General features: G+C 42.8%; 1 protein-coding gene across 1 annotated transcript; it reads right to left on the bottom strand.

Annotated features, from left to right (window-relative positions):
* Positions 1 to 44197: 44197 nt before the first annotated feature.
* Positions 44198 to 130580, bottom strand: LOC139388272 (GDNF family receptor alpha-2-like). The gene is made up of 10 exons (XM_071134838.1): positions 129993 to 130580; positions 124362 to 124661; positions 86161 to 86238; positions 63548 to 63741; positions 63204 to 63391; positions 48049 to 48158; positions 47322 to 47462; positions 46984 to 47168; positions 46146 to 46193; positions 44198 to 45727 (listed from the first exon to the last, which is right to left on the bottom strand). The coding sequence occupies exons 1-10, from the start codon at positions 130030 to 130032 to the stop codon at positions 45584 to 45586; spliced, it is 1428 nt and encodes a 475-aa protein (XP_070990939.1). The 5' UTR covers positions 130033 to 130580; the 3' UTR covers positions 44198 to 45583.
* Between the last annotated feature and the right edge of the window lie 13599 nt (positions 130581 to 144179).

The following is a 144179-nucleotide window of genomic DNA, read 5'->3' as shown; positions in this document are numbered from 1 at the left end:
AATTACTTATTTCAGCTGTTATTTCTTTCATCACATACACAGTGGGTCAGACGTTTACATACACTTAATTCGTTTTTGGTAGCATTGCCTTTAAATTGTTTATCTTGGGTCAAATGTTTCAGGTAGCCTTCCACACGCTTCCCACAATACGTTGGGTGAATTTTGTCCCATTCCTCTTGACAGAGCTGGTGTAACTGAGTCAGGTTTGTAGGCCTCCTTGCTCGCATACGCTTTTTCAGTTCTGCCCACATATTTTCACAGGGATTGAGGTCAGAGCTTTGTGATGGCCACTCCAATACCTTGACTTTGTTGCCCTTAAGCCATTTTGCCACAACTTTGGAAGTTTGTTTGGGGTCCTTGTCCATTTGAAAGACCCATTTGCGACCATGCTTTAACTTCCTGACTGATGTCTTGAGATGTTGCTTCAATATATCCACATCATTTTCCATCCTCGTGATGCCATCTATTTTGTGAAGTGCAGCAGTCCCTCCTGCAGCAAAGCACCCCACAACACGATGCTTCCACCCTCGTGCTTCACGGTTGGGATGGTGTTCTTCGGCTTGCAAGCCTCCCCCTTTTTCCTCCAAACATAATGATGGTCATTAAAGCCAAACAGTTCTAGTTGTTTCATCAGACCAGAGGACATTTCTCCAAAAAGTACCATCTTTGTCCCCATGTGCAGTTGCAAACCGTAGTCTAGCTTTTCTATGGCAGTTTTGGAGCAGTGGCTTCCTCCTTGCTGAGCGGCCTTTCAGGTTAAGTCGATATAAGACTTGATTTACTGGGGACATAGATACTTTTGTACCTGTTTCCTCCAGCATCTTCACAAGGTCCTTTGTTGTTGTTTTGCACTTTTCGCACCAAAGTACGTTCATCTCTAGGAGACAGAACGTGTCACCTTCCTGAGCAGTATGATGGCTGCGTGGTCCCATGGTGCTTATACTTGCGTACTATTGTTTGTACAGATGTACGTGGTACCTTCAGGCGTTTGGAAATTGCTCCCAAGGATGAACCAGACTTGTGGAGGTCTACAATTTTTCTCTGAGGTCTTGGCTAATTTCTTTTGATTTTCCCATGACTTCAAGCAATGAGGCACTGAGTTTGAAGGTAGGCCTTGAAATACATCCACAGGTACAAATTTACTCAAATTATGTCAATTAGCCTATCGGAAGCTTCTAAAGCCATGACATCATTTTCTGAAATGCTCCAAGCTGTTTAAAGGCACAGTCGACTTAGTGTATGTAAGGTTCTGACCCACTGGAATTGTGATACAGTGAATTATAAGTGAAATAATCTGTCTTTAAAAAAATTGTTGGAAAAATTACATGTGTCATGCTCAAAGTAGATGTCCTCACCGACATGCCAAAACTATGGTTTGTTAACTAGAAATGTGTGGAGTGGTTGAAAAACAAGTTTTAATGACTCCAACCTAAGTGTATGTAAACTTCTGACTTCAAGGCATACAGAGGCCCATTATCAGCAACCGTCACTCCTGTGTTCCAATGGCACGTTGTTTTATCTAATCAAAGTTTATCATTTTAAAAGGCTAGTTGATCATTAGAAAAACCTTTTGCAATTATGTTAGCACAAGTGAAAACTGTTGTACTGATTAAACAAGCAATAAAACTGGCCTTCGTTAAACTAGTTGAGTATCTGGAGCATCAGCATTTGTGGGTTCGATTCCAGGCTCAAAATAGTCAGAAACAAAAGGACTTTCTTCTGAATCTCGTCACTTTATTCTTATTCTGAGAAATGAAGGCTATTCCATGCGAGAAATTGCCAAGAAACTGAAGATCTCATACATCACTGTGTACTGCTCCCTTCACAGAACAGCGCAAACTGGCTCTAACTAGACTAGAAAGAGGAGTGAGAGGCCCCGGTGCACAACTGAGCAAGAGGACAAGTACATTAGTGTCTAGTTTGAGAAACAGATTCTTACAGCTCTTCTGCAGTTTTAGCCCCTATTTCCCGTGACAATGTCTGTTAGACGTTTGATCTAAATGGTGTGTAGAACTCTGGTTGAGCAATACTTTCAGTGTTAACTCTAGATTTGGACATCTGAAGTGCTCCAGAGTTGTCTGTAAACATTGTCTTCTGCTCAAGTCAAATATTGGCCGTTGAGTCAGTCAGTCGAAAAAGTCAGTGAGCTGAAAAGGTCTGACTAACACGGCGGCAGTACACGGCACCGATACTCAACAATTGACCTGTTTGACAGAGAGTGTCCCGGCTCTAAGTGTTTGCTGACCTGTGACCCACTGACACTGCCCCCAGTAAGAGGGGAATGAAGCAGCCCAGGAGTTAACACACACATGGAACTTTATTTCCACACACTGACGAAGATAAACATGAGGCTGGTACTGAAAGGTACGGAGAAAGAATGATACATTTGTATGTGTCAGGCTACAATGGATAGAGCAGAGTAGTGAATGGACATGAATGAGCTACAGCAGTGTAATAGCATGATAAACAACAACAATGGCATGATAGGAAATGACTATCTAGTAACCATGTATTACATAGTACAACAAGAATGTTTACTAACAAGAGGTAAAAAAAAAACAGCAGTGTAAAGAGTGGACTGTATGGAAGTAGGGTCGTTCCATTTCATTTCAGCAAGCCATGGCAACCACCATCTCAGATTGTTCTGAAATTGTTTCTGCAGTTAGAAACAGCGAAGATAAGCATTCCTGCATCATTATTTTGTTGAAAGATAATTTGAGCTAATTGCTAATTGATTGCACCCAAATAGGCCAATTCAATTTATAGGATTCATATATTAATTATATTATATAATACCCAACATCCAACCCCCCCCCCCCCCCCGTGTTTTTCCCCATCAGAGAAATTAGCCATTGAAGTCGGTTGCATTTTTCCACATAAATTAGTGGGAAAATACAAGGGTTTTGCCCCACTAGGTACCGCTGTTCCTGCAACAACCCTTTTTTCATTTTGCACGTCTCTTATGTTTATTAAATGGACCCTTATGCAACTTTGGGTAGAAAACCAATAGCTTTTGCACATGGTAAAAATAAATGGTGTGGTCGTCCAGAAAATTCAAGTCAGTCCTTCATGAATGCAATTCAAACACACATGCTGTCCTTCTCTTAGGCATAGGCGAGTGCTAAAATAGAACTTGGATCTATTTGTGACGCTCAATGAGCTGAAAGTCCTGCCTTTTAAATCTCATTAGTTTTTAGGAGCATATACCCACTTTGGAGATGAAAGATTAACTGAGGTTCATACACCAATCGGTTGTAGTAATGCACTGTAAAGTTGGTTGCCAACCGCCATATTAAGTCCAAAGAAGAAAAAGAGTGGAGGAGAGATGGCGAGAAATGATTTCGGTTTACTGTTTTATCTGTGGATTAATTGTCGGAGTAGAGGCCCTTGTGCATTTCAGGTAAAATAACCCAATGTTTATATCCCAGGACAAATTAGCTAGCAACAGCAAGCTACCTAGCTAAATTGCCATCAATTTTCGACCTGTCCCCAAATTAATATAATTGGTTCAGAGTTTGTTTTGATATTTCAACCTGGGTGTCTTGATTGCGTCTGGTGTGAGGGGACAAAACCAACATGAACGCGATGGCCAGTCTGGTCCGCATGTTAGACCGCTGCAACAATCGGAAGGCCCAGGCTACAGCAGATCTAATGGTTTCAATGTTATGGTCTCTACCGGTCTCCAGTGATGAAAGTCCCAATACCGTCTGTACAGTGTGTTGCAATGGTAATAGGTCGGGTTTATCAGTAAAAGTCACTAATCAAACAACATATAGAGAGAGATGTTTTCAAATTATTTTGTTGCATTTTTTTTATTAGGGTTGTCACAACATTTTAGTCTCTAGCCCATTTCTCCATCACATTCTTGGGCTCCTCTGAAAAGTCTTCATCTGATAATTGCACCATGGGGATAGCCCTCTCAGAGCGCTGCCATTTGTTGGACTTTTGAAAAAGAGTTGGGTTGTAGAATAAGGTTGCTAAGAGAAGGACAAAGTAAATTGCTTTCATGGAGGACTGGCTTGACTTGAGGATAACAACATTTATTTTCATCATGAGCAAAAGCTATTGGTTTTCTACCCAAAGTTACAAAACAATGTTTGTGATCATTTCAATAAACACAAGAGTTGCAAAATCGATAAAAGAGTTTGGCAGTAACAGCGGCATCTATTGGGAAAATCCTGGTACTTTCACACACATTTATGGGGGAAATGCGACTACAATGCTAATTTCACTGAACAGGTCGGGGAAAAAAACACCAAATTCACCGAGAATATACTTCAGAGTATGAATAAAGACTACTCAAAGATGCAGTTTCATACCACTTGCCAAACATAGAAAAATTATACTATATATAATTTCATGGGGCTCCCGATTGGTGTAGCGGTCTAAGGCACTGCATCTTAGTGCTTGAGAATTCACTACAGACACCCTGATTTGATTCCAAACCGGCCATGATTGGGAGTCCCAAACGGCGGCGCATAATTGGCCCAGTGTCGTCCGGGGTTGGCCCGGCGTAGGAATTTGTTCTTAACTGACTTGGCTAGTTAAATAAAATAATATACTGTATTGAAATGTCCAATTTCGGCATACTCAATTAGCCTCATTTCTCATAGTTCAAATAATCTTTCAACAAAATAATGTTTCAGGAATGCTAATATATGTTTCTTACTACAAAAACAATTTCAGAACAATCTGAGATGGTGGGTGCCGAAATCCTCTCGTGCTTTTTGAGGTGGAAGACTCAGTAGCTACATACAGTATGCTAACTGGAGATAACATAAGAGTTATTAGCAACAGAGCTAAGATACTGTACATAATGAAGAAATAGCTAGACTACTAACAGAGGTATACAAAGCCAAGCTAAAAAAAACAACAATAACTTACTTTGTAGTCACACAACCCTGTCCACCCACAGACTGAAAAAATACATTTAGGGTATGGGTACTATTTACTCCCTTGGAAAGCATGGGTCAGGCTGGCTAGTCAATCAGGGCCTGGAGAGACTGCATGGCTAGAGCATGCACCGGGGTGAGACACATGAAAAATGTATGATTGGCTGAAGCCACGGGGTAGATAAGATATTGATTTCTCAGGTGAGGGCGAGAAAGGGCGAGAGCAAGACAGCGCTGCTCCAGAAAGCAAATAAACAAATGCACACGGGTATTTATTTACCCAAATTACAGCGTGCCATGTAAAGGCACAGGGATGAAAACCAAACAAACATGTATACAACACACAGGTTTGAAACCCAAACAAAAGAGCGAGGAGTACATAGAATAAATACACCGGGGCGAGATCCGTAACATACACGCACACAATGGGACGAGACCCGTAATCACCTGCGCAATACAAGCGGCACGAAAGCCAAAACATCACACGACCAACGGATATTGGAACAATAATCCACAAGACAACGGTGAACAAAGGGCACATTTATACAATTGCTAATCAGGGGAGAATATGAGGACCAGGTGTGCGCAATGACACAGTTCAGTTCCCAGAGGCCTGACGTAGACCTCCGAAACTGTTGCGCGGAATGAGCAACAGTACCAGAGGGATCAGTGACAGCACACAACAACGTCATATAGTGTCTTGTAGCGCACTTGGCAGGGGATTCTGTAACAATGTTCCTGTTTCACCGGAAATTATCTTAGAAAACAACAATTCCTCACAGCGACACTTTATCTGATACAGTGCCTTCAAAAAGTATTCACACCCCTAGACTTTTTCCACAGTTTGTTGTGTTACAGCCTAAATTTAAAAACAATTAAATTCAGATTTTTTTGTCACTTGCCTACACATAATACCCCATAATGTCAAAGTTGAATCATGGTTTTATTTATTTTAATTTTTTAGAGGGTCGATCAGCTTTAATATTGCAGATAGATTGTAGCTTCCATCAATGTAATTGTCTGCATCATTTCCAATACCCTGTATATTATTTTGTAATTATACAGTTACAGTCAAAAGTTTGGACACACCTACTCATTCAAGGGTTGTTCTGTATTTTCCTATTTTCTACATTGTAGAATAATAGTGAAGACTTTAAAACTATGAAATAACATATGGAATCATGTAGTAACCAAAATTGAGAGAATATATAGAATAGATTTTAGATTTTAGATTCTTCAAAGTAGCCACCCTTTGCCGATGACAGCTTTGCACACACTTGGCATTCTCTCAACCAGCATCACCTGGAATGCTTCTCCAACTGTCTTGAGGGAGTTTCCACATATGCTGAGCACTTGTTGGCTGCTTTTCCATCACTCTACGGTCCATCTCATCCCAAACCATCTCAATTGGGTTCAGGTCGGGTGATTATGGAGACCAGGTCATCTGATGCAGCACTCCATCATTCACCTTCTTGGTCAAATAGCCCTTACACAGCCTGGGGGTGTGTTGGGTCATTGTCCTGTTGAAAAACAAATGATAGTCTCACTAAGCGCAAACCAGATGGGATGGCATATTGCTTGTCACAACACAACTGATTGGCTCAAATGCATTAAGAAGGGAAGAAATCCCACAAATGAACTTTTAACAAGGCACACCTGTTAATTGAAATGCATTTTTTAAAACATATTTTCCTTGATTATTTCCACTAAGCCTAACACCCCTAAACTAATGAACATCAACACTTAGGCTTCTACTTCCAGCTTATACATACTATATACATTTTTTACGGACACAATCTATTTTACAATAGTTATATTTAGTTTGTTTTTAGTCCTGTGCTTCCTCTATGCTCCACCTCTCTCATCTATTTCTGATGTCCATCCAGTTTGATTTCTATTTGTCAAATATTTTTAACTGTGCTGTTTTACAAACGTTCTGGACCTACAGTATATGCATTTTAAGGAGACAGCATATTTTACATGAGTTATTTTGTTGTTATTATTCCCACTCTTCAGCTTCATTCAACACCTCCCATGTATCCCTTAAAACCTCTACAGAATCGGTGTTCCCCCCACGGGAGGTTGAGCTAACATTGGCTAATGTGATTAGCATGAGGTTGTAAGTAACAAGAACATTTCGCATAGACATATCTGATATGGGAAGAATGCTTAAATTCTTGTTAATCTAACTGCACTGTCCAATTTACAGTAGCTATTACAGTGAAAGAATACCATGCTATTGTTTGAGGAGAGTGTACAGTTATGAACTTGAAAATGTTTTAAGGTAAAATCTGCTACATTGTGCCAGAGCGGTACCTGTTCCAGAATATCCCTGCCCCATTTATCTGCCATGATCTTTACTGGTCCGGTCAGTGGATCATGCAGGCAAGGTTCACCCTTACTGCTCTTGGCTCCCATTGTGAAACTCTACTATGTACACACACTCAAACACAAACACACAAACAACAGTGTTTAATTAGGAAAGTCTAACCATGTCATATCATCCCATGGCCCCCTCTCTGCTTCAACAGAGAAACACAACCCCTGTATCTAACCAGGATACTTCTGCTTGAACAGAACGATCCCAATTGGAGATCACCCTGCTTCGACAGGATCTTTGCCCTAGAATTACTTCCAGGACTTCCCCAATTCAGAAATAACTCTGCAACAACAAACTAACTAGGGGTGTATTTGCTACATCAAAGACATAATGTGCACAACCTGTCCCAGAATAGGATTTTCTATGGTGTTTAATTAAAAGAAAATCAGTCTCACCCTTAATTTATTTTGTCTGTCCGGAATGGCGTATCCACTCACTGACGCTCCCAACCGGTTCAAGGCAGGTCCCTTTCTGATCCATTTTAGTCGGAGTGTGGGCTCCCTGAGCCACATCTAATGCAACCCTGCCCGCAGGTAACCTCAGTCTCCTCGGGAGCAATCAGCAAGCAGAGTTTAGCAGCCCATCCTTGTTGCCAGTTTGTCAGGGAAAATCTAGGGGAAGAGAGAGACTGTAGATTCTTCCATCAACAGCTTTATTATACGATTTGCAAAAATGAAGCAATCAACATCACCAAGAATGGTTCAGGGTTGAAATCTTAACAAACATAGGCAGGTCTCTGCTTTTATAGAGAAAATACAACCCCTTTGTATTAGTTATGAACTTGAACGATTAGATTAGAATCTTTTTTTAATCATAAAATAAACAATGGAGTACCAGGATATTACTTTTTTTCCTAAATGCCAAAATCTTCTGTATATGTGCCATCATTTGTAGTTAATGGAAAAATGGAGTGTAGCTTTAAGATGTAGCAGAGTTCAGTACAGCTCCATAAATGCATACATTTATACTGTGGCTCACTAATAGTGGAGAAAAGAGAATGTCTCTTTTTGAGCTACAGCTTCTGTATTGCTGCAGTCAGAGAAATAGGGAGACCTTGTCGCTCTGTCACCCTCACTGTCCATAGAGAGATTTGTGCAAGCTATATATAGAGGCACTGCTTTTCAACTGGGTTCTCTTCAAAAAGAAGTAGATAATTAAACAAGAGGTAATGATTTAGATTCATCAGTTTTGGTCATCATAACCGGTGACTGGATCACCTTATTGATGTGCTGCGTCTCAAGAGAGAGCTATTTCAAAGTTATTCATGACTTACAGGTATTTGGAAGAATATCCAACAGGGTTGAATTGAACCCCAAGGAAGTTTTAACATCTGCTGTTGGAATGCTGACCAATAGATGGATAGGCCTGATAGATTTAATATCACTGATAGATTTAATATCAATATCATGTCCCATCAGAGCACACCCCTGGTGTGTCTTACAGCGTTTGGCCAGCCGAGTGCTTCTGCAATCACCCTGTTGGTGTAAGAGAACGTGTGTGCAAACATTTAACATTGCTTGGTTTGCTGACTCAACACGGCTCTCAGAAGCACACAAGGCTCTTGGAAGCACGGTCAAAGGTTCTGAATACTTTTTGTAGGCCCTGTATGGTATTTGTTTTGACTTTTGCACCTATGCAGAAACAATGGCTTGATTTTTCTTGTATGATCCTCACAATCTTCTCTCTTAAAGAGGCTGTCGTAGTCATCATAGCGGCAGTCATCAGTCATTGGATTGAGCCCGCTATGCTCACGGTAGCAGGTCTACAGCCGATGTCTGTAGTCTTCCAACAACTCCTTAGCCTTCTGCGTGCAACTATGGATAACTGCCCAATCGATCATGGGTGGGTGATGTTCTTTTACGCGATCACACAGTATAAAAGAACATCACCCACCCACGTCTGCCCATCGCAGCCTCATCTTGATATGGAAAAGCTGCAGATGGCTTGCACACCCGGGCCATCTTAACACAAGATTTACCAGTCCCTAAATAAATTGCCAATTAATAGTCGATATGTTGAAAAATGGCTGCCCCATGCCTATGGAAGGCTCTAAAGCCCTATTAAAACACATCACTCCAGGTCACTTTGTTCTGAAACTTGTCATGGGCATCAAGGACATCACCCTGAAGACCTGTAACAAAATAAAGCAACACCTCATGGCCAATGTTCGCTCTAAACTGTGTGTGTGCACGGGTGTGCATCTTCCCTGGACTGCCTCGCAGAAGAAATATCATCCTGCACAGAGAAGTACAAGATTGAACTTCTCCCTTAGTTACACTATCAACGTTTCCCTTTACTGTGGGAAATGTGATCGACTCAATGCAATATTTGCCACTTTCAATGTTACATACCGAAACAAAACAAACTACTCAAGGCTTAGTATGCAAAACTAACTGTGCAGGAGATTTTGTTGTAGGCAAAACGCATCGGAGCAGGGTTCTATTGGGTACTCAACACAGACAAGTGCGGCATAACCAATCAGAGCTGCAGTAGGACTATATGCAAATAGACCATTGCCCTATATGGATCTGTGCCGTTCAATTTGAACTGGACTGTGTTTACAGCATGAGCGGTGATGAGAAGATGAGCTTGTTTTAAGATTAAATCGAGAGCTGCATGTACCCACGTGTGCATATTTGTTCATATTCTTTGCTATTTAGTGAGTTATTAGCCCAATTATAGATACTTTGTAGTCAGAAATGGGGTAGTGATTGCTTCCTACAAGCGCACAAAACATGTATATTTCTAGACTTTGAATAGTGAGTCGGGTAAAGAGCTTTCTTTGTCTTAAAGCTGCCTTAATGAATGGACTTTTGCCAGATCTTGGTAAACAGGTTAAAATGACTTGCATTGGCTGGGAAACTACCAGTCTACAAGCTGATATTGAACACTGTAAACATGCTGAGAGGCAGCAACTGTGTCAAGAAGACAAGACAAAACAGAATAGAATAATAAGGATTGAAGTTACAAGCTGCACAAATGGCTTTTTATCAAGGACAGGGCCAGCAGCGGCAAAATTATGGACAGAGGGGAAGAGGAAGGGGTAGAGGATGAGGAGGGGGAGCCAGTGCTGATAGGTGGGCCAGACAGCAGCAACAACAGGACAAGAACTTTGTTTGTTGTAACTGTGGAATATAAGGACATTTCGCTAGAAGGTGTACAAACACAAGTGAGCAGGGAGCAGCAGGGAGTGGTGGGACAACTGGACCTCCATCAAAAACAACCCTTTACAACCCACATATGGACTGATGCGAGGTAGAGACAGCTGGCTCTCTTAGACAGCATTTAAAGATTTTTCAAACCCCTGTGAGGAGCCAATGGTTTGTCTCTTCGTCAATGGTGAGTCAATTGAATTTCTAGTAGATACTGGCGCTGCAATGTCTGTCATAAACTCTAAATCTATGTCCAAACCTCCCATGTCAAATGAATCAGTTACCTCTGTAGGAGCCTCGGAAGTGACTATGAAAGAGTTGCTCACAATGCCCTTACCTTAAAGTGGGTAACATATGCATAAACCATCAATTAATTTTGTCTGCATGTTGTCCTGTAAATTTGTCAGGAAGAGATCTTCTCTGTAAATTGGGAATTAATATTCTTTGTAAATGAAAAGGCCTCACTATTGTACAGCCTCAGGAGACATGTCATCTCATGATGTTGTCCGACACGGTCTCAACATGTGATTGATACTATGCATGGGACGTACATGATATTGATGGGTCACATTAACACCCTACTGATGAAATTTTCTCAACTGCTCGCAGTTGTTGGAAACAGAAAAGCAGTTTTATGTCACAGACTGGTTTACATTGTACCGCACATTTCTCACCATTGATACGAGATTTAGATTATGAACAAAAATGGCTGACAGGGACCATGCCGGGGAAAAGAAAGCTTACTTTGCAGTGACATGTATAGTGGGCCCCAATTTTGCGCTTTAAGTGTTACATTTATTAAAGAACAGGCTTTATTGTATGCATTTAGTGACAGAGTGCCACATGTATCGGTAGCTAAAACAGATGATGTTGCTTGGGAAGATACTGGTATTTGGTTGAAGTCTGTCTTGCAGGTCACTGACTGGAGCGGATGGGTCTAAATTCTCCCCCAGACTACATACTTTGTGTGTTCCATTTTTTGGGGCTGTACATGTTTAACGAGGTGTACATGGCGTTGATAGCACTTAACCAACTAAACAGATGATTTCCTTGGAGAATGAGTCATCCTTGTTGTTTGGTCTCCCGGACTCTTTTCGGGCTAAAGTTAAGTATGACATTGGGCGAATGAGGGGGGTTGAACCGCTTACTGTCACACCTAAGGACACACACAGACCAGGCATGAACTCAGTATCCCCTAAATCAGGAAGCTATCAAGGGGATTACCAATGTTCATGCTTCATTGGTAGAAAGAGGAGCTATTGTGCCTTGTCCAGACTCTCTGTGTAATACCCCCATTCTTCCTGTCCGAAAAGCCTCAGGTGATTGGCATTTTGTTCAAGATCTCAGACCTGTTAACTATGCAGTTTATGCAAGGGCTCCTGTTGTGCCAAACCCCATTACTATTCTGCTGTGCCGGCATCGGCTAAATTGTTTTCAGTTTTTGATTTGGCTAACGCTTTTTTAGCATTCCCGTCACACCAGAATCACATTTCCAGTTCGCGTTTACGTTCCTAAACAAATGTTGGACTTTTGCCCCCAAGGTTACTCGGAATCTCCGGTGTTATTTTCTTCTGCTTTGGCACCTCTCTCATCTATTTCTGATGTCCATCCAGTTTGATTTCTATTTGTCAAATATTTTTAACTGTGCTGTTTTACAAACGTTCTGGACCTACAGTATATGCATTTTAAGGAGACAGCATATTTTACATGAGTTATTTTGTTGTTATTATTCCCACTCTTCAGCTTCATTCAACACCTCCCATGTATCCCTTAAAACCTCTACAGAATCGGTGTTCCCCCCACGGGAGGTTGAGCTAACATTGGCTAATGTGATTAGCATGAGGTTGTAAGTAACAAGAACATTTCGCATAGACATATCTGATATGGGAAGAATGCTTAAATTCTTGTTAATCTAACTGCACTGTCCAATTTACAGTAGCTATTACAGTGAAAGAATACCATGCTATTGTTTGAGGAGAGTGTACAGTTATGAACTTGAAAATGTTTTAAGGTAAAATCTGCTACATTGTGCCAGAGCGGTACCTGTTCCAGAATATCCCTGCCCCATTTATCTGCCATGATCTTTACTGGTCCGGTCAGTGGATCATGCAGGCAAGGTTCACCCTTACTGCTCTTGGCTCCCATTGTGAAACTCTACTATGTACACACACTCAAACACAAACACACAAACAACAGTGTTTAATTAGGAAAGTCTAACCATGTCATATCATCCCATGGCCCCCTCTCTGCTTCAACAGAGAAACACAACCCCTGTATCTAACCAGGATACTTCTGCTTGAACAGAACGATCCCAATTGGAGATCACCCTGCTTCGACAGGATCTTTGCCCTAGAATTACTTCCAGGACTTCCCCAATTCAGAAATAACTCTGCAACAACAAACTAACTAGGGGTGTATTTGCTACATCAAAGACATAATGTGCACAACCTGTCCCAGAATAGGATTTTCTATGGTGTTTAATTAAAAGAAAATCAGTCTCACCCTTAATTTATTTTGTCTGTCCGGAATGGCGTATCCACTCACTGACGCTCCCAACCGGTTCAAGGCAGGTCCCTTTCTGATCCATTTTAGTCGGAGTGTGGGCTCCCTGAGCCACATCTAATGCAACCCTGCCCGCAGGTAACCTCAGTCTCCTCGGGAGCAATCAGCAAGCAGAGTTTAGCAGCCCATCCTTGTTGCCAGTTTGTCAGGGAAAATCTAGGGGAAGAGAGAGACTGTAGATTCTTCCATCAACAGCTTTATTATACGATTTGCAAAAATGAAGCAATCAACATCACCAAGAATGGTTCAGGGTTGAAATCTTAACAAACATAGGCAGGTCTCTGCTTTTATAGAGAAAATACAACCCCTTTGTATTAGTTATGAACTTGAACGATTAGATTAGAATCTTTTTTTAATCATAAAATAAACAATGGAGTACCAGGATATTACTTTTTTTCCTAAATGCCAAAATCTTCTGTATATGTGCCATCATTTGTAGTTAATGGAAAAATGGAGTGTAGCTTTAAGATGTAGCAGAGTTCAGTACAGCTCCATAAATGCATACATTTATACTGTGGCTCACTAATAGTGGAGAAAAGAGAATGTCTCTTTTTGAGCTACAGCTTCTGTATTGCTGCAGTCAGAGAAATAGGGAGACCTTGTCGCTCTGTCACCCTCACTGTCCATAGAGAGATTTGTGCAAGCTATATATAGAGGCACTGCTTTTCAACTGGGTTCTCTTCAAAAAGAAGTAGATAATTAAACAAGAGGTAATGATTTAGATTCATCAGTTTTGGTCATCATAACCGGTGACTGGATCACCTTATTGATGTGCTGCGTCTCAAGAGAGAGCTATTTCAAAGTTATTCATGACTTACAGGTATTTGGAAGAATATCCAACAGGGTTGAATTGAACCCCAAGGAAGTTTTAACATCTGCTGTTGGAATGCTGACCAATAGATGGATAGGCCTGATAGATTTAATATCACTGATAGATTTAATATCAATATCATGTCCCATCAGAGCACACCCCTGGTGTGTCTTACAGCGTTTGGCCAGCCGAGTGCTTCTGCAATCACCCTGTTGGTGTAAGAGAACGTGTGTGCAAACATTTAACATTGCTTGGTTTGCTGACTCAACACGGCTCTCAGAAGCACACAAGGCTCTTGGAAGCACGGTCAAAGGTTCTGAATACTTTTTGTAGGCCCTGTATGGTATTTGTTTTGACTTTTGCACCTATGCAGAAACAATGGCTTGATTTTTCTTGTATGATCCTCACAATCTTCTCTCTTAAAGAGGCTGTCGTAGTCATCATAGCGGCAGTCATCAGTCATTGGATTGAGCCCGCTATGCTCACGGTAGCAGGTCTACAGCCGATGTCTGTAGTCTTCCAACAACTCCTTAGCCTTCTGCGTGCAACTATGGATAACTGCCCAATCGATCATGGGTGGGTGATGTTCTTTTACGCGATCACACAGTATAAAAGAACATCACCCACCCACGTCTGCCCATCGCAGCCTCATCTTGATATGGAAAAGCTGCAGATGGCTTGCACACCCGGGCCATCTTAACACAAGATTTACCAGTCCCTAAATAAATTGCCAATTAATAGTCGATATGTTGAAAAATGGCTGCCCCATGCCTATGGAAGGCTCTAAAGCCCTATTAAAACACATCACTCCAGGTCACTTTGTTCTGAAACTTGTCATGGGCATCAAGGACATCACCCTGAAGACCTGTAACAAAATAAAGCAACACCTCATGGCCAATGTTCGCTCTAAACTGTGTGTGTGCACGGGTGTGCATCTTCCCTGGACTGCCTCGCAGAAGAAATATCATCCTGCACAGAGAAGTACAAGATTGAACTTCTCCCTTAGTTACACTATCAACGTTTCCCTTTACTGTGGGAAATGTGATCGACTCAATGCAATATTTGCCACTTTCAATGTTACATACCGAAACAAAACAAACTACTCAAGGCTTAGTATGCAAAACTAACTGTGCAGGAGATTTTGTTGTAGGCAAAACGCATCGGAGCAGGGTTCTATTGGGTACTCAACACAGACAAGTGCGGCATAACCAATCAGAGCTGCAGTAGGACTATATGCAAATAGACCATTGCCCTATATGGATCTGTGCCGTTCAATTTGAACTGGACTGTGTTTACAGCATGAGCGGTGATGAGAAGATGAGCTTGTTTTAAGATTAAATCGAGAGCTGCATGTACCCACGTGTGCATATTTGTTCATATTCTTTGCTATTTAGTGAGTTATTAGCCCAATTATAGATACTTTGTAGTCAGAAATGGGGTAGTGATTGCTTCCTACAAGCGCACAAAACATGTATATTTCTAGACTTTGAATAGTGAGTCGGGTAAAGAGCTTTCTTTGTCTTAAAGCTGCCTTAATGAATGGACTTTTGCCAGATCTTGGTAAACAGGTTAAAATGACTTGCATTGGCTGGGAAACTACCAGTCTACAAGCTGATATTGAACACTGTAAACATGCTGAGAGGCAGCAACTGTGTCAAGAAGACAAGACAAAACAGAATAGAATAATAAGGATTGAAGTTACAAGCTGCACAAATGGCTTTTTATCAAGGACAGGGCCAGCAGCGGCAAAATTATGGACAGAGGGGAAGAGGAAGGGGTAGAGGATGAGGAGGGGGAGCCAGTGCTGATAGGTGGGCCAGACAGCAGCAACAACAGGACAAGAACTTTGTTTGTTGTAACTGTGGAATATAAGGACATTTCGCTAGAAGGTGTACAAACACAAGTGAGCAGGGAGCAGCAGGGAGTGGTGGGACAACTGGACCTCCATCAAAAACAACCCTTTACAACCCACATATGGACTGATGCGAGGTAGAGACAGCTGGCTCTCTTAGACAGCATTTAAAGATTTTTCAAACCCCTGTGAGGAGCCAATGGTTTGTCTCTTCGTCAATGGTGAGTCAATTGAATTTCTAGTAGATACTGGCGCTGCAATGTCTGTCATAAACTCTAAATCTATGTCCAAACCTCCCATGTCAAATGAATCAGTTACCTCTGTAGGAGCCTCGGAAGTGACTATGAAAGAGTTGCTCACAATGCCCTTACCTTAAAGTGGGTAACATATGCATAAACCATCAATTAATTTTGTCTGCATGTTGTCCTGTAAATTTGTCAGGAAGAGATCTTCTCTGTAAATTGGGAATTAATATTCTTTGTAAATGAAAAGGCCTCACTATTGTACAGCCTCAGGAGACATGTCATCTCATGATGTTGTCCGACACGGTCTCAACATGTGATTGATACTATGCATGGGACGTACATGATATTGATGGGTCACATTAACACCCTACTGATGAAATTTTCTCAACTGCTCGCAGTTGTTGGAAACAGAAAAGCAGTTTTATGTCACAGACTGGTTTACATTGTACCGCACATTTCTCACCATTGATACGAGATTTAGATTATGAACAAAAATGGCTGACAGGGACCATGCCGGGGAAAAGAAAGCTTACTTTGCAGTGACATGTATAGTGGGCCCCAATTTTGCGCTTTAAGTGTTACATTTATTAAAGAACAGGCTTTATTGTATGCATTTAGTGACAGAGTGCCACATGTATCGGTAGCTAAAACAGATGATGTTGCTTGGGAAGATACTGGTATTTGGTTGAAGTCTGTCTTGCAGGTCACTGACTGGAGCGGATGGGTCTAAATTCTCCCCCAGACTACATACTTTGTGTGTTCCATTTTTTGGGGCTGTACATGTTTAACGAGGTGTACATGGCGTTGATAGCACTTAACCAACTAAACAGATGATTTCCTTGGAGAATGAGTCATCCTTGTTGTTTGGTCTCCCGGACTCTTTTCGGGCTAAAGTTAAGTATGACATTGGGCGAATGAGGGGGGTTGAACCGCTTACTGTCACACCTAAGGACACACACAGACCAGGCATGAACTCAGTATCCCCTAAATCAGGAAGCTATCAAGGGGATTACCAATGTTCATGCTTCATTGGTAGAAAGAGGAGCTATTGTGCCTTGTCCAGACTCTCTGTGTAATACCCCCATTCTTCCTGTCCGAAAAGCCTCAGGTGATTGGCATTTTGTTCAAGATCTCAGACCTGTTAACTATGCAGTTTATGCAAGGGCTCCTGTTGTGCCAAACCCCATTACTATTCTGCTGTGCCGGCATCGGCTAAATTGTTTTCAGTTTTTGATTTGGCTAACGCTTTTTTAGCATTCCCGTCACACCAGAATCACATTTCCAGTTCGCGTTTACGTTCCTAAACAAATGTTGGACTTTTGCCCCCAAGGTTACTCGGAATCTCCGGTGTTATTTTCTTCTGCTTTGGCACATAATTTAGAGGGTTTCATACCCCCCCATGGGAGCACAGTGGTTCCTCCTTTAAAAGTTGTGTCATACTGCGGCACACTCTGCATCTGGGCAGCAAGCTCGTTTGTCATCGATCGCTAGACCAGAAATAGTCAGAAGTTTTTATTTTTTCCCTACTTTTTCATTACGCAGACATAAGCACTGTTGACACCATCGAGGTGCGGCTGTTTACTTTCTACATCTGCCATGGAGACCAGTTTCATAATATGACCATATTTTCCAGTTGCTCGCTGTCATTTTGAAGTAATCGCGGAAAACAGGCTTATTTTAGTGCATTTTTCACCCTGCCAGCTCCTGTTAGTTCTATTGAGCACCGTGGCACCAACTTGCCTTTCGAACGATCTATTCCCAGCTTATTGTTCAATGTCACAATACCTGCTTCGCTATTGTTAGCAAAGAGACCTGCTCACATTGTTTTATAGTTAAAATGTAAACAATAAAAAGCATATTGGAACTCTGCGGTCTTCCCATTGTTTCCTTTGGGGGAAATATAGGCATGTCTGTCTAGTTCGCCAAATATCTCCCAATGTGTATATTTCGATTTTTTTTAAGTCGGGTGTATCCGGTGTGAAATGGCTAGCTAGTTAGTGGGGTGCGCGCTAATAGGTGTTTCAATCGGTGATGTCACTCGCTCTGAGACCTGTAAGTAGTTGTTCCCCTTGCTCTGTAAGGTCCGTGGCTTTGTGGTAACGATGCTTCGAGGGTGGCTGTTGTCAATGTGTGCAGAGGGTCCCTGGTTTGAGCCCAGAGAGGGGTGAGGAGAGGGACGGAAGCAAATCTGTTACACGGGTACCATTTTAATCAGGATAATTTCCTCTTTGTAATTATATAAGTCTGGGCAGCGAGCTCATTTGTCATCAATCGCTAAACCAGAAATAGTCAGAAGATTTAATTTTTTCCCTACTTTTTCATTGCGCAGACTTAAGCACAGTTGACACCATCGAGGTATGGATGTTTACTTTCTAAACAAGTTGTTTTTTTCCAGTTTCGTCCGACTAACAGATTGTAGTGGTAAAATAAAAAGGGATACATTTTTTATGGAATTCAAAGCATCACTCCAGTCAAAACAGGCTCTGCGAACGTTCAATTTGATTAATTTGCTATAGGCTTGCGCTAGTGTTCCAGTTTAGCCAACGTTCTTATGCTGTTTTGACTCATTCTATTGTCCAGCCTATAGAAAGCCAGAGCGAATTTACGAAAGCACCCAAATGTCCATTGAGAAAGCACAACGACTATACCATTTAGCTAAGCTAAGAATGATGAGAATAATCAAGTCCATAAATGTTGGGTAGTTAGATTTTCAATCAAAAATAATTGTTCTGAAATCATATTTTTTCTGACACAAAGGAAGTCAAAGTGAACACCTACGAAGATGACATCTCAGGTAAGCAGCACTGGGCTGTATTGAAGATGACATCTCAGGTAAGCAGCACTGGGCTGTATTGAAGATGACATCTCAGGTAAGCAGCACTGGGCTGTATTGAAGATGACATCTCAGGTAAGCAGCACTGGGCTGTATTGAAGATGACATCTCAGGTAAGCAGCACTGGGCTGTATTGAAGATGACATCTCAGGTAAGCAGCACTGGGCTGTATTGAAGATGACATCTCAGGTAAGCAGCACTGGGCTGTATTGAAGATGACATCTCAGGTAAGCAGCACTGGGCTGTATTGAAGATGACATCTCAGGTAAGCAGCACTGGGCTGTATTGAAGATGACATCTCAGGTAAGCAGCACTGGGCTGTATTGAAGATGACATCTCAGGTAAGCAGCACTGGGCTGTATTGAAGATGGAATCTCAGGTAAGCAGCACTGGGCTGTATTGAAGATGACATCTCAGGTAAGCAGCACTGGGCTGTATTGAAGATGGCATCTCAGGTAAGCAGCACTGGGCTGTATTGAAGATGGCATCTCAGGTAAGCAGCACTGGGCTGTATTGAAGATGGCATCTCAGGTAAGCAGCACTGGGCTGTATTGAAGATGACATCTCAGGTAAGCAGCACTGGGCTGTATTGAAGATGGCATCTCAGGTAAGCAGCACTGGGCTGTATTGAAGATGGCATCTCAGGTAAGCAGCACTGGGCTGTATTGAAGATGACATCTCAGATAAGCAGCACTGGGCTGTATTGAAGATGACATCTCAGGTAAGCAGCACTGGGCTGTATTGAAGATGGCATCTCAGGTAAGCAGCACTGGGCTGTATTGAAGATGACATCTCAGGTAAGCAGCACTGGGCTGTATTGAAGATGACATCTCAGGTAAGCAGCACTGGGCTGTATTGAAGATGACATCTCAGGTAAGCAGCACTGGGCTGTATTGAAGATGACATCTCAGGTAAGCAGCACTGGGCTGTATTGAAGATGACATCTCAGGTAAGCAGCACTGGGCTGTATTGAAGATAACGTCTCAGATAAGCAGCACTGGGCTGTATTGAAGATGACATCTCAGATAAGCAGCACTGGGCTGTATTGAAGATGACATCTCAGATAAGCAGCACTGGGCTGTATTGAAGATGACATCTCAGGTAAGCAGCACTGGGCTGTATTGAAGATGACATCTCAGGTAAGCAGCACTGGGCTGTATTGAAGATGACATCTCAGATAAGCAGCACTGGGCTGTATTGAAGATGACATCTCAGGTAAGCAGCACTGGGCTGTATTGAAGATGACATCTCAGGTAAGCAGCACTGGGCTGTATTGAAGATGACATCTCAGGTAAGCAGCACTGGGCTGTATTGAAGATGACATCTCAGGTAAGCAGCACTGGGCTGTATTGAAGATGACATCTCAGGTAAGCAGCACTGGGCTGTATTGAAGATGACATCTCAGGTAAGCAGCACTGGGCTGTATTGAAGATGCCATCTCAGGTAAGCAGCACTGGGCTGTATTGAAGATGACATCTCAGGTAAGCAGCACTGGGCTGTATTGAAGATGACATCTCAGGTAAGCAGCACTGGGCTGTATTGAAGATGACATCTCAGGTAAGCAGCACTGGGCTGTATTGAAGATGACATCTCAGGTAAGCAGCACTGGGCTGTATTGAAGATGACATCTCAGATAAGCAGCACTGGGCTGTATTGAAGATGACATCTCAGGTAAGCAGCACTGGGCTGTATTGAAGATGACATCTCAGGTAAGCAGCACTGGGCTGTATTGAAGATGACATCTCAGGTAAGCAGCACTGGGCTGTATTGAAGATGACATCTCAGGTAAGCAGCACTGGGCTGTATTGAAGATGACATCTCAGGTAAGCAGCACTGGGCTGTATTGAAGATGACATCTCAGGTAAGCAGCACTGGGCTGTATTGAAGATGACATCTCAGGTAAGCAGCACTGGGCTGTATTGAAGATGACATCTCAGGTAAGCAGCACTGGGCTGTATTGAAGATGACATCTCAGGTAAGCAGCACTGGGCTGTATTGAAGATGACATCTCAGGTAAGCAGCACTGGGCTGTATTGAAGATGACATCTCAGGTAAGCAGCACTGGGCTGTATTGAAGATGACATCTCAGGTAAGCAGCACTGGGCTGTATTGAAGATGACATCTCAGGTAAGCAGCACTGGGCTGTATTGAAGATGACATCTCAGGTAAGCAGCACTGGGCTGTATTGAAGATGACATCTCAGGTAAGCAGCACTGGGCTGTATTGAAGATGACATCTCAGGTAAGCAGCACTGGGCTGTATTGAAGATGACGTCTCAGATAAGCAGCACTGGGCTGTATTGAAGATGACATCTCAGATAAGCAGCACTGGGCTGTATTGAAGATGACATCTCAGATAAGCAGCACTGGGCTGTATTGAAGATGACATCTCAGGTAAGCAGCACTGGGCTGTATTGAAGATGACATCTCAGGTAAGCAGCACTGGGCTGTATTGAAGATGACATCTCAGATAAGCAGCACTGGGCTGTATTGAAGATGACATCTCAGGTAAGCAGCACTGGGCTGTATTGAAGATGACATCTCAGGTAAGCAGCACTGGGCTGTATTGAAGATGACATCTCAGGTAAGCAGCACTGGGCTGTATTGAAGATGACATCTCAGGTAAGCAGCATTGGGCTGTATTGAAGATGACATCTCAGGTAAGCAGCACTGGGCTGTATTGAAGATGACATCTCAGGTAAGCAGCACTGGGCTGTATTGAAGATGACATCTCAGGTAAGCAGCACTGGGCTGTATTGAAGATGACATCTCAGGTAAGCAGCACTGGGCTGTATTGAAGATGACATCTCAGGTAAGCAGCACTGGGCTGTATTGAAGATGACATCTCAGATAAGCAGCACTGGGCTGTATTGAAGATGACATCTCAGGTAAGCAGCACTGGGCTGTATTGAAGATGACATCTCAGGTAAGCAGCACTGGGCTGTATTGAAGATGACATCTCAGGTAAGCAGCACTGGGCTGTATTGAAGATGACATCTCAGGTAAGCAGCACTGGGCTGTATTGAAGATGACATCTCAGGTAAGCAGCACTGGGCTGTATTGAAGATGACATCTCAGGTAAGCAGCACTGGGCTGTATTGAAGATGACATCTCAGGTAAGCAGCACTGGGCTGTATTGAAGATGACATCTCAGGTAAGCAGCACTGGGCTGTATTGAAGATGACATCTCAGGTAAGCAGCACTGGGCTGTATTGAAGATGACATCTCAGGTAAGCAGCACTGGGCTGTATTGAAGATGACATCTCAGGTAAGCAGCACTGGGCTGTATTGACGTATCCTGAAAATGACATCTGCTGCTTTAGACTGAACGGTCATATCTCAGTTATTGTTTTCATATCTTTAAAAAAACAAGCTGTTTTCTTTCAGAGAGGGAGCTGACCAAGGGGTCGAAAATGTAGATATTGCCAGATGTTCACTGTCCGAGGAACAGGCCGTGGAATGTTTATTGCTGGCAAAAGTGTCCATAACCAGACATAATTGAACTGTTCTGTGTTCTTTTTCTCAATCTCTGCCTGCCTTGTTGTACATGGAACCTGTCTCACATGCATTAATTAAAAAACCCTTAAGATGTCAGCTGCTAATTTTCATATTTACACCACATAAACACAGCCATTTTCACTGGACTATCTGTTGCTGCCAAGTCATGATTTCACTGGGGGGTTAGCCTTGCAATAACCAAGTGGTGAGACACATAGCCGTCTATATTTAAATGTTTCATGTACACTCCGATAGGTGTCTGCGTCACATATACAGTGGGGCAAAAAAGTATTTAGTCAGCCACCAATTGTGCAAGTTCTCCCACTTAAAAAGATGAGAGAGGCCTGTAATTTTCATCATAGGTACACTTCAACTATGACAGACAAAATTAGAAAAAAAATCCAGAAAATCACATTGTAGGATTTTTAATGAATTGATTTGCAAATTATGGTGGAAAATAAGTATTTGGTCAATAACAAAAGTTTATCTCAATACTTTGTTATATACCCTTTGTTGGCAATGACAGAGGTCAGAATGCACTCCCAGGAATCCCAGTTCCACAATAAATGTTTGATTTGTTCGATAAAGTTAATAATTTATGTCCAAATGCTTCTTTTGTTAGCGCGTTTGGTAAACAAATCCAAACGCTCGTTCAGGTCCAGCCGAACGTCGGACGAAAAGTTAAAAAAGTTATATTACAGCCCGTAGAAACTTGTCCAACTAGGATCAATATTTAGGATGTTTTTATCATAAATGTTCACTAATGTTCCAACCGGAGTATTCCTATCTCTGTAGAAAAGCAATGGAACAAGAGCTACCTCTCTCGTGACCGCGCCTCAGAGCCTGTGGCACTCTGCCAGACACCTGACTCAATCCCCTCTCATTCGCCCCAACTTCACAGTAGAAGCCTGAAACAACGTTCTAAAGACTGTTGAGATATAGTGGAAGCCTTAGGAAGTGCAATATAACCCCATTTACACTGTATATTGGAATGGCAAAGAGTTGAAAAACTACAAACACAAGATTTCCCACTTCCTGGTTGGATTTTTCTCAGGTTTTCGCCTGCCATATGAGTTCTGTTATACTCACAGACATCATTCAAACAGTTTTAGAAACTTCAGAGTGTTATCTATCCAATACTACTAATAACATGCATATATTAGCATCTGGGACAGAGTAGCAGGCAGTTTACTCTGGGCACCTTATTCATCCAAGCTACTCAATACTGCCCCCCTGTCACCAAGAAGTTAATCATGCTCTCTCGTCTGCAGGTATGTTTTGATGTGAGAGAGGAAACCAGCCCCGTCATCGCCACCTCACCCGCTCTTAAAACTTGTTGGGGAGCATACTATATGCATAGTTATTTCTTCGTACATATGAAATACAAATCAATCATGTTTCGAGTCTATTGCATAGTTACAATGTGTGATCATTGATGTCCCAGGAGAAGGAGTGGTAAACACTGTTGAAGTGTATAATTGTAATACATACATGAAGACACAACATCATTCAGATAATGGAGTTTGATATGACTGAAAAATAATGTCTCAGAGATTCATACCTGAACCGCACCTTTATTTGACAAGGAAGAGAACATGATCAGTGAATATATTCAATGTACAGGCTACAATGTGAGAATCTCATGCTTGGTAATAACTACAGTACATGTGTATATAGGACTATTATTATATTATATTATATTATATTATATTCTACTCTATCCATAGGCTTCATCAATGCCATTCAGACTTGAAGTTGATACAAGAACTAGTATTGCTGAGGTTCATAGATTGGTATGAATACTAGTTCAGAACCTAACGTTTTAGGGTCCATACACAGATCGGATACATACTGTAGCTAGCTACACATCCATAGGCATACAGTTATTTTTATCCTCCACTACACAATAATCAAGTAAATAGTTAGTAGTTATGTTACTTCAGCTGCATTGCAAAGCAAGCTTACACAATTGTACATTCAATTTTCAGTAAATACTTTAGCCAGCTAGATTCTTTACAGCCACTGTTTCACAAGACGACAGCCTGGTTTGCTGATTTTCTCAGGAGTCCCTAAAACATTAAACAACACCAATTACAAATGCATTCTCCTAACACTAGCTAGCTGGCTAAGGTTAGCTAGTCAAATAACTTGCTAAATAGCGATTTTCGTAATTTAACTTTATGACCAAAAAACATGCATTAATGTTTTTCTCTACATTAACTTACATATTCCTCTCAGTTGTAAGTTTTTTGCTTGACTCGTTATGACATTATAACAACTTACATCTGGTTCCACCGTAATTTTTTGTCAGCCATCAAAGTTGAAGAACGCCACAAGGTAAGGGTCAAAATTCGTCATTGGAACCACTTGATATGATTGGTCATTTAAAACCTTGGGACCCAAATGCATAATGGGTGCTCTACTTCCCCCTTGTGGTGGTCTGGATCAATAAAGCCTTGACGCTGGAGCTCCAGAGCTCTGTTAGTGTTTCTTGCTGAAAATGGCCACAAAGTTTCTCAGAAAAAAGTTACAAGAGATAAATATCTGGGACATGACATTCCACTTAATTGTAGGAAATTGGGTTTGGAGCGTGTGGCTGCAATTCTCTCGTTACCACAGCCAGTTACAAAACAGCACATGATGACACTCACAGGAACGGCAGGCTATTGCAGAGCCAGGCTACCTGATTATGCTGAAGTCACTCAGCCACTTTCTGATCTCATTCATGGCCACAAGATGGTGATTAATGATAAGATAAAGTGAACACATGAAGGACTGCAGGCACTTGACAAATTGAAACAATTGCTAACCTCTTCTCCTTGTTTAGGATTGCCAGATCACTCCAAACCATTCAATCTGTTTGTTTGTGAGAAAAATGGTTTCATGTCATCTGTCCTCACTCAGAAGCAACGGGGAAGTTGCTTACTATTCTAAAAGACTTGAAAGTGTGATTAGAGGGTTGGTATGTTGTCTCAGGGCTGTAGCGGCTGCTATTGAAGCAGCGTTAGCTTGTGCTAGCATTGTTGTAATGTGCTCATTAATCGTTCAAGTTCCTCACGCTGTCCATGCTCTTATCTCACGCTTGCATTTTAAAAATGTGTTGTTGACAATGTCTCATGTGACACTTAAACGTTGTACTGTTCCCATTCCGAACCTGCCATTGCCACCACCCAAGTAATATCTCCATACCACAATTCAATAAATCCTATCGGGGAATGTCAATGTGTTAATTACAGTGTCTTCCCAATAGGATGTAGCTGGATAAATGGAACATGTGCTTCTAGCATTCCCATTACACTGAATGTGGGGTACACCACTATTTAGACAGAAACAGACATTTACTCTCCACACCAATATGGCTCAGCCACGTTTACTGATCATTACTGGATCTGTGGTGATATGGCATATCTTTATTTACCAACAAATTGGACAGGGTGCTGTGTTTTTGGTAAACTGAATATCTCCATTATTGTAATGCATAAAACCAACTCCCCCATTCGGTTTAGAAGACGGTTTAGAAGGAGCATTTCACAATTAAATGACGTTCCAATTGAGTCACGACGATCCTCGAAACTTGAAACATTTTGGCGTGGGTTAATTCCTTGGTATGGGGAATCGGCATCATGCACATGATTTAGATCGATTAGGATATCATTTAGAATCTTAAGTAAATTTAACCAGGATTTGCGATAATAAGAACGGAATTGCAAGCCGCTCACATAACGGCTATACAGAATAGGGTAGTGCTTGACGTGTTGCAAGCACGAGAGGGTGGAGTGTACAAAATGATAGGTGACCATTGCTGTACATTCATACCCCGGGGTGAGGGTAACTTGACTATGGTAGTGGAACATCTAAAAGAGCTCAGCAGTGATCTCGCAAATGAACACCAACCTACAACGATTGGAATCCGATGGGTTCAGTCATTTTTTGGTGTTATGGGAGCTACAATATTTCATTGGTTGGTTTATGGCTTAATTTTATGTTAAGAAATTCTGCAGCAAAGCTGCTGAGACTGTTCTTGCCATGCCGTTACTGACCCCTGAAGGAGACGCCTCAGAACCCTATTTACCTGATTTATTTAATATGCCTGATTACATGTCTGATGAAGACAATGATAATCCATAACACCAAGGTAAACACATTGAGTTAACTTCTTAAGGTATAGGGGGCAACATTTTCACTTTTGGATAAATAGCGTGCCCAATTTCAACTTCCTGCTACTCATGCCAATAATATAAGATATGCATATTATTGGTAGATTTGGATAGAAAACACTCTGAAGTTTCTAAAACTGTTTGAATCATGTCTGTGAGTATACAAAAACTTATGTAGCAGGCAAAACCCAGAGGACTAACCATTAAGATTATTAGATCTCTGTTCAGTGAGTTCTCATCGGGAAACGATATTTCTTAGGCACTTGTTTGCAGTTCCTACCGCTTCCACTGGATGTCACCAGTCTTTGGAATTTGGTTGAGGTTATTCCTTTGTGCAATAAAGAAGTACGGCCATCTAGGAACTGGGTAACACTGTTCAGAGTTGCGCAAGACTTGAAAAGTAGCGTTGGTTTGTTGTCTTCCTGTATTGAACACAGATAGACCCGTCTTCAATTGGATCGATTATTAATGTTTAAAAATACCTAAAGTTGTATCACAAAAGTAGTTTTAAATGTTTTTGGCAAAGTTTACAGGTAACTTCTGAGATATTTTGTAGTGACTTTATTACACTATTTTTGGTTAAAGCCATAATCCTTAATTAGCTAAAAAGTGTAGGGATGGGGCTGGAGAAATTTAACCACCCTATAATTCATAGAAAGAGCTATGGATGCAAGGACTGACCATTCATGATATCAGATGCATAGTTTTAACCATGTTTTGAGCCTATGCAGTGTTTGTTTACATTTACATTGTTGACAAACAGTAAAACAAGATTATATTTCAGGGTTTTGATGGCGTACGACAGTTGAACTAAGCTTGTGAGGAATTTACAAATTATATACTTCAAAAATCTAATGGTTTATATAATTAACTTATAGGTCCAAAACTGGATGTAGCAACTAAGGATTCTAGCTTTAAAGTTGCTATGGAAATAAAATGTTGTAATATAATGAAGTGGGATGGAATATCTATTGAATTTGATTGAATGAGGATAAGTTTGCATGCCACAAAGGATTAGTTTGCATGCAACAACTATAAGTTACAAAGGGTTTTTGTGAATTTGGATTTACTTACCGTTCAACCAAATTGTTGATGTCAGACTCACCATGGTTGTAGCAACGTCCAAAATCTGCCCATGTTCGGCCAATCCTCTACCAGTACAGCTTGAAGTACTGAGAGACGGCAGGGTAATCTTCAAAGTGCATCAGAAAATCCTTGTCAGTTTCCTCAAAGTCAAACCTCTGCATTGAAAAACAGAAAATAGTTTTTTTTCCTTAGCTTATAAAAGGGTACATACAGCAGCATAAAGTACATGCTAATAGCAGTATAAAGCTATTGTATTAGTGAAACACTACATACCGTTGCACCTCGTCAACGATCAGACGACTGCCTGTAAACAGAAACATGTTAGTGGAGTTCAATAAAACAAACGTAACGTTTTAAATAAAACTTCTTTCCTTTGTCTTTTTTTTTTACTTGGCCAGAAGCACGTGACAATCCAGGACCACCATTATTTACACCTACTGGAAGGATGTGAAACCAGCATAGGAGAACATCTGCTCTCAATGTATTGATTTGGCGCATATTTTTGTCAACCATGAAACATCTGAAAATACAGCACAATGATAAAACAAAAATGTGGGGTACATTGCATATAGTACAACCCAGGCTGGCTGTTGCTTTAGTGACTCGTTTCGGGATGGCATACTCAACTCAATTGTTCTGAAGTCTTTGAGCGCAGGGTTAAATTAACGTACAGACAATGAGGTAAACCCCACACTCCCCTTTGTTACCTATACTGCTGTCAAATATGTATTACTCTAAAATGACATGAAACAACTGCTACAGTATGAATTGAATAATGGACACATATTTCAGGTGATTTCAGTTTTTTATGCTTCTTACATGGTTTTGGAATTAACGTACATTAAGAATTTGAAAATAATGTTATTCTATGGATGTAATACCTTAGTGGGATAGGAAACAATGGACATGCCACATGAATGTCCATGAAAATGTCTAACTGCCAAAGTAAAAAGTGGAAAGGAGTGCTGGTTGACACAGATTGCCATCTAAAAACACAATGTTATTTCCATACTCTTCCAAGTTATTCCTTATGGACAAAGTGTCTCGGATTCCCCCCACATGCCTGCTCATTCCGCTCCGGACGTCCACTTCACCCGCCTTCTAGGCGTCACTGAACTGGATCATTACCACCAACCCCGGACTGTCTTGTCCCATTACGCACACTTGGTTCCCATTCCCCCTGATTAGTATGTGTATATATGTGCCCTCTGTTCCCCATTGTCCTTGTCGATTATTGTCCCATGTCCGTTGGTCTTTTGAGTACCTGTGCTCTGTTGTATCAGCTTGCGTGTTACCGTGTTAGTGTGCACTTGTTATTACGTGTCTCGTCCCATGCATTAATTAGAGGTTTACACCTCGCTCTATGTGTGGGTTACAGGGCAGTGTTATTTATATATATATATATATATATATATATATATATATATATATATACACGTGTTATGTTTTGGGCTTCGTCCCAGTCATGTTTATGACGTACGCTATTTTGGGTAGTGAAATTTTTAAAAACGATTTCGTATTCCTGCGCCTGTCTCTAATAATTCTACAACGTGACACAAAGTCTGAAGAACAATATCCAGATCTTGTTCAGAACTAAATTGCTGGTAAAATGAAACACGGTCTTTACAAGGACCTGCTAATAATCTCACTGTACTTTCAGAATCATCCTGGTGTAAATGTTTCTTGTGCAGTATACCAGTACGAATATTTGTATGTCCTTTGGAGTGACAACGTATTCTCTGTTGTTCAAATGTGACAGACCAGCTCGATTCGGTCTTATGTAGCAACATTTGAAATTGTGTTTTTTTACATTGGATAAAAGTAGAGACTAGAAAATGGTATATAATACACTACAGTTGAGGAACAATGGGAAAGTAAGTCTGCTTTGAAAGTTGCTAAACTTGTAACCTCACTTTTGAGAAAATGGGCCTTGAATATTTTTGGTAGACCTACTGGAGAGCTCTTCGTTGTCTACACCAATTCAGCATCGTTCACGCCCTCTTGAGCCTGAGCCCATCTCGTAAAAGGATTCACATGTGAGGCCATGTACTAAACAACCAAAGATTTCAAGACTAAAGGCTGGTTTATAGTACGGGTGTATTCGTAAATTCCATCTGGTGTGCCAGAGTGCACCCTGTGCGGTCGTAAACTCAGAGCATTGTCAGATTGTTTGTTTGCTCTCGGAGTGTTCAGAGTGCACACTGGACACTGGCCGAGGAGTAGGGTTGATCTGAGCGTTCTGACTTAACAACAACAGTCAAGCTCCCAAGCTAACTGGCTCACGTTGGCTAGCTTGGTAGCTACTTCCAGACACATGCGAGAACAGCTCACTCTGACCATTTTCCTCGCCGTAGCAGAGCTGGTTAGGCTGTTTTTATGTTATCCAGGGCATTGGGGACTGTAACTGTGCTGCTGGCAACAATTTCATTACGTTTCTTTTGCCAAAGTTTACTGACACCGGCCATTTTCAACGGGTGTTGAACGTTCATAAATTCATCAGTTGTTCTGCCCTCTGGCACACAGATGAGAGTGCTCTGAAATCGGAGTAGATAGATAGAGCGAATTTACCAGCTACATCTATCGACAGTTGTCGCAGTGACATCATTAATATTCTATTGAAATGGTTACTTGCATAGTGGAGTATTTTGTTTAGACATGTACCTAGCTAACTAAACAATTAACAATAATCCCAACTCATGACGTTACTACCCTGCATGAATCTGCAGGTAGCTAAACAACCAGGTTCAATGTTAGCTAGCTAACATTAGGCTATAACTAGCAATGCAAATAGCTCTGACATATGAAGAATAGTATAACACAGATCATACACGTAACGTTAGCTAGCGTAAACAGGTGTTTAATACAGTCCTCTGTGTGTTCTCTTTTCGACTCCCTCTACATATTTGCAACCAAAGGCCAGAATTTTCTTCATCTTCTTAGCAATCATACTTCATAATTCCACCGGGCCTTCCACTGATTTCAAAACTCGGTCTTCAAGAAAATGGGGAGCAACACTTTGATATATATAAAAAAGCTGCCTTAGAAAGGATTAACTACAAATACTGACCAGCTCACGTTATAGACAGAAACGTGCTACATGTCAGACCAATCCAAACTCATCTCTCGGCATGACCAGCCCATCCATTATCTCAGCCAATCATGGCTAGCGGGAAGGTTCCTATCATTTTTTCCCATTGCTAAACCAACTAGGCAATTTTATTCATATTTACAGATGGCATACAAGTTTATTACTAAGGCACATGAAAGTTCACATGTTCCAGAAGGCATTTCTGACAAAAAAACGCATTTAGATAAAAAAAAATTGTTTACGTTCAAATGGCTGTCCTGTGAAGTAGTGATGCGCGAAGTATGCCTAGTTTCCTGAAACGAGTCACAAATCACTGTGTCCTTGGGACCTAGATCTTGTGTGTGCCTGAAGTAGTATGATGTCGGGTTTCACTCCTAAAGAGATCCTTTCTTTAATTTGAGTGATAATTTCAGGGCATATTCTTTGGAAATGGCCGTCCTCTTGGGACTGTGGATCATGGTCATTGTGGTGACTAAATGTCCTCTGTACAATTACTTTGTAATCCAACCAGTCTTTTCTTAACTTAAAGGACATGAATGCCTTGCAGCCTGTAGCTCTTTCACTGCATTTGAACGTCTGGCCAGACCGCACACAACGAAACAAATAGTATCCCCTGACTTTGTCCTTGGGGCATGCAGAATTGCATGTTTTACATGATGAAGGTGGAACTTGCCCTTTGACCAATTCAGAAATATATTTATCTTCGTCATCATCTGGTTTTATGATGTGGACTTCAATGTGCATGTTTTTAATTTCTTTCATTCTTCCCCCATTTTTTTATGAAGCCTTCCATGCCTATCTGAAAAATAAAATCTGACGTGTAAAACTCAATAAGCACAAATGTTTGATGTCAGTTACAACTAAAGCTATTTATCATCTGAATAAGGCCTGTCATCTGACAATCCAGAACCGCCACAGTAATATGACGATCCAGGATGACCGTAATGATATGACGATCCAGGACAAACACATGGATATGACGATCCAGGACAGACACAGTGATATGACAATCCAGGACAGACACAGTCATACGCTGATCCAGGACAGACACAGGGAAATGATGATCCAGGACCACCACAGGAACATGATGATCCAGAACAGACACAGGGATATGACGATCCAGAACAGACATCAATGACTATCCAGCACCACGATCCATTGCTAATATTTAGCTAGGTCTGGTGTTGAAGATATTAATCATACTTTTAATATTAATTTTGCGCAAGAGAATTTGCCTAATGTTACATGTCACATGTGCTTAGTATTAGCTTCTTATTGGCTGATAATGATATATTACCAGCTACCTATTTTACCTCCATTCCAGCTACAGTACTTGCAAAACTTCAACAACTTCTACAATAATCATCCAAACGTATTATCCGCTAATAAGCAGCATGGGATGACACTTCAGTACCAGCTAGCTAAATGTTAGCTTGCTCACTTTTTACAATTCATTTCTCTTAGCAGGCTAGCTCAATGCTAAGTGATGGTCTATAACAAGGCTGCGATCTACAAGAAGGCCAAACAAAGAATAATGTTTGCTAACATTGTACTTGGAATTTTTGGACTTGAGGTTCATGATAAAGGAACATTTGAATAACAGCTTACCTCTTCTATTGAAGAGCAGTGCATTTGCAGCAGCGCACAGTAGGTTAGTTAAATGAACAAGACATTTTGAATTTTGGTGGGTACAAGGGGGGGGCATTGCACATCTTGCACATGCAGATGATTTCACAAGGCATGCGATGGTCTGATTGGTTGATGGACTTGTTGTCAGGGGCAACATAATAAAGACGATCCAGGAACGTGTCCTGTTTGGTGAAATCATGTCGTGCCAGAAAGACAGAGTAGGGGAAAAAGTGGGTGGCAGTGATAGAGACTAGGAGGGAGAGAAAGAAATATCTATAGAGGGCTAGGGAGGAGGAATGGGAGAGAGAAAAAGAGAGAGTGAGGCAGAGACTGCTCTTTATTTTCTCTCTTTCTTTTCCGGCATTTCTTTAAAACACCCCTCTCTCCCCTCTTCCTCCCGTTCTCACCTCTGTCGATCCCCCCTCCCCTCCTCTTCATAGCTCGTAATTAGCCTTTTCCCTACGCACTTCGCACATGTTGCTATAGCGATAGGGCAGGAGGGCTAAATGCCCCTTTGTCTCTGCTGCTGCATAACCACACACACACACAAGCACACAGACACACACAAGCACACATGCACACACACACACACACACGCACACACACACACACACACACACACACACACACACACACACACACACACACACACACACACACACACACACTGCAGATAAATCCTCACATTATCAGCTAATGTTTGAAAAACAGTTACAGCAGGAGAGAATGAAGACTGTGATTAACTCCTCTCGCTCGCTGACAGAGGCACAGTGTGTGTGTTTGTGTGTCTGTCTGTCTGTCTGTCTGTCTGTCTGTCTGTCTGTCTGTCTGTCTGTCTGTCTGTCTCTGCTTGTGTGTGCGTGCTTGTGTGCGTGTGATAATGTAGTAATAATGATGAATCCACAGACAAACAACTTTCTTACAGACGCAATGCAGACACCACTGTGAGGGTTAAATATGTCAGTGGGTCTGTCTGGACAGGTAAAATACTGTTTTAATTCAATGTGATAGATGGATGGATGGCTGAGTGGATGGATGGGTGGACAGAGTAGATGGAGATGTAGAGAACAGTAAAGAAGATATGACATCTGGACAGTCTGTAGAGGAGGAGCACGGGGAAGAGAGAGAGATGGACAGAGCGTGACAGAGGAGGAGAACAGATGGACAGCTGCTGCTTTCATACAACCTGTATTAGATCTGAGTCCAAGATAAACAATAACAGCATGAGGTGGGATGGGAAGACAGACGTGTGCACTAGAGAGAGAGAGAGAGAGAGAGAGAGAGAGAGAGAGAGAGAGAGAGAGAGAGAGAGAGAGAGAAAGAGAGAAAGCAAGAAAGAAAGAGGTGTATCGAAAAAGTGAAAAAGGGGGATTGTGAAATAAAAATAGATTGAAGATATTCTCTGACCAAGCTTTCTCTATAATGGAGAGTCAAATATGATATACTTGGTGTCCCAGGTCTCAATCTGTCCTTGATTAGAGGAGAAGAATGAAAATCAGCACTGACACATAAAATTTATGAGAACCCTAAATGTAACTTTAAGGTAGTAGCTCAACCCACATAAAAAAAATACCACAGTTAACTTTCTAATACTATTCTACTGTAGAGTTATATAGTATTCTGTAGTAAACTGTTGTATACTGTAGATTAGTATACTACACACCGTATTTTCCCTTGATAATGTGTGGTCCTTACTATATAATTGTGCATTATGCTCTATAACACAATAATACACACTGTAGTACCCCTTGATTGTGCAGTGCTTACTATATAATTTTGTAATATTCAGTCATTTCAGTCTTCTCAATCATGTTCAATTTTTGGATATGTGACTTGCATACAGTTGAAGTTGGAAGTTTACATACACTTAGGTTGGAGTCATTAAAACTCGTTTTTCAACCACTTCACACATTTCTTGTTAACAAACTATTGTTTTGGCAGACCAGTTAGGACATCTACTTTGTGCATGACACAAGTAATTTTTCCCAAAAATGTTTACAGACAGATTCACTTATAATTCACTGCATCACAATTCCAGTAGGTCAGAAGTGCTCATACATTAAGTTGACTGTGCCTTTAAACAGCTTGGGAAATTCCAGAAAAGGATGTCATGGCTTTAGAAGCTTCTGGTAGGCCAATTCACATCATTTGAGTCAATTGGAGGTGTACCTGTGGATGTATTTCAAGGCCTACCTTCAAACTCAGTGCCTCTTTGCTTGACATCATGGGAAAATGTAAAGAAATCAGCCAAGACCTTAGAAAATAAATTGTAGACCTCCACAAGTATGGTTCATCCTTGGGAGCAATTTCCAAATGCCTGAAGGTACCACGTTCATCTGTACAACCAATAGTATGCAAGTATTAACACCATGGGACCAGGCAGCTGTCATACCGCTCAGGAAGGAGATCCGTTTTGTCTCCTGGAGATGAACGTACTTTGGTGTGAAAAGTGCAAATCAATCCCTGAACAACAGCAAAGGCCATTGTGAAAATGCTGGAGGAAACAGGTACAAAAGTATCTATGTCCACAGTAAAACGAGTCCAATATCGACATAACCTGAAAGGCCGCTCAGCAAGGAAGAAGCCACTGCTCCAAAACCGTCATAAAAACATCAGACTACGGTTTGCAACTGCTCATGGGGACAAAGATCGTACTTTTTGGAGAAATGTCCTCTGGTCTGATGAAACAAAAATAGAACTGTTTGGCCATAAGGATCATCATTATGCTTGGAGGAAAAAGGGGGAGGCTTACAAGTAGAAGAACACCATCCCAACCGTGAAGCACGGGGGTGGTAGCATCATGTTGTGGGTGTGCTTTGCTACAGGAGGGACTGGTGCAATTCACAAAATAGATGGCATCCTGAGGGAGGAAAATTATGTGGATATATTGAAGCAATATCTCAAGACATCAGTCAGGAAGTTAAAGCTTGGTCACAAATGGGTCTTCCAAATGGACAATGACCCCAAGCATACCAAAGTTGTGGCAAAATGGCTTAAGGACAACAAAGTTAAGGTATTGGAGTGGGCATCACAAAGCCCTGACCTCAATCCCATAGACAATGTGTAGGCAGAACTGAAAAAGCGTGTGCGAGAAAGGAGGCCTACAATCCTGACTCGGTTACACCAGCTCTGTCAGGAGGAATGGGCCAGGAATGGGCCAAAATTCACCCAACTTATTGTGGGAACCTTGTGGAAGGCTACCCGAAACATTTGACCCAAGTTAAACAATTTAAAGGCAATGCTGACAAATACTAATTGAATGTTTGTACACTTCTGACCCACTGGGAATGTGATGAAAGAAAAAAAAGCTGAACGAATTCATTCTCTCTACTATTATTTTGACATTTCACTTTCTTAAAACAAAGTGGTGATTCTAACTGACCTAAGACATGGAATTTTTACTCGGATTAAATGTCAGGAATTGTAAAAAACTGAGATTAAATATATTTTGCTAAGGTGTATTTAAACTTCCAACTTCATCTGTATCGTAGACCACCTTTTGCAAATGATTACATATAGATGTCATCAGTGAATACTACATTTACTGTTAAGTGTTTTGTTCACAGAATATTAACATTGTTTTCATCAGATGAGAATCTGTGTGCAATTGTGTTCACAGTTCCTAACAATCAGTAAATTGTACTGCACAAAATTCTAAATGACCCCATCAGTTTCATACCATGAACTACATATGGAAAGATTGAGGCAATGGGCACTGTGTAATTGTTATCATTTTTTACAATATTGCAGACATGCAGAGAATGAAGTTGGGTTCCTCCTAAGTCATCATCTCCAACATTGTGACCTACCATTATAGAGCTTTGCTCTGGTGTGGATTGAGGCCTCATTCATATCAGTTGTGTTCCTCCATTGTTGTGTTCCTCCATCTCTTTTCCTTTATCTCTAGTGTGGATTGTGTGTCTGTGCGCCAATAGAAAGTTGACAAAACTATTAGTAAACCAACCCTTGTATTGAATACATGGAATTGTATTGTGATGATACCAATGAATGAATCCTGCTAACAAATTTCTCATAAAAAAAACATATAGTTTGCCCAACACTGGGAATAATATTTGATCTGTATGAAATTGTTTAGTGAAATAAATGTAAAAGGAGATTGCCCATAATTCTGCACCTGTGGATAGTTATACTTTCATTTTTGACCTGATTTAGTGACTGTAAAGAAAATGTGTTTATCTACTGGGATTTCTTAAACACGGACAAACTTTGTTTTATCTGCTTGGACTCAAGAGATAACTATGGTTGCGTTAATCTTTTTGCAGGCAGTTGTGTTCTTTCGATGAATGTATTTGCAATGTTGATGGTAAAATATAGTTTTGATTAATGTATTTACTGTTTTGCAAAAGTCCACAGTTCCAAAACATGCATGTACGCGATTGAGAAAAACAGCAACAGAACTTACTATAGAATTGTTTTTACTACATTGCAATACCCTGTACCATTAGAAATGTCACACAGTGTACTATAGTATGTACTATAGTTTAACATAGTATACTACGGTATGTATGGTAGTATACTATGGTACGTAAACCCCACTCATATCCCAATTAGTGCCACCCATGAGTGGGAAAACTACTGCCAAAATAAAGGAAACCAACATAAAGTGCCCTGATAGGGTTGATGAGCCATTATGAGCTGCCAGAACAGCTGCAATATGCCCTGCCAAAGAGTCCACAAAAGTCTGGAATTCTATTGGAGGGATGTGACACCATTGTTCTGTGACAAAAGCCATCATTGTGTGTTTCGTTGTTATTGTGGTGGAAAAAGCTGTCTCGGGCACTGCTCTAGAATCTCCCATGAGTGTTCAGTTCAATTGGTTTGAGAGACACACACACATTAAATCCCCCTATGCTCCTTTGAGACCCCTCTTACAAAGTCACTGAGATCTCGTCTTCTAGCCATGGTAGCCACAATAATGGGCAACTGGACATTTTTATACATAACCCTAAGCATGATGGGATGTTAATTGCTTAATACACTCAAACTACAACTGTGTGGAAGCCCCTGCTTTCAATATACAGTACTTTGTAGCTCTCATTTACTCAAGCGTTTTCTTTATTTTGGCAGCTACCTGTAATTCCAAACACATTTTAGCTAAGAGCAGCTGTTTAGCTGGTTATACAAAGTTTAGCCATGTGTTGGCAAAATTTGATGAGTAAGTCAATAACGCTTATCAGCAGCCAGCGGCAGGCACTATTTATTTGCAGGTTATTTTTGAAAGCAGATGTCAGTAAGTGCAATTACAGTGCCTTGCGAAAGTATTCGGCCCCCTTGAACTTTGCGACCTTTTGCCACATTTCAGGCTTCAAACATGAAGATATAAAACTGTATTTTTTTGTGAAGAATCAACAACAAGTGGGACACAATCATGAAGTGGAACGACATTTATTGGATATTTCAAACTTTTTTAACAAATCAAAAACTGAAAAATTGGGCGTGCAAAATTATTCAGCCCCTTTACTTTCAGTGCAGCAAACTCTCTCCAGAAGTTCAGTGAGGATCTCTGAATGATCCAATGTTGACCTAAATTACTAATGATGATAAATACAATCCACCTGTGTGTAATCAAGTCTCCGTATAAATGCACCTGCACTGTGATAGTCTCAGAGGTCCGTTAAAAGCGCAGAGAGCATCATGAAGAACAAGGAACACACCAGGCAGGTCTGAGATACTGTTGTGAAGAAGTTTAAAGCCGGATTTGGATACAAAAATATTTCCGAAGCTTTAAACATCCCAAGGAGCACTGTGCAAGCGATAATATTGAAATGGAAGGAGTATCAGACCACTGCAAATCTACCAAGACCTGGCCGTCCCTCTAAACTTTCAGCTCATACAAGGAGAAGACTGATCAGAGAGGCAGCCAAGAGGCCCATGATCACTCTGGATGAACTGCAGAGATCTACAGCTGAGGTGGGAGACTCTGTCCATAGGACAACAATCAGTCGTATATTGTACAAATCTGGCCTTTATGGAAGAGTGGCAAGAAGAAAGCCATTTCTTTAAGATATCCTTAAAAAGTGTTCTTTAAAGTTTGCCACAAGCCACCTGGGAGACACAACAAACATGTGGAAGAAGGTGCTCTGGTCAGATGAAACCAAAATTGAACTTTTTGGCAACAATGCAAAACGTTATGTTTGGCGTAAAAGCAAAACAGCTCATCACCCTGAACACACCATCCCCACTGTCAAACATGGTGGTGGCAGCATCATGGTTTGGGCCTGCTTTTCTTCAGCAGGGACAGGGAAGATGGTTAAAATTGATGGGAAGATGGATGGAGCCAAATACAGGACCATTCTGGAAGAAAACCTGATGGAGTCTGCAAAAGACCTGAGACTGGGACAGAGATTTGTCTTCCAACAAGACAATGATCCAAAACATAAAGCAAAATCTACAATGGAATGGTTCAAAAATAAACATATCCAGGTGTTAGAATGGCCAAGTCAAAGTCCAGACCTGAATCCAATCGAGAATCTGTGGAAAGAACTGAAAACTGCTGTTCACAAATGCTCTCCATCCAACCTCACTGAGCTCGAGCTGTTTTGCAAGGAGGAATGGGAAAAAATGTCAGTCTCTCGATGTGCAAAACTGATAGAGACATACCCCAAGCAACTTACAGCTGTAATCGCAGCAAAAGGTGGCGCTACAAAGTATTAACTTAAGGGGGCTGAATAATTTTGCACGCCCAATTTTTCAGTTTTTGATTTGTTAAAAAAGTTTGAAATATCCAATAAATGTCGTTCCACTTCATGATTGTGTCCCACTTGTTGTTGATTCTTCACAAAAAAATCAGTTTTTATATCTTTATGTTTGAAGCCTGAAATGTGTCAAAAGGTCGCAAAGTTCAAGGGGGCCGAATACTTTCGCAAGGCACTGTAGCTCCAATCAGTTTAATTTGAGTTGAGAAATAAAGATGACATCATCAGAAATATATTCTCCTCTTTTCCAAGGTACAGATGGAGCGTGTTCATTTGGTCACCCTGTTGCCCTGAGTGGGCTGCGGTTGAATAACCCTGTTGTAAAAGACCTTGACTTCTTATCATCTCCATATTTTGGCTTTATAACGTTTGTTTGAATTAAAATCATGTTGGGAAATATGTTAGCCGATTGAGTTATGACCCTTGATCCATGAGCACCACCGAATGCACCCGTATGCTGTTTTCATAACCAAGTGGAAAGGTGGTATTTACCACATATGACTGGGGGGAAAAATCCAGTTGAACAAGCCCCCCAACTGTTAATCACTAGTGGGGAACTCGTCTATCATCCCTGAGCTCTGACTTCTCCTACATACTGAACTCTGACGTCACCTACCAAGGAAATGACCCCGATAACAGCATTTTGGGCTGTTAAATGCAACAAAACATTATTTATAGAAAGCAATCGTTTATGTTTTTTTAACAATATCATTTGTTTACAAGCATGATCGCTGTCCTTTTAGTTTATGGATGACGCTGCTTGTTTGCCATTAGCCAATCAGCGTTTCTCAATGAGTTCAAAGCATGTGAATGCATCCAACTCGTATTTATGACTGCACAACTGGTAAATTCACATCAGAATTCAGCATTCACACTTAGCCTAGAGTTAACTACTCCTTCCCTCCTTGCGCCTGATTTGCCTCCTCCTCTCATCCAATGAATTGACATGGATAGAAAAGAGCAGAAGCTTTGAACTATCCCAGGCTCCAGTCCTACCCACCTACAGGTTATAGAAAAGAGCAGAAGCTTTGCACTATCCCAGGCTCCAGTCCTACCCACCTACAGGTTATAGAAAAGAGCAGAAGCTTTGCACTATCCCAGGCTCCAGTCCTACCCACCTACAGGTTATAGAAAAGAGCAGAAGCTTTGCACTATCCCAGGCTCCAGTCCTACCCACCTACAGGTTATAGAAAAGAGCAGAAGCTTTGCACTATCCCAGGCTCCAGTCCTACCCACCTACAGGTTATAGAAAAGAGCAGAAGCTTTGCACTATCCCAGGCTCCAGTCCTACCCACCTACAGGTTATAGAAAAGAGCAGAAGCTTTGCACTATCCCAGGCTCCAGTCCTACCCACCTACAGGTTATAGAAAAGAGCAGAAGCTTTGCACTATCCCAGGCTCCAGTCCTACCCACCTACAGGTTATAGAAAAGAGCAGAAGCTTTGCACTATCCCAGGCTCCAGTCCTACCCACCTACAGGTTATAGAAAAGAGCAGAAGCTTTGCACTATCCCAGGCTCCAGTCCTACCCACCTACAGGTTATAGAAAAGAGCAGAAGCTTTGCACTATCCCAGGCTCCAGTCCTACCCACCTACAGGTTATAGAAAAGAGCAGAAGCTTTGCACTATCCCAGGCTCCAGTCCTACCCACCTACAGGTTATAGAAAAGAGCAGAAGCTTTGCACTATCCCAGGCTCCAGTCCTACCCACCTACAGGTTATAGAAAAGAGCAGAAGCTTTCAACCTAGCCGTTCATACTTACAGGTTATGGAAAATGTGCTCTTTTAGAATGTGTCCAGTAGGATTCAAGAAGAAAACCCCCACTTCTATGTCAAAGATATTAAAACAAAAACAGTATAATAAATACTACAGTAATGTCTGCAAAAACACTAAAGTGAATACCATAGTATATAAATATAGTAATACTACACTAGTTATAACATATTATAAACTGGTTGGTGCGAGCCCTGAATGCGGATTGGCTGACAGGCGTGGTATATCGCGGTTGCATCAAGCCTAAGAACAGCCCTTAGCCGTAGTATATTGGACATATACCTACCCCCCACGGGCCTTATTGCGTAAGTTTAATATGGTATTTGTACTAAATAAAACCATTGCTGATTGAAGTAGGAAAACGCAGACAGACATCAGTCAGATCTCATGAAGTCTTCAGCCAAAACACACAGAGGACTCAGGCAATGTTACAGAGGTTTTTTATTGAGGCCTCTAGACACATATTTCATATACACTGCTGTAATTCCGTTAAAGCTTACACAGAAACCTGCACGTTATAAGCCTCCGCTCATCTCCTTTCTCCTCCTCCTCTAACTTCTCTCATGTTCTGTCTCCCCTTCTTCTTCTTCTTCTTCCCCCCCCCCCTCTCTCCCGGCAGGAAAAGAAAAGATGACAAGTACAATAAGACCGGACACAAATGAGTGTTGGCACCACCAGTCTCCGTAGCAACAAGTGTGTGCCACGTCCGCGCTCCGTGTCTCCAACATAGAAAAATACTCCACAGTCTCAGAGGTATATTACACACAATTATAATACACACACGCACTCACGCTCACACACACACACACACACACACACACACACACACAGCTATATAATACAAATGTATACACTCAAACTGCCGCACACAGTTGTGCAGTGAGACTTTTTTTTTATCATGTTTTTACAATGACTCCGTTTGCCTTTAGCAGTTCTCAACAACACAACTGAGATAGAAAATCACTTTAACTTACAATAATGTCTGCAGAAGTCTGCAAGGTGTCATTGAGGTGGTGTTTATGCACGTGGGTGTGTGTGTGTATGCATGCATGTATGTATGTACAGTTGAAGTCGGAAGTTTACATACACCTTAGCCAAATACATTTAAACTCAGTTTTTCCACTGACAGTTCATTCCTGACATTTAATCCTAGTTATACATGTCCCTGTCAGTTAGGATCACCACTTTATTTTAAAGAATGTGAAATGTCAGAATAATAATACAGAGAATGATTTATTTCATATTTTATTTCTTTCGTCACATACCCAGTGGGTCAGAAGTGTACAAACACTCAATTAGTATTTGGTAGCATTGCCTTTAAATTGTTTAACTTGGGTAAAACATTTCAGGTAGCCTTCCACAAGCTTCCCACAATAAGTTGGGTGAATTGTGGCCCATTCCTCCTGACAGAGCTGGAGTAACTGAGTGAGGTTTGTTGGCCTCCTTGCTAGCACACACTTTTTCAGTTCTGCCCACAAATTTTCTATAGGATTGAGATCAGGGCTTTGTGATGGCCACTCAACTTTGTTGCCCTTAATTAGGGATAGGCGTCCCATCATGATTGCAGATTTTAGAGTAACAACAATTGTCGACACATAGAAGTGTCTTATATCAGCTGAAAGCTTAAATTTTTGTTAGTATAACTGCACCATCCAATTTACAGTATATATTACTGTGAAGAAATGCCATGCTATTGTCTGAGGAGAACTCCTAACAACAAAACACTTTTTCACCGCGATAGGTTTGATAAATTCACCTCTGAATGTGAAATGTGTACTTACATTCTGAAATCTTGCTCTGATTTATCATCCAAAGGGTCCCAGAGATAACATAAAGTGTGGTTATGTTAGATAAAATCATTTTTCATATCCTATAAAGGTCCATATAGCATGTACGATCAATTTTGTATTTCCACTCCAAAGAAAGGAATCTGTAAAAATCTAACCCTAAACGTTGTTTCAACCAGCCAAATCAAACTCGTATGTATTCCTCAGAGATCCTAGAACGTAACCAGACTTCACTATATCATTAGGGGTGTAGTATATTCTATAGGATATTTAGCCATATTTGGTCAGAGAGCGATGCCTTCATGGCACGCCGATGACGCGGGCGGTCTTCACTTGAACGACTAACTTTGTCAAATAAGCACCACCAAACAAAGCTAGCTAGATAGCTAGCTAGATGGCTTTACGGGAATCCAGAAACCCGGTACATGTAGTAAAATGTAGCTACTAATCTTGTACGACAGCATGCCTTTTCCTTTTCAACAAAAATTAGTTATGAGTTATGAATTATGAAAACTGGTTGTTTTGCAAATGTTGAACTTATATAATGTGGCTACTAATACTGGAAAAGTCCAAGTATACAGATTTGACGATATTCTTGCAGAAAATTTTTATATGAATGCAAATGTCTCTTTCACGATTTGCCCAAATGTACCTGGGTGACTTCACACTAAAGGTCATGTAGCTCGCTCATACTTCACGTTATCCGTCTGAAACTTTGCAACTACACTGCTACCATATTGTCGACACCATCGAATTACAACCAGAGTGATGGCTGGAACTGGGACCTATCTCTTGCATTTCAAAGATTGTATTTTCTTCTACTAGATCTATTGTGTCATATTCTCTTTCCTACATTCAATTCACATTTCCACAAACTTCAAAGTGTTTACTTTCGAATGGTACCAAGAATTTGCATATCCTTGCTTCGGGGCCTGAGCTGCAGGCAGTTAGATTTGGGTATGTCATTTAGGCGAAAATTTTAAAAAGGTGGCTATCCCTAACAAGTTATAAGCCATTTTGCCACAACTTTGGAAGTATGCTTGGTGTCATTGTCCATTTGGAAGACCCATTTGCGACCATGCTTTAACTTCCTGACTGATGTCTTGAGATGTTGCTTCAATATATCCACATCATTTTCCCCTCTCATGATGCCATCTATTTTGTGAAGTGCACCAGTCCCTCCTGCAGCAAAGCACCCCCACAACATGCTGCTGCCACCCCCGTGCTTCACGGTTGGGATGGTGTTCTTCGGCTTGCAAGCCTCCCCCTTTTTCCTCCAAACACAATGATGGTCATTATGGCCAAACAGTTCTATTTTTGTTTCATCAGACCAGAGGACATTTCTCCAAAAAGTACGATCTTTGTCCCCATGAGCAGTTGCAAACCGTAGTCTGACTTTTTTATGACGGTTTTGGAGCAGTGGCTTCTTCCTTGCTGAGCGGCCTTTCAGGTTATGTCGATATTGGACTCGTTTTACTGTGGATATATATACTTTTATACCTGTTTCCTCCAGCATTTTCACAAGGTCCTTTGCTGTTGTTCTGGGATTGATTTGCACTTTTCACACCAAAGTACGTTCATCTCTAGGAGACAGAACGTGTCTCCTTCCTGAGCGGTATGATGGCTGCGTGGTCCCATGGTGTTTATATTTGCGTATTATTGTTTGTACAGATGAACGTGGTACCTTTAGGCATTTGGAAATTGCTCCTACGGATGAACCAGACTTGTGGAGGTCAACATTTTTTTTTTGAGGTCTTGGCTGATTTCTTTTGATTTTACCATGATGTCAAGCAAAGAGGCACTGAGTTTGAAGGTAGGCCTTGAAATACATCCACAGGTACTCCTCCAATTGACTCAAATGATGTCAATTAGCCTATCAGAAGCTTCTAAAGCCATGACATAATTTTCTGGAATTCTCCAAGCTGTTTAAAAGGCAAAGTCAACTTAGTGTATGTAAACTTCTGACCCACTGGAATTGTGATACAGTGAATTATAAGTGAAGTAATCTGTTTGTAAACAATTGTTGGAAAAATTACTTGTGTCATGCACAAAGTAGATGTCCTAACTGACTTGCCAAGAAATTTGTGGAGTGGTTAAAAAACTGGTTTTAATCACTCTAACCTAAGTGTATGTAAACTTCTGACTTCAGCTGTATGTATGTATGTATGTATGTATGTATGTATGTATGTATGTATGTGTGTATGTATGTGTGTGTGTATATATTTGAATGTGTGTTCGCACATGTGTAACACACGTGTGTATGTGTGTTAACCCTGTCTACCAGGCAGTGAAGACTATAGGGAGCGAGAGAGAGAGATGAAAGGGTGTGATTTGTGTCTCTGTGTGTGAAGTTGATGTGTATTACTGAGGTAAGAGACAGAGGAACAGTCCCGCCTCTCTGGACTTTCTGCTCCAATCACAATAGTCAGTACTGTCCGGTCCAATGTCAGTATAGTCCATTCAATCAAAGTATATAGTCACTGGCTCTAGCACATTAGTCCTCTCCTTGATTGTTGCTCTGTCCCATTCTCCGCACTTGAGGTTTACAGTCTCTTTTAAAATGTGTATGAGCATGAATTTCTGGAGGTGCAGTCTCCCATTATTTTAACAAGTGCGTCTGTTGGCAACACACTTCACAAGCTCATTGTACTCTCTACCAGTTAAGACATCAGAACTGCCAGCTCAGCCAAAGTGTCCATGCACTCAGAAACGCATCAATACAAAGTACGGTAATGTGGAACTCAGTCCTCAATGTTTCGGGTAGGAGAATAGGACAGAATCAGAGGCTCAAGTCTCTCTGGTGATCCATCAAAACATCCTTCAGTCGATTCAGCATCTGTCTCATGTTCTCTCTATTGTTCTCTTTCTCTCTGTGCTGTAGGATCAGTGCCCATCTCTTCTCCCTCCCCTCCTCTCTTATCCTCATCATCTCCTCACATCTCCTCTCCATTTTCACTTTGCTCCTCTCTTATCCTCTGCTCTCCTCTTGATGTTGTTGTTATTGTTTTGGTTGACATGGCAGTGGAGGATGGGATGTCACAGAAGTTCCTGTGCGTGGCGTTCTAGCTTCCTGTCTGAACCCGAGGACGGGGTTTATAGGTTAGGGGTCAGGTGAGTATGTGTGCTTACAGAGCCTGGAGCAGAAGCCCCAGCATGGTCACATACACACTCACACACCCTCTCACACCCAGGGGTCCAGAGGCTGCTGCAGACCTCTGGGCTTTCTCCTCCTCTCCCTCAGAGTCCATTGAACCCTGGGCCAATAATGCCTGAGAGAGAGAGAGAAGGGGGGGGGGGGGGTAAAGAGAGGTCATGTAAAGGTAATTGGAGAGAGAGAAAAAGAGGGAGAAAGAGAATTAGTCATGATGTACTGATGTAAATGTGCTTTGAAAAGAGAGCGAAAATGAGAGAAAGAGCAGCATGACAGGGTTGAGTTATGAGTGAATAGATGGATGGATGAACATAGTGATGAAGATGTTTATAGATGGATGAATGGACAGAGTAGATGGAGATGCAGAGAAGAGTAAAGCAGATATGACAGATGGACAGAACGTGGAGGAGGAGAGAGAAATGGACAGTGTCACGGAGGAGGAGAGATGGAGGGCTGCTGCTTTCAGAAAACCTGTTATGAGTTCTGTCACAGTCAAAGAGACACACACACACCAATGCGCAAATACTCATGCTCACCTCTTCACACTCGAAGTCATTGGAAGGAATGCACTTTTGTCCTCCATCCTGGAAAAAAAAACACGCCATCAGCATCGACGTACACACAGCATAAGCAACAACACACACACATATATATATATATATATATTGCAGATGAATCCTCACATTATCAGCTCAGGTTTTAAATGCAGTTACAGGAGGAGAGAATGAAGTCTGTGATTAACTCCTCACACACTGCCAGAGGGACAGTCTCTACCCCCCCCCCCCCCCCCGCCCCATCAGCGACTCTATGGGTCTCATTAGCATATCCCTGCCCGTCTCCTGGGTGGGAGAACCAATCAGATCTTATCTCTTCTCGGAACAGGAAGAGCTCTTTTCATGGCCAGGAAATCAAGAGAATAATAGAGAGCAGAAAACTGAGAGATAAATAACTAGTATAACAAACACACTCACACAAACACACACACACCTCCCTCCCACCGACCTCTTCGTGATCAGTCTGAATGTCAGGGGTTCCGTGCAGGAGACAGAAGTCCTGAGATTAGACTGCCAGCTGCAGGCCGTTGACAGTTTAAACACACAGTCCAGTATACACACACACACACTCATCCATGTACACACAGCATGAATATTTCCATCCATCTCACAGTTACCCTGATGTGTTCTGTCCATGTGTGTATTTCCCCTCCAGCCTCCATCCCAGTTACGGAATATTTAGAACGTCAGGACTAGATATTTCCTCAGCCGGTCAAGTGTCGGATGATTAAATCATTTATACATACACTATGAAAGTAGATACGTCACATGAACTAACGTCACTATTGATAACCATTGACACGCACACACAGGCACACACCTTAAGGTTGGCACAGGTTGAGAAAACACAAGCGCTATCCAGAGGCTTGATGTCATTGGCTTGGAGAGAAGGAGCGGGTTTAGAGTTGAGGGGTGGCTGTATGGGAGGAAAGGGCGTGGCCAAAGACTCTGTGGCGGGAAGTACACTCCCCTCTGATCCATAGCCAAACGCCTGGATGGAATTCTCTACAGAAACAGGCAGGTGAGAGAGAGAAGAAGAAAGAAGAGAAAGGCTAGATGGAGTGCAGGTATTACAGCTAGGTCACTGTTAGAAAAAGAAACAGAGGGACACAACCACACACACACACACACACACACACACACTTGCATTCCACTCACTGAGGCAGGTGTTGTGTGTGAAGTCTCTGAGGAAGGCGTCACACTCCTGTTCCTGGTTGCCAGTCCCTCTGCAGGAGCACCAGGGAGAGATGGTGCTGTTACTGGGACTGCTGTCCATGTAGTTAGGAGTCACATCAGACCCTGGACAGAGGGAGGGAGTAGACAATATTCAGAACCAAGAGTACGTTTGAAGAACGCTTCTGCTGTGATACCCTACAGCAAATTGCTGTTAAATGGAGAGAGGAAGCCAAACTCTAGTGGACTACGGCATATTTAGGCATATTTGAAATGACGAAACTATGGCAAGGGGTGACATTTAATTTACATAGCAATTTCCTACCATCCACTAGAGGCAACGCGAGCCTCTAATACCATCTAGTAGGCTTGCGACGAGCTAGGCCTCTGAGGATAGGGTTGAGAATGGTCTTCAACCGAGCATCGCGTTTTCAATCCCAGTGCTAGGCAATCGTTTAGTAATGTTTTTTATCTGTTTTAAACCTACCCCAAACCTTAACGCTAACCGTAACCACTCGGAATTAAAGCCAAAGAATAACTCCAATGCCTAAATTGAACAAAAATCAAGGTTAGTTTCGGTTTTAATTTCTCACAGTTTTACTAACATACAGAAAATTATGTGGAACACTCCATGATCTTCAGGCGGCCCCATGGTAAGGTATGGCGTTTTCTTTGGGGATTGAGTTGCGAGAGAGGGTGTGTATGTACTCACCAATGAGGCCTACATAGGCCATTAGGCAGCCGTGGTAGTTATCATGGGGACAGCTGTTGATGGAGTGACCAGTCATCTGACAGGTGGTATGGAAATCAGCCAGTCTTGACCTACACGCACACACACGGGCAGATGAAAAACATTCCTCGTAATAACGCCATTTCAACCGAAGGAACTTAAAGACAGGGACACATACACTGAGTGTACAAAACATTATGGACACCTTCCTAATATTGAGTTGCACACCCCACTTTTGCCTTCAGAACAGCCTCAATTCGTCAGGACGTGGACTCTGCAAGGTGTCAAAAGCGTTCCGCAGGGACGCTGGCCCATGTTGACTCCAATGCTTTCCACAGTTGTGTCAAGTTGGCTGGATGTCCTTTGGGTGGTGGACCATTCTTGATACACACGGGAAACTGTTGAGCATGAAAAATCCAGCAGTGTGTGCATGAAAAACCCAGCAGATCTGCAGTTGATTGAAGTGGATTTAACAAGTGACATCAATAAGGGATCATAGCTTTCACCTGGTCAGTCTATGTATTGGAAAGAGCAGGTGACGATAATGTTTTGTACATCGATTCTATGCAGGAGTCAAACCCACAACCCTAATATTGCCCGCATCATGCTCTAACCCACTAAGCCATTGGAACCACCCACTAGAGTACTTACAGTAAGCATTATGATCATATTGTAAGGCTATTTTATGGGAGATTTATAGTTTTTTGTAGTTCGAAAATAAGGTGAATCAGTTGTTTTGAATTCCAATGGTTATTGATTATCTACCCAGCAACTACTTTTTGCTGTTGAAGAGTCTCAATCCCAACCTTACCATCCATTCTCACAGTCGTCTCCAATTGATTTGAGAGGGGGAATAATCGACTTCGACACAAGCCATTGATAATGGAAGGTTGAATAAAAACGACATTGCATTCACGTTACCTCAAGCCAAAGTAAGCCGTCTTTCATTGCATGTTGAATGAGGCTATGTAAGGCTATGAGGCGGTGTTAACCAAGGCCAAACAGTAGCCATCTGCTTTGTACTGTAGAGTGCCAGACACCTCCGCAGGCATAGGTAGCCAGTGGAAAAAGAAACGCACAGAGATCATTATTTGCTTTACATTTTCAGTCTCTCACGGGGAAGGGAATGTGAGCCGAGCATGAATGTCCTGTTGATATCTTCCAGTTTTGTCTCAATGCCCATTAAAAAAGCCACCAAGGACGTTCAAAGTCGCCGATGTGCACTCAAAAGAGAAACTCAAAAGAGAAACAAAAAGGGCCTTTCTCAGTTGTGAATATTTCCCTCATCCGGTCTTCCTCGATTCTAATTAGAGTTATTTTCAATTTTATGTCCTAAATGGCACCTTGTTCCCTATATTGTGCACTACGTTGGACCAAAGCCCTGGTACCCTGGTCAAAAGCAGTATACTATTTCTTTCTGCCCTACCATTAACATGAAAAACACATTTCTATATGCCATCAGCTCCCTAACTTGGTATAGGGTGTCCAATCAAAAACACACATTTTGACAAATGGGTAATTGTGTAGATGATCCTCTAAGAAAACCAATGGCCAAAACGTCATGGCTCTATCATAATTCGTTCAACATTCATTGGCGTTTTTCCCGTTGTAGGATGGTCAAAATAAGGGTGACTAAATGAATGGAGGCCAGAGAAAAAAAGTGATCATAAGTCAGTGAAATAGCATCGAGTAACCTAGGCTAGATGCTGTGCAAGAATTTAGGCTACCTGATAGGCTTACCATTGAACTCGTCTTCTCAAATCCAGAGGACATAAACAATATAGAGGTAAGAAAGATATCGATTTTGAAACATGACATGCAGCATTTTCATACACTATGTGTACAATACCAGTCAAATGTTTGGACACACCTACTCATTCAAGGCTTTTTCTTTATTCTTATGTTTTCTACATTATATAATAATAGTGAAGACATCAACACTATGAAATAACACATATGGAACCATGTAGTAAGCAAAAAAAAGAGTTAAACAAATCTAAATCTATTTTCCAACAGTCTTGAAGGAGTTCCCACATATGCTGAGCACTTGTTGGCTGCTTTTCCTTCACTCTGCGATCTAACTCATCCCAAACCATCTTAATTGGGTTGAGTTCAGGTGATTTGATGCAGCACTGCATCACTCTCCTTGGTCAAATAGCCCTTACACAGCCTAGAGGTGTGTTTTGGGTCATTGTCTTATTCAAAATCAAATGATCGTCCCACTAAATGCAAACCAGATGGAATGGCATATTGCTGCAGAATGCTTCGATAATTAACTTTTAACAAGGCACACTTGTTATTTGAAATGCATTCCATTTGACTACCTCCCGAGAGGTGCAGTGGTCTAAGGTACTGCATCTCAGTGCTAGAGGCGTCACTACAGACCCTGGTTTGATCCCGGGCCGTATCACAACCAGCTGTAATCGGGAGTCCCATAGGACGTTGCACAATTGGCACAGCGTTGTCCGGGTTAGGGGAGGGTTTGGCCGGGATAGGCCGTCATTGTAAAATAAGAATTTGTTCTAAACTGACTTGCCTAGTTAAATAAAGGTAAAAAATAAAAAGCTGGTTGAGAGAATGCCAAGAGTCTGCGAAGTTGTCAACAAGGCAGAAGGTGACTGCTTTGAAGAATCTCAAATCTAAAATATATTTGGACTTGTTTAACACTTTTTTGGTTACTATATGATTCCATATGCCCATATGTTTGCTTACTTCATGATTCCACATTGGCAATTGTCTTCACTGACATTTCCAACCTCTCCCTCTGTAATACCTACACGTTTCAAACAGACCACCATTGCACTGTGCCCAAGAAAGCGAAGGTAACCTGCCTGAATTATTACCGCCCCATAGCATCACGTCAGTAGCCATGAAGTGCTTTGAAAGGCTGGTCATGGCTCACATCACCATCATCCCAGAAACACTAGACCCCACTCCAATTCGCAAACTGCCCCAACAGATCCACAGATGATGCAATCTCTATTGCACTCCTCACTGCCCTTTCCCACCTGGACAAAAGGGACACCTACAGTGGGGCAAAAAAGTATTTAGTCAGCCACCAATTGTGCAAGTTCTCTCACTTAAAAAGACGAGAGGCCTGTAATTTTCATCATAGGTACACTTCAACTATGACAGACAAAATGAGAAAAAATATCCAGAAAATCACATTGTAGGATTTTTTATGAATTTATTTGCAAATGGTGGAAAATAAGTATTTGGTCAATAACAAAAGTTTATCTCAATACTTTGTTATATACCCTTTGTTGGCAATGACAGAGGTCAAACGTTTTCTCTAAGACATCACAAGGTTTTCACACACTGTTGCTGGTATTTTGGCCCATTCCTCCATGCAGATCTCCTCTAGATCAGTGATGTTTTGGGGCTATTGCTGGGCAACACGGACTTTCAACTCCCTCCAAAGATTTTCTATGGGGTTGAGATCTGGAGACTGGCTAGGCCACTCCAGGACCTTGAAATGCTTCTTACGAAGCCACTCCTTCGTTGCCCGGGCAGTGTGTTAGGGATCATTGTCATGCTGAAAGACCCAGCCACGTTTAATCGTCAATGCCCTTGCTGATGGAAGGAGGTTTTCACTCAAAATCTCACGATCCATGGCCCCATTCATTCTTTCCTTTACACGGATCAGTCGTCCTGGTCCCTTTGCAGAAAAACAGCCCCAAAGCAGGATGTTTCCACCCCCATGCTTCACAGTAGGTATGGTGTTCTTTGGATGCAACTCAGCATTCTTTGTCCTCCAAACACGACGTGTTGAGTTTTTACCCAAATGTTCAATTTTGGTTTCATCTGACCATATGACATTCTCCCAATCTTCTTCTGGATCATCAAAATGCTCTCTAGCAACTTCAGACGGGCCTGGACATGTACTGGCTTAAGCAGGGGGACACGTCTGGCACTGCAGGATTTGAGTCCCTGGCAGCGTAGTATGTTACTGTTGGTAGGCTTTGTTGTGCAAGTGGGAGAACTTGCACAATTGGTGGCTGACTAAATACTTTTTTGCCCCACTGTATAACACAGGGATATAACCCAAACAAAAGAGTGAGGTGTAAACATGGGACGAGACCCATAATAACAAGTGCACAACAACACGTAGCACGAAAGCCGATACAGCAGAGCACAGGTACTCACAATACCGATGGATATGGGACAATAATTGACAAGGACAATGTGGAACGAGGGCACATAGATACACATACTAATTAGGGGGAATGGGAACCAAGTGTGCATAATGAGAGAAGATAGTCCGGGGTTGATGGTAATGAATCCAGTTCAGTGACGCCTAGAAGGCTAGTGACTTAGAACTCCGGAGCTGGTGAACGGAATGATCAGCAGTACCGGGGGGGATCCGTGACAAGATGTTTCTACAACTTCATTGGAGTCCACCTGTGGTCCAATCAAGATTGGACATGATTTGGAAAGGTTACATCCCTGTCTCTATAAGGTCCCACAGTTGACAGTGCATGTCAGAGCACAAACCAAGCCATGAGGTCAAAGGAATTTGACCGTAGAGCTTTGTGTCGAGGCAAAGATCTGGGGAAGGGACCAAGAAATGTCTGATCATTGAAGGTCCCCAAGAACACAGTGGCCTCCATTATTCTTAAATGGAAGAAGTTTGGAACCACCAATGACTCTACCTAGAGCCCGGCCAAACTGAGCAATCTGAGGAAAAGGAATGGCCTTACTGAAGAGCTCAGTTTTGATGTTGGTGTGCTCTGCCTTTTTTTCTCCACACATAGTGTTGTGTGTTCCTTCCAAACAACTCAACAGTAGGTTAATCTGTCCACACAATATTTTGCAGTTGCACTGTGGAACATCCATGTGCACTTTTGCAAACTTCAGACGTGCAGCAATGTTTTTTTTGGGCAGCAGTGGCGTCTTCCGTGATGTCCTCCATGAACACCATTCTTGTTTAGTGTTGTACGTATTAATAAAAAATCCTACAATGTGATTTTCTGGATTATTTTTTCTAATTTTGTCTGTCATTGTTGAAGTGTACCTATGATGAAAATTACAGGCCACAATTGGTGGCTGACTAAATACTTTTTTGCCCCACTGTATACACACGTGTTTGTTTTGGGCTTCGTCCCTGTCGTTTTCATGACGCACTTTAGTTTGGGTTGAGGAAAAAAAAAACTCATACGTATTCCAGCGCCTGTCTGATATCATTATACAGCGTGCACCCACCCGTAGCACGCGTTCCAGCAGGTATATCTCACTTGTCACCCCCAAAGCCAATTCCTCCTTTGGCCGCCTCTCCTTCCAGTTCTCTAATGCCAATGACTGGAATGAACTACAAAAATCTCTGAAACTGGAAACACTTATCTCCCTCACTAGCTACTCCATGTGTAACTCTGTGTTGTTATATATGTCGAACTGCTTTGCTTTATCTTGACCAGGTCGCAGTTGTAAATGAGAACTTGTTCTCAACTTGCCTACCTAAAGGTTAAATTAAAAAAATAAGTGAGACATCTTGTCACGGTCATCATATGGAGGATATGTGTGTGATATGTGTGTGATATGAATTCATACTTCTTTAAATGAGAGAGAGAACACTGAACACATTTTTCAAAACAACAAAACGAACCGTGAAGCTAATATGGCCCACAAAATACCCAAGGAATATGGCTACCTAAATATGGTCCCCAATCAGAGACAACGATAAACAGCTGCCTCTGATTGAGAACCAATCTAGGCAACCATAGACATATAAACACCTAGACTAGACAAACCCCTAGACAATACAAAAACTAAACAAACCACCCTTGTCACACCCTGACCTAACCAAAATAATAAAGAAAACAAAGATAACTAAAGTCAGGGCGTGACAGTACCCCCCCCCCCCCCAAAGGTGCGGCCCCCCGGCCGCAAACCTAAACCTATATGGGAGGGTCTGGGTGGGCATCTAACCACGGTTGTGGCTCTAGTTCTGGACGCCGCCCCCCTTCTTTACACTGAGTCCGCTCTTGTAGCACTGACCCGTGGATCATCGCCGGAGGCTCTGGACTGCGGATCCTCACCGTAGGCCACGGGCTGGGGACCCTCGCTGCGTGGATCATCACCGGATGTTCTGGACTGGGGACCGTTGCTGGAGACCCCGGGCTGGGGACCGTCGCTGGAGACCCGGGCTGGGGACCGTCACTGGAGACCTCGGGCTGGGGACCGTCGCTGGAGACCTCGGGCTGGGGACCGTCGCTGGAGGTTCCGGACTGTGGCCCGTCGTTGGAGGTTCCGGTCTTTGAACTGTCGCCGGACGCTCTGGACTGGGTACTGTCGACGAACGCTCTGGACTGGGTACTGTCGCCGGACGCTCTGGACTGGGTACTGTTGCCGGACGCTCTGGACTGCCGAGGCGCACTGTAGGCCTGGTGCGTGGTGCCGGCACTGGTGGTACCGGGCTGGGGACACGCACCTCAGGGCGAGTGCGAGGAGCAGGAACAGGGTGTACTGGACTGCCGAGGCGCACTGTAGGCCTGGTGCGTGGTGCCAGACTGGTGGTACCGGGCTGGGGACACGCACCTTAGGGCGAGTGCGGGGAGGAGGAACAGGACGTACTGGACTGCCGAGGCGCACTGTAGGCCTGGTGCGTGGTGCCGGCACTGATGGTACCGGGCTGGTGACATGCACCTCAGGGCGAGTGCGGGGAGGAGGCACAGGACGTACTGGACTGTGGAGGCGCACTGGAGGTCTGGAGTGTAGAGCTGACACAACCCTTCCTGGCTGGATGTTTATTCTCGCCCTGGCACAGGACGCACTGTGCTGTGCAGACTCACCGGAGACACAGTACGCAGAGCCGGCGCAGGATATCCTTGTCCAAGGATGTACACTGGAGACCAGGAGCGCTGAGCCGGCACCCTCCTTCCTGGCTGGATGCCCATCCTAGCCCAGCCAATGCGAGGAGCTGGAATAGAGCGCACCGGGCTAGAATAGCGTACTGGAGACACCGTGCATTCCCCCGCATAACACGGTGCCTGACCAGTAACATGCTCCCCACAGTAAGCACCAGGAGTTGGCTCAGGTCTCTGACCTGACTCATGCAATCTCCTCGTGTTCCCCCCCAAAACAATATCGGGGCTGCCTCACGGGCTTCCGTGCTAGCCGTGTACCCTCATATCGTCGCCGTTCCTCCCGTGCCATCTCCACCTGCCTCCACGGTAGGCGATCCTCTCCTGCCAGTATTTCCTCCCACATCCAGTATCCTTTACTGTCCAGTATTTCGTCCCATGTCAATGTTGTCTGCTCCATCAAATGCTGACACATCTCAAGAATGATCAATGGAAACAGGATGCAACGGAACTCAATATCAAGTCTCATAGCAAAGGGTCTGAATACCTTTGTAAATAAGGTATCTGTTTTTTATTTTTAATACATTTGTAAAAAAAAAATCTAAAAACCTGTTTTCGCTTTGTCAATATGGGGGGTGTTGTGTGTAGATAGATGATAAAAAATTTATATTGAATCCATTTTAGAATAATGCTTTCACATAACACCATGTGGAAAAAAATCAAGGGGTCTGAATACTTTCCGAATGCACTTATATATGTCTCCCACTGTATAATGATATGAGACAGGCGCAGGAATATGTAATAGGGTTTTTATTTCTCCACCCAAACTAAAGTGCGTCATGAAAACGACGGCGTGTGTGTATATATATATATATATATATATATATATATATATATATATATATATATATATATATATATATATATATACACAGTGCTTTGCGAAAGTATTCGGCCCCCTTGAACTTTGCGACCTTTTGCCACATTTCAGGCTTCAAACATAAAGATATAAAACTGTATTTTTTTGTGAATAATCAACAACAAGTGGGACACAATCATGAAGTGGAATGACATTTATTGGATATTTCAAACTTTTTTAACAAATCAAAAACTGAAAAATTGGGCGTGCAAAATGATTCAGCCCCTTTACTTTCAGTGCAGCAAACTCTCTCCAGAAGTTCAGTGAGGATCTCTGAATGATCCAATGTTGACCTAAATTACTAATGATGATAAATACAATCCACCTGTGTGTAATCAAGTCTCCGTATAAATACACCTGCACTGTGATAGTCTCAGAGGTCCGTTAAAAGCGCAGAGAGCATCATGAAGAACAAGGAACACACCAGGCAGGTCCGAGATACTGTTGTGAAGAAGTTTAAAGCCGGATTTGGATACAAAAGATTTCCCAAGCTTTAAACATCCCAAGGAGCACTGTGCAAGCGATAATATTGAAATGGAAGGAGTATCAGACCACTGCAAATCTACCAAGACCTGGCCGTCCCTCTAAACTTTCAGCTCATACAAGGAGAAGACTGATCAGAGATGCAGCCAAGAGGCCCATGATCACTCTGGATGAACTGCAGAGATCTACAGCTGAGGTGGGAGTCTCTGTCCATAGGACAACAATCAGTCAGTCGTATATTGCACAAATCTGGCCTTTATGGAAGAGTGGCAAGAAGAAAGCCATTTCTTAAAGATATCCATAAAAAGTGTTGTTTAAAGTTTGCCACAAGCCACCTGGGAGACACACCAAACATGTGGAAGAAGGTGCTCTGGTCAGATGAAACCAAAATTGAACTTTTTGGCAACAATGCAAAACGTTATGTTTGGCGTAAAAGCATCACATCTCATCACACTGAACACACCATCCCCACTGTCAAACATGGTGGTGGCAGCATCATGGTTTGGGCCTGCTTTTCTTCAGCAGGGACAGGGAAGATGGTTAAAATTGATGGGAAGATGGATGGAGCCAAATACAGGACCATTCTGGAAGAAAACCTGATGGAGTCTGCAAAAGACCTGAGACTGGGACGGAGATTTGTCTTCCAACAAGACAATGATCCAAAACATAAAGCAAAATCTACAATGGAATGGTTCAAAAATAAACATATCCAGGTGTTAGAATGGCCAAGTCAAAGTCCAGACCTGAATCCAATCGAGAATCTGTGGAAAGAACTGAAAACTGCTGTTCACAAATGCTCTCCATCCAACCTCACTGAGCTCGAGCTGTTTTGCAAGGAGGAATGGGAAAAAATGTCAGTCTCTCGATGTGCAAAACTGACATACCCCAAGTGACTTACAGCTGTAATCACAGCAAAAGGTGGCGCTACAAAGTATTAACTTAAGGGGGCTGAATAATTTTGCACGCCCAATTTTTCAGTTTTTGATTTGTTAAAAAAGTTTGAAATATCTAATAAATGTCGTTCCACTTCATGATTGTGTCCCACTTGTTGTTGATTCTTCACAAAAAAATACAGTTTTATATCTTTATGTTTGAAGCCTGAAATGTGGCAAAAGGTTGCAAAGTTCAAGGGGGCCGAATACTTTTGCAAGGCACTGTATATATATATATATATATATATATATACACACACACACACACACACACATACACACAGTGGGGATAACAAGTATTTGATACACTGCCGATGTTGCAGGTTTTCCTACTTACAAAGCATGTAGAGGTCTGTAATTTTTTATCATAGGTACATTTCAACTGTGAGAGACGGAATCTAAAACAAAAATCCAGAAATTCACATTGTATGATTTTTAAGTAATTAATTAGCATTTTATTGCATGACATAAGTATTTGATACATCAGAAAAGCAGAACATAATATTTGGTACAGAAACCTTTGTTTGCAATTACAGAGATCATACGTTTCCTGTAGTTCTTGACCAGGTTTGCACACACTGCAGCAGGTATTTTGGCCCACTCCTCCATACAGACCTTCTCCGGATCCTTCAGGTTTCGGGGCTGTCGCTGGGCAATACGGACTTTCAGCTCCCTCCGAAGATTTTTTATTGGGTTCAGGTCTGGAGACTGGCTAGGCCACTCCAGGACCTTGAGATGCTTACGGAGCCACTCCTTAGTTGCCCTGGCTGTGTGTTTCGGGTCGTTGTCATGCTGGAAGACCCAGCCACGACCCATCTTCAATGCTCTTACTGAGGGAAGGAGGTTGTTGGCCAAGATCTCACGATACATGGCCCCATCCATCCTCCCCTCAATACGGTGCAGTCGTCCTGTCCCCTTTGCAGAAAAGCATCCCCAAAGAATGATGTTTCCACCTCCATGCTTCACGGTTGGGATGGTGTTCTTGGGGTTGTACTCATCCTTCTTCCTCCAAACACGGCGAGTGGAGTTTAGACCAAAAAGCTCTATTTTTGTCTCATCAGACCACATGACCTTCTCCCATTCCTCCTCTGGATCATTCAGATGGTCATTGGAAAACTTCAGACGGGCCTGGACATGCGCTGGCTTGAGCAGGGGGACCTTGCGTGCGCTGCAGGATTTGAATCCATGACGGCGTAGTGTGTTACTAATGGTTTTCTTTGAGACTGTGGTCCCAGCTCTCTTCAGGTCATTGACCAGGTTCTGCCGTGTAGTTCTGGGCTGATCCCTCACCTTCCTCATGATCATTGATGCCCCACGAGGTGAGATCTTACATGGAGTCCCAGACCGAGGGTGATTGACCGTCATCTTGAACTTCTTCCATTTTCTAATAATTGCGCCGACAGTTGTTGCCTTCTCACCAAGCTGCTTGCCTATTGTCCTGTAGCCCATCCCAGCCTTGTTCAGGTCTACAATTTTACCCCTGATGTCCTTACACAGCTCTCTGGTCTGGGCCATTGTGGAGAGGTTGGAGTCTGTTTGATTGAGTGTGTGGACAGGTGTCTTTTATACAGGTCATGAGTTCAAACAGGTGCGGTTAATACAGGTAATGAGTGGAGAACAGGAGGGCTTCTTAAAGAAAAACTAACAGGTCTGTGAGAGCCGGAATTCTTACTGGTTGGTAGGTGATCAAATACTTATGTCATGCAATAAAATACTAATTAATTACTTAAAAATCATACAATGTGATTTTCTGGATTTTTGTTTTAGATTCCGTCTCTCACAGTTACGGAGCCACTCCTTAGTTGCCCTGGCTGTGTGTTTCGGGTCGTTGTCATGCTGGAAGACCCAGCCACGACCCATCTCCTATGACAAAAATTACAGACCTCTACATGCTTTGTAAGTTGGAAAACCTGCAAAATCGGCAGTGTATCAAATACTTGTTCAAATACTTGTTCTCCCCACTGTATGTATAGTGGGGAGATTCTACAGATGTGGAATAAGCAAAGGCTTTGATTTCTGGTCAAATGGGATCTTAGAAAATACCTAGCAGAAAAAGTCTTAAAAGGTTTTAGAAATACATAAAAAATAATAGTCTTGAAGTAAAGACGACCGCCAAATAGTATCATCATGTGTATTTAGTTTTGCAGAAATGATTGGCCTTCTGTAAATGTAGGAAAAATATTGTCTAGTGTTGTCATTCTGTTACCAAAAACCCACATATCTTTAAGATATTTTCAAATGTCCCTCCCTTATTAGGAGGGAGGATACTGAACATTCACAGAAGTAACTAGTAAAGTTAGACCTACCAATTAGTTAGTGTTTTCATTAATAACAATTTGGTTGATTATTTATTAATAAGCGATTAAAACATGTACCAAATTTTTACCAATTGGCATGTGTGTGTATGACTGACAGGTCTGAATACTGTGCTGTTGACGTTCTCATAGAGGTCAGTCATTCCATGGGAGTGTGTGCTTATGCCTGTGTGTGTGTTTTGGTGTCTATGTCGGTATGAGTTTAGGTGTCTTAGGATGGATGAGCAATGCTTCACAGGAACCTTTGAAGTTGACACTCACACTGACTTCTGTGCCCTTTGTTTGGGGGAGCTGTGATGGTGGATGTGGTGTCTGACTCATTGACAAAGATCAAAGGGCGGAGTGTGTGCATGCTTGTGTACATTTGTGTGTGTATTTTTATGTGTGTGTGTAAATTCATATTCGATAAGAGAACTGTGTTGAAAGACAAGACAGACTCACTGTATGACAGCTAACTGCTATGCTGTATTCTAGTATCCAAGCTAACAGCCTAGGCTAGCCAAAGTAGTGCACATGCATATCAAATAAGGACATAGATTCTCTGTCCACTCCTCTCTCCCGACCGCTCTTTCAACTCTCACTCTATCCCTCTCTTTTTTCTCTCTTCCCAGTGCTCTTCTCTCTCTCTCTTTCTCCCTCTGACCCTGACTTGTCAGTTACAGTGAAGCAGATTCACAGTTATCCCGTGGGAAACACCTTATTATAATATGTACATTAGCAGAAGGAAAACACACACAAACCAAACACAGTGAAATTATAATAATATGGAAATGTATAACTGACACTGCTGACCTTAAATATAATTGGTCAGAAATAACCTACACTCTCATTTTAACAACACCTACTGTATATTTATGAGAGGAGAGGAGACAGGCCCGGATCTATGGGGCAGGTGCTTCCCACCCATTTTATTTTATTTTGTGGGGGGGCATCTATCTATCAGAGTCAGCGCTAACAAATGTTGGCATCAGCTAGAGTGTTGTCTGGGAAAAACACGGGGGTGTGCAGAAAATATTGCATGCTAAATTTAATCGCATTTGGTTGTGGTGTGTGTCAGTCATTTTGAAATCAAGTGACAACATCACAGAGATGCTTGAATCTCCTTGCACGTATGGCACAGATGTGAGACTCAAGGCCACAGGCTTATTGAAAACAGTGACAGAGCAGAGGTTTAAGTTCATTGCTAACAATAATTCACAATATCCTGGGGCTCCTCGACCCTCGTAATAAGTTACTGCAGTCTGAAGCAACTGATCTCCACACCGGTGTCAAACTTGTCCACAGTACTTATGGGTGCGTTGATAAACTGCGATATGATGCTGAATTCTAAAAGATTTCGGGTGAATGCCAGGAGGTCATGAGCACACCAGCTCCTAGCAAACTATGGAGCCTCATCAGTACAACTCTGCAAGAGTACTGAAAGCATAGTGGGTCAGCATGGTGATGGATATGAGAAGTGATCAACTGTTTTCAGCATTTTGGATGCCGTGCTGGGGGAAATGTCATCACGATTTAGCAAACCATATAGTCGACTGGTGGAGCCTGTGTGCCACGGATCCTGAGCCCAAACATTTTGATGTGAACAAGGTCAAGCCTTTGTTGGATCTAACCAAAACTGAACTAGTGGAAGCTGAGTTTAATGTGGCTTGCGAAGAGAAATCGCAACCACACCCAGCAACAACAAGGACCCCACTCAGTGTTCTTCAAAATGACAGCGGGCCTTTGTCAGCAATGCCGACTGTGCTGTTGGCACTAAAACTTGGATTAACATTTGGGGCACCTTCAGCACTGTGCAAAACTTCCTTCTCCACCCTGAAGTACATCTTTCCTTGCACGGTTCAACACAGCATAGAGGAGGCTGCAACTCTTCTAAATGGTAAGCTAAAACCGTTTGTTTTCCCTCATATAAACCTACTGGTTGTTGGTCCATTTAAAAAAAAAAATCATAAATAGTTTAGGCGTTTGCTTTTTACTTGAATTTATATTTTAGATTTAATTGAGTCTTAATGTAATTTTTTGCTTTTGCAGGTCTAATTGCTATTGATAGATAGACATATTTGCTGAGAAAATGGCCAATGTATCCTATTGGTTGTGCTCAGAGGTGACTCCTGGCCTGGTGCTCCTCTTGGTTGGTGCATCTAACGTTATCCTTTCATCACACTGACTGGTGGTAGCCTTCTGTCCATTGTCCTGGGGTGGCAGGTAGCCTGGCGGTTAGAGAGGCAAGCCAGCAATCAGAGGGTTACCAGTTCATATCCTGGTTCTGACAGGAGAAATCTGTCTGCAAGTGAACAGCTCCTGGGCTCCCAGTGTGACAGCTCCCCGTACCTCTCCAAAAAAACAGCTGTATGTGTGCCTTTTGGAGGAGTTGGGTTAAAAGCGGAAGTCAAATTCTGGTTGGACCTTGTGTGCAATTGACCAATGAAGTGATCTTAATCGATGGTTACGGTGTGTCGGGCTTCTCTTCAACATTGCATGCTTTCTTGTGTGCAAAATGAGAGTTGTGTATATGGCTGCATTTCAGAAGGGCCAACATTTTTGACATTTTGTATGTCGCAGTAGTAGAGGACGAAACGTTCACTCTGTTGTCAATTTCATTACACATAGTCGTTATGTGATAGGCTACTGTAAAAGTGATGTCAATATTATGAAAACGACACAGCCTACTTTGTCACCGCTCCTTGCTATTCTGCTATAGTGTGTGTGTGTGCGTGTGTGTGTGTGCGTGTGTGTTGCTCTCGGAATGGCCATTTACTGTTATTCGCGGCAGATTCTAATTGGCTTCTGCCATGTAGGACATTTCACATCAGCTATGAATATAGAACATGGACTTAGTTGGATTTACTTTGCTTTTCTGAAACTCTCCCACAGAAAAAAATGATGTGTAGGCCTACGGCAACTACAGCTGCATTTTGGATAGACTTGTATGTCACAATGGGGTGCATGTCTTTGTGTTATTATAAAAAACGACAGTTGTTGGCTACATTTCAGATACATTTTTGCACATTTGAAAAGTAGTAGGACCAATCTACCTCGTTTTAATAGGGCTCTCAAGCAATACACCCCTCCTGGTGCATCTGTGAGTGTGTATTTGGTTATAATCAGGGGTTTTGTTCCGACTAAATCTTCTCTTTAATTAATTGTCATTACATATTTACAATATTTGCATAGCTAATGAGAACATGGCTGCCTGCTCCAATCAGTGTCCAACTCAGAGGCCCCAAGTTATACCCGCAGTTACCATCCTCTACTTCTCTCTTAATCTCTCTACCTCTCTCTCTCTTCTCTTCCCCTCGCTCCTCTTCTTACTCTCTCCTCTGCCCCCTAGCTCTTTCTTTTTACCCTTCTTTTTCTTTCTCTCTCCATCTCTGCTCTCTGTCTTTCTTTCTCTCACTCTCTAAATTGCCCTGAAAGCCTTTCAGTACACACACAAACACCAAACCACCCAAACAGCCCGCACAAACTGCTGGGATATTTGGGACATTATGTTGGAGGAAGAGAGAAAATCTAATTCATGAGGCAGCCAAAAGATTCTGATCCCAGTGCTCAATGTGTGTCTGGTTGTGTATGTGTGTTCATGCATGCGTGTGTTGATGAGTGTACACACTTGAGTGTGTGTTTGGAAGTGTGTTTGTGCATGCATGTGTAAATGTGTGTGTACACTTGTGTGCGTGAAAGTGTAGCCTACCTGCAGAGTGCGTCGGAGCGGCAGTTGCGCCGTAGCTCTAGACAGGAGGGTCTGTGTTTCTCCTGGTGGGAGCAGGCAGGTACGATGGTCTGTCTACGTCTCTCTGCACAGGCCTGGTCAGGACATGAGCAGAACAAAAGGGGGTAACTCAGCTCCCACGACACACGCTCAAAAAACTGACGCAGCGCCTGGGGACACACAGGACAAATTGCAATCATTATAGTCGTCTTCATCATCAACATCTTCATCATTATCATCATCCACCATGTGATGGGACTCTCGTTAGAAGTAGTGTATTACTAGGGAATAGGATCATTTCAGACTTAAGTCCAACAACCACCCACCTTGTGACATCGTTTGCGGCTGCAAGGCTCCTGGTTGGCCTGTGAGGGCTGAGGAGGTTTGTTGCAGATAGCGATGTAATTGGAGCGTTGTCTCTTGCAGGTTTCGTTGAGGTTACAGGCCTTGGCTGCATCAAGGCATGGGTTACACGGTTTTCCTGGCTCTGAGCATGGGTTGGCCTTGGACAGAGAGGAGTCTGGGAGAGGGGTGGGGTTGAGAGAGAGAGAGAGTACACTGTGAGTACACAGTGGCAGAATACCTGACCACTGTGACTGACCCAAAAAGAAGGAAAGCTTTGACTTTGTTCAGACTCAGTGAGCATAGCCTTGCTATTGAGAGAGGCCACCGTAGGCAGACCTGGCTCTTGAGAGAGTGTGCTATGTGCACACTACCCACAAAATGAGGTGGAAACTGACCTGCACTTCCTATCCTCCTGCCTAATGTATGACCATATTAGAGACACACATTTCCCTCAGATTACACAGACCAACAAGGAATTTGAAAACAAATCAAATGTTGATAAACTCCCATTTCGATTAGCTGAAATACCACAGTGTGCCATCACAGCAGCAAGATTTGTGACCTGTTACCACAAGAAATGGGCAACCAGTGAAGAACAAACACCATTGTTAATACAACCCACATATATATATATATATATATATATATATATATATAAACACTGTACATACCGTAGCCATAATATGACATTTGAAACGTATGGAAATTTTGAGTTTTCTGTTTACTGTTAATTTTTGTATAATTTATTTCACTTTTGTTTATTATCTACTTCACTTGCTTTGGCAATGTAAACATGTTTCCCATGACAATAAAGCCACTTGAATTGAATTGAGAGGCAGCGAGAGAGATGGAGAGAAGGAGAGAAAGCTAGAGAGGAAAAGGCTAATATGAGGACTAAAAGTTAATAACACAATCTGTGTCTGACCCCAGTGCTCGTCTTGTTACACATCACCAGAGACTAATGCAGGGATCACCAGCTAGATTCAGCTGCAGGCCAATTTTTTACTGGAGCAGATGGTCGGGGGGACGGAAGTTAATTACAAATCATTTGTAGACTCTCAATTGACCGCAAGAAGCCCAAACAGAAATAATGTTTGACTGAAACATAATAATTTCAAATCTTGCTTACATTTGAATACAATCACTTGTCTCTCTATTATGCTTGGGAATACTTGAGAATAGATTTCTTAAATTGAAATCACTCTGAGCTGATTTCCTGGTGTTTTTACAGTCTATGTCCAACAATGAAATTCTACACAAAAAATGATATATGTATTTCTTTGATCAGAAAACTTGGGGGGCCAAATAAAACCACCTGGGGGCCAAATTCGGCACGCGAGCTGGTCTAATGTGACTGTGGCCAAATATAAACTCAGGATAATATCTGTTTAAGCTAGAAGCACACACACACACACACACACACACACACACACACAATTTAAAGAAACAATACTGTCAGTGGGAAGGAGAAACTGTTATGTAAAGTTCAAGCCCTTATTCTCATTATCGGTGACACGGTTTGTTGTAGTGGGAACACATTCTAAATCAGCATTTTTATTTCATACTCCACATCTTATATTAGACTTCTAATAGAGCACTATTGGTCCCCGTAGGGCAACTCTGACACACACACCTCCCCCTCCTCCCCCTCCTTGTAGTGTATTGATTGTGTCAAATGAGCTGAGCTCAGGGTGATTGAAGTAGACAAGCCTTAATGACTGGAGAATAACGACTTCATTACAGCTTCACCTTCCAGCTGCACAGAATTACTGATGTGTGCACTCATGTCTGTATTATTTTCCGGTATGTGCGGTGTGTGTGTTGCTCTCGGAATGGGCATTTACTCTTATTCACGGCCGATTCAAATTGCCTAATGCCAATGAACTAGCTCTCAAGGTCTCACGTCAGAATTAGAAGTTCCTCCATGTTTCAGAAAAGTCAAATTTCTAAGTTGTTCCAAACGTCAAATTCTGAAGTGTTTAAGGTTAAGTTTAGGCATCAATTGTTTTACCTATTAAACTCAATTTCAGCCAGGATGGATTAGTCTCACTCGGGCCTTGGGGAATGTTGGGGAACGTTGTGCATATATCTCTATATCTCTCTGGCTGTGTGTTCCTTCCAATTATGTATTTTATAAACCCTGGATTGCTGATGCTATGTGTTGGCCAGTGAGAGGCTTTGAAGCCACCGGTCGGCCATATTGGCCCTTCCCAGAAGGATCCGTCCTCCATAGGAATGAATGGAATTCTACAGCATTTCAATTAAATATTTCAAGGACAAAATGATATGTATTTTTTTGTTGTAGTGAAGACAGTAACATTATATCTGTCACGTTCTGACCTTAGTTCTTGTGTGTTTTCCTTGTTTTAGTGTTGGTCAGGACGTGAGCCGGGTGGGCATTCTATGTTTTGTGTCTAGTTTGTCTATTTCTATGTTTGGCCTGATATGGTTCTCAGTCAGAGGCAGGTGTTAGTCATTGTCTCTGATTGGGAACCATATTTAGGTAGCCTGTTTTGTGTTGGGTTTTGTGGGTGGTTGTTTCCTGTCTTTGTGTTTTCTGCACCAGATAGGGCTGTTTCGGTTTTGCCACGTTTTGTATTTTGTTCATGTTAAGTTTCTCTTATTAAAGAACCATGAACTTTAACCACGCTGCATTTTGGTCCTCCTCTCCTTCCCAGGAAGAAAGCCATTACAATATCATTCCAAAAACTGATACTTTAAGGATTTAAAAAAATATATTTTCATATTTTTTTTATGTTTATGTTTAGATCACATAATATAATTAAAACATATGCATTTGTGTGTCTGCAATATAATACATCTGGCAAAAATAAATGTAGATGTTAATAAATGCATTTCTATAGCTTAAAAAATATGTCTTACAATGGTGGACGAATGCTAAGATGGAGGGATCATCAACTAGAATCAGCCGCAGGCCAATATTTTCTCGAGCAGATGATTTGTAGACCACCTCTGATTCTCTCTATCCCTATCTCTCTTTCTGTCTCTCTGCCCTCTCCCTCTCCACCTACGCCTCTTATCCAGACATGGATTGGCGTCAAATACTGACTTGTATCATGGGTTAACTGGCTGGTGTGTGTGCGTGCGTACGTGCGTGCGTGCATGCGTGCGTGCGCAAAGGTGCGAGGGCTTTGATTGCAATCTAAACCGTGTCTTCTTGTTAAAGAGTCTCAAGCCCATAGCCCAAGGCCCTGTCTATCTCTTAATCTCATGTCCATCCTCCTCTCCTCTCCTTCCTGTGCTAAAGTATTCAGGGGGAAAAGTGAGGGATCCCAGGAGAGGGAGCCATAGAGATGGAGAGAGAGAGAGAGCAATATCCCGAGTGAGTGCATGGGCCAATTACAGTGTTGCCCTGGGTCAGCTGTTATCTCTCTCACACAGCCTTTACGGGCATCTACACACAAAGCCTTGCCCCCAGACACACACGCACACACATTCAGATCTGTACACACGCATGCACACACACACAAACATGTACACACACTTTTACACATAGTGTCTTAAACGTATGTTTTATTAAAGTGCTGCAGTTGGGCAGCCTCTCAACTACACCCCCCCCTCCCCCCTCGACAAGGTCAGAGAGAAGGGGGAGTGGGGGACCAGGAGAGGCGGAGAGAGGAAGATGGGAAACTGGCAAAGTGAGGAGCGGAAAAGGAAAGGAGGAGGAATTTGACAAGGAGGGCAAAAGAGTAAAGATGAAGAGAGACGCCTGGGAGCAGCATAGACACAGCTGGCTAGCCTAACCAAAGCCACACACACACACACACACACAACGACAGACATAAAAAACACACGCACATGCACACAGATATCTGTAGAATTAGATAGATGGAAAGAATATGGTAGAAAAAGATATGGAGATGTATATGTGAAGCTAGACAGTACTGAGCAGAGCAAACTGTACAGCAGTGGAGTCTGCTGAGGGGAGGATGGCTCACAATAATGGCTGGAATAGAGTAAAAGGAATAGTATCAAACATGTGGTTTCCATGCGGTTGATGCCATTCCATTGACTCCATTCCAGCCATTATTATGATCCGTCCTCCCCTCAGCAGCCTCCACAGCTGTACAGACAGAGCCATGATGTGTCAGATGAAAGAAGAGGAACCTTATTAGAACCCCCTCACTTAGATAATGATCAATGTCTAGAGTCCCCTGTGCTCAGATGTACTGCAGGGAACACACACAAAAGATTTAATGTGCATGTAGCAGGTTTCACAATAGCAGATATGCACAAACACACACATGCAGTTACACACTCGAGCATGCAAGCATGCACATATGCACAGCCAGGTTGTGAAATTCAATGTCCTTCCAGGTACCAAGGACGTCGGGAGATTACTTAAAAACCAGCCCCTTTGGGCAACGGTGAGCGCTATTACCGTACCATTAACTAGACTTGCAGTTTGCTAGGGATTTTTTATATATTTTTATTTAACCTTTACTTAACTAGGCAAGTCAGTTAACAAATTATTTTTTACAATGACGGCCTACCCCAGCCAAACTCGGACGACGCCTGGGCCAATTGTGCCCCACCCTATCCCAATCACGGCCGGATGTGATAGAGCCTAGATTCAAACCAGGGACTGTAGTGACGCCTCTTGCACCGAGATGCAGTGCCTCAGACTGCTGTGCCACTCTGGAGCCCAGTTGTGGATGGGGGTAGTGGTGGGAGTAAGCCACATGCTCCGGCTCTGGCTCAGAGGGCCGCAAATTCAATCCAAGTGTTAGGCACTGCTTTTTCGGTTTAAACCTCACCAAAACCTTAACCCTGAACTTAACTATTCGGAATGAATGCCTAAACTTAAACTGGAACTGGCAGGATTTTAGCAACATGACATCTGTTCATATCCAACCCCAGGAATAATAAAAATCACTTTTTTAAAAAACATTTTCTGACAAGCGAGCACTAAGATATGGTCATTTTCCCATTTTCAAAAATTAATATAATGTTTGGGAATTAGGTATGCGAAGGCATTTGTGAAAATTAGATTGGGAAAGCGGCCGTGCGTTTGAAAGTGGCCGTGCGGTTGGACAATTAACCGTAGTAATAAAACCTAATAAAACGTCTGTCTCGTTCAGCCAATCAGAGCTACTGTAAGCATTTATTTGCCACACAGGCCTGCCATCACTCACGTTTGAACTGGGCTGTGTGTTTACGGGCAGTTGCAACAGCGCGACTTGAGATCATTACAACGCATTCACCAAAAGCCAAAAAATACACCTGAATTAATTTCTGCAAATATGTAAACACCACGGGAGTCATCTTACAGTACATTTGGGAACTTTACAGTCCTATTGATTAAACAACCATGAAAAGGTAGGTTCTCTCTCTCCATCAGTTATGCACACCAACAACAAAAAGATCAACAACTAATGTTAGCCAGAGAAAGATGAGCTAAAATCTAACGAAGGAACATTAGATAAACCCTCTCAATTTTTTTTCAATTAGCTGGCCGTCAAAATTGCACTGATAAACGATGGGGAATTGTGGCCTACTCGTCCCAACCAAGCACCCAAAGCTAACTAGCTAAAGTTGTCTAGCTTGCTACTTAGCTACTTCCAGACAGAAACGAGAGAACACCTTACTCTGACCATTTTACTCGCTCTAGCAGAGCTGGTTAGGCTGTTTACATGTTATCTAGGGCGTTCGAGACTAAGTGTTACTTTCTTTGCCTACATTTACTGACACCGGTTGGTCATATGAAATCAAATCAAATTGCATTTGTCACAAATTGCATTTGTCACATGCGCCGAATGCAACAGGCCTTACCATGAAATGCTGACTTACCACCCCTTAACCAACAATGCAATTCAGAAAATAGAGATACATGATAAATAAACTAAAGTAAAAAAATTAAAAGAAGTAACACAAAAAATAACAATAATGAGGCTATATACAGGGGTTACCGGTACCGAGTCAATGTGCGGTGTCAGTGGGTGTTGCACGTTCATAAATTCATCAGTTATTCTGCACTCTGGCACACTCAGACAAGAGTGCTCTGAAATCAGAGTAGATAGCCAGAGTGAATTTGCGAACGCTAGCGATATGCTAACTGGTTAACAGTCATTCAAGTTCTTACTAGCTGTGTTTATCCACCGAAAAACGACATGAGGGGGAAAAGTCACACACACCCTATGACTGACTTGTGATCATTGCCCATGCTTAGTTACTGTGCTATCTGTGCTATCTAACCTCCAAACGAGCTTCAATGCCATACAGCACTCCTTCCGTGGCCTCCAACTGCTCTTAAACGCTAGTAAAACCAAATGCATGCTTTTCAACCGTTCGCTGCCTGCACCCGCACGCCTGACCAGCATCACCACCCTGGATGGTTCCGACCTTGAATATGTGGACATCTATAAGTACCTAGGTGTCTGGCTAGACTCTAAACTCTCCTTCCAGACCCATATCAAACATCTCCAATCGAAAATCAAATCAAGAGTCGGCTTTCTATTCCGCAACAAAGCCTCCTTCACTCACGCCGCCAAACTTACCCTAGTAAAACTGACTGTCCTACCGATCCTCGACTTCGGCGATGTCATCTACAAAATTGCTTCCAACACTCTACTCAGCAAACTGGATGCAGTTTATCACAGTGCCATCCGTTTTGTCACGAAAGCACCTTATACCACCCACCACTGCGACTTGTATGCTCTAGTCGGCTGGCCCTCGCTACATATTCGTCGCCAGACCCACTGGCTCCAGGTCATCTACAAGTCCATGCTAGGTAAAGCTCCGCCTTATCTCAGTTCACTGGTTACGATGGCAACACCCATCCGTAGCACGCGCTCCAGCAGGTGTATCTCACTGATCATCCCTAAAGCCAACACCTCATTTGGCCGCCTTTCGTTCCAGTTCTCTGCTGCCTGTGACTGGAACGAATTGCAAAAATCGCTGAAGTTGGAGACTTTTATCTCCCTCACCAACTTTAAACATCTGCTATCTGAGCAGCTAACCGATCGCTGCAGCTGTACATAGTCTATTGGTAAATAGCCCACCCATTTTCACCTACCTCATCCCCATACTGTTTTTATTTATTTATTTTTCTGCTCTTTTGCACACCAATATCTCTACCTGTACATAACCATCTGATCATTTATCACTCCAGTGTTAATCTGCATAATTGTAATTATTCGCCTACCTTCTCATGCCTTTTGCACACAATGTATATAGACTCCCCTTTTTTCTACTGTGTTATTGACTTGTTAATTGTTTACTCCATGTGTAACTCTGTGTTGTCTGTTCACACTGCTATGCCTTATCTTGGCCAGGTCGCAGTTGCAAATGAGAACTTGTTCTCAACTAGCCTACCTGGTTAAATAAAGGTGAAATAAAAATTTAAAAAAATAAACATTAGTCAGTTTTAGTCCAAAATATTGAGCCATTAAAACTGAAACAGTGCATCCCAAATAGAGGCAGCAAACAATGTACCAGGCCAATTGTGATTTGCAACCTGATAGCAATATTTTTGGAGTACCAAGAAATGTATAGGTGAATTATATTAATCATGCATTGAACTGCATCCATCTATTCTGCCAAGAATGCCTTAGTGTTCGTCATGGAACGTTGACTCAAATAGAACCTATTTTTAAAACCTCTTATGAAGATGGCTGTGTAGCATGAACTGGTAATTTTATATTATGATTGTGTGTTTGTTATCATATCTGCAATGTAATTACATCGCTGTCAGTTCCACTTTGAGGAGTTGTTTCTGTTGTTACCGTTACTCTATACAAACTTAAGGGTCAAATTTGACGTTTGGAGAAACGTGGACAAAACCGTGAGTTCTTGTTGTGTATGCAAGCATGACATCAGCAAACTGCTCGCCTACATGACGCCATAAACGCTGTATGCTAGGGAACAGCTGAAACCGGGATTCATCCATGAAGAGCACACTTCTCCAGCGTGCCAGTGGCCATCAAAGGTAAGCATTTTCCCACTGAGGTAGGTTAGAACGCCGAACTGTAGTCAGGTCAAGACCCTAGTGAGGACGATGAGCACTCAGATGAGCTTCCCTGAGACGGTTTCTGACAGTTTCTGACAGACAAATTCTTTGGATGTGCAAACACAGTTTCAAATGCTCACTAACAGGGATATAAACACATTTCTGCACAACATTTGAGAGAAATAAGCTTTCTGGGATATTTTATTTCAGCTTGTGAAACATGGAACCAACACTTTACAAGTTGCATTTATATTTTTGTTCAGTGTATATCCCCTCCCCCTTCCTTCTTTTCTTATTCCTTCTCACCCTCCTACTCCTTCTCCACTTTCCTTTCCCTTTGCTCTCTTCTGCTATCTTCACCTCCTTAAATTGCCTGTTCTCCTCCTTTGTCCTCATCCACAATAATGATATGAGAGGTCTAAATGTATTTATTTTACCTTTATTTAACTAGGCAAATCAGTTAAGAACAAATTCTTATTTTCAATGACGGCCTAGGAACAGTGGGTTGCCTGTTCAGGGGCAGAACGACAGATTTGTACCTTGTCAGTTCGGGGATTTGAACTTGCAACCTTCCGGTTACCACTAGGCTACCCTGCCGCCCTGACACATGGTACACCTTTATATACTTCAAGAAATTCAGAGTTCAGAACCCCCAAATTCAGAACCCCATCAATCATGATGGCTGTAATAGTGTTATGCCCGTAATGCCTGTAATAATGATGTCCGTTATGTCACCATGTGATTCAGTCACACCCATTTTTCAAGATGGCGGCAAGCATGTCTTTTTTTCTCTGATCAGTGTTTGTAGCTGAATTTTTGTTTCATATAACTGAACACTTTGGACAATAGTGCATACTGATTTTTAAGGAGACATACAAAACAGGTCTGCTGAAACTTTTGAGGCCTACTTCGATTTACCTGGGCACCCTACTCTGCACTGGGGCATTTTTCTGAGCAGACACCTTCCTAGTGCTTTTTTCATCCTTCCACTTGACATTGTGCCTTGGGTGGTTTTGAATTTCTACCAAACAAACTCCACTTCGTTTAGTATACTTGGATTTACTATTTTTTTTACTCTTCCACCACCCGGTATAGCGCTTGCCTCCCTCCCGGCTTCTACATACCCTCCAAGGTGCTTCTTTCTTGGCTGGCATACTGGTAACATGGCCTCCGTTGCGTTGTTGTTTTGATGGGCCCCAGCATTTAATCGCATTGAGTAAGTCACTGCTCTCTCCTTGCTGTTGTTAGGCTGGTGAGTTTGTGCCTTGGGTGTATTTATATGCTGGGTCCTAGTAATGGCTGGGTTCTAGTCTGTTGTTGGGCTCTGGTTTGCTGCCTATAACTGTGGTGATCCTACAAACTGTGTGATTCCATCTAACTAACTATCAATCTGTGTGGATTGACATTTAGCTGATTCCTCACCAACCTATTTTATTTGTGTGAATTTTAACAGACTTTTTGAAATAACTGATCTCTTCGAAATACCTTCTAACACTCAAACCAGAGCCATCGTGGGTGACTGAAAGACGAACGAGGTCAGTTGCAGTAATGCACCTAATTTATGAAAGTTGCCAATCGCAATATAAAGTCAAGAAAAGAAAAGGGTCTCCTTTTCAGGTAAACCTGCTTTTAGTTTAATTGCACCGTATTGCTGGGAAAAAATTCAAAGTACATTTAGTCTTGATGTTCTGGTGCCGTTCGGGCAATTTAATGTATTTATTGGGACATATTTGTGGAGGAATGTAACTGTTTTTCTGGGTGATTTGTGATGTTTTATGTGTTTCCTTCACATTACTGTTTTTGTATTTTAATGTGTGTAATATGTGACTCATTTCAGGAAACTAGGCACATGTCGCACATCACTATTTCACCAGAGAGAAATTTGAACATAAAAAAAAAATCTTTTTTGGGAAGAAATGCCTTCTGGAATATGTGAACTTTCATGTGCCTTAATAAAATTGTTAAATTATGAGCCTAATTAGTTTAGCCACAGAAAAAGGTAGGAACCTTCCCACTAGCCATGATTGCCGGAGATAATGGATAGGCTGGACATGCCAGAAGATGAGTTTGGATTGGTCTGCCATGTAGCATGCTTCTGTCTATAACGTGAGCTGCTCAGTATGTGTTGATAGTCCTTTCTTCCGTGCCATTTTTGGAAGATGTAACGTAAGCCATCAAGAACTATAAAATGTTTGGAAAATGTTTCTAAAATATTTCTATCTGGACATTTTCTGTTTTTGATATTGCTATTATGCAAGTAACCAATTCAGTGTACCGTTTACACCTTTTATGTGCGTGTGACATATAAATGTAGATTTGATTTGATATAGTGTGTGTTTACCAGAGACGGTATTGTGAAGAACACATGACCTGCACCACAGTCAAATTAGGATATAGGCCAAGGACTAGATTAAGTGTATTTTTACCTGGAGTTTTTCCTTATTGTAGGTTACTACTTTTGTCTTGAAATCTTTTGTTGTTTACTACACTACTCACTCTGTTTAGCACATGGCCTCACATGTGAATCCTTAAAGTGATGCGTGGGGCTAAGGCTTAAGAGGGTGTGAAAGAAGAGCTCTCCAGTAGGTGTACCAAAACATTCAAGGGTCATTTTCTCAAAAGTGGGGTTACAAGTTAATCAACTTTCAAAGCAGAATCACTTTACCATTGTTCCTCAACTGCAGTGAATGATATACCATTTTCTAGTCTCTATCCAATGTAAAAAACTATTTCTAAGTTTACTACTAACACATAAGTATATATGTATATCTGCATACACACACACTAAATTACCAAAAGTATGTGGACACCTGCTCGTCAAACATTTCATTCCAATATCATGGGCAATAATATGGAGTTGGTCCCCCCTTTGCTGTAATAACAGCCTCCACTCTTCCAGGAAGGCTTTCCACTAGATGTTGGAACATTGCTGCAATTACTTGCTTCCATTCAGCTACAAGAGCATTCGTGAGGTCGGTCACTGATATTGGTGCGATTAGGCCTGGCTCACAGTCGGCGTTCCAATTCATCCCAAAGGTGTTCGATGGGGTTGAGGTCAGGGCTCTGTGTAGGCCAGTCAAGTTCTTCCATATCGATCTCGACAACCATTTCTGTATGGACCTCACTCTTTGCACGGGGGTGTTGAAATACTGAAACAGGAAAGGGCCTTCCCCAAACTGTTGCTAGAAAGTTGGAAGCACAGAATCGTCTAGAATGTCATTGTATGCTGTATTGTTAAGATTTCCCTTCACTGGACTGCTATAGGATGAAGCATGATTCATCACTTCAGAGAAGGTGTTTCCACTGCTCTAGAGTCCAATGGCAGTGAGCTTTACACCACTCCATATGACGTGTGGCTTTGCTTTTTCGTTATCTTAGGCTTGTGTGCGGCTGCTCGGCCATGGAAACCCATTACATGAAGCTCCTGATAAACAGCTCTTGCTTCCAGACGCAATTTTAAACTCGGTAGTGAGTGTTGCAACTGAGAACAGAAGATTTTAACGAGCAATTGTTGCTCCTCGACGTTTCCACTTCACAACAACACTTACAGTTGACTGGGAAGCTCTAGTAGGGAAGATATTTGACAAACTGACTTGTTGGAGCCACGTTGACAGTCATTGAGCTCTTTAGTAGGACGATTCTACTGCCAATGTTTGTCTATGGAGATTGCATGACTGTGTGCTTGATTTTATACACCTGTCAGAAACCGGTGTAACTGAAATAGCCAAATCCACTAATTTGAAGGGATGTCCACATACTTTTGTATATATAGATGATTTGTGTGTGTGTGGTGTGTGTGGATAGTATATTTATGTCGGATATACAGGGCACATTTCAATAATTGTCTTCCCGCTTAAAATAAAGGTTGAATAAAAATAAAATGTGTAGGCTTATATTATAGGGTTGTCTGGCGCTCGTCCCAACACTGACCAACAGGAAAAACAGCTCTCTTCTGAGAAATATTTATGCATAAACACAAACACAACTGCACACACATACATACACACTTTCTCTCCCTCTCTTTCACACACATATTTGCATCAGAGCTGTCTATATTGATGCGTCTCAGTGTTTTGGATAAAGAAGTGTGCTCGTTGGTGATTGTCTCTCCGCTGTCTCCTCAAATATCCTTTGTCACGCACACACATGCACACACACCCCCTCTTTCTTTCTCTCTCTCTCTCTCTCTCTCTCTCTCTCTCTCTCTCTCTCTGTCACGCTTAGCCTTTCCCTCCAATCGATTGGTAACAGCCTTGTCTAAGACATCCTTTAATGTTCCACTCTTCTTTCTTCCTCTTTCTTCTGCACATGCTATTTAACACTCCTCTATATCATACTCTTATCTTCCGCTCCCTCCCTCTCTCTCTCCCTCCCTCCCAATCTGTCTCTCTCTAGCTCTGCATCCTTCTCCCACTCTTGTTGCCTCATCCCTCTCTCTTTCACTCTCTCCCTATCCCATTCTCTCTCTTTGTCTTTCAGCTCTTTCTCTCTCTTTGTCTTTCAGCTCTTTCTCTCTCCTGTCTTCCCGTCCGTCTTTCCCCTCTCTCCTCTCTCTCTCTCTCTCTCTCTCGCTGTCTCTTTGTCAGTTGCCGATCTCTGCATGGTGAGTGGATAGTGTACTATCTAGGGTTGAGTGGGCATCTTCACATGAGGTCATTATAAATCCAATCAGACTGATAGGATCCTTTTATCTCTGTCTGTAAGCTCATCACCTCACTCTAAACAACAAACACACACACACAAGTACATACACTCACACACACACCGGCTTGCACGTACACATATACAAACACACACATTGCGCTGTTGGAGTCTTCTGACATTTAAAGGGGCAATCTGCACTTGCTATATACATTTTTAGACACTTAAAGGGACATTTCATCCTGGCTCTGCCACTGCATACTATGTTATTAAAGTTTTTGTCATAGACATCAAAATGATCCACACCATGCATAATTAGGTTTGTTTTTCACTAACGTATGTCATCATGCCCGTGTGGTGTTCTGTGCTAATTACAAACAAGCACAAAAAGGAGTTATCTTTCACCGTTCTACATACCGGAGATGAACCACGATGCTGCCAGTGGCTTGCAGCGATGAAGAAGGATGCTTACAGAAATGATCAGAGGGATTTGCAGGCTGAACTGACTGGGAATACACTTTGACGCCAGCTGAGAAGTGATGCCATCGTTTTTTTCCCCCTTCGCAACAAAATTGAATATTCTCGATTAGAGGTAACCTAATGTTAGCTAGCTAGCTACAGTGCTGGATTGAACTCTGAAAGCCATCAGTTTATCATATAGCCGTCTTTTGGATACACACTGTCAATCAATTTAGCCTACCCAGACAGCAAAAGAGTTGCTATTTTCCCTACTGTATGACCAAGTCTATAAATTCCTACCACCAACAGAGTTCTCTGTTTTAAGATGTGATTTGCATCTCTGGCGGGGAGCCCCCACTCATAGGACAGCTATAAACCCTTGGCAGGCTGATTTTGAATCGCTGTCATTTAGCCTCCACTCAGAGGACAGACATAAGCCTTCGGCCAGCCATCTAGCCATGAGTGAATTTGAAAGACAATAGCAAGGAATTTCTGTAATCTCAAATTGGGCCTGCCACCTTCCAGCTAACCACAGCCAGGCTGCAGGCAGTTGTTGTTTCTATAAATACCTTACATTTGTTGTCATTTTAATTTGATTCGATTTATTTGCCAAATGTAAAAACACAATACAACCACACATCTGGACATAGTGCATTTAAAAACAGAGGATACCCTTAATCATTTTCAGTTTAAGTTAATTCATGATATATTGATTAAGCCCCAAAACAGCCTACATTTTGCCATTGATTTAATTACTATATTTTCAAGGCAATACCAACTGTTCCTTTGTAGCCATAAAGGTTTTTGCTTTGTTAAGAGATGCCACTCCCTAAACTGCCTCACCCACTTGAATAAAACCGTTGATGACTATCAAAGGCGGGTGGGCTGTGTGAGGGCATTAACGGCAGGAGCACTGCAGCCTATCGCGGGTACCACGTGAATGAGGTCATGGTCAGAAAATAGACAATTGAAATGTCCATGTTAGGTGTGCTACGCTAGCCAGTCTAATAGAGATCGATACAATTAGTGGGGTGGTTAAATTGTGTATTTTGCTGTAGGTGGTAGAGAATCTGATTCCACCAGTATTTGCTTCCAACCCTTAGCTCTGCACAAGGTGAAGGTAATTTTAGCAAAAATATTTACAAGCTGATGGCTAAGATAGCTCAATTTACAGTAAGCATGACCAGTGGTGTCTATTCATGGATGCCATTTTTTCCCCCAAAATTAAAAAATACCAATAAAAAAAAATACATAGAATTTTACCATTTGTTTCTCTTTATTTCATAATTTTCCTTCAATTCGCAAGAGGCTGAATGTATCTCACTGGTGGAAGCATCCTCTCTGTCTCTATGTGTACAGTAGCTCATCTTTCTGATGCTATCTGGCCAAACAGAGTATTGACATCGTTGCTGCCCATAGAATTAAATGCAAGGGAAGCCAGCAAGCAAGCAAGCAAGCATTTGGCCTCCCTTGATATTTTTTTGAATACAATAATAGCCAATCAGTGCTGAGCTAAACTGAGTAAGCTCAACTGTGAATGGTCCTGGCTCACCCCAAAAAATTGTAAACGGAAGCCGATTTGGCATCTCACCAATAACATAAAATCAAAATCATTGACAGAACTTGAATTGTAGCATCTCGTTGTTGTTTGCTTCTTCGTCATCTTTGTCAAATGGTGGACCTGTTCAGATGTTGCACTGTCATACATGGATATTGTCCAATCCATAGTTGCTTCTTTCTATTATTTCAGTGAAGTCTGCATTGCTAAAGTGTTGGAATCCATAGCCATTTCATTGGGAGGATGTTAAGGCTTTGAACTGTGACCAATAATAGTGGAGAATTAACTTAATATATCCACTTTTTACCCTCCTTTGCCAAAGTAATGTTATATGCATTAAGGTTTTTGATATACTGGAGGGTAAAATCTGACTCATACTCTCAATCCTGAAAATAGAGAGGTCCACACTATGTACAGTAGGTGGTGGCACCTCAGGATTGGTGTCCCCCCGCGGGACGGTTGAGCTAACGCAGGCTAATGTGATTAGCATGAGGTTGTAAGTAACAAGAACATTTCCCAGGACATAGGCATATCTTATATGGGCAGAAAGCTTAAATTCTTGTTAATCTAACTGCACTGTCCTATTTACAGTAGCTATTACAGTGAAATAATACCATGCTGTTGTTTGAGGAGAGTGCACAGTTATGAACTTGAAAATGTATTTATAAACCAATTAGGTACTTTTGGGCAGTCTTGATACAACATTTTGAACATAAATGCAATGGTTCATTGGATCAGTCTAAAACTTTGTACATACACTAATGCCATTTAGTGGCCAAAATCTAAATTGTGCCTAGAGTCCTATATTGGCCTTTCTCTTGCATTTCAGATGATGGAATGCATGTCTTTTCTTTGTATTATCCTTTACCAGATCTAATGTGTTATATTCTCCTACATTCATTTCACATTGCCACAAACTTCAAAGTGTTTCTTTCAAATGGTATCAAGAATATGCATATCCTTGCTTCAGGTGCTTGGATACAGGCAGTTAGATTTGGGTATGTCATTTTAGGCGGGGAAAAAAGGGTCCGATCTTATAATTATTAACCACCACAGAAGAAGTTGAAGAGTCCAACTTCAAAGCAGAATCACATTAGTGGAAACAAATTGTTATCAGAGCAAGCCTGGTTGTAGCTAGATTGTTTTTTGGTGCATCAGGGACAATTTTAGCATTTTAGCCAACCCTTTTCATAACCTTTAACCTAATTCTCCTAACCTGCCACGTTAATTCTCCTAAACTGCTGCTTCTATCCTAGTTCTATCCTTCTACGAAAAGTAAATTCTGCTAGTCAAAACCGTCAGATCTGCCCTGAGAGCAGTCTGAGTATCCACTGATGCCATACAGCAACCAACAGAAAGTTACCATTCTCGGCTAGGAGCAAGAAGAATGGCGATTGTGAATTTTAGTGGAAAAAATGCACAGGCTTTTGAAACTAAAGAACAGATGTAATTGTTTGTAAACTCAGCAAAAAAATAAATGTCTCTTTTTCAGGACCCTGTCTTTCAAAGTTAATTCGTTAAAATCCAAATAACTTCACAGATCTTCATTGTAAAGGGTTTAAATACTGTTTCCCATGCTTGTTCAATGAACCATAAACAATTAATGAACTAACAGCTTACAGACGGTAGGCAATTAAGGTCACAGTTATGAAAACTTAGGACACTAAAGAAGCCTTTCTACTGACCCTGAAAACACCACAAGAAAGATGCCCAGGGTGCCTGCTCATCTGCGTGAATGTGCCTTTGGCATGCTGCAAGGAGGCATGAGGACTGCAGATGTGGCCAGGGCAATAAATTGCAATGTCCGTACTGTGAGATGCCTAAGACTGCGCTACAGGGAGACAGGACGGACAACTGATCATCCTCGCAGTGGCAGACCACGTGTAACAACACCTGCACAGGATTGGTACATCCGAACATCACACCTGCGGGACAGGTACAGGATGGCAACAACAACTGCCCAAGTTATACTAGGAACGCACAATCAGTGCTCAGACTGTCCGCAATAGGCTAAGAGAGGCTGGACTGAGGGCTTGTAGGCCTGTTGTAAGGCAGGTCCTCACCATACAACAGCAACAACGTCGCCAGGTCCTCAACACACAACAACAACAACGTCGCCAGGTCCTCAACACACAACAGCAACAACGTAGCCAATGGGCACAAACCCACCAGTGCTGGACCAGACAGGACTGCCAAAAAGTGCTCTTCACTGACAGTCACAGTTTTGTCTCACCAGGGATGATGGTCGGATTCACGTTTATCATCGAAGGAATGAGCGTTACACCAAGGCCTGTACTCTGGAGCGGGTCATGGTCTGGGGCGGTGTGTCACAGCATCAATGGGCTGAGCTTGTTGTCATTGCAGGCAATCTCAACGCTGTGTGTTACAGGGAAGACATCCTCCTCCCTCATGTGATCCCCTTCCTGCAGGCTCATCCAGACATGACTCTCCAGCATGACAATACCACCAGCCATACACCTCATTCTGTGCATGATTCCCTGCAAGACAGGAATGTCAGTGTTCTGCCATTTTATTTTGACCCCCGCTTTGTTCAGGGACACATTATTCAATTTCTGTTAGTCACATGTCTGTGGAACTTGTTCAGTTTATGTCTCAGTTGTTGAATCTTGTTATGTTCATACAAATATTTACACATGGACTTGGTTTGCTGAAAATAAATGCAGTTGACAGCGAGAGGACGTTTACTTTTTTAACTTATCACCACCAAACATTTCAAAATGCTGAACAAATAATACATCGCCACCTCTGCTGTTAAAAAAAAATGTGACCTTTATTTAACTAGACATGGCAGTTAAGGAAAAATTATTATTTACAATAACGGCCTACCGGGGAACAGTTGGTTAACTGTCTTGTTCAGGGGCAGAATGACAGATTCTTACCTTGTCAGCTTGGGATTTGATCCAGCAACCTTTCCGTTACTGGCCGCTAGGCTACCTGCCGCCCAGGATAAGGCCTGTTTAAAGACCATTCCTCACAGTATGTGTTGATATTTATTAAAAGTGTTCCCCTAATTTTCTCTACTTTTAAGTAATTTCTTAAACTCATGTGTAAGATTATGTGCGATTCAAATGTTCTTTCTGTGTATACAAGCCATTCGGAACAACCCAGGATGCCACAGATGAGGGGATTCAGATTCAGGGCATCCGATGGTGGGAGAAGGCGGCGCACAAGGTAGAGGGATCCGCTGCAGTGAGGGTCAACATCAAGTCTCAGACCACCTGTCTCATAGCCAGCTTCTACACCCAAGCCACAAGACTGTTCCAACAGCTGAATCCTGGACTACGGCACACTTACCATTTATTTATATTCTGTACACATTCAAATACAATTTGTCTACCGGACCAATGAAATTGTTATGTCACCTTACTGCACTAGTATTGTTTATATGCTGCTACGGTACTGTACCTTCTGTCACTCACTATGCACATGGGCAAACAATGTCCGTACTACTGTCTATCCCTGTAGGCTATCTAAAAAAAAAAAATTATTGTAAACTTATTTTCTATTATCTGCATGCCTCTTGTACTTGATTTAGTTGAGTCTTTTTATGTTTCTTTTGTATGTTATGCTGTATATTCGGGAGAAGGGTGGGTGAAAGGCCGGTAGGTTGTGTGAGGGGAAAACGCCATGTTAACAGCAAGAGCACGGCAGCCTATCGCGGGTGCCCCATGAATGAGGCGATGTGCAAAAAGCTGTCGCATGGCACTTGACCACTCTGGAAGGATGCCGGCCTCCCGAGTGATCATTGCTAACTGGGTATGCCATGGTAGCTACCAGTTTCTGGTTATTTTTTGACGTACATATCAAGAGTGTTTCAAGGACAGCTTTTTTCCATCTACGTAACATTGCAAAAATCAGAAACTTTCTGTCCAAAAATTATGCTGAAAAATGAATCCATACTTTTGTTACTTCTAGGTTAGACTACTGCAATGCTCTACTTTCCAGCTACCCGGATAAAGCACCAAATAAACTTCACTTAGTGCAAAAATACGGCTGCTAGAATCCTGACTAGAACCAAAAAATGTGATCATATGACTCCAGTGCTAGCCTCCCTACACTGGCTTCCTGTTAAGGCAAGGGCTGATTTCAAGGTTTTACTGCTAACCTACAAAGCATTACATGGGCTTGCTCCTACCTATCTCTCTGATTTGGTCCTGCCGTACATACCTACACGTACGCTACGGTCACAAGACGCAGGCCTAATTGTCCCTAGAATTTCTAAGCAAACAGCTGGAGGCAGGGCTTTCTCCTATAGAGCTACATTTTTACGGAATGGTCTGCCTACCCATGTGAGAGAGGCAGACTCGGTCTCAACCTTTAAGTCTTTACTGAAGACTCATCTCTTCAGTAGGTCATATGATTGAGTTTAGTCTGACCCAGGAGTGTGAAGGTGAATGGAAAGGCTCTGGAGCAAATAACCGCCCTTGCTGTCTCTGCCTGGCCGGTTCACCTCTCTCCACTGGGACTCTCTGCCTCTAACCCCATTACAGGGGCTGAGTCACTGGCTTACTGGTGCTCTTCCATGCCGTCCCTAGGAGGGGTGCGTCACTTGAGTGGGTTGAGTCACTGATGTGATCATCCTGTCTGGGTTGCCCCCCCCCCCCCTTGGGTTGTGCCGTCGCGGAGATCTTTGTGGGCTATACTCGGCCTTGTCTCAGGATGGTAAGTTGGTGGTTGAAGATATCCCTCTAGTGGTGTGGGGGTTGTGCTTTGGCAAAGTGGGTGGGGTTATATCCTGCCTATTTGGCCCTGTCCGGGGGTATCATCGGATGGGGCCACAGTGTCTCCTGACCTCTCCTGTCTCAGCCTCCAGTATTTATGATGCAGTAGTTTATGTGTCGGGGGGCTAGGGTCAGTCTGTTATATCTGGAGTACTTCTCCTGTCTTATCTGGTGTCCTGTGTGAATTTAAGTATGCTCTCTATAATTCTCTCTTTCTTTCTCTCTTTCTTTCTTTCTTTCTCTCTCTCGGAGGACCTGAGCCCTAGGACCATACCTCAGGACTACTTGACATGACGACAGTCCACCTGGCCATGGTGCTGCTTCATTTTCAGCTGTTCTGCATGCGGCTATGGAATACTGACCTGTTCACCGGATGTGCTACCTGTCCCAGACCTGCTGTTTTCAACTCTCTAGAGACTCTCTAGCCATGCAACCTATGACAACAAACTAAAAGTGTGTACTGTATGACAAAGTCATAGACCGTTTTGGCAACAGGAAAGAGAGGAGGATGGCATTAGCGTTTCTCTACAAGTAGGGTGAGTCAACATGTTTTTTGTACTTACACACACACACACACACACACACACACACACACACACACACATCAGTAACATGGACAGCCAAATATTTCTCCGGTGTTCTAAATCAATAATCGTTTAGTAGTCCAAAAATGTAAGAAACATTAACTTGATTGACCATGCTGTAGGTCACGTAACTGTTTGTTTCATGCGATATGCTTTGTGGATTCCACTGGACAGAGGTTGCTCCCCGGTTTTGTGATGAAACAAAGGTGTGGGTGAATTTATTCTGCCACTGTGTCTTCTTATTGTCTCTGCCTTAGGCCCATATGTCACGACGGCAAGGCATATGAACTAACAGGTTACAGAGCAAACAACGCAATTATCACAACACCGTTTGTAATATGGCTCTTTTTTTCTGGCTTCCCCAGTGATTTTACCCACGCACTGCTACTGAGCATGACATAAAGATGAATTGGGTAATGTTCGTATGGGTTTGTGTTATGTGGTTAGAGGTAGTCTGAGGACCACAGAGTACCTTACAGACCACGTAATCAATTTAGGCTACCCCTTTTCTCTATTTACCTTTTGTCTTTGGAAAACTCGGGTTATCTGTAATCCTTCCACAGTGTCCTGCTGAAATACACCACAAAGTAGCTGCATTTTGGGTACACGAGCACGAGGTACACTGAAAAGTATAAAATCAAGACTACAACAGTAATTACACAACCATCTAATTTTTCTCTCTGAAGATTCTCAAAACACAACACAAAGACATTACTACAACAACGACAACAAAACCTTCCATGGGTTACTATAGACAAGAATGACCTGTCAAAGTCAATGGATGGGGGGGGATCTTATCTTGCATCATACCTATAATTTTGCGAGATTTTGCATCCAATTGACATCATAATTTAAAATGTCAACCCTCGTCAATTATGATTTACATTTCCTGGTGTTACATGTTTGCTAACAAGTTACAAATGTGAAAGCTTGGCACATAGCAAGTTAACAAGCACCAGGCTAACTAGCTAGCCTGTCGTGTGCTAACATTTGCTGGTAAACCGTGTTATTTCATAGTTGTGATGTCTTTACTATAATTCTACAATGTAGAAAATAGTAAAAATAAAGAAAAACCATGGAAGGATTAGGTGTGTCCAAATTTTTGACTGGTACTGTATGTGTGAAACACATCTCACTGACTTGGACATGATTAAAAAACAGGGTCCCCAGGGTGAAATTCCCCTTTAAATTAATAATATCTATCCATTGATTCTTGAAGAATATAACTTATAGAAGCCTCATGAGCTTAGTTGAACAGTCGTACCCCGTCAGAACCCAAACTATGTCTGTTTTACTCCATTGTTTGTAAAACAGTGTGAATGTGAACACACTTTGTAGCCTCAAAACATGTTTACAACTATAATTGTGATATGATTGATGGTCAGTCCTTGTATCCATAGCTTTGACCATGAATTTGAAAGTGGTTACATTTCTTCAGCCCCATCCCTCAGCTGTTTACTAAATCAGTGGCAGGGTGTCTGCTTTGTTATTGTTTGAACTGCAGATTGCCGCTTTAAGGGCTCAATGCAATCTGTAGCTCTGAAGATCCTCTTTGTAGCGCGACTGACAATTATAGGCAATGCTCCCGCGGTTGCAAAGACTGCATTCCCAGCATATGTCAGTTCAATCGAAACGTACGTTTACATTTTAACGTGGATCTTCCGCGATACGGATTGAATCCAGCCCTAAAGGCTCAGGAGTCTGTGTGAAATACCGAAACAGAGAGAGAGTTCAAATGAAGTATGATCAATCGTCAGATAGAGTGTTTATCTTTGATGAACTGAGAGGGAATACACAAATTATATAAAATATAAACACTCTCTCTTCCACATATACCAAGAAATGGTGGAATGTGTGTGTGTGGTGGATGTAATTTCTTCTATAGTGAAGCTCGTATGTCTCCTAGAGAAGCTGCAGATGACTTCTCAGTGCTTTAAATAATGAGAAATGTGAACTGGTGCAAAAGGAAATTGGAAAGAAAATAGCTTTTCATGCGGGGATGGAGGATAGCTTCAGTTACACACACACACACACACACACACACACACACAAAATAGCTTCTGTTCATTCATCTCAATCAACCGAGGAGATTTGTATTCTAAGTAGCCCCTCCGTATCAGAAACAGGCCGACATACACCAACCCTGTTACCTTAACAGACATAGCAACAAGGTATCATGGTCTAACTTCAGTATTCAACATTTGTCCAAGGTGGGGGATAAATGTCAAATTTCGACAGTTAAATTTAGGCATTCATTCTGACTGGTTAAGGTAAGGGTTAAGGTTTGGTATAGTTTTAAAACAGAACAAATCAAATCTAGAGCCTAACACTGAGATTGAACCCAGGGTTGGGTTAAATGGGGAAGACACATTTCAGTTGAATGCATTCAGTTATCCAACTGACTAGGTTATCCCCCTTTCCCTTTCCTTGGAGCCAGAGTGTGCAGTTAAAGGCCTTCCTCTATCCCCATCCACAATGCCCTAGCAAGCCAGGAGCCTACTAATTGGTAATAGGTGCTCAGGTTGCCCCTATTGGAAAGTATTGAAGGCATCTCCCAACATCCTGGGGGACAGGGCAAATGTTGAATACTGAAGTCCATCTGGTGTGACCTGCCTGGACACACACACACATCCAGTGGTACCTGAGATGATGGAGGCGTGTCTAAACTCTTCTGAGAATTCGTGGAGCTCATAAGGCGACAGCTCATAGAAGTCCTCCCCTGGAACACAAAAAAACATGAGTGAGTGTGAGAGAGCGAGCGTGTGTGTGTTACACAGAAACAGAGGTATTAGGAGCTTTTTAGCATTGGGATGGAACCCAGGACAGCAGCCATTAAACCGTTCTTCGAACATAAAATCAAAACACATATACCATTTCATTTTCAATTCCAGCAACAATGGTGCCTTACTTTTAACAGTTGACTACACATTATCAAGCATTCACACTAGACCTGACAAAGCACATTACATTCTGCTGATGACTCGCTACTTTGATGTTTGTGCGTGTGTGTGTGGGTTTGTGTGCGTGTGTGTGTGTGTGTGTGTGTGTGTGTGTGCATGTGTGCATGTATGTGTGTAGGGGTACCTTAGAGGTTTAGTGAAGCAGGTGACAAGGCTCCATGTTTATTTATGAGGCTCTGAAGCAATGTTTCTGTATGTAAGACTGATTCCACCTGCAGTTACACATACAGTTACTGACTCAACCTCCCCCTCCCCTCTCCTCCCATCTCTTTTCTACTCCATCAAATCCTTATCCTCTCCTATCCTGTCTTCTCTATCATCCCCTCTCCTCACCTTTGCCCTCCACCTCTTCCTCTCCTACAACCCTCCCCTCTCACCTGACCGGCATGTGTGTGGTCAGCTTTATTGCAATCCTCCAACCTCACCTTGCCAATTCCTTCAAGGCTCAGCTCACCAATGCCATTGCTCATCAGAGAGCTAATCCACCAACCCTTGGCTACACTCCATTCCAACACACACACACACACACACACACACACACACACACACACACACACACACCCCTGAGGAGACTTCATTGAGGGGGCGTTCAGATTACAGGTGGGTAATTTATGTAAAGTCGCTGTTTCGCTTCCAACACACTACCTCTGATTACATGTATGAGTCTCTCTCTCTATTTCTCTGTGCTCATAAATATTGCTCAGGAGAGAGCTGATATTATTAGCTGACCACCTGCCTGGCTAACATCAAAACGCTCAGTCAAAACTCGTCATGATGACAGGAAGTGGGTAACGAAAACACCAATGCTCACAATGCCAATCTGGCCCTATAGTTATGGAAACACTATAAACATCGACATCACAATTGTTATGAGGTTAGCCTCCGCCACATCCCTGGGTATTACATTCCTGGTCTACGCATTTATACATCTCCAAGTCAATGTTATTTTCAGTTCAGGTCTACATTAGCTGAATGTAAGTTCAATTCTAGTTCAAATTAACTCAATGTTAGTTCAAACTTAAAATGCTTCACATTACAGTGGCTCAGTTTGCTAGAGGAAGAAATACACAATCCGCATGTGCGTGTCTTTGTGTGTGTGTGTGTGTGTGTGTGTGTGTGTGTGTGTGTGTGTGTGTGTGTTGGTGTTTGTGTGTGTAGAGCAGTGGCTCCCTACCTTCTTTGGTCTGCAAGCCATCAGACTGCTGAACACTTGAACTGGACTGACCACCTGCACTGACTGCACCATAGCACACATGCACTCACACACACACACACACGTTCATATACATACAGTGCCTTCAGAAAGTATTCAAACCCCTTGATTTATTCCACATTTTGTTGTTACAGCCTGAATTCAAAATTATTGTTTTTTTTTTAATCTACACACAATAGCCCTTAATGTCAAAGTAAAGACATGTTTTAATACATTTTTGCAAATTTACTGAAAATGAAATACAGAAATATCTCATTTACATAAGTAGTTACACCCCTGAGTCAATACGTTTGAATCACCTTTGGTAGCGATTACAGCTATGAGTCTTTCTGGGTAAGTGTATAAGAGCTTTGTACACCTGGATTGTACAATATGTCCATTATTCTTTTTAAAATTCTTCAAGCTCATTGCTAGATAACAATTTTCAAGTCTTGCCAAGCAGATTTAAGTCAAAACTGGAACTTGGCCACTCAAGAACATTCAATGTGTTCTTGGTAAACAACTCCCCCGTCAAATCAAATCCAATTGTATTTGTATTGGGGGGGGGGGGGGGGGGGTAGAAGCTGTTTGGAAGCCTCTTGGACCTAGACTTGGCGCTCCGGTACCGCTTGCCGTGTGGTAGCAGAGAGAACATTCTATGACTAGGGTGGCTGGAGACTTAACAGGGCCTTCCTCTGACACCGCCTGGTATAGAGGTCCTGGATGGTAGGAAGCTTGGCCCCGGTGATGTACTGGGCCATACACATCACCCTCTGCAGTGCCTTGCGGTCGAAGGCCGAGCAGTTGCCATACGAGGCAGTGATGCATTGTATGTTTTAGGTTATTGTCCTGCTGAAAGGTGAATTTACCTCCCAGTGTCTGGTGTAAAGCAGACTCAACCAGGTTTTCCTCTAGGATTTTGCCTGTGCTACCTCCATTCTGTTACTTTTTTATCCTGGAAAACTCCCCAGTCCTTCATGATTACAAGCATTCCCATAACATGATGCAGCAACCGCTATGCTTGACCATATGGAGTGTGGTACTCAATAATGTGTTGTATTGGATTTGCCCCAAACATAACACTTTGTATTCAGGACAAAAAGTAAATTGCTTTGACACGTTTTTTGCAGTATTAGTTTCGCGCCATGTTGCAAACATGATTCATGTTTTGGAATATTTGTATTCTCCACAGGCTTGCTTATTTTCACTCTGTCAGATACTGTTGGTTAGTACTGTGAAGTAACTACAGTGTTGTTGATCCATCCTCAGTTTTCTCCTATCCCAGCCATTAAACTGTTTTAGAGTCACCATTGACCACATGGTGAAATACCTGAGTGGTTTCCTTCCTCTCCGGCAACTGAGTTAGGAAGTACGCCTGTATCAAATGACTAGGTGTATTGATACACCATCTAAAGAGTAATTAATAACTTCACCATGCTCAAATGGTTATTCAATGTCAGCTTTTTTTATTTTTTTTACCCATCTACCAATAGTTTCCCTTTCAGGCTGTAACAAAATGTAGAAAAAGTCAACGGGTGTGAATACTTTCTGAAGGCACTGTACACACGCACACATTTAAACTCATGCTACACACACATCACGACTGCTACCAGACTCTTATTATTATTATTATTATTAGTGCTAAATACTGCACAACTTAAACACTAGCCTCCAATCCCCCCTTCTCCAAAACACGTGTAAATATTGTACTGTAAATTGTGCCTTTTTATGCTAAAATGTTTATTCTATTATACTGAGCCATTTACTTTATGTTCATAATATATTTTATTTCGTATTGTTGTTGCAAGAAGAAACCTACAAGTAAGCATTTTGCTGGACAGTGTATACCATACAAATGGTATACTAGTTAGAGCTTGAAACTTGAAGCTACTGTACCACCAACTGAATTTTGCTCTGCCCAGAAGTACCCCCTCATGTGCATTGTACCAGTAGGCCTATGGTCTCATTAGTCTTTTCTCAAGTCCTAGTACCGATGATTGGGAACCACTGGTGTAGTGTGTGTGTATGTGTGTGTGTGTGTGTGTGTGTGTGTATGTGTGTGTGTGTGTGGGGGGGGGGGGGGGGGGGGGTGTTATTGCATGCGTGTTGTGGAGTAAGCTGAATTTGAGGAGTGAGAAACTGCTTTAGCTGCATTCCTCTCTCAAGCCCTCCTCTCATCTTTCACTCCTCCTCCTCATCCCCTTTTTAATTATTACTGAGGGAGAGGAGGGAGGGATGTAGATTTGTTTGGTTTATCCTGTAATGAGTGAAACAGTAAACTGCCTCAACAACCTGAACACTGATCCACACAGACCTAGCAGAATTGAGAATAATTACTTTTAATTACCCTACTCTGTCTGTCTGTGTGTGCATGTGTGTTCCTGTGTTTGTGTGTGTGTGTGTGTGTGTGCCGGTGTATGTGTGTGTGTGTGGGTGGGACACACTAATGAGCGAGCTGTGAGTTCTTCTCTTGCATATGTAGTTCATTTATTTTTCACAAGGGTCTTTCTGCTCTAGTTCAGTTGCATACTTAGCACTAAATCACTGTTTCTCAATTCTCTCCTGAGGCACCACCACACAGTGCACAGTTTTGTTCTAGCCCTACACAGACTCTAAATCACCAGCGACACACACACATACATACATATGCATGTTCTAACACCCTATTTTTCTGCCTACTCGGTCTTTGGATTCGCTTAATCATTCAACTCATGAGTCACACAAGCTGTTTCTTTTTACTTGACTGTACGTGTGTGTGTGCGTGCGTGTGTGTGCGTGCGTGTGTGTGTGTGTGTGTTTCATGCCAGAAAATGAAGTGAGTAAACAGAGAACAACAGTGCCATTCCTCAGTGGAACAGCACTAAGCTCCCTCATTAGTCTGAATGGCAAATTAGTTATTTATTATCCCAAATGCTACGTACCCCAGTGATTAGCTTGTAGGCTAAATACCTGAGTCAATGCTAAATGAGTAATCCATTAGTCTGAATTATCCTTGTTGATGTGTTAGCCTGCATGCTAAATACCTGAGTCAATACTAGAAACCTGAGAGATTAGCTTGATCGCCAAATACCGGAGTGCCTGAATGCTACATGGCGGAGTCATTAGAGTGAAAGCTGATTTATTAGCTTGGATGCTAACTGTTGGCATCCCTAGGCTGCTCTTCGTTTTCCAATGTGTTGCAGAGAACAATACCTGATGAATCCTGCTCTGCTGTGTTCCTTTCAGCCGTGTGTGTGTGTGTGTGTGCGCGCGCGCGTGCGCATGCGTGATGGATAAGCCACAGTCCCGTCAGTTTAATAAGCACTTAACACAAAGAACCGACAAACAAGGGCTGTGATAGCCGACCCTGATTAACTGATCTGTTTGGGACTGGCTGCTGATAAAAATATATATATATTTGTGACCATATATTTTTCTTGTTGGGGAGAGGGGGAGGGGCTACAGGCACAATACACACATTTATATAATTCCATGGTTCACATCCACCAGTTGAGTGCCACTCAAAAAGAAGAAGGAAAACATTTTTTTAAGTACACAAATACAAAGCATTGATCACCATGATCACCATAGCACACCCCCAACCTCCCACGCCCCCATTTCCCCAATGTGGGCGAGCAGTTTGCTAATGTCAACATTGTGAACAGAGTTCCCAATAGTGGCGGTGGGGTTATGGTATAGGTAGGCATAAGCTACGGACAACGAACACAATTGCATTGTATTGACGGCAATTTGAATGCACAGAGACACCGTGACGAGATACTGAGGCCCATTGATGTGCCATTCATCTGCCGCCATCACCTCATGTTTCAGCATGATAAAGCATGGCCCCATGTCTCAAGGATCTGTACACAATTCCTGGAAGCTGAAAGTGTCCCAGTTCTTCCATGGTCTGCGTACTCACCAGACATGTCACCCATTGAGCATGTTTGGGATGCTCTGGATCGACGTTTACGACAGAGTGTTCCAGCTCCCGCCAATATCCAGCAATTTCGCACAGCCATTGAAGAGGAGTGGGACGACATTCCACAGGCCACAATCAACAGCCTGATCGGCTCTATTCGAAGGAGATCTGTCACTGTGCATGAAGCAAATGGTGGTCACACCAGATACTGACATGTTTTCTGATCCACGCCCCACCTTTTTTTAAAGATACAGTATCTGTGACCAACATATGCATATCTGTATTCCCAGTCATGTGAAATCCATAGATTAAAAGGGCCTAATTTATTTCATATATTTAAATGGACTGATTTCCCTGAATTAACTCATGCATGTTTGCGCTTGTATTTTTGTTCAGCGTAGGTAGTTTATTTGTATGTGTTCGGCTTTAGCTGAGAAGTGTATTTTTCCAGGCCTCAGTTGTTTCTTGACTAGCACCATTCATTCTAGCTGTCGAAAATTCTAACGTTTTAACTTCTAGTAGAAACCTTATCCACCGATAAATTGGGAGAGAGTGAGATGATTTCCATCTGAGAACCAAAATCACTTTTTTTTGCCGCAGTTTCTGCCTGCCGGCAGTAATCGTCTCTCATTTATTGAGAGATTCAAGGAGCTATCATCGTTAAGTAACATAGAAGATGCATGAATATTTACATTCACGCACTTCAACATTTATTTTGTAACTTTGCCCCAGAAACATTTAACTGGAGGGCACTCATACATCATATGAAGGAATGTGCCTACCTGATTTAGGGGACACAGTGAACAGTTGGGGCCAATTTCATCATGAAACGTTTCCTTCGTGTTAAACACAGGCTGTGATTTTTTTTATGCATAAGTTGATGGTTCAGATTTGGGGATGCCAATGTCATTTTTTTCCATATTATGTTCCAGTTTGTAACGGTCGTCGGTGGAAGGTGAGGACCAAAGCTCAGCGTGGTACTTGTTCATGTTATTTATTTACAATGAACACTATCAAACAAAGAAACAAAAAGCACAACCGAAACAGCTCCGTCAGGTGCAAAACACACTCAGCAGAAAAATAATCACGCACGAAACACAGGTGGGAAAAGGCTACCTAAGTATGATTGAGAATCAGAGACAACTAACGACACCTGCCTCTGATTGAGAACCATACCAGGCCAAACACAAAACACAATATAGAAAAACGAACATAGACAACCCACACAACTCACGCCCTGACCATACTAAAACAAAGACATTACAAAATAACTAAAGTCAGAACGTGTGTTACGGTTTTCTTGCGGTGAAGGAGAGTCGGACCAAAACGCAGCGTGGTATTCTGATACATGTTTAATAAAGAAGAAACACGAACAGTACAAAAACAACAAATGTAATGTGAAAACCTAAACAGCCTATCTGGTGCAAACAAACACAGAGACAGGAACAATCACCCACCAAACACTCAAAGAATAAGGCTGCCTAAATATGGTTCCCAATCAGAGACAACGATAAACACCTGCCTCTGATTGAGAACCACTCCAGACAGCCATAGACTATGCTAGATAACCCTACTAAGCCACAAACCCAATACCTAACAAAACCCCAGGACAAAACACACCACATACAAAAACCCATGTCACACCCTGGCCTGACAAAAATAATAAAGAAAACAGACCAGGGCGTGACAGAACCCCCCCCCCCCCCCCCCCAACTAAACCCGGGCGGGCGTCTGTCCACGGTGGCGGCTCCGGCTCGGGACGTGGACCCTACTCCAACCAAGTCTTAGTCCCCTTGTAACGCGTCCTTTGATTGGCGACCCTCGCCGCCGACCTTGGCCTAATAACCCTCACCAAGGAAGCTCGGGACTGAGGGGAAGCTCGGGACTGAGGGGAAGCTCGGGACTGAGGGGAAGCACAGCACTGAGAGGAAGCACAGCACTGAGAGGAAGCACAGCACTGAGAGGAAGCTCAGGCAGGTAGTTGGATCTGGCAGATCCTGGCTGGCTGGTGGTTTTGGCAGATCCTGGCTGACTGGCGTTTCCGGCAGATCCTGGCTGACTGGCGGATCCTGGCTGACTGGCGGATCCTGGCTGACTGGCGGATCCTGGCTGACTGGCGGATCTGGAAGATTCTGGCTGAATGGCGGATCTGGAAGATTCTGGCTGACTGGCGGATCCTGGCTGAATGGCGGATCTGGAAGATTCTGGCTGACTGGCGGATCCTGGCTGACTGGCGGCTCTGGCTGCTCCATGCAGACTGGCGGCTCTGGCTGCTCCATGCAGACTGGTGGCTCTGGCTGCTCCATGCAGACTGGCGGCTCTGGCTGCTCCATGCAGACTGGCGGCTCTGGCTGCTCCATGCAGACTGGCGGCTCTGGCTGCTCCATGCAGACTGGCGGCTCTGGCTGCTCCATGCAGACTGGCGGTTCTGGCTGCTCCATGCAGACTGGCAGCTCTGGCTGCTCCATGCAGACTGGTGGCCCTGGCTGCTCCATGCAGACTGGCGGCTCTGGCTGCTCCATGCAGACTGGCAGCTCTGGCTGCTCCATGCAGACTGGCAGCGCTGAACAGGCAGGAGACTCCAGCAGCGCTGTAGAGGAGGAAGGCTCTGGCAGCGCTAAACAGGCGGGAGACTCCGGCAGCGCTGGAGAGGAGGAAGGCTCTGACAGCGCTAAACAGGCAGGAGACTCCGGCAGCGCTGGAGAGGAGGAAGGCTCTGGCAGCGCTAAACAGGCGGGAGACTCCGGCAGCGCTGGAGAGGAGGAAGGCTCTCGCAGCGCTGGACAGGTGAGGCGCACTGTAGGCCTGATGCGTGGTGCTGGCACTGGTGGTACTGGGCCGAGGACACGCACAGGAAGCCTGGTGCGGGGAGCTGCCACCGGAGGGCTGGTGTGTGGAGGTGGCACAGGATGGACCGGACCGTGAAGGCGTACTGGAGATCTTGAGAGCAGGGCTGGCACAGGACGTGCAAGGCTAGGGAGGTGCACAGGAGGCCTAGTGCGTGAGGCTGGCACAATCTTCACCAGCCGACTAACACGCACCTCAGGACGAGTATGGAGCGCTGACCCAGGTGCCATCAAATCCCTGACACGCTACGTCGGGTGAATTCCGTAACTAAAGCACCAACACAGCAACTCCCTCATAACTCTCTCCTCCAATTTCCCAATTAACTCCTTCACAGTCTCTGCTTCGCTCACCTCCAACACCGGCTCCGGTTCTGGTCTCCTCACGATAAACAGGGGGAGTTGGCTCAGGTCTGACTCCTGACTCTGCCACACTCTCCCTGAGCCTCCCCCCCCCCCAAGACATTTTTGGGGCTGACTCTCGGGCTTCCGTCCGCGCCGCCGTGCTTGTCTTTCCAACTCCATTCTCCTATACCCCTCTTCGCACTGCTCCAGCGAATCCCAGGCGGGCTCCGGCACTCTCCCTGGGTCGACCGCCCACCTGTCTATTTCCTCCCAAGTCGTATACTCCAGACTTCGTAGCTCCTGCTGCCGCTGCCTGTCACCACGCCGCTTGGTCCTGTTGTGGTGGGTGATTCTGTTAGGGTTTTCCTGTGGTGAAGGAGAGTCGGACCAAAATGCAGCGTGGTTATTCTGATACATGTTTAATAAAGAAGAAACACGAACAGTACAAAAACAACAAACGTAACGTGAAAGGCTGTATAGGTTATCTTTTTTTAATTTTTTTTTAGAAAAAATAATTGATTACATTCAATACCATTCATTCTTTACAACTCATAATTTTCATTCATACTTCAATAATGGTATTTTAATTTAACTAAACAAGAAACCCCAAACAAAACCTCAGGGGAGCATCTTCCCTCCCCGTCATCCTACAAACTACCTTTCCCTATCTCCCCGTCCCTAATCTATCCCCTTACAAATCTAAATGACACCCAGCCCTAAACCCCCCTTCCACCTCTCCCGGGCAGCATGCTGCCCCCACTTCCTCTCCTCCCTCTCCATCCTCCCCTTCAAATCTCCTTCCACCCTCCTCACTATCCCTTCCAACCCCCAATCTCTCCCTGTCTTCACCATGTTCTGCCTGGCTTCCCACAGCCCCCGTTTAAAGAGACTCATGAGAAGCCAGAAACCTGTCCCTATCCGTCCCTCTCGCTCTCCCTACACCTCTCTCTAACCTGGCCCACGTCAATACAAAATCCCCCCTTACCAAACCTAACAACACCCGTGCCCTAGCCCATACTACTCCGGCAAAGGCACAGTCCCAAAAGACATGGCGCACAGTCTCCTCCCTGCCACAAGAGGATCTTGGACAGGTGGGGGATTGCACCAAACTATACCGGTACATGATGGAACGTACCGGCAAGCACTTATGGAGGCTCAACCAATTCAGGTCCTTGAGCCTGTTGTCCAGACCCCGCGCCTGCACTCCCTCCCAGACCACTTCCGAGATGCCCACTACAGGCACCGGACTCCCTGCCTTTCTGACCTCCTCGTACAGGTGCCTGTGATCTAAACCTACTCGGGCAACTTCAACCTCAGGGTGCGCACGCAGCCACTTGGCCGCATGACCAAAGTGCCACGGCAGCTGTTCCGCCCGAGGACCCGTGTTAGACCACACCATTACGCTTCTCGCCTGATACGAGAAGAACACCCGCAGGAGGTAACTGGACGGGTGTATCACTGGATGAGCAAGCTCCGTTAACAAGAAAGAATCAAAAATTGCATCCAGCTTGAGGGGGAAATGTGGTACCCCCCTACCTCCCTCCCCGATGGGACAGAGCATGCGTGCCCTGGCGACCCACTCGCACCTGCCACTCCACATGAACTGAAACACAAGCCTCCTCAGACTAGCCGGCAATGGGTAGATGTAGGCCAAATACAAAAGAGACGGCAACACATCCACCTTTAGGACCAGGACTTTGCCCATAAAAGACAAATACCTAGCCTTCCACATTGCTAGCTTCCTCTGTACCACTGCGATACGCATGTTCCAGTTTAGCGTCGCTGAGCCGGAGGTCTCAAAATGGACCCTGAGAATCCTCAGGGGCCCCTCACAGAGAGATAACCCCCCGGGCACATCCGTTCTACCGCGCCATCTTCCGAAAAACTTGACGGAAGACTTTGCATGTTTCAGAACTGCTCCCGACGCTCGGGTGAAATCCCCAAAGATGGCAAGGGACCTTGTCAGGCACGAGTCCTTGCACAGCAGCAAGGAAGTGTCGTCGGCGTACTGCGTCATCTTAACACGCAGCCCACCACTTCCAGGGATCAACAAGCCTTCCACCCCTGTGTCTGCCCTAATGGCAGCCCCCAGAGGCTCCATGTACAGAACGAAGAGGAGAGCCGAGAGTGGGCACCCCTGCATGACCCCAGACGAGAGGTCAAAAACGGCACCCAAGTGACTATTTACACTAACTCTGCACCCCGCTCCGACATATAATGTACGAATCCATCCTATGAACTTCTCCCCAAATCCTAATCGACCTAACACTCTGAATAAAAGGGATCTATTCACGCGATCAAAGGCTTTCGCCTGATCTAGCGCTGCTACCATTAAAGGCAGTCCTCTATCTTCAACCCAAGCGATGGAGTCCCTGATTAACTGTAGGTTCCATCTAATAGAGCGGCCCTCTACCCCGCACGTCTGATCCTCATGGACGACGTAGGGAAGGGCTGTGCACAACCGGTCTGCTAAAACCTTTGCAAGTAGCTTGTAATCTACACACAGCATGGTCAACGGCCGCCAGTTGCCAAGGTCTGTTACTTCCCCCTTCTTATATAAAAGTGACAGCACACCAACAGCCATTGATCCCCCTGGGACCCCCGTCTCAAGGATGGCCTTCAAGACTTCGAGGACCACTGGTCCAAGTATACCCCAAAACTTGAGATAAAACTCTGCCGGCAGCCCATCCATCCCAGGCACCTTCCCTTTTCCCATCCTCCTAAGAGCGCTCTCAACCTCTTCTAGTGAGATCTGGGCCTCCATCACTTCTCTAATGTCCTCCGGCAACCGCCTGGACAAGTGTTATAAAAACACATTTCCCTGCTCTACATCTATTTCCCTTTCCTTAAATAAACCTTGGAAATGATCAGTTGTCACCCTGACCATATCCTCTGGTTCTCTAACTATACTACCATTTTCTTCCCTAACGCCATGCATTACCTTCCTACTCTGTCTGGCCCTAACCGACTTAAAGAACATAGCAGAACAAGTCTCATTGTGTTCTAGAAAGCCACTATGCGCACGCTCCAGGAAATCTCGAGCCTTCCGCTCCTGCAACTCCCTGAGCTGCGCCTTTAGGGTTGCGGATCTCTCCCAGTCAAACGACCCGCCGAGGTTGCCTGCCTCGTACTCGAGTTCAATTAACCTTTGGATACGATCCACCTCCCTCCTCTCCTCCCTTTTTTCCCTCTTGCAATACCCTATTATAAAAGCCCTAATCTTCACCTTAACTAATTCCCACCACTCTAACACCCCCTCGCACATGGACCGGAGGCCTTCAAGCCTCCAAAAGAAACCAAAAAACCCGTCAACAAAAGCCTGCTCCTCCAGCACATCCCGATCTAACTTCCAGTACCCCCTACCAAAGAGGCAGACTGGCGACCCCACCTGCAGGAGCACCCCGTCGTGATCCGAAAAGAAAACAGGCAACAGCCGCCCAGACAACTTACCCAAAGACCTGGGTACAAAAATATAGTCGAAATATAACCCCCCTGGAGTTGCGCCATGTAGGACAGGCCATTTTCGGAGTAGTGTGCAGGCCACCATCAACCAGACCATGGCAAGCCATTAGCCCGGTGATGGCGCCTGCACTGCTATCCCCCCCTATTCCTAAATCTGTATTAAAATCCCCCCCTATCACTAATTTCCTATTTGTGACACACAGGGGCGCCAGACAGTCCACCATCTCCCTCCTGTCTGCCACCACCTGTGGCCCATACACCACCACTAATCTAAATTTACAATCCCTTATCGTGACATCCACCCCTATAACCCTCCCCTGCATCACAAAAGAACCCTCCACTTTTACGTCTCTGTGCCCACACAAAATCCCTACCCCCGATGAGTGCACCCCCCCAATACCCCAAACCGACTCCCCTTTGTCCCACTCCTTCTTAAACCTACTAACATCCCCTCTATCCCTCAGGTGAACCTCCTGTAAAAAACAAAAATCAAACCCCACACCCTCCAAATAACTAAAAACCGCCCTCCTCTTAACAAAATCCCTTAAACCCCTTACATTTAAACTAACAAAAGTAAAATTAGACCCCATGAAAGAATAAAATAAAAACATGTAATACACTCAAATACTAAACCCAGACAGAAAAAAACAAAAACAGGAGACTCACCCGATGCTCCCCTGCTCCATATCTACCGGTGATAACACCATCTGTACCCCCCCTCTTCCTCCATCTCACCAACCCAGGATGCAGGAATAGTGTTTGGCTCCGGGGTGCCCTGCACCCTGGGTCTACCCCCACACTCCTCCCCCTCCCCAGCGCTGCAGCTGTTTTGGAAAAAAATAGGGGAGGCTGAGTCCCCAAACAAAAAACTCCCCACCTCCTCCTGCACCCAGTCCTGAGTCTTGTTAGGTGTGTCCCCACCCAACAGAAGTTGAGGGCCTGGGGAAACCAGCAGCAACCCAGAGGTTTCTCCCACCCCCATCACTCTCTTGGCCATCCCCTCCCTCTCACTGTCGGCCAATCGCACCCTCCTCTTCATTCTCTTCTTTGGTGATGGCGGCAGTGGAGAGATACCACCCTCCCCCCAAGTCAGCTCCACCACCAAACCCCTCATCTCTTCCACCAGGGCACTTTCCCCCCACTCCACTTGCTCTTCCACCGTCTCCACCACTCCTCCCTCGCTTTCTTCTCTCTCATGCTCCTCCACTCGCTTGCCTTCTTCTGCCGCTTTTCCGGGTTCTCCTACTCCCGTGCCTTCCGTTTCCTTTTCTCTTCCATCCGCCACTTCTTGCTCCTCATCCTTCCTTGCTACCCTCCCCTCTGGACCTGTACTCTGGTCATGAGGCATTCTTCCTTCCCCTCCTCTTCTTCCCCCATCCCCCGCTCCTGCTCCCCCCCCAGCCACAGATGCGTATGACCTCTGACGAGCCGGACACCCCCGCCACAGGTGTGCTAACAAGCCACACCCGTCACAATCCTTCGCCTCGTGCTCCCCAGATCCACAAAATCTGCATTTTCTTGCGCTGCACAAGGCGAAGATGTGGCCATAGGCCATACAGCGCCTGCAAAATGGAGGCTGACGTGCATAAAACAACGTCCCCCTGTCAGCCCCCAGGGAGAACATAGCAGGAGGATGGAGGTAGCCACCATGTCCCTTTGGGTCCTCCCTGAGGAGGGCCTGGAAGCCTCTCCTCCCATTCGAGAACCCAAGGGAGTCTTTGAGGTGCCTTGCTGAGGAGACGTTATCCATGTATCTCCCCAGAAAGGCCCTCACCTCTTCGTCCTTAACGTATGGGTTGTATATGTTGACAGTTACAACCCTAAAGTTGTTCCTCGCCAGGCTTGTTATTTCATAGTGGCTCATCGGCCTCTCACCTCCCACTGCTCTTGCCCTTCTCAGGATATCATCGTGTTTCTCCTCTGTATGTAGTGCCACGTCGTATGCTCCCTCCAACGAGTTGTCTTGGAAACAAAACACGTTCTTCACCGTCAGCTTTAGAATCCCCATCAATATTATCCTTCCAAAAGTTTCCCGTCCTAAAGGCTCCAACTCATTTTCCTTCCAAGCAAACCGAATCGTGTTGGCCAGCCCAATCCCAGGGACCGACCGTGTTGATGTATTTTGCACCATCTCCGCAAGGAGAATGGCGCTCGTTCTCTTCTCTTCCAAAACAAGGAAAAAAGAAAAAACCAAAGTGACTGAGCCTATCTGGTGCAACAAACACAGAGACAGGAACAATCACCCACGAAACACTCAAAGAATATGGCCGCCTAAATATGGTTCCCAATCAGAGACAACGATAAACACCTACAGTGCCTTGCGAAAGTATTCGGCCCCCTTGAACTTTGCGACCTTTTGCCACATTTCAGGCTTCAAACATAAAAATATAAAACTGTATTTTTTTGTGAAGAATCAACAACAAGTGGGACACAATCATGAAGTGGAACGACATTTATTGGATATTTCAAACTTTTTTAACAAATCAAAAACTGAAATTGGGCGTGCAAAATTATTCAGCCCCTTTACTTTCAGTGCAGCAAACTGTAGATCTCTGCAGTTCTTCCAGAGTGATCATGGGCCTCTTGGCTGCATCTCTGATCAGTCTTCTCCTTGTATGAGCTGAAAGTTTAGAGGGACGGCCAGGTCTTGGTAGATTTGCAGTGTTCTGATACTCCTTCCATTTCAATATTATCGATTGCACAGTGCTCCTTGGGATGTTTAAAGCTTGGGAAATCTTTTTGTATCCAAATCCGGCTTTAAACTTCTTCACAACAGTATCTCGGACCTGCCTGGTGTGTTCATTGTTCTTCATGATGCTCTCTGCGCTTTTAACGGACCTCTGAGACTATCACAGTGCAGGTCCATTTATACGGCGACTTGATTACACACAGGTGGATTGTATTTATCATCATTAGTCATTTAGGTCAACATTGGATCATTCAGAGATCCTCACTGAACTTCTGGAGAGAGTTTGCTGCACTGAAAGTAAAGGGGCTGAATAATTTTGCACGCCCAATTTCAGTTTTTGATTTGTTAAAAAAGTTTGAAATATCCAATAAATGTCATTCCACTTCATGATTGTGTCCCACTTGTTGTTGATTCTTCACAAAAAAATACAGTTTTATATCTTTATGTTTGAAGCCTGAAATGTGGCAAAAGGTCGCAAAGTTCAAGGGGGCCGAATACTTTCGCAAGGCACTGTATATTGCACAAATCTGGCCTTTATGGAAGAGTGGCAAGAAGAAAGCCATTTCCTAAAGATATCCATAAAAAGTGTCGTTTAAAGTTTGCCACAAGCCACCTGGGAGACACACCAAACATGTGGAAGACGGTGCTCTGGTCAGATGAAACCAAAATTGAACTTTTTGGCAACAATGCAAAACGTTATGTTTGGCGTAAAAGCAACACAGCTGAACACACCATCCCCACTGTCAAACATGGTGGTGGCAGCATCATGGTTTGGGCCTGCTTTTCTTCAGCAGGGACAGGGAAGATGGTTAAAATTTATGGGAAGATGGATGGAGCCAAATACAGGACCATTCTGGAAGAAGTGGAGTCTGCAAAAGACCTGAGACTGGGACGGAGATTTGTCTTCCAACAAGACAATGATCCAAAACATAAAGCAAAATCTACAATGGAATGGTTCAAAAATAAACATATCCAGGTGTTAGAATGGCCAAGTCAAAGTCCAAACCTGAATCCAATCGAGAATCTGTGGAAAGAACTGAAAACTGCTGTTCACAAATGCTCTCCATACAACCTCACTGAGCTCGAGCTGTTTTGCAAGGAGGAATGGGAAAAAATGTCAGTCTCTCGATGTGCAAAACTGATAGAGACATACCCCAAGCGACTTACAGCTGTAATCGCAGCAAAAGGTGGCGCTACAAAGTATTAACTTAAGGGGGCTGAATAATTTTGCACGCCCAATTTTTCAGTTTTTGATTTGTTAAAAAAAGTTTGAAATATCCAATAAATGTCGTTCCACTTCATGATTGTGTCTCACTTGTTGTTGATTCTTCACAACAAAATACAGTTTTATATCTTTATGTTTGAAGCCTGAAATGTGGCAAAAGGTCGCAAAGTTCAAGGGGGCCGAATACTTTCGCAAGGCACTGTACCTCTGATTGAGAACCACTCCAGACAGCCATAGACTATGCTAGATAACAAAACCCCAGGACAAAACACACCACATACAAAAACCCATGTCACACCCTGGCCTGACCAAAATAATAAAGAAAACACAAAATACTAAGACCAGGGCGTGACAACGTGACACAGTTAAAGGGTTGTTCAGATTCACTTAGATCTGTGGCCATACTTTTTTTAAATGGCTAGCTCAGAAAATGAGCTTTCCCGAAAGTTGTTTATATATTATAGAGATTAGTCCTTAAGGAAGCCCAGATAATTTATTTTCTGTATAAATGCCATCATTGGATGGTTTGATAGTGGGGTTTCCCAGGAGACTCTATAGGCCGGCATAGCTGACCTAAGTTGCACAAATATAAAAAGTCATGCCTGCCTCCATCCTAGCCTTTTCCCAACTAAGTCTATATAAGACACTGCCATTGTTCGAATATTAATATCACAAACCGATCTGGAGCTATAACCAGTTTTATGAGGGTACGTTATTTAAAACAATGATTTTCCCCCGTTGCCCCTCCTTCTCCTGACAGTGGAATGTGCCGCGCCCAGTTGATAGTCACCCCGATAATTGCCTTGAAACTAAATTTAAACTATACTGAAACTAATTTCACACATAACAAAATAAGAAGTAAATTAAGTTAAAGTAGAATGGGGTAGAATGGGTGAGTTGATGAGTTTGTGGAAGGGAACGATGCATAATTATGGAATCACTAATTGTGAATGAAGAACAGGGCGAGCCATTCTATTGTATTGATCAATTCTAATTGTAATATCAAAATGATATGTACCCTATATGTCCACGAAATCCAAGCAGTTTTATCAGTCTATTCTGGCCTACTAGGAGTACACAGTGAGAGCTTGCGTAATTTACAATGACAGGAAGACCAAGACGAATGGATGCACATGCTGTGTTAGCGCTGCTACAAGATCTGAACGAAAACGACTCAGATGGCAGGGAAGAAATGAATCATGACATCTCTGAGGATTCTTCTTCTAATTCTGAGCCTCAGCCTGAATAACCGACACCTCTGAGACCTAAGCGCAAAAAAGCCAGGACGATGCACAGTGAGCAGGGGCCCACTGCCACCACCAAATGAAACGGTGAGACAGGAGAGAGGAAAGGACCGTTTAGATAGAACAAGCCGGTGACCATTCTACAGGCCGATTATCAGCACAAAATGTCATAACTGAAAGAGCAGGCCCTACCTCTCAAGCAAAAAACAACATCAGCAATGCACTCGTCAGCTTTCATTGTTTAAGTGACATGGACATACTACAGAATTCAGGGACTGTACTGTGGCTTAGGCACACACAGAGCATGGAGACACTGTCTGGGATCTATCTGTTGATGAGCTGAAGCCTTCATTTCAATCCTGTATGTGCGTGGAGAATTTGGTCGAAAGAGCGCGTATATGGGGAGCTTCTGGTCAGGCATGCATGGGATACTTTTCTTTGGAGAAACCATGTCACGGGATTGCTTCAGAGAGATCATGCGCTACCTCCATTTTGATGACAAAGAAACAGATACATTTGCCATAGTTTTTTGACATATAAATAATTGACTATTTTAGACTGCTGTCATATAGACAATTCTTCATTTTAATGCCATTATTGCTTTTGTACAGAGTTGTGCTATTATTTATTTCTAGTTGCAAGGTCTACCAATCCCATTTTTTCTGATATTGTTCACATGTTGCGGAAGCTATCTGATGTGTTTCCAGCTCTAGTCATCAATAATTAACTTGTCAATGAAAGATGACTTTGAAAAAAAATATATATATGTTATTTTGTGTGTGATTTATCTAGTGTATTCTGAACTATGTAACTCCTATATTCTCATAATTTACCAGATGTGTTCATTCCATAAATACCAAGTTTTTGCATGTCACAGTCATAGAATTATACATGAATTTTTATTTTACCTTTATTTAACTAGGCAAGTCAGTTAAGAACAAATTCTTATTTTCAATGACGGCCTAGGAACAGTGGGTTAACTGCCTGTTCAGGGGCAGAACGACAGATTTGTACCTTGTCAGCTTGGGGGTTTGAACTTGCAACCTTCTGGTTACAAGTCCAACGCTCTAACCACTAGGCTACCCTGCCGTTACTTTTGGGTCTATTTAGGCGGAAATCTAAAGTTTGCCATTTCATTGAAGACTTTTAGCAAACCCGCTTTAGTTCAGATGTACCAATTTGGGTAAGTACGTATCGATTCACCTGATTCAGATTCAATAGTTGCAATATCCACTAATTGGTCTTTGCCGCAAAGCTTGTTAGCCAGTAGACAACAGAGTTGATTACATGGAAGTAATGGTTGAGTTTAACTCGATGGATTGCAAAGTCTGCTCTCGGTCTTACCAATAGATTTAATTCTCAAACCAAATCAAATTGTATTTGTCACATCCCCCGAAGACAACAGTGAAATGCTTACTTACAAGCCCTTAACCAACAATGCAGTTTTAAGAAAAGAAAGTGTTAAGAAAAAAATTGATAAGTAAAAATGTAAATAACAAATAATTAAAGAGCAGCAGTAAAATAACAGTAGCGAGACTATATACAGGGGGTACCGGTATAGAGTCAATGTGCGGGGGCGCAGGTTAGTCTAGGAAATTGAGCTAATATGTACATGTAGGTAAAGTTAAAGTGCATAGATAATAAACAGAGAGTAGCAGCAGCATAAAAGGGGGCGAGGGGAGGGGAGGGGAGGGGGGGGACAATGCAAATAGTCTAGGTAGGCATTTGATTAGCTGTTCAGGAATCTAATGGCTTGAGGATAAAAGCTGTTAAAAAAACTTTTGAACCTAGACTTGGTGCTCCGGTATCGCTTGCTGTGTGGTAGCAGAGAAAACAGTCTATGACTAGGATGGCAATCTTTAGGGCCTTCCTCCGACACCACCTGGAATAGAGGTCCTGGATGGCAGGAAACTTGGCCCCAGTGATGTACTGGGCCGTACGCACTACCCTCTGTAGTGTCTAACGGTCAGAGGAAGAGCAGTTCCCATTCCAGGCAGTGATGCAACCAGATGGTGCAGTTGTAGAACTTTAAGAGGATCTAAGGACCCATGCCAAACCTTTTCAGTCTCCTGAGAGGGAAAAGGCTATGTGATGCTCTCTTCACGACTGTCTTGGTGTGTTTGGACCATACTGTTTGTTGGTGATTATGGACACCATGGAAATTGAAGCTCTCAACCTGCTCTACTACAGCTCCTTCGAGGAGAATGGGGGCATGATCGGTCCTCCTTTTCCTGTAGTCCACAATCATCTCCTTTGTCTTGATCATGTTCAGGGAGAGGTTGTTATCCTTGCACCACACGGCCAGGTCTTTGACCTCCTCCCTATAGGCTGTCTCATTGTTGTTGTTGATCAGGCCAACCGCTGTTGTGTCGTCGCCAAACTTAATGATGGTGTTGGAGTCGTACATGGCCATGCAGTCATGAAGGAACGGGGAGTACAGGAGGGGACTCAGCACGTACCACAGAGGGTCCCCCGTGTTGAGGATCAGCATGGCAGGTGTGTTGTTACCTACACTTACCATCAAGGGTGCGGTCCGTCAGCAAGTCCAGGATCCAGTTGCATAGGGAGGTGTTTAGTCCCAGGGTCCTTAGCTTCATGATGAGCTTTGAGGGCAGTATGGTGTTGAATGCTGAGCTGTAGTCAATGAATAGCATTCTCACGTAGGTGTTCCTGTTGTCCAGGTGAGAAAGGGCAGTGTGGAGTGCAATAGAGATTGACTCAGCTGTGGATCTGTTGGGGCGGTATGCAAATTGGAGTGGATCTAGGGTTTCTGGGATAATGGTGTTGATGTGAGTCCTGACCAGCCTTTCAAAGAACTTCATGGCTATAGATGTTAGTGCTACGGGTCGGTAGTAATTTAGGCAGATTAGATTAGTGTTCTTGGGCACAGGGACTATGGTGGTCTGCTTGAAACATTTTGGTATTGCAGACTCAGTCAGGAACAGTTTGAAAATGTCAGTGAAGACACTTGCCAGTTGGTCAGCGCATGCTCGGAGTACACGTCCTGGTAATCCGTCTGGCCCTGCGGTCTTGTGAATGTTGACCTGTTTAAAGGTCTTATCACATCGGCTACGGAGAGCTTGATCACACAGTCGTCCGGAACAGCCGATGCTCACATGCATGCTTCAGTGTTGCTTGCCTCGAAGTGAGCAGAGAAGTAATTTAATTCATCTGGTAGGCACATGTCACTGCGAAGCTCATGGCTGTGCTTCCCTTTGTAGTCTGTAATAGTTTGCAAGCCCTGCCTCATCCGACGAGTGTCGGACTGGTGTAGTACGATTCAATCTAAGTCCTGTATTGACACTTTGCCTGTTTGATGGTTCGTCAGAGGGCACAGCAGGACTTCTTACAAGCATCCAGGTAAGAGTTCCACTTCTTGAAAACCGCAGCTCTACCCTTTAGCTCAGTGCGGATGTTGCCTGTAATCCATGACTTCTGGTTTGGGTATGTTCGTACAGTCACTGTGGGGACAACGTAATTGATGCACTTATTTGTGAAGCCAGTGACGGATGTGGTGTACTCCTCAATGCCATCAGAAGAATCCCGGAACATATTCCAGTCTGTTCTAGCAAAACAGTCCTGTAGCAGCATCTGACAACTTCTTTAGTGACTGAGTCACTGGTGCTTCCTGCTTTAATTTCTGCTTGCTAGCAGGAATCAGGAAGATCGAATTATGGTCAGATTTGCCAAATGGAGGGCGAGCTTTGTACGCGTCTCTGTGTGTGGAGTAAAGGTGATCTAGAGTTTTTTCCCCCTCTGGCTGCACATTTTAACATGTTGGTTGAAATTAGGTATAATTTTCACTGCATTAAAGTCCCCAGCCACTAGGAGCGCCGCCTCTGGATGAGCATTTTCCTGTTTGCTTATGGCCTTATATAACTCATTGAGTGCGGTCTTAGTGCCAGTTTGTGGTGGTAAATAGACAGCTACGAAACATATAGATGAAAACTCTCTTGGTAAATATCTACAGCTTATCTTGAAATACTCCACCTCAGGCCAGCAAAACCTTGAGACTTCCTTACAATTAGATTTCATGCACCAGCTGTTGTTTACAAATATACACAGACAACCACCCCTTGTCTTAACAGAGGCGGCTGTTCTATCTTGCCGATGCAGCGTAAACCCCACCAGCTGTATGTTATTCATGTCGTCGTTCAGCCATGACTCGGTGAAACATAAGATATTACAGTTTTTAATGTCCCGTTGCTACTGTGGTTCTTCCTTTAAAAAATGTGGTGTACTGCAGCACAGCTTGCTAGGTGCTGCAGAATTCTATGGCACGTTATTTAAGTGTCAGCCATTGTTGCTTGAATGCTGCAATTTACCATAATCTGCCACCATATACCACAAACGGTTGTGGCATTAGCTCAAAACTTTTAAAGGAAGGGATTTGGGCCTTGTCGGGTGTCTGAAGTAAATCCTTTGCGCCCGACTTGTTAAAGAAAAAATCTTTGTCCAGTACAAGGTGAATAATCGCTGTCCTGAAACCTTTTCGGTCATAAGAGATGGTGGCAGAAACATTACGTACAAAATAAGTTACAAATAATGCGGAAAAAACACACAATAGCAGAATTGATTAGGAGACCGTAAAATGGCAGCCATCTCCTCCGGCACCATTATAATGTTCTGTCTTGACTTTGGAGCGAGTAGTTGCTACCTGGTCTAAAAAAAGTGTTTATTGAGAACGCTCCAATGTCGTTACTAACTTTTACAATTCCGATATCTTCTTTAATTTTGATTTATTCAGCTCAGATGCAAATGCAGTTCTATTGTTTTTATTAAAACCTTTAATAGAGTCACACAAAATCCAAGGATCATCAACTGAATTAATTTGATTCTGTTTTTCGAATTGTTCACAGAAAGTAGGATATTGCAGTAAGGAAACATTAGTGCCATCTTGTGGCTCTTTTAGGATATTCTGAAGTGTAGCTGGTAGTAGTAGGCATGATGATCAGATAGGCTCATTTTTTGATTAAAGAAAATAGAGGAGTGGATAGTATGAAAAGGATTCGGGATCATGTTTTTTGCCTGTTTGAATAGAAATAGTACTATTTTGCTTTAGGGTTAAGAGCTCGGAAGTAATCAGAGTGTATGTGTTGGAGACCATTGGTTGCCTGTGGATTGTAATTGGTCTTAGTGGATTTGTCCCGCATGTCCAGCATGGCATTCATGTCTGTCCCAATAACCAGATGGAATTCAGTTAATTCTAACAATATGCTGTTCAGATAATAAAAACACGTGAGCTCATATGAATTTGGAGCATAAACATATTTTGATGTCATTTATTTTTCTTTATGTATACATTTCAGGAAAGTGATTCTGCCTTCTTGGTCTACACCTTTAACAAGGATGTTGATTTTGAGTTTCTTATGTATCCTTATGATTACACCCTTAGTTTTGTTTGGGTCTAATGAAAAAAGCAGCCAGTTTGTGCAAATGGTTCTCTATTCTATGTGTCCTTTTGGAGCAGGAGGGTTTCTTGGAGCATTGCCATATCAATATGGTTTCTTGATAGAATATCAAGTTCCATTTGAGAATAGCTCGTGTTGCCATTGTTTATCTACAATGTAATTGTTATCTTTAGTGTTGATAAGCCCATGGGTGTAAAATATAAGCAGGGCCCACAGGCAAACACAACCATTGGCTGGTTCCCACCGAGAAGACCTTGTCTATAAACTATAGCTGTAGTAATGGTAAAAAACGGTCACGAATCTGCACTCAGTTTATTCTCTGTGGCACTCAGAGGTTGCATTGTAGCCTACCTAAAAGCCATCATCACAACAATTATTATCTGGGTGATTTGTTTTCTCGGTTGCACAGCAAGATATTTATGAGAAATTTAGAACAGACGGAAATGGCTTGTGTCAACTTGAGCTAGCTGACTACACTACATGCAGTGATGCTAATTTGGCAATTTTGTTGCTAGATTAAGCAACTTTTCAGACTACCCTGGCAACTTTTCAGACTAGCTACTTTTAAAATTGTATTTTGAACTTTTAGCAACCTTTGAAAAGTGACTCAAACGCTAAAATGCACGCATTTTCCCTCTAAATGACACAACAACAATTTTCTCTGTCACACACACGTGCCTAGGTGCAATGCAAAAGTGCATTGTGAGTGACGTCAGCAGTAGGCGCTCAGCTCGTACACAGGCAGCAGTAGGCCAGCAGCAATTTCAGCAAATTGCAAGCCATTGTTGGCTGACTGCAGCATCAGTAGTACGCGTTCAACGAGACGAACCCAATGAATATAGTTGGTCACAAATGTTTGATCTTGAACAGAACTTACAACATCAATCAACATGTCTCAATCAAAATTGTACAGCCAGAAGTACAGAAAAGAGTGGGAGTCTGTACCTGAATTTAAAGGGTGGCTGAAGCCAGTAATTGGGGATGATTGTCGAGCATACTGTGCATACTGCAAATCAGATCTGCTTGCAAAATGTATGACATCAAAAAACATTGTGCTACAGCAAAGTATATAAATAAATCAAAACCATACAACCTCGCAACACAGTCTACATTGCCACAGTGGGTTAAGAAAGTGGAGAACAGCAAAAGCGCAGAAGCTACTATGGCCATTGCGGAAGCATTGTTCGCTGCTAGCATGCGACCATTTAGGTCAAATCAAATCAAATTTGATTTGTCACATACACATGGTTAGCAGATGTTAATGAGAGTGTAGCGAAATGCTTGTGCTTCTAGTTCCGACAATGCAGTAATAACCAACAAGTAATCTAGCTAACAATTCCAAAACTACTACTTTATAGACAGACACAAGTGTAAGGGGATAAAGAATATGTACATAAAGATATATGAATGAGTGATGGTACAGAGCGGCATAGGCAAGATACAGTAGATGGTATTGAGTGCAGTATATACATATGAGATGAGTATGTAAACAAAGTGGCATAGTTAAAGTGGCTAGTGATACATGTATTACATAAAGATGCAGTATATGATATAGAGTACAGTATATACATATACATATGAGATGAATAATCTAGGGTATGTAAACATTATATTAGGTAGCATTGTTTAAAGTGGCTAGTGATATATTTTACATCATTTCCCATCAATTCCCATTATTAAAGTGGCTTGCAAAGCTGCCTTTTCAGATTCTGTGGCAGCAACAACTTCCAAATGCACCGCACCAAGTGCACAGAAGTGGTTAAGGGAGTACTGGCTCCTTATTTTCTCAAAAGGGTAACGTCAGATGTGGGGGATAAGAAGTTCAGTCTCCTTTTGGATGAGCCCACTGATGTCAGTGTCTCAAAAGACCTGGGTGTGGTGATTCGGTATTTCAGTGCTAAAAGAAGAACCGTTGTGTCCACATTTCTCGGGTAAGTTGAATTGGAGGGGGGCGATGCCAGATCAATAGCAAAGGCGGTAGTTGTGTAACCTTAACCTTAAGTGTAACCTTTAAAAAAGAATCTTCAGTTTATTGGCACTGATAATGCCTCCGTGATGACTGGGGTGCACAACGGGGTGCACAGGATTTTAAAGGAAGAATGTGCATTGACCAATTTGGTACTCATCGACTGTGTGTGCCATTCTTTACAATTGGCTGTCAGTGAGGCATCCAAAGAAACCATCCCTAGGAGTATTGCAACTGGTTTTCGATTTCCACAAAACGGCACGAGGCGTACAAAGCAGTGTACGCCACCATTAATTGTGGACAAAAACCACTGCAGATCACCAAAGTTTGTGCCACATGTTAGCTATCGATTGAGCCTGTGGTAACTCGTGTATTGAGCCAGTGGGAAGAACTGAAACTGCACTTTGAGTTGACAAAGGCCAGTGAGCATTGATACATGGTGGATGTGCTCCACGCCACGTACATGGACAAGACCAACTATGTCAACCTGACATTCTTGAAATCAATCCTGTCCGACGTACAAGTTGCAGTGAAGTCATTTGAGGGAGATCAAACAGATCCTGTCAAGCTTTTGTACAATCTGGTGCACCTCTTAACATCAATTTGCCGCAGGGTAGTCAACCCTATGGCAAAAATGTATGTCCTGAAAGATGCCATTGATGGACATATCAGTCCAGCACCATACCTTGGATACCTTTTCGAGAGCACGGTGTACCAACTCAGTCTTGCGCCAGCGGACGAAAAGGTCATTCGGAGACAGTGCATCAACTACATTGTTGCTTTAAGCAAGGAGCTGCAAGCAAGGCTCCCATACAACCTAGAATCCCTGCAAAACATGGCCATGTTCAGTGTTAAGGAAACACTAAAGCACAATTAAAGGCATCACTGAAATTATTAATGTAGCTGAACTACTGGGGTAACAGCCCAATGGAGAAACATCTATCTGTTTAGGTGGGACTCAACTGAAAATACAGTCGAGTTTTGGAGTGAAGTGAATAAATACACTGACTTTTCCGGGTCAAATCCATTTGAAGAACTGTGCAAAGCTACACTCGCCACCCTCTCTTTGCCACACTCAAATGCGGAGGTTGAACGGCTGTTCAGCCAAATGAGTGTGGTCAAGTCAAAGTTAAGAAATAGAATTTCACTGCACACTCACAACTCCATATTCCTGTTGTGGTATGGACTGAAGCTGGCTGGTGAAAGCTGTTACCAGCATAAACTACCAAGTAAAGTTCTGCAGCAGTTTGGCACCACAGCAGCATACGGGAAGATAAACCTTGCTGTCTGTCTCTCCGACATTTGCAACATTGTTTCTGTATTCAAATTCGATCTCCAGCTGTCCCATAAGTAATGAATGTGTTCGGAGTCGGGATGAGACAGACAGGCAGGCAGTGTTTCTCAGCCAGTCTAAATCATGAATCAGCTGGCATCATTTTCTTGGATATACAGTACACAAAGAATTGTCAATTGAAAAAAGGTCAAACGAAACGATGTGCAGTTATTCTGGCTGCGCTTTTTGACAAGACTGCAAGTTAGCCGTGGCTAGCTAGCAAGCAAGGGATAAGAACTTTGTCAGCCAGTATGGCAATGGAACATTTAGAACGAATGACTGGGTCGCATCCATAGATACAGAACAAAAAGACTGAACTTCTGGGTCGTAACCGAACCGATAGAACGAACGACCGACCAGCCGGCTTGGGTAGCAACCTTAAATTTGTGTTGACTATATCTCGTGGAAGGATTAGATAGTATGAATAAATTAATCAAAATAATGTTTTAAATGAAAATATGTCAATCATTATTTAAATATGTTGGTAACCCCTTCTATAAAAGTTAGAATTCCCTCGAAACCGGTGTTTGCCCGACATCGTCTTGGGCCTAACAATACCCGTGCCAATATATCTTCCAAACATCGGCTTCTCTGGCATTATCACTTACAGTAAGTAGCCCACAATGGAATGACCATCTCTCCTCGCCGGTAGTAAAAAATAAATACAAAATTAAACCAAAAATTGTCGGGGATAGCTATCGACTTATTGTCATATTTAGCCCAAATGGATTCAATGTGCTGTAGCCACACAAGAAAGCAGTCCCAGTACCTATGACACCCCCAGATATTGTAAATTGTTCAGTAATTGACATGGTGGCATCACTATGTAAATGTCCTGGACCATAGGAAATATAATTAGAACAAGTCCAATACTCAGCAATAATACTAATATTACTCCTTGTACCCAAACATTAGGGGGTGTCCTCATCATTGTCTTATGCTGAGGGCAACATCATAGCCATAGGCTAGACTGCACGATTGTGCATGGATTGCATAGCTCAATAAAGAGCTAGTTATGTGGTTCCATCTGTCGGCTTGTCCCCTTGTGTGTTGGGTTTGATGTGCTTCCTTGACATTGGAAAATGTGTGTTGTGTTCTGGAGTGTCAAGATTCATTTTCCGGTGGACAAAACAGCATCTCAGGTTTTAGCTTGTGTAGCTGGGATCTCACCTCGTTGTAGGTCTCTCTGTTTTATCAGTTCGGCACTGAGATCTGGGTCGACGCTGATCCCCCTTCCCTGCATTAAGCGGCATTGGACCCTGCCCGAACTGTTCATAGAAAAGATTGCTCATGAAGGAAGTTGGTTTGCCCTCTTCCTCATGAGTTTCAAACCCCGTGATTCACGCATTGAATTTACGGGGAATGATGTTTGAGGGATTCCATTTCCATTTGATCAACCCTTCCTACTTAGCTCATGCTGTTTCCGGGTGAAGGAGTCGCACCTCTGTCACGTTGGCGGTCTTCTCCAGTCTTTGCACTTCAGTTGAATAGGTATCCACTTTAGCAGTGAGCCAATGATTCATTTGACTGGTTTTAATTGTAAGTCAAGAGCAGCGGTAATCTCCTCACAAACAATCTAGTGTACAATCTCTTAGATATGTATATATGCAGCCAGCTCTTTCTGTTGTCTAGTGTTGAAAGACGCCATGTTCCCACAGTTGATTTGTGGACGTGCAAATTCTAGCTGCTGGAACCTAATAGACCTGCTAGTTATTGTCACACAGTGAATTTCCCACACCTTAATATGAGGTATGGTATTAACACGTTTTAGGGGAGGAAAAAATGATGTTAATTCATAGTCATTTGCAAAAAGAAAGACACAAAAAAAGGCCACGCATTTCGATGCATGCCAGCAGAACCAGAGCCTATCATCTTCTAAGACCAGTTTTGGCTGCTGATAATTTTTCGGAAAAAAACGTTGTGTGCTTTCCATTATGTCAAACACTACTTGTAAGAGGGAAGCAGCAAATAATGGGTGTGACACAATTGCAACCCAGGGAGTCTTAAACAACAACTTATTCATAACAAGCTAGGATGACTCACCTGATTAGCTACAGTTTACTCAGGCCATTAGAAACCGTAGTTAACATTTGTGTGAACATATGCCCGGTATATAAACACATCTGTTCTGTTGTTATTTGATGTACAGAATGCTGATTTTGTTTTCCTCCAGCTGTCGACAGAATAAAAAAGGACCAACAGATATATCAGAGCTTTATGAATCTTCTCCTCCACTCTCCTCTTTTCTCTCTTCTGTCTTCCTATCTCCTACACCAGGGTTTTCCAAACTTGGTCCTCGGGACCCCGAAGGGGGGCACATTTTTTTTTTTTGTCCTAGCACTACACTGCTGATTTCAAATAATCAACTAATCATCGAGCTTTGATCATTTGAATCAGCTGTGTAGTGTCTGGGCGAAACACGCACCCCTTGGGGTCCTGAGGACCGAGTTTGGGAAACGCTGTAGTTCACACAAAAACATAATGGTTCTAAATAGTACCAGATAGAGGGTTGTAACCATAGCAGAACCCTTTTTCTTGCTGATTTAAAGAACCATTTAAAAAAGGTTCTATATAGCACCAAAAAAGGGTTCCACCATGGTTACAACCCAAAGAACCCCTATCTGGTACTATTTAGAACCATTATGTTTTCGGGTTTTAGCTCAATCAAGTGAGCTACCTCTGGAACAGCTGGGGTCCCTGAGGAGAGAATTGAGAACCACTGATTGATTTCGTCAAATGTTCTCAAATGACACAAGGCCATGCGTGAGTCACTCACAAGAAGCCGTCACTGGCCATGGTCATATATAATATGTAATGGCATAACAAGAAATTAGATAAACTGGTATGACACTATCACTTACGGTTTTCTGTGAGCAAACACAACTAGCTCTCACAGTCTCAGGTCAGAATTAGACATTCATCCATGTCTCTCAAACTTCAAATTTAGAAGTGCTTGATTACTTCTCTGTATCGTTCCAAGGTTAAGGTTGGACATTAACTCCAAATGGTTAAGGTTTGCGATAGGCTTAAAACAAATATATATACAGTATATCACAAAAGTGAGTACACCCCTCACATTTTTGTAAATATTTGAGTATATATTTTCATGTGACAACCCTGAAGAAATGACACTTTGCTACAATGTAAAGTAGTGAGTGTACAGCTTGTATAACAGTGTAAATTTGCTGTCCCCTCAAAATAACTCAACACACAGCCATTAATGTCTAAACCGCTGGCAACAAAAGTGAGTACACCCCTAAGTGAAAATGTCCAAATTGGGCCATTTTCCCTCCCCGGTGTCATGTGACTCGTTAGTGTTACAAGGTCTCAGGTGTGAATGGGGAGCAGGTGTGTTAAATTTGGTGTCATCGCTCTCACACTCCCTCATACTGACTGGTCACTGGAAGTTCAACATGGCACCTCATGGCAAAGAACTCTCTGAGGATCTGAAAAAATGAATTGTTGCTCTACATAAAGATGGCCTGGGCTATAAGAAGATTGTCAAGACCCTGAAACTGAGCTGCAGCACGGTGGCCAAGACCATACAACTGGAAAGGTTCCACTCAGAACAGGCCTCGCCATTGTCGACCAAAGAAGTTGAGTGCACGTGCTTAGCATCATATCCAGAGGTTGTCTTTGGGAAATAGACGTATGAGTGCTGCCAGCATTGCTGCAGAGGTTGAAGGGGTGGGGGGTCAGCCTGTCCGTGCTCAGACCATACGCCGTACACTGCATCAAATTGGTCTGCATGGCTGTCGTCCCAGAAGGAAGCCTCTTCTAAAGATGATGCACAAGAAAGCCCGCAAACAGTTTGCTGAAGACAAGCAGACTAAGAACATGGATTACTGGAACCAGGTCTGATGAGACCAAGATAAACTTATTTGGTTCAGATGGTGTCAAGCGTGTGTGGCGGCAACCAGGTGAGGAGTACAAAGACAAGTGTGTCTTGCCTACAGTCAAGCATGGTGGTGGGAGTGTCATGGTCTGGGGCTGCATGAGTGCTGCCGGCACTGGGGAGCTACAGTTCATTGAGGGAACCATGAATGCCAACATGTACTGTGACATACTGAAGCAGAGCATGATCCCCTCACTTCGGAGACTGGGCCGCAGGGCAGTATTCCAACATGATAACGACCCCAAACACACCTCCAACACGACCACTGCCTTGCTAAAGAAGCTGAGGGTAAAGGTGATGGACTGGCCAAGCATGTCTCCAGATCTAAACCCTATTGAGCATCAGTGGGGCATTCTGAAACGGAAGGTGGTGGAGTGCAAGGTCTCTAACATCCACCAGCTCCGTGATGTCGTCATGGAGGAGTGTAGGAGGACTCCAGTGGCAAGTTGTGAAGCTCTGGTGAACTCCATGCCCAAGAGGGTTAAGGCAGTGCTGGAAAATGATGGTGGCCACACAATATTGACACTTTGGGCCCAATTTGGACATTTTCACTTAGGGGTGTACTCACTTTTATTGCCAGCGGTTTAGACATTAATGGTTGTGTGTTGAGTTATTTTGAGGGGACAGCAAAAATGTGAGGGTTGTACTCACTTTTGTGATATACTGTATATACTGTATATAAAAAATGTTATATCGCTGGATTTAAACATGCAAACAGAGGCAGATTCTTATGCCCGTCCACCGTTCCAGTTCACGTCCCTGTCCCCGTCCACGTCCCTGTCCCCGTCCACGACGCCTACTTGAAGGTAACAGTGCTCACTGTTGCCCCTAGTGGCCGGTTTCCACATCATCTCCCAACGTCCTCAGACATGGATGGACATTGAATACTGACTTGTATCACGGGTGACCTACCTGCCTGAGCAAACCATGCCCCAAAATATTAGAATGAGCTGCCTCCCCTACATTTTAATTGTCACTAAAAGAGCAAAGAACCGTTTTGTGAACTGTAAAGAAGCATGGAAGAGCTGAAAGGGTTCTTAGAGTCATTATGGTTCCCAGTGGTGATGTTAGCATTTACATCTTGGTGGGGCAAACTAAGAAAAAAAGTTTAATGCATGCCAGCAAAGCCACTACACAACACTAAACAATACATTATTTGCACTATAACGGTAACAATCGGTGCCCAAAAACGGCCAGAGCTTTCTTTTCAGAACCATGGAGTGAATCCTTACCACAGCTACACCTGGCTATCAGCGGAGCCTTGTCTGGCTGCGAAACAGTTAATTCAGCCTCATTTACTGCCTTTAAAAAAATATATAGCAGGTATGGTTGACTTGCTTAAACGAATGTGGTTTCTACTGACAATTGAGATGTACAAACTATGGCATAAGGAAACAATGAGAGGATAAGAGGCAATCTGTAATTTTGATTGAGACATTAATGAGCGAGCTAAGAGGGACATAGTCAATATAGCTATTTGTTCAGCACTTTTAAAATGTACAGTGACAGAATTCAGAACATGAGCCATTCTTAAATTATTCTCCCTGTACACCAAGTCAGAAATGTAGGATAAATAAAGGGGGCCTATAAGCAGACAGTGAAAGCTCTTAGTATATTAAATTATGACCTTTCTCTAAAACAGGCTATAGGCTACATGTGCACCACCAAGTCAGAACATTAGGCCAAGTTATGAGGGGGAAAATACCAAATTATTAGGGCTACTAACTTCTTGGTGACAGGGGGCAGTATTTTTACGTCCGGATGAAATACATGCCGAAACTCAACTGCCTGCTACTCATCCCCAGAAGATAATATATGCATAGATTTGGATAGAAAACACTCTGAAGTTTCTAAAACTGTTTGAATCATGTCTGTGAGTATAACATAACTTATTTAGCAGGCGAAACCCAGAGGACAAACCATTCAGATTTCTTTTTTTTTTAGGTCACTCTCTTTTCAATAAGTTTTCATTGGGAATCCAGAAATTGGTTGAGGTTATTCCTTTGTGTAATGAAGAAGTACGGACATCTTGAACGAGGGTCACTTGAAGTGTACTGTTAGATAGAGGTGCGTGACCAGAAAGCTAGCTTCAGTTTGTTTTCTTCCTGTACTGAACACAGATCAATTTTATTGATTATTTAAATAAAAAAAATAACTAAAGTTGTATTACAAAAGTAGTTTGAAATGTTTTTGGCAAAGTTTACAAGTAACTTTTGAGATATTTTGTCGTCACGTTGAGCAAGTTGGAACCAGTGTTTTTCTGGATCAACGCGGCAAATAAATTGACATTTTGGATATATATCGACGGAATTAATCGAACAAAAGGACCATTTATGATGTTTATGGGACATATTGGAGTGCCAACAAAAGAAGGTCGTCAAAGGTAAAGCATGAATTATATTTTTATTTCTGCGTTTTGTGTCGCGCCTGCAGGGTTGAAATATGGTTTCTCTCTTTGTTTACAGAGGTGCTATCCTCAGATAATAGCATTGTTTGCTTTCGCCGAAAAAGCCTTTTTGAAATCTGACATGTTGGCTGGATTCACAACAAGTGTAGCTTTAATTTGCTATCTTGCATGCATAATTTGCTATCTTGCACGCTAGCGTCCCACATTTCCCAGAGAGGTTTAACAGCTTACTACACAACATTAACTTAATTTTACAATCTTAGCTACAGTATACATATCTCCCTGGCATATTGCATCATTTATGCAGCAGCATACAATATATTTTTGGACTCACCTTGGTGTGCTGTGCTCACTTGAACAGGAAGGTGGTGCAGCGGTCCTTCTTATGGGTATGTTTTGTCATCAAACTTTGTCATCAAAGTCTGGCATTCTCTGTATATACGGTTCTTTCAAGACAAGTGGGAACTTGTAAAAAAACAAGGTTGAATCACGACGTCAGTGATCTTCAGGTCGGAGCTCTAGAAAGAGTCCTGTTTTCCCAACTTGGAATTCCGAGTTGGATGACCGTTCAAAACAGATTTTCCCAGTCGGATCTTGTTCCCAGATGTCTTGAACTCACTGAAGTCTGAGATTTCCCAGTTCAGAGTTTCCAGTTGTTTTGAACATGGGCGAAGTCATGCTGGATTGACAGCATGGCCAATGTATTTAACCTTTTCTGGCCCATGGTGATGCATGTGAATGTTTATCATTTTAAGCTTAGAAAAGAGACCCTTAAACCAGACTTAGACCACACACCCTCTCCACCGAAGAGCAGGCTAGTGATTGCTTTGCAACGCTTACAGCTAGCCACTGATTCCTTCCAAACCACTAATTCTTGAATTTGCGATTTCCTACTTGCTGTGTAATGTTTATGTTCAATGGCCGATGAGCACCGATAAATTTAATCTATAATTTCTCGTCATATGACAAGGATTGAAAAGGATTTGCCAATACACTGTCGACTTGATTCATGATGATGACTGCTTGTCTAGCTTGCTAGCTAAGATTTCAAATGAATAATGTTGACATGATTAGCCAAATCAAATCTACGGTAGACACAGCGTGATTTGACCTTATTTTCTCTATGGTTAATGACTTTGAGCCTTCTTGGATGGGCACTTCTAATGTAAATCTATGGCAGCATCCAAGGAGCTTGAACTTTCAAAACTTTCCCGGGAGATTTTGCGGTAACGTAGTTATCCCATGAGTGACAGAACACTGAATCAATCACGGCACAACTAGAGAACATTACCAAGCCCATGCTCTGTATTTTCCGTTGGCTGCCCAACACCACAGAAAGCACTGAGCTAGGCTGAAACACCTGTATTTTGAAGCTGCCTTACTCAAGAAGGCCAAAAAAGATGTTTGTATGTGGCTTTGTGTATTCCTTTCCCCAAATTATTATTTTTTTCTTCCCCTTTTTGCTTTTTTTTCACTCCATATACAACATTTTACAAACGAGTAACAATTTACAGACATACAAAAAAAATGACTACAGCTAATCAGCCAACGCCCGCATGCTAACTCCCCCATCCTTAGTGCCTGCATTATTGTTTGCCAGTTGGCCTTAAATTGTATCAATTAGTTTTTCTCGGTCGCCAATGCTTTTCAAAATGTAAATAATACATCATTAAATTTCTCCATTGGGCATACATGGCGGATTGATTGATAGTATATGTTTTTTCACTACACCCCCATGTCTTGAAATATGCAGACAGATGGATTAAAAGTACGTTTACATACAAATGGACAGCTCCGCCCACAACTTCTGGTCTTTATAGCATTCCCAGAAAGCATGGATTATTGAGTCATTATTCGTTTTACACTAAAGGCATGACTCTGCCGTTGTGCTGTAACATTTGTACATTTAGTCTCATTTTATAAATTCTCTACATTAGTTTATACTTGATTAAATGTTTTACTGTCATTTTGTTAGTTATGCTGCAACTTTCCCTCCATCTTGTGCCAACATCAGTTCTTTTTAAGTCTGGGTTCCAATAGTTTATATTTTTTTCTAAGAGATTTTCAATTGGATAGGCTCTCTGCAAGGTATCATATGGACATTATTTTCTGACTAAAATAAGATTCCCTCAAGGTTGCTCTGATGTCCAAAAGATTTTCAATCGAAATGTTGTGATATGTAATTCGGAAAGTATTCAGACCCCTTGACTTTCTTTAATTTTGTTACGTTACCGCCTTATTCTAAAATGTATTAAATTGTTGTTTTTCTCATCAATCTACACACAATACCCCATAATGACAAAGCAAAAACTGCTTTTAAGAAATGTTTGCAAATGTATGAAAAAAACAAAAAACTGAAATATCACATTTACATAACTATTCAGACCCTTTATTCAGTACTTTGTTGAAGCACCTTTGCCAGCGTTTACAGCCTCGAGTCTCCTTGGGTATGACGCTACAAGCTTGGCACACCTGTATTTGGGGAGTTTCTCCCATTGTTCTCTGTCAGGTTGGATGGGGAGTGTCACAGCATAGCTATTTGGCGGTGTGCTTAGGGTCGTTGTCCAGTTGGAAGGTGAACCATCACGCCAGTCTGAAAGCTCTGGAGCAGGTTTATCAAGGACCTCTCTGTACTTCATTCATCTTTCCCCCGATCTTGACTAGTCTCTCACTTTTACTGAGGAATGGCTTCCGTCTGGTCACTCTACCATAAAGGCCTGATTGGTGGAGTGCTGCAGAGATGGTTGTCCTTCTGGAAGGTTCTCCCATCTCCACAGAAGAACTCTGGAGCGCTGTCACAGTGACCATCGGCTTATTGGTCACCTACCTGACCAAGGACCATCTCCCCCGATTGGTCAGTTTGGCCAGGCAGCCAGCTCTAGGAAGAGTCTTGGTCTTTCCAAACTTCTTTAATTTAAGAATGATGGAGGCCACTGTGTTCTTGGGGACCTTCAATGCTGCAGAAATGTTTTGGTACCCTTCCACAGATCAATACTTTTTGCTCTGACATGCACTGTCAACTGTGGGACCTTATGTAGACAGGTGTATACCTTTCCAAATCATGTCCAATCAATTGAATTTATCACAGGTGGACTCCAATCAAGTTGTAGAATCATCTGAAGGATGATCAAAGGGAACAGGATGCACCAGAGCTCAAGGTATTTTTGTTTTTTATTTGTAATAAATTTGCAACAATTTAAAAAATATATGTTTTTGCTTTGTCATTATGGGCTATTGTGTGTAGATTGATGAGGAAAAAAAATTATTCAATCAATTTTAGAATAAGGCTGTAACAAAATGTGGAAAAAGTCAAGGGGTCTGAACATTTTCTGAATGCACTGTATTTGAACCTATGTACATTGTTCAGTCCAAAATTACTTTTTAAATCTATTATGGAAATACATTTATTTCCTGTTACCAAGTCATTTATGGTTTCTATGCCTTTAGTTTTCGGAACAATTTATCGGTGTAACGATCGTCGCTGGAGGCTCCGGACTGAGGTCCGTCGCTGGAGGTTCCGGACTAGGGACCGTCGCTGGATGTTCCGGACTGGGGACCGTCGTTGGAGTTTCCGGACTGTGGCCCGTCGTTGGAGGTTCCGGACTGTGGCCCGTCGTTGGAGGTTCCGGACTGTGGCCCGTCGTTGGAGGTTCCGGACTGTGAAGCATCGCCGGAAGGACTGGGAACTGTGAAGCGTCGCCGGAAAGACTGGGAACTGTCACCAGAAGCTCTGGCCTGTGGAGGTGCACTGCAGGCCTTATGCGTGGGACCGGTACAGGTGGCACTGGGCTGAAGACACGCACCTCAGGGCGAGTGTGGGGAAGAGGCACAGGACGTACTGGACTGTGGAGGCGCACTGGAGGCCTGATGTGTGGGACCGGTAAAGGTGGCACCGGGCTGATGACATGCACCTCAGGGCGAGTGTGGGGAAGAGGCACAGGACGTACTGGACTGTGGAGGCGCACTGGAGGCCTGATGCGTGGGACCGGTACAGGTGGCACCGGGCTGATGACATGCACCTCAGGGGGTGTGCGGGTTGGAGGCACAGGACGTACTGGACTGTTGAGGCGCACTGGAGGTCTGGAGCGTAGAGCTGGCACAACCCGTCCTGGCTGAATGTTTATTTTCGACCTGCAAATGCGGGGAGCTGGCACAGGACGCACTGCGCTGTGAATGTGCACTGGAGACACCGTGCGCATCATTGCATAACACGGTGCCTGACCAGTCACACGCTCCCCACCGTAAGCACGAGGAGTTGGCTCAGGTCTGAACCCTGGACTCTGCCACTCTCCTCATGTGCCCCCTCCCCAAATATTTTTGGAGCTGCCTCTTGGGCTTCCGTGCTAGCCGTGTCCCCTCGTATTGTCACCGTTCCTCTTTCGCTGTTTCCACCTGTTTCCATGGCAGGGTATTGTCCCCTGCCATAACCTCCTCCCAGGTCCAGGATGTCCTCCACTCTCTTTTCTCCCGGGCCCAGGATCCCTGTTCCTCTTGAACACGCTGCTTGGTCCTTTTTTGGTGGGTAGTTCTGTAACGATCGTCATATGAAGGAGTGGACCAAAACGCAGCGTGGTAAGTGTTCATGATAAATGTAATACTCAAAACACTCGAACAAAATAACAAAGAGGGAAAACCGAAACAGTCCTGTCAGGTGCAGACACTAAAAACAGAAAACAACTACCCACAAAACCCAAACAAAAAAGGACAACTTATATATGATCCCCAATCAGAGACAACGATAGCCTCTCATTGGGAACCACACCAACATAGAAATAAGGAAACTAGAATGCCAACCCTAGTCACACCCTGGCCTAACCAAAATAGAGAATAAAAACCTCTCTATGGCCAGGGCGTGACAATCGGTGAATTCTGAAAAGCTATCCAACGATTGTTCCATAAGGTTGTGTTTTTAGGAAGTGATATTGGTTCTTGTAGAATACGTTTAATTTTCTTCCATATTGTTATACTATGACGTTGTACATGTTCTTAGCGTTATCCTTTGAAAATAGACACGTGAAACGATTCTGGGGATGAGCGTGCACATCTGGAAGGTTTAAACCACTTTCCTTTTCATTCTATTAGTTTTATTTGCCCATATAAAGTCTTATGACCAGGTATACTTCGGTGGGGCAATTGGTATTACTTACTGAAAGTAAACACAAAGACTTTATCAGCCATGCCATTGTAAAGAGGTTAATTCTACCTGTACAATTTATGGGAAGATTATTCAATGTAATTAGATCTGTTTTCATGTGGTTGAGTAATGGAATAGAGTTATCTTTATATATGTGTTGTTTGTTGTCACGCATTCCTTTCCATTCCTCTCCTCTTCACCTCTCTTCACCTCATTGTCTTCTCCATTCCTCTCCTCTCCTCCCTCTATTTGTTTAGTGAGCCAGTATATTTCTGAAAATACTAGAGTATAATACAGACCCCCCCCCCACACACACACACACACACAAAGCTGGGATGCTTATATAAACACAACATTTTAATTTTTCTTTATGGGCAAAACAGGAAGCCACAATGACAAATGTATTATATCTGATAACAGTCACCTAGAAGCTCCCTCTCTAGCTCGCTTTCACTCTGTCTGTGCCCTTGAGCTCTGTGTGCCACCAGTCATGCTGAGGGGGAGAGTGTGTATGCCCTTGAGTGTGTGTGTTTGTGCATTGTCATATGTGTGCTCATGTGTTTGTGGGTTTGTGTTGGCAGCAAACGTCCAGAGAGGAAGGGAGAACAAAGAGAGAAACTCCTTAATGAGGCCTACTGCCGCAAACACTAAACTAGGCCAGCTACCCGTGCCCAGAAAGAGAGAGAGTTTGTGTGTGTGCATACGTGTGTGTGTGTGTGTGTGTGTGGAGCCACCGTGAACACACACACAAACACAAAGGGAGCATTGAGTTCGGAGCCAGCAGATGCACTCCAGGCAACCCCCTCCCTACTTGTGCGTAGCCCAGGTAACTCACCGGTTTCTGTCAGGCCCTGGTGTATACTCCAGTAGTTCTGCAGACACTGTAGTTCTTTCTTCATGCCTCTCTTACAGCGACAGTTGTAGAGCGACGAATCCTGTAGGACCTCTATGGCACCCTGGCACTCCCTGCTAGCCAGCATGGTCTGGCGATCCCGCGCCCCGCCTGACAGGCACTGACGCATAATCCTGTAGCTGGAGCTGCACTGGCTGTCCCCGTTACACAGCTCTAATGCCCGCACACACTCCAGGGACTCCCTCCATCCATGTCCACACACACACACCACACAAACACACCCTGCAGCAGAGAGAGAAGAGGAATAATGATCAATCATGATGTTAATAATCGTTAACCCTGACACTAACACCCCCCACCCACACAGCATCTGGGGGGGGGGGGGGGGGGGGGGTAAGATCGTAATTATAGTCAAGACTCATGAGCCAACTTGACTAACAAAAACAAGTAAAATTGACAAACAAACCTCACTGTTCAAATCTTTGAAGCGACCGCATATAGAAGACGAGGATAGGCGGTCTCCTCCCGAGCATCTTATTGCGCCACCAATGACAGATCCTGAAGCCACCAACGACTGAACCCGAACCCGAAGCGACCAATGACTGACCTAGAAGCCGAAGCCACCAATGGCTGACCCCGAAGCCAAAGCCACCAACGACTAACCCCCGAAGCCACCAACGACTGACCCCGAAGCTGAAGCCACCAACAACTGACTGCGAAGCCGAACCCATCAACTACTGACCTCAAAGCCACCAAAGACTGACCCCTAAAGTCACCAACGACTGACCCCGAAGTTGAAAGAACTGAAACCACTTCCCTGAAGTGGTTTCAGTTCCTTCGGCCACAGCCCTTGCCCCGGCTTCATCAGAACCTGCAGACATGTCGGCAATACACGAGCCTGCTTCCCAGCACAAACTGCCAGCGTTCCCTGCAACACTAATGATTATGGGCAAGGATAGAATCATTTCAAGGGATGAAATATATAATATATCAAGAGATGCTTTGTATAGCCAGAAAGTCTGCCTTTTTCCTGATGTGGATATGGAGGATTGGTTCATTAAGATTGGTTTTAAAGATTTGAAGCATATCAGACAGTTTTGTGTTAACCTCTACAGGATCTGTGGGTCCCCCGCGATATGGTTGAGCTAACATAGGCTAATGTGATTAGCATGAGGTTATAAGTAACAAGAACATTTCCCAGGACATAGATATATCTGATATTGGCAGAAAGCTTAGATTTTGTTAATCTAACTGCACTGTCCAATTTACAGTAGCTATTACAGTGAAAGAATACCATGCTATAGTTTGAGGAGAGTGCACAGTTATGAACTTGAAAATGTATTAATAAACCAATTAGGCACATTTGGGCAGTCTTGGCACAAAATGTTGAAAAGAAATGCAATGGTTCATTGGATCAGTCCAACACTTTGCACATACACTGCTGCCACCTAGTGGCCAAAATCCAAACGGAACCTGGGCTGGAATAATACATTATGGCCTTTCTCTTGCATTTTGAAGATGGTGGTACAATAAAAAAAACACACAAAAAACGCATGTTTTTTTCTTTGTATTATCTTTTACCAGATTTAATGTGTTATATTCTCCTACATTAACTTCAAAGTGGTTCCTTTCAAATGGTTTCAAGAATATGCATATCATTGCATTAGGACCTGAGCTATGGGCAGTTAGATTTGTGTTTGTCATTTTAGGCGATAATTGAAAAAAAGGGACGGATCCTTAAGAGGTGAAGCTAGCAACGCATACATGGCTGCAGCAGCGAGAGCCACAGACTTTGAAGAATGGCACCAGTCAAAATATTCTTAAGCAGGTCAACAGAGGCATGTGCAGCATCCTACATTGAAAGGAGTCGAGCACACATCAAAGCTGTAAGAGGTATCGTGCTTTTATGTGCCAAGCAGTACATGCTATTGCGTGGGCACCACGAAAACCAGGAGGCTCTTAATTAACTTGCACCCCGAGATTTAAAAAACAACTGGAGCAACAACCCAAGAATGGAACTCTGATGAGCCCTGATAGGACAGCTTTACATTTTATTTTCTTAAACTAGGAAAGTCAGTTAATAAGAACAAATTCTTATTTTCATTGACGGCCTAGGAACAGTGGGTTAACTGCCTGTTCAGGGGCAGAACGACAGATTTGTACCTTGTCAGCTCGGGGACTAGCAACCTTCCGGTTACTAGTCCAACGCTCTAACCACTAGGCTACCCTGCCGCCCCATCTACATTGCAATACACTCATCGTGGTGCTTGATACCCAAATACATTTTCCCCAACATGAACAGGCTTCCTCGAGACGTAATCACTCTGCCTATCACCAGCTACACTGTAGAATGTCTATTCTCCACTGTCAATCGGATCAAAGCATGCAACAGGGCATCCATGCTCACAGGGCGCTTGAACAATGTGTCACTGCTCTCTTTTGAAGGAGAACTGACTGAGTCTTTGGCTTATGGTGATGTCATTTCAAAGTTCAACACCAAGCCCTGTCATCTTCTGCTGTGGCTGTGAGTCTGACAATGATGGCAGTTCTATGTTATTTTTTCCCCCTGTTTCTTTCCTGTATGTTGCACTGGTTTACTGTGCTGTACATTGTAGCCTTTATCATGACCTTTGTTTGGTGTAAGAGAGTGCATGCCTAATCTATTGCAACAAAAATCTGATCTGATTGGCCTTTATGTTCATTTGAAACACACATTTTTTTTTGCACCATAATGTTCCTTAAAGACCTGCCTAAACGAAATCACACATTTCTTTGTGACGGTGTATTAAATTGATTTAATGCGGATTTATTGCGCATTGAGGAAATGATGTCACTGTGCTTCCGAATTTGTTCAGTTAGCAAATAAGACAGCTCATAGTCCATTGCCTTAATCACAGTCAACACTCCTGCATTGTATACCTGTGGAACACAGAATCAACGTATGTGCATTGTGAACCTGAGACTCTCTTCTGATAGATGGTCTATCTAATTCAAGAGGTCTGGACTGCATGGAACTTGATGTGAAGAATTCGCATTTTGGTATATAAAAAAAAAGCATGTCTCTGTTTGCTGCCTCAAATGCACACGCTGTACATCCGCATCTTCACTCGTGATTTGACAATGAATATAGGCTATTAATAATATTGTCACGAATCAGACTATTACTTCCCCCACCACCCCAATTAGTTCAGCCGATATCCTGGATGGGATCCAGTTAAACAGAGAGGCCTGCCGAGCCAATTGTGAACTGTGCAAACAACATTTCTGCAGGCCCACCCACCAATGAATTTCTGGCTACGCTACTGGTGTATGTGTGGTAGCAGTGTAGAGCTGGCTACATGCTGTTTACAAGGGAGTTCTCTGAACGTGTCAAATACTGTCAGGGGAAATAACCTCTCCTCTATCCTCCACCTCTTCCATCCTTCTAGCCTCTCTCCTCACATCCTCTACTCTCCTCTCCCTTCTCCACTCCTATCCATTCCCTCCTGTCCTCTCTATCCCAATCTCTCCCCACCCCCCCCCTCTCTCTCTCTCTCTCTCTCACCCCTCCCCATTTCCCTCTTCTCTCCTGTTTTAGATCACCTCAAAACATGACAAAAATATCAATAATGTAAATATAGGAAAACTGTGTAAAATTCTGGATTTGTGAGTAATGGGTTCTAGATTAATCTATAAAAAACTCATAGCGATTACACAGTGTGCCTGACTGGACAAACATGCAGGTAGCACGTGGAAGGCAAAAATGTGACACACCACAGGCTAGTGCCACGACCGTGAACAAATTTCAGCACCAAGGACAGTTCTGCCGCGCGAGCCTATGCAGTCGTCAGACACAGCGGCAACCAGATTCACATGCACACACACTTTAGCAAGCAGCTGAGACGGAGGGAACGTGCCTCATGCGCTGTCCCTTTGACCGTCAGCTTCTACCAGACGGGAGAGCTTGAACGTCTCTTCATATTTACCATCTAAAGAACTATGTTTGATATATATTACCCCAAATCACCTTTAGATGCTTACTACATCAGGTCACATAATAATAGGCTCTACATTCTACTTTTACCAACATCCCTTTAGATCACAAACCTTCCCTAGCAGCAGCAAGGCACCAGGTGCACACAAAAAAGTATGGTTCTAAATAGTACCAGATGGGGGTTCTTTGTCTTGTAACCATGGTGGAACCCTTTTTTGAAGGTTCTGTAAAGAACCATGGTCATACAGTTCTAAATGATTTAGTCAGTCGTTTTCAATTGACACAAGACAATACATGAGTCTTTCACAAGATACTGTCACTGGTCATAGTCATATATAAAAAGTAATACTACTCTTATTCATGTGGTTTTCCGTCAGACTAGACGCTTTGCTGCCTTTCACAGTTCGGATAGTGCATTGCACATATGGTCTCAAATGTTTTTTTTAATGGAAAGTAAACAAAGTTTCACCGCCATATATAATTACCACTATCAGCAACACACCCCACCACTCCCTTCCACCACTCCCTTCCACTACTTTGGCCCTAACAGATCCTACACCAGGCCGTCGCCCTGGGAGGCTGGAACCCCATCTCTCAAAACCCCCTGCAGTTTTTCTGCACTAAAATCTCTGACACCCAAAAACATCTCTGCTGCTTCGACCAATTGAATCTTCTGGGGTTTACATTCCATCTGTGCGGTACAATTAATGGCCACTATAGCCGGGGGTGCTGACGGTGCTGCAGCACCTCCTGAAAAATCAGAATTCAAAAAATATATTCAAACAAAATGTTCACGAATGTCCTTTACTACAGACACCGGGGGATCCTCAACTTCACTTCAACACTCAACTGCCACCCCAGTTATCACTCCTTTCAGTGGCACTCTACTCCGGAGAGCAAAGAAGGACACAACCCTCATCCTGAAACAGCCCTCTCCCCCTGACCAGCAGACGCACAAAAAGTTAACTTCTTGACAAAACCCAAACCCTTCTTCACCCAGCCTGATACCACAAACAGATCGACCAAAAGGAATGGATCCGCATTCTTCACAAGACGTGCTCCCACGGGGCCAGAGTCATACTGGGCATTTTCCTCGTCATTGCTTTGAGGCTCAGAAGCCTTCACCTCACTTCTGTCAGGTAACATTTCAGAGAGTTCACTCTCCGTCGACTGCTCAGGGTTTTCAGGAGAGTAACATGTAATTATGTCTCCTGTTTGACTCAAAGGAGAAAGTTCTCTGCTTGTATTTCGGTCTGGGTTTGAAACATCGTGCTCTTCTTTCTGCCTTGTGTCATCTCGCCATACACCATCTTATAATATGGAATGGCATAACACAACACTAAAGATACATTGGAATGACACTATCACTCACGATTGCACAAAAAGAGCTGTGACAAAACTACGCCCCCAAACATGCTAATTAGCCGCCTCCCCTATATTTGAATTACCACTGAAAGAGCAAAGCACCTTTTTGTGAACAATAAAAAACTGTTGAAGATCTTTGAGTCCTTATGGTTCCACATAAAACCTTCACGCTTCCCAAAGAACCCGAATTGTTTAGTGTGTGGAGGCATGAGTTATTGGTATGTCCCTAACTGAATGTTTGGTCGTTGTGTGTGTGTGTGTGTGTGTGTACTCACCCAGCAGAAACAGCACGCTGAAAACGTTCAACAGAATCATTGCAGGTTCCAGAGCAGTAATCCCGAAGTCACGAGGCGGAATGTGGACTTTCCGGGTCAGCCGTTAACGGCTAAATAAATTGGTAAATCGTTAAAACAGAGAAACATCTCTAACACTGCTCCTCACCGGTTAATAATCCAAAAACCACAGCCGTGCCGGACGAAACCAAAAACAAACACACGCAGGTCCTCATTTGAAACCATGCACACAGGCTACACAGACACACATACTCAGACAGAGGGTTTTCATGTGAAACGGACCATGAACGTTAACATCCTCTCTGGAAGGAGCGATTGTTGAAAATCATCCAAAGTTTCCCAGGTAATAACGTTTGTCCATGCGAGACAGAGACCTGCCGTGGGACCAAGAAAACTGCTTGACTGACTGAATGTCCGGTGTCTGCTAAAAGGTTTGAGAGTGCCCGTTCCTCTCTGACTTCGATTCGAGGATTCCGTTTAAAAACGCACTATCCTTCACCAGAAGCCACACGCAGTCAAACTTTCATCTGTGAGTGTGTGATGGAGGATGGTGTGTGCGCTTGAGTGAGCGAAAGAGAAAGAGAATGAGAGAGAGAGAGGGTGTGGGGGGGGGGGGAGTTGACGGAAGGAGAGAAGGACGTCAGAAAGCAAGCAGTATGCTATTTCTAACTCTGTTGTTCTTCCCGTCTCACAGGGGCAGCTGATGGCTGTTTAGTCCAGATGTCATTAAAATAATTAAACTTCCGAGACCGGGAGTGTGTAGCCTATGTGATGGTAGCCTACACACGCCTGGCCGGGAGACAGTCAACCTGTAATAGATCTAGGAGAATTCTAATTCACTCCAGGAGCCTCAAGTCCGCCTGCAGGAGAAAAGCAGCTCCTGTTCTATCAGAGGGAGGTAGGAAATCTCTCTCTCTTTCGCTCTCTCTCGCTCTCTCTCTCTTTCTCGCTCTCTCTCTCTCTCTCCTCACATACATGAATGTATGGGCTCTGCACGTCACCACGAATGCAATGAGAGTAGCTGTCTTTCACACAACGCACACTCACTCAAACACTCTTAGGCCCCTATACACACGTACACTTATTCTATAGTGAACCGAGACGGTGCATGACCTGTGGTGTAGGGCATTAATCAAACCGAGTGAGGGTAATAGACATACACTCACAAACACAGGGTTGGGGAGTAACTGATTTCATAATGTTGTAAGAATGAGAGTTCCAAACCTCTGCCAATAACAGCTAGTTTTCAGTTTTACCCTCCCACTCAGACCACTCCCCAACCAGTACTAGCTAAATACTTGCTATTGCTAAAAAGCTATTTATTTTTATTTTTTATCATTTTGATTGAAAACAATTACCGTGAAATGAGTTGATATTGAGATAAAAACAGTTGCATTGGGCCTTTAAATTTGTTCCAACTGAGCCAGTCTGACAACAAGTCAGAGCAGCCTGATCACTAAAAATAGACTTAATATGTGGACGTTTGAAAAGGTCCTGAGCATGTCGATGCATGCCTTGGTGCTCACCAAAAAAAGAAAAACAATTGCCCAGCCCTGGGTAAAACTCACAATGCTAAGAGCTGAAATGCTCTGCTCAGACCACTGTGCTGCGGCAGTTCACAACGCTCTAGCAAGCGGTTTGCAGAATGTTCCCCAAACCATAGACCTAACCTTAATCTCTCGGAATAAATGTGTATAAAATAGATGTTAATCCATAATTAGTCGAATTTTGAAGGAAAACTATGAGATTTTGTTGAGTGAGAGACCATTATGATGACACACCAAATGCATTTGATGGATCCTTTTTGTCTTCTTCTAATGCGTGTTAAAGGGAAAATAATCCGAAAGTAACTGAAAGTAATTAGATTTTGTTACTGAGTTTGGGTAATCCAAAAGTTATGGTACTGATTACAATTTTTGACAGGTAACTAGTAACTGTTTACATTTAGAATGTAACCTACCTAACCCTGCTTACACACACACACACACACACACACACACACACACACACACACACACACACAGATGCTAATATACATCCAATAGTATTACTGCTTTCTGCGCTGCAGGGTGAAACTCACACAACAATAAGATGGGTCAACAGTGATCCCAACTACACACACACACACACACACACACACACACACACACACACACACTGAATTGTATCCGGCACAGTTTCCCCATACAACCTACTTTAAATCATTCCCAATATCTCCTCTCATCACTCTCTTTCCTCACTAACCTCCTATCACTCCCCCTGCCTGCTCTATTTCTCTTTTTCATTATCTCTCTTTCTTCTCTCATTCTCCTTCTTCCATCTTTCTCTCTCCTCTGTCTCTCCACTCATCCCTCATTGATATCCTCTCTCTCTCTCTCTCTTTCTCTCTCTTTCTCTCTCTCTCTCTCTCTCTCTCTCTCTCTCTCTCTCTCTCTCTCTCTCTCTCCCCCATTTCTCTCTTCCCCAGCCCCTATCTCTGCATCTCTATCTCTCTCCCTCTTCCCTCTCTTCCTCCTCCCTCCCTCTCTCCTCCCTCTCTCTTTCCCAATGGAAAACAGTGGGGTCAGTCCCAATGAGCCGGACCTTTAATTTAATTAACCAAGCAGAAAGACTAATGAATAATTAAAGCTGGTTAATGAGCTGAAGTTAAAGGATACATCAGTGGTAATGATGGAGTGATGTTGGGCATGGGTAGAAGAGATGGAATGCCCTGGGGCTGTTTCAGATCAAGGGTAAGGGATGGTACCTGGGATCTGAGTGTTTCGGCTGCCAGTTAATTGTGCACAATGTATCTCCCCAATCAGGATTTTAACCAGCAACTTTCTGGACTAGAGGAGATTGTTTTACACATTTGGTGGTACAACATTCTCTCTCTATGACAGTCCCATTATAATAGCAGAATGATAGCTGTCTCCTTCTCACTGTGTTCTAGTCTTCAAGATATTTTCTCTCCATTCAGCAAAGGATGCTGCAGGACTTATATAAATACATTCAGCACGTACACTACATGACCAAAAGTATGTGGACACCTGCTTGTCGAACATCGCATTCCAAAATCACAGGCATTATTATGGAGTTGTTCCCCCCTTTGCTGCTATTACAGCCTCTATTCTTCTGGGAAGGCTTTCCACTAGATGTTGGAACATTGCTGCAGGGGCTTGCTTCCATTCAGGTGAGGTCAGGCACTAATGTTGGGCGATTAAGCCTGGCTCGCAGTCAGCGTTCCAATCTCTCCCAAAGGTGTCTGATGGGGTTGAGGTCAGGGCTCTGTGCAGGCCAGTCAAGTTCTTCCACACTGATCTCGACAAACCATTTCAGTATGGACCTCACTTTGTGCACAGGGGCATTGGCATGCTGAAACAGGAAAGGGCCTTCCCCAAACTGTTGCCACAAAGTTGGAAGCACAGAATCATCTAGAATGTAATTGTATGTTGTAGCGTTAATATTTCCCTTCACTTGAACTAAGGCGCCTAGCCCGAACCATGAAAAACAGCCTCAGACCATTATTCCTCCTCCACCAAACTTTACAGTTTGCACTATGCATTGGGGCAGGTAGCATTTTCCTGGCAAGTGTGATTTATCACTTCAGAGAATGCGTTTAGACTGCTTCAGAGTCCAATGGTGGCAAGCTTTACACCACTTCAGCCGACGCTTGACATTGCGCGTAGTGATCTCAGGCTTGTGTGTGGCAGTTTGGAAGTCAGTAGTGAGTATTGCAACCGAGGACAGATGATTTTTATGCACTTTTGCACTCGGCAGTGCAGTTCTGTGAGCTTGTGTGGCCTACCACTTCGAGGCTGAGCCCTTGTTGCTCCCAGATTTTTCCACTTCACAATAACAGCACTTACAGTTGACCAGGGCAGCACTAGCAGGGCAAATATTTGACAAACTGACTTGTTGGAAAGGTGGCATCCTATGACATTGCCACGTATAAAGTCACTGAGCTCTTCACTATGAGCCATTCTACTGCCAAGGTTTGTCTATGGAGATTGCATGGCAGTGTGCTCGATTTTATACATCTGTCAGCTACAGGTGTCGCTGAAATATCCGAATCCACTAATTTGAATGGGTGTCCATATACTTTTGATTATGTTTTGTATACTGACTGCTATAGGAGTTAGATGAATATACAGCACTGTGTATGTGCAGCCAGTCCGAAAAACCTAGATAAGAATAACAAATAATTGAAGAGCGGCAGTAAATAACTATAGCGGGGCCATATACATAGGGCATCGGTACAGAGTCAATGTTGAGGTAATTGAGGTAATTATGCACATGTAGGTAGAGTTATTAAAGTGACTATGCATAAATAATAACAGAGAGTAGCAGCAGTGTATGGGGGGACATTACAATATAAAACTAGTAGTGGTCAAGGACACTTGACGTCACCTACTGTCAACGTCAACAGTGAAGAGGCGACTCCGGGATGCTGGCCTTGTAGGCAGATTTGCAAAGAAAAAGCCATATCTCATCCTGGCCAATAAAAATAAAAGATTAAGATGGGCAAAAGAACACAGACACTGGACAGAGGAACTCTGCCTAGAAGGCCAGCCTCCCAGAGTCGCCTCTTCACTGTTGACGTTGAGACTGGTGTTTTGCGGGTACTATTTAATGAAGCTGCCAGTTGAGGACTTGTGAGGCGTCTGTTTCTCAAACTAGAAACTCTAATGTACTTGTCCTCTTGCTCAGTTATGCACCGGGGCCTCCCACTCCTCTTTCTAGTCTAGTTAGAGCCAGTTTGCTCTGTTCTGTGAAGGGAGTAGTACAAAGTTCTTTGTTTCTGGTCATTTTGAGCCTGTAATCGAACACACAAATGCTGATGCTCCAGATACTCAACTAGTCTAAAGAAGGCCAATTGTATTGCTTCTTTAATCAGAACAACAGTTTTCAGCTGTGCTAACATAATTGCAAAAAGGTTTTCTAATGATAAATTAGCCTTTTAAAATGATAAACTTGGATTAGCTAACACAACGTGTCATTGGAACACAGAAGTGATGGTTGCTGATAATGGGCCTCTGTACGCCTATGTAGATATTCCATAAAATATCTGCCGTTTCCTGCTACAATAGTCATTTACAACATTAACGATGTCTACACTGTATTTCTGATTAATTTGATGTTATTTTAACAGACAGAAAATTTGCTTTTCTTTCAAAAATACGGATATTTCTAAGTAACCCCGAACTTTTGAACGGTAGTGTACATTGAGGATTTGAACCTGCAACCTCTCGGTTGGGAGTGCATCGATACATTTGCAGTGCCACCAGGTTCATACTTATTCATACTATATTCTAAAATTAGGGTATGGTTAGGGTACAGGGTTGTTTGTTACCTGTGGTACGAAAAGATCAATGGTACACTTCACAGGGATTCATATGAACTCACATGGCACAGTTTGGTACATTGTAGAGTATAATATAATGGGACATCTTCCAAACCCAATATTGGTTTTGGTAAAATCATTACTGCACCTTGATAGGTGTGGGCAATGTGCTTGTGGGGCTCATTAGCAGATTTGAGGGCACAGTCAAATATACGTGTATTTGTGCGAATCGTCAGTGGTGTTGTAGTGTTGTAGCAGTTTAAGTGTTTGATGTTTATACCCATGCAAGTAGAACACCTCTGTTCTGTAAACGTGGTAAGATAATGTGTCAAGAGGATATTGTGCATTCTCCAGTAACTTAAAGGTGCACCATGCAGAAATCACTCTGCCATTTCCTGGTTGCTAAAATTGATAGATCTATAACTCACATTTCTATGTTAATTTGGTCGGGCTGCCCAAAAAGTTAAGTTACACATTGCCGCTTTAATGGTGACTTGTTGCAAGAAGTTGCTGTGAATTTGTCATTTCTTAAATGGAAACTACTTGTCAGTAAGCTATTGTAGAAGTGAAAATAACTTACTGGTAAATTGCTGCCTGTAAACTACAAACACTTGCAGCCACTAGCAACATGCACATCACTTACTGATTGGCAGCATGCTGCAACAAAGTGAGCCTATTAGATTTATTTATTCTAGGCGTGGCTTTCAGCTAGTTGTTTTTTGTTTCCCATAAGAAGGAATGGCATCCCAGTTAACCTCTAAAAGTCTAAGCTAATCTATGAACTTGTTTTAAGATGGACAAACCATAGATCAGTTCACTATTTGATTTTGAATTTTAGGACCCCTTTAAATATGGAATTTGGCCTTTACTACTGTAGCCCATGGAAACACATTGAGCAGCACATGTATAAAAGGAAAACGGGACAGTCAAAAAAATTACCATAAGGAATAAGGTTTTGAAGTGCCTGTCTTATATCTGAGATATATGAACGCTCATGATATACAGACGTACTCAAATGTGTCGGTACCCTTACAGCTCAAAAAAAGTGCTTAATTCCTTCTGAAAAGTGATGAAATTTAAATATATTTTATCATGTATACTTGCATGCCTTTGGTATGTCATAGAGTAAAAAACAGAGAAGCTGTGAAAAGAGATTAATTGTTGCTTATTCTACAAAGATATTCTAAAATGGCCTGGACACATTTGTTGGTACCACTTAGAAAATAAAATAAATAATTGGATTATGGTGATATTTCAAACAAATTCATTTATTTAATTAGTAGCACACATGTCTCCAATCTTGTAATCAGTCATTCAGCCTATTTAAATGGAGAAAAGTAGTTTGGTATAATTGTGTGCACCACACTGAACATGTACCAGAGAAAGCAAAGGAGATCAGAAAGAAAATAATATACAAGCATGGTAAAGGTAAAGGCTATAAGCCCATCTCCAAGCAGCTTGATGTTCCTGTGATAACAGTTGCAAATATTATTAAAATAAGTTTAAGGTCCATGGAACTGTAGCCAACCTCCTTGGGCGTGGCCGCACGAGGAAAATCCACCACAGATTGAACAGAAGGATAGTGCGATTGGTAGAAAAAGAACCAAGGATAACTGCCAAAAGAGATACGAGCTGAACTCCAAGGTGAAGGTAAACCTGAGACAGCTGGAACAGTTTGCTCAGGAAGAGTGTGCCAAACGACCTGTTGTCAAGTGCAGAATTCTCATTGAGAGCTACAGAAAACGTTTGATTGCAGTGATTGCCTCTAAAGGTTGTACAACAAAATATTAGGTTAAGGGTCCCATAATTTGTCCATTTCATTTGTTTTATTACTTACAATATTATGTAGAATAAAAAAGAAAAAGAAAAGTCTTTCTGTTAAATATGGAATAATCAAAGGTGGATGTCAATTACTTAAGGGCACAGAGCGAGACCCAGATGCAGACACAGGAGGCAGATGGTTCGAGTCTCTGATATTTATTATAATCCAAGGGGCAGGCAAGCGAATGGTCGTGGACAGGCTAAAGATCATAAACAAGGTCAGAGTCCAGGAGGTACAGAGTGGCAGACAGGCTCGAGGTCAGGGCAGGCAGTATGGTCAGGCAGGCGGTTTCAGAGTCAAGGCAGGCAAGAGTCAAAACCAGGATGACTGGCAAAAGAGCGATAAGGACAAAGCAGGAGCACGGAAAACCACGCTGGTTGACAAGACGAACTGGCAACGGACAAACAGGGAACACCGGAATAAATACCCAGGGACTAATGGGGAAAACGGGTGACATCTGGAGGTGGGTGGAGACAATCACAAAGACAGGTGAAACAGATCAGGGCGTGACATTACTTTTGTCAGTTTCAAGTTATTTCAGAGAAAATTGTGCATTCTTTGTTTTTTTGTGGAGGGGTACCAGCAAATTTGAGCACGTCTGTATACAGTGTGTGCATGTTTATATATATATATATATATATATATATATATATATATATATATTTTTTTTTTATATATATATATTTATATACTGTATATTACACGTATTTAACACCTTTTCTTCAGACAAGTCACATGACACGTGTGCGGGTCGTACAGCAAAATGGAGAAAACCATTGTGTTCAAAACTATAAATGCAACATGTAAAGTCTTGGTCCCATGTTTCATGAGTTGAAATAAAAGATCCCAGAACTTTTCTATATGCTCTAAAAGCTTATTTCTCTCTTTTCTTTGTTGCACACATTTGTTAACATCACTATTAGTGAGCATTAACAGTAACATAATAAAAACTATAACAAGGATATATACAAGGAGTACCAGCACTGAATCAATGTGCATGGGTGAAAGGCAGTTGGGGTAATTGAGGTACTACATTATGTACAGTACATGTGGGTTGGGGTAAAAGTGTAAGAATATTTCGAAGATAAATACACAAAGCAGAGGACGAGAGGTCAATAGAATACTAAAGGTCAAAATGACTAAAAGTCAATAGAGTACAAACGATCAATGGACATAGTGTTTTTTCTGTAATAGGGGATTAATGATCAATGGGGTCAGAGACATGGGAGGAATTTCAGTCTGGGACTCATAGCTACATGGCAAGTTCTCATTGGTCCAAATAGTTTATACATTGAACCTCTCAGCATGACATCTATGATTTCTCCTCTTCGAATAAACCTATTTTTCTCCCCCTGATTTGTTTTGCCATTTATGTTATTGAAGAGTAACATCAAATGCTAACACTTGGTGCCGTGACCCGGATTATTTGAAAAATTCAACTGTGAAAGAGAGGAGGCTGAGCGCAACCCACCAATGGAGTCAAGTCTTAATCTCCTGAATGATGGCGTGAGTGCTGGGTGAGTCTAGACCGATATCATTTAATCCTCCTTGTCATGGATCCCTCCGGAACTTTCATTACGCACACCTGTCCCCTATTCCCACTGATTAGTGTTTGTATTTATGTGCCTTTTGGATTCCATTGGGCTGTCGATTATTGCTATATTGTCCGTTGGTGCGTGTGAGTACCTGTGCTGTGTGTTTTGGGATTTTGTGCCTTTGTGGATTGCACAGATGATTATGGGTCTGGTCTTGTGTGTTAATCATTGTGTGCATGTTATTTATTCGAGGTACTCCTCGCTCTTTTGTTTTGGGTTTCTACCCTGTGTTTTGTTACCTGTTTGTTTGGACTTCGTCCCTGTGCCTTTCCGCGGCACACTGTAATTTGGGCTTTATAAAAAAAACTAATATGCATTCCTGTGTCTGTCTCCTGATCCTTCATAGCAACTTGACCCTCCTGCAGTGTTTCTGGTCGGATTGGACCGATTTACAAGTTTTCTCTCTGAAAAATGTAGTTAATTTAATCTGATTGTCATAAGGTTCCATGACTTTGTCCACACAGGGCATCATACAAGTTTTGGTGTTTTATTCCGGGATGGATAAGTGCTGTGTTAAGAAGCAGTGCGGCTTGGTTGGGTTGTGTTTCGGAGGACGCATGACTCTCGACCTTCGTCTCTCCCGAGCCTGTACGGGAGTTGTAGCGATGAGACAAGATAGTAACTACTAAAAACTTGGGGCGAAAAAAGGGGGTAAAAAAATAAAATTAATAAGAAATGAATGGGTGAGACTACAATTAGTGTATACAATTGAGTTCAGGCACATGCCCATTCATCAGAGGGACACACTTCCTCTCCCAGACCGCCACATGCATGTGTGCTTGAGCACACACACACACCTCACTCCCCTTATTGGCTTCCATGGCAACCCCCACAGGAACCTTTCCCCAATAGAATCTTTCCCCCACAATATGTTTCATCTGAGTATTTGTTATAGTCAAAATAATCCATACATTATATGTTTTCTTTTACTCAAAAACAAGTTGTATGAGCTCAGGTCAATGAGGCCTACAGGCCATGAATTGCAAATAGAAGTTCAAAACGTGTCATGTTCACGAGAACTTAAGTTGATAAAAAGATCTAACACAACATTAGGTGATAATATATGTATTATTATGGATTTATAATTTATAATCAGCTATAATGGGGCGGTCATTTTGGACCGGGAACACAGAATTAATTAACATGAAACGAACACAACAGGAGTGTTAAAAGAACTAAATCAGGTTACAATTGGTGCATGCAATGAGTGATACGTATCTGTGATGTATGAGGTTCAAGCCCTTTGTTCTGTTATAAGGTTCAAGTCCTTTGTTCTGTTACAAGGTTCAAGTCCTTTGCTCTGTTACAGGTTTGTTAAATCTCTTTTATAGGGGTTCAAGTCCTCTATTAAAAAGTTTGAGGCCTCTGTTTTTGTGAAACCTTCTTGTTGCATAGAAGTGAGTTGCTAGTTGAGTAGCAATTTTTACACGTGTGGGTAATGTAAGCCTTCAACAAGCTTTTGAAGTGAACACATGTTTTATGGATAACCAGGCCCTACAGAAACAAGTTGTGTTCTATAGACAGGAGGTTTGGGTCCTCAAGAGGTTATAAATATATACAGTGGGCTCCAAAATTACTGCCACCACTGAATGGCAATGCACAAACAATACTTAAAAAAAATAAACAATAGAATTATAGAAAACTAAATATATGTGTGAGAAATACTGTACTTTATTAACGTTTCAATGGAACCAACCAAAAGCATACAATTATTTAATACAAAATCAATTTCACCAAAATCAAGGTTTCATAATTATTGGCACTCCTCATTTAGTACTTAGTGCAACCACCTCTGGCAAGGATTACAGCATGGAGTCTTTTCCTGTAATGTTTGACAAGGTTATTAATGAAGGATTTTGGACCATTCCTCATGCAGATCCTTTCAAGATCCTTCACATTCATGGGTTTGCGTTCATCAACTGCCCTCTTCAACTCAGCCCACAGGTTTTCGATTGGATTGAGGTCTGGCGACTGAGATGGCCATGGCAGAACATTGATTTTGTTGTCACAGAACCATATCTGTGTGGATCTTGAGGTATGTTTTGGGTTATTGTCTTGTTGGAAAGTCCATCTACGACCAAGTCCCAGCCTTCTGACAGAGGCAACCAGATTGTCAGCCAAAATTGCCTGATACTTGGTGGAATTCATTATGCCATCAATCTTAACCTGTGCCCCTGGACCCTGGAATTAAAACAGCACCAAAACATCACTGACCCACCACCATATTTCACCGTGGGTATGAGGTGCCTCTCCTTGTATGCATCTCTGTTTCAATGCCAAACATGCAGATGCTGTATCTGACCAAAACAATACATTTTGGTCTCATCTGACCAGAGCGAGCACCTTCCAGTCATAATTGAAATTACGTTTGGCAAACTCCAAGCGCTTGCGCCTGTTGCTTGGGGTCTGAAAAGGCTTTCTTCTGGCAACCCTTCCAAAAAGCCCGTGTTTGTGACGGTGCTTTTTGAAACCTGGTGACCCCAAGATGCCACCAAGGCCTGAAATTCTTTCACAGTGATTCTTGTGGATTTTTTGGCTTCTCTCACCATCCTCCTCCCTATCCTGGGGGGAAAGATGCATTTGCATCCTCTACCTGTGAAGTTTTCAACTGTTCAATAACTTTTTTAAATAAATGCCCTGACAGTGCTCAGTTGTATATTCAATCGTTTGTGGATCTTCTTGTAGCATTACCAGATTTATGAAGTTCTACGACCATCTGTCTCTTTTGAACTGCCAGTTCTTTTGTTTTCTTCATGGTGTTGGATGACATCGGGATTTTGCATGCGTGATACCTCATCTTTATACCCTAGTGAAACAGGAAGTGATGTAATGGCTCAATATAGTTTCTTAAGACTTAGATAAACTGAAATAAATGGAATTTAATTCCTGGGTTAATTTTGGTAGATGTTAATTACAATAATCTTTAAGGGTGCCATTAATTGTGAAACCTTCATTTTGAGTACCCTGATTTTAAATTAAATAATACATGTTTTAATGGGTTCCATTGAAACAGTAATAAAGTACAGTATTTCTCACATGTTGGTACTTTGAGTTTATCTCTATAATTATGTTGTTTATATTTTTTAAGTATTGTTAGTGCATTGCCAGGTCTGTGAGAGCCAGAATTCTTACTGGTTGGTAGGTGATCAAATACTTATGTCATGCAATAAAATGCTAATTATTTACTTAAAAATCAGACCATGTCATTTTCTTTATTTTTGTTTTAGATTCCGTCTCTCACAGTTGAAGTGTACCTATGATAAAAATTACAGGCCTCTACATGCTTTGTAAGTGGGGAAAACCTGCAAAAAACCTGTATCAAATACTTGTTCTCCCCACTGTATATATATATATATATTGGGGTTAAATAAATATATAAACACAGAGATATGTATTATACGACTTTAGAAGTTAACGTAATGCCATTGTTAAGTGAGAAAACCGCTCTGGAAAAGGACGGGACAGCTCCTCTGGATGTGAGCATGAAATATATTTCAAAGTCACTGTCTAGTGATATGAAGAGCCATTTCAAAGTTGTGTACGCAAGAGATAATAAAGACATATTCCATCATTGTTGACAAAGATGGAATATGGAATCTGTCTGATATAGAAAAAGCTTGGGGAAAAATACAGAGAATGTCTAACTCGTTGACAAAAACAAGATGGTCTTTAACTGTATTAGCCAAAGTAAGGAAGAAAATCTGTTTTGAATACCGTGATAGGACATTGCAGAGAGATAAGATAGTTTGAGAGCTCTTGGTGAACAGATAAAAACATTGAAAGGAGAAATTCAACAAATACAGGCAAGGCTTTTAAAAACCGACTTGGCTCCAACATGTGGACCCTTTGTTCCCTCAATCTACACTCACTCTGAGTTGTGCAAGGATGATCAGATTTCAAGCATCTGGTCAGCACTGCCTGGCTTTGAGTCAACAGATACTGACAACGGTGACAAACGATGTCTTAGGCCAACCAGAACACAGGCTGTAAAGGGTAGTAAAGCCAAACCTCCAGTGACAGTAACTACACAAAAATCAGCATCTCCAAAACAGTTGGATGAATGGTCAAAAACGTTGAAACATCCACAAGACGTGGGTGTCAAAACATGGGACCATTTGAAGCTTCATAAGAAACTCTACAATCTACATCCTTATGATGGTTACAGTTATTAGCCTTTATTTGAAACAACCATCAACATGGTGTACTTGAAGAAAAGGTTGATAGAGAGTGGTGAAGATGTGGCCGATGGATGGAGAGCCAGACATGTTTTCCTTAAGACCAATGCAACCGCCAACTGGGGAGAGATAACAAATGTGTTCAACAACCGAAAGAACCGTTTGTTGAATTTGAAGAAAGGTTTAGAGCAGAAATGATTAGACACAGTGGCTTACCCGAAATGGAAGATGAAGATACACTCAATTCCTCCAAAAATGTGGCAATCACACATCAGTTTATGCAATCCATACACGATGATTTGCTAAAAACTTTTGTTTCCATTAGTGATTAGGAGAGACAAAACAATGGCGACATCATCGACAGGTTGTCACGACTGGACAGAAACATCAATCAACATAATAAACCGGACGTTATCAGAGTTGTGCAGGTTCCGAGTGAAACCAACAACACTATTCGTTCAGCAGAAGAGAAACCTGGTGAATGTCATTATTGCGGGATTTCAGGGCACTGGCAAGAAAACGTGTTCTTCTGAGGAATGGCCAGGAGAAGCAGGGTCCGTCTAAGGGAAATGGAACCAAGACAACAGCCCCAACGACACAATACTGATGCAGAAATTCAATAAGCTCTCTCTGGCTCAGCAGCAGAGTTTGCTGTATGCTGTGGAGGGAAACTAATAGACCTCCTCTTATGTCTCCTCTAAGCTGGTGTACATATAAAACCGGATGGAATATATGTGAACATGATGGGTAACAACGTTGCAGTAGATTTCTTTAGTAGACAGTGCTGAAGTCACTGTATTGTCCATATCTTATGCAAAACATATATGTCCTCAGTACACGGGCAAGAAGATGAGAGCAACAGGAGTGGGACAGATATGAAACAAACCAAGCCATTATCAATTTCTATTGGTCCAATGAAGTTTGATGCAGGGGTGTGGATAGGCTCATTTGAACAACCTATTTTAGGCATTGATGTTATTATGCAACTTGACTCTTCATTGAACATCTCTGAAGGAAAGGTGACGTGGCAAATTAGACAACTACAGGGCTCTACAGTTCAGAACCATGCTATTTGGACTACAAAGAAAAATGAGTGTAGAACTTTGGATATGGAACCTGTGTGCTTGACAGTTGTTGCCCCACCTTGCACAAAACAATACCTCATTAGCAAGGAAGCTATGGATGCTACTAAAGTAGTGATTAAAGATTCTGCCGACATTATGTTCATACTCTTTTGACAATGAATCGAGCTGC

This window comes from Oncorhynchus clarkii, chromosome 29 (genome assembly GCF_045791955.1).
Source record: "Oncorhynchus clarkii lewisi isolate Uvic-CL-2024 chromosome 29, UVic_Ocla_1.0, whole genome shotgun sequence".
NCBI lineage: Eukaryota > Metazoa > Chordata > Actinopteri > Salmoniformes > Salmonidae > Oncorhynchus > Oncorhynchus clarkii.
This window is presented reverse-complemented; position numbering and strand designations above follow the sequence as displayed.

Bases quoted from the DNA above. Each gene is read 5' to 3' on its own strand.
- LOC139388272 (XM_071134838.1), bottom strand. From the start codon at position 130,032: ATGATTCTGTTGAACGTTTTCAGCGTGCTGTTTCTGCTGG. The intron at 63,392-63,547 runs GTGGGTGGTTGT...GTGTGTCCCCAG, and splicing joins GCCGCAAACGATGTCACAAG to GCGCTGCGTCAGTTTTTTGA. The intron at 47,463-48,048 runs GTGAGTACATAC...CCCTCTGTCCAG, and splicing joins GGCCTATGTAGGCCTCATTG to GGTCTGATGTGACTCCTAAC.